Genomic DNA, 144,179 nt, shown 5'->3' on the forward strand with positions numbered 1-144,179 from the left:
GTCAAGCGTTAGCTTAGGAAATAAGCCGCCACTTTAATCTTGTACCCTTAGCTTAGGGGTAGTTTAGGAATAGGATTCCAATAGTCATGTGTCATTCTATTGCTCAATAGTTGATAGCTATATACCCACAAGCACTAGTTGTAATCATGAATGATTAAGAAGAATGAGAAGAGCATTGAGAAATACACATAGTCTATCTCCATCTTTGTATTGTCTGTGCAATGTTGTCTACATTATGTATTAATTAATTATCAGTTGCTTAATTTTGCCATCATGTTCAATGTTAGATCTTTTGGTTTATCCACCAACACATTGGTTTACATAACCATCATGTAATGTTAGATCTTTCTATACCATGTTGGTTTATCCACCAAAACATTGGTTTACATCGCCATTCCCACTTAATCTTGACCTTCTGGTTAGGATTAGTTAGGTCCAGTTTTCGACTAGGTTTCTTTTTAGACACCCACATCCTCTTTGTTATTTGTCTTGGGAGGGCTGATTTCCTAACATGGACCCATATTAGTTGGCTTTGGTGCAGTAGTTTGGGTTATTCGATGGCAACGTTCTTGCATAGATAGCTTTACTTCATTGCTTCGTTGTTTAGGGACCCAAATCTTCATGTTCCCTTCATAGTATCCCTATGCCTTTAGCAAGCATTTGGGATCCAACCATTTATGAACATGAGGCCTCTAGCTTTTTTAAGGTTTGCTATGAGGTGGGATTTATGCCTTTTCTTAACACATTGGCTTCCTTTCTTTGGGGAACTTGCAATGTTTTTGGAGCAAGAAGAGATAATAACATCCTAGGTGGCTCTGGTTGTTTAGACTTTATATTGATGCTTGAGTCTAGGGAGCTCCGTAATGGCAATATATTTGGATCCTCCAAATGACAAGCATGTGGTCCTTTGCACAAATCCACTTTGCAGCCCATAGCTGAAATCCAACTTCATCTAAGCAACATTTCCTCTTCCAAGGCACCTACTAGCATTACAAAAACCTTACATGGCCAACGGTTATTTCTGGTGGAAATATTAACTTTAAACTTCCCAAGGCCCCTACTATTCTTGCATGCACACTTTTAATTTTGGTTGTTGTCGACTCTAGCTCTAGTTTGCTTAGCTTCACCTATGTTTCATACAAGAGTAAGTTGTGACTTGCTCCTCAGTCAATCATAGCAAGGAGTTTTGTTGTTTTTTCCTCCTTAGAGAGTCCAAATCTCATCCAACTTTGAGACTAGCAAGCTCTATCTCAAGGTCATCTTCTTCGATCAAGGTTAGAGTAGCCATGTTTACTCTCAATGTTAGCCTATTTTGTTTTGCTTTAGCTTTGGCAGCCCTTGCCTTAGCCTCCTCTTGTGCCTCTTTCCTAAGTCTCTCTTGTTTCAGCTTCTCTTGTTTCTTTTTGTGTGATTGTTCCAACATATCATGATTTAAAGTTCCATAATACTTTTTTAGCTTGCTACCATTTATGTAGCCTTTCCTCTCGATTCCATCAATGGTTTGATGTGAGCGCGCCTTGGGAGGTGAGCTCTGCAACTCTAAATGGCCCTAGCCCTTGATACTTTAGATTTTTCCTCTTGGAAGTACCGACTCCATACATAAGTACCAAGTCTCCTTCCTACAACTCTTTTATTTTCAAGTTTTGCTCAAACCATCATTTATGCTTGAGCTTCTCCACTATCATCTCATGGAGAACCACTCTAGTCTCACCGAGCTTTTCCAACTTAATCAACCTCTTAGAGCATTCTCCCTAATATTTCACTGCTATCCTCAAGATGGGCACTAAATATTTCATAGGCATCATTGCCTCAATCCCATAGGCAAGCCAAAAAGGAGTTTGTCATGTGGCTACCTTATAGTTAACTTATGCTCCCAATTGTTTTATGACTACCTTCTATAGTCTTGGTTAGGATACCACAAAGGACCTTATTATCTGCCTGCCCATTGGCTTGGGGATAGTATGGTGATGATTTTCAATGCACCACCAAAAATCTAGTCAATAGATGTTCAATGACCTCATTGATGAAATGGGAGCCCTTATCTAGGGGACACCCAAACCTTGATATGACATGCTTGTATAAGAATTTGGCAATTCAGCATCCGCCTTTCATGTAGCTTTTGCTTCCGCCCACTTAGTGAAATAATATGTGGCAACAATTATATACTAGGCTTGCATTTTGATACAAAGCTAGGCTAATGGGTGCAACAAAGTCTATTCTCTATTTTTCAAAAGATTGTTACATAATGATCGGAACTAAAGGCATTCTGTCTTTTCCATGAGGAATGTTAAACCATTCACATATTCATTACAATGTTTATAAAGAATTCCATGGCACCATCAAACATAGTTGGCCACCATAACCCTACTTGCAATATCTTTTGAGTAGTTGCAATTCCCACAAAATGTCCATTAGTGATCTAGCTAACGCCTGCTTCAATTCATCATAAGCCTATTGACATTCCTCAATCCATTTGAAGACAATCAAAAGCTTAATAATGGCTTGGCAATATCAACATAGAACATAATGAACCTCCAGTAATAGCCTATGTGACCCATAAACTATTGTACTCCTTTATAATTGTTGGTAGGTTGTGATAACTCTAATATGAGTTTCACCTTGCTATCATTAGCGGAATTCCTATTCTTGGACATTATGCACCCCAATATCACTCCATGCTTTACCCAAAATTGTCATTTCAAAGGGTTTAAAAATATATGATATATCAACACCTTTCAAACACTTTTCTTAGTTAAGCTAAATGCTCCATCCATTTTGCAAATATAGACAGAGATCATCAACGAACACTTCCAACCACTTTTACAAGTAATCCTTGAAAGTTATGCTTATTAACCTCTGGAATGTTGCTAGAGTATTGGTAATTCCAAACGACAGGACCTTGTATGCAAAGGTTCCCATGTGGTGGTGAAAGTTGTTTTATGTTGGTCTTCTGGGGAAATGGATACTTGATTGTACCTTGAGAATCCATGTCAAAAACTGTAAGCTTCTATCCCAGCCACTCTTTCTAAAACATGCTTTATGTACGATAATGGTGGGTAGTGATCCATGTGGGTAGCCACATTCACTTTCTTCAAATTAACACACATGCAAAGCTTCCCATTTTTCTTGGGTATAATCACAATTAGTGGTACCTAGTTCAGTGTGCTCAATCTCATAATGAAATCCACAATGAGTTTGTCAATGTCCTCCTTTACAATTTTTGTGTGTATTTCGGATTCATTTGGTAAGGATGTTGCTTGACTGGCCATGAGCCTTTCATGATAGGAATGGTATGTTGAACTACACGCTCTTAAACTATTTTAAAAGAGTAATTAGTGCCTCTTTCTTCCGCAAGGTTAGATTCATGGCAATGAAGACTGGTTTGGAATCTTCACCAAGCTCTATGATATCTACCTCCTTCACCTCTGCAAGTCCATCATATGAGACCCATGTTTATTCACCCTTGGAGCTTTGCACCCTTAGGTGAACTGGTGAACCACCTTCCTTTCATAGACATCAAAGTTTTTGAAATGGTTGGGAACCTTACAGAAGTACAACTCCTCCTCATTCTCCTCCTTTCTTACCAATTCCTTTTTTGCTTCCCATTCAACTTCAGCCACTAATGCTTTGTTTTATTTCCTTCTCTCTGATCTTGTGAACTTGGGGGTTTCATGGCTCACTTTTATCTTTTGAGGTATTTGTAGCATTATCTAGCTTAACTCTTCACCCCAATTCTTAGAGAATTTCTCTGAATTTTAGTGGCTTCAACGTATCTTAGCCCATTGAGCAGCATTCATGGTGGGTCCTCTTCTAAGAATATCACTGCTTCAGAGTTAGCATGATAACGCTTCTTCTTCATCCATCTTTGGAACTTCAACCTTGCAAGCTTAAACCAAGGCTTTCTCACATCAAGTTTAGACTCTTTCTCTTTCGAAGATCTTTCCCATGTCTCATCCTATCATCACAGATGGCCTCATCGTGAGCATAGTGGTAATTGACATTTCATCCTTCCAATCTAGTTCCACAAACTTTGTTCCAGACTTTCCCATGACATTTATGGCAGTACATGCATCCAATTTTTGTAAAAATCATCATTCGGAAGAGGGGCATACAAGATGTCCTCTTCCTATGACACTTCTAGCTGTTCATGGGTTGCACATAATTGTACTGAGGTTGTTCTTTCCATGGTTTTAGAATCATTTCCAAATAAGCCTCCATCCATGGGATGTATCTTCCATGTCCGTGCGTCTACTTTTAGGATTTATAAGTCCTAGGTAAATGTGATTCATGGCCTAAGCGTGAACCAACTTAGCACTCCTCATAAAAGGTCTACCAAGAATCACATCATACACATCTATGTGCCCAATAAATTTCATGGCCGCAAATGAGAAGACTTTTATTTTCAAGTTTTGTAGAACTCCCATAGGCCCTGACATGGTACCATTAGCCATTTTTACAATGAAGTTTGTTCGCTCTAAGGCTGGTTTTCCCCATTTTTCCCAACATTGCTTCATGATGATACTTACTCCATCTCCACCATCAACAAGGATCAGAAGAGCTTGATAACCCTTATACACCACTGGAAGTGTAGCATTTGTGTCGTCACTCTTATTATACTTTCCCATGTGATTAACTGGAAATTGAAATAGTTCTAGCAGATCGTCCCTTTCCTTCAGCCAATTCCAAATCTTCGTCAATAGGAAAAGGAAATTGCAAGGGTAATTCTTCCTTGGTTGGGTGATTGGCTTGCATTCTACCTTGCACCCAATCTTTTAAATCAGTCCAAAGTTGGGGGTTTCCTCTCAAAGTTGGGGGTTTCCTCTCAACCAGGTTCCAATTTGCATTTTTATCTCTACGGAGAGAAACATTGTTAGCTCTACCACATCTCTGGGCGTTCAAACTTAACCAACGATATTTTCCTCCTTCTTCAAACATCCTTGAAAACAAATCATCCTTTTCCCCTTCTTCTAAATTACTCTCACCATTTCTATGTTATGGCATAGGTTCTGGCACATTCAGCTACTTTGGTTCCCACATGGTGTCTTGTCCAAGATAGACTGTATCAATAGCTCACCATTGCTATGTTATGGCATAGGTTCTGGCACATTCAGCTACTTTGGCTTCCCACATGGTGTCTTGTCCAAGATAGACTGTTTCAATAGCTCAACTGGCTTGCAACCATTCCTCAAACTTCATTTGGCTTTCTTGAACTAGGGCTCATGTGGCTTCTACTTTATCTATTTCCTTCTAGATATTTGGGTACTTGCCCACACCACCTCTCATGGTGTTTTGGGCTCATTGGCTAGTTCGGCTTCTTTCTGTGTCATCACTTCCTTCCTTCCTGTCAGCACATTCTCCTTGCTCGACTCGGTAGATGTAGTGTCTGCTTGTTCCCTCATCCAAACCTTCCTAAATCACCATTATAAAGGCTCCTTGACCCACCTTAGCTCTTCTTCTTCTTCCTAGCATACAAGTAGAAGATTTAGGTAAAGGTTCTCTATCGTTTTCTAGGGTCTTTCACTACTTACACATGGGTCATGACATTAATTGGTGTTACCACTACTCTTGATCACACCCCAATCATTTGGAGTCTAGTGGTTGGATTAACGGTCTCACTGAGGACTCTCCAGTGCCTCTATAAGGATAGTCCTAAATTAGGTGGCATTTCACACAACTTAAACCTAGGTGTATACTAACTTGAGTAGTTTATGGGTGCATTGCGTTGACCTTGTGAGGACACTCACCCACACAGTGAGGTCCTTGGTAGTGATAACATTGTAGGTGGGACTCTTCTTGATGTGGCCTTAATCTATTTTCCCTTCCATTGCACGACAACCTAAAACACTGGCATTGGTGTGTTCCCTTGTATCAAAAACTACTCTAGGGTTACTTCCCAAGTGTCATCTAACTCCTCCATGGTTTTTCAAGGTTCTCGTACATATTCTCCTTCTTCTAGCACTTATTCAATAATGATTTGATTAATTGCCATTATTCGAGGTCCCGGTGGTTGTGGTGGTAAGAGAAGTGGCGGTATAGGCACTTTAGGTACTCTATACATTTCCCTTGTTTGGTTTTGCACATTTGACAAAATTTCCCCTAGAGCATGCCTTACCCAAGTGGTGCAAGTAAAGCCAATGATTGCCATGTAGGAGGAAACTAAGGTATTTAAGGTAATTCTTGTTTTATGACTGATGTGGGTACCTACACATACTGGTATCATGGTTTCCCAAGTTGCCTACTTGTATTTATTTGTTGTGATTGATGTGGGTACTTACACAAGTATCATGGTTCCCAAGTTGCATACAATACGCGCAGTACATCAACGAAGACTCATTACCCATGTAATTTTGTCAACATATTGACCACCATACCAGCTCTTGTTTGGGGTGGAGATGTTGGTTCGTAGGCACATCCGTCATCTCATTTAGCTTTATTTTATCTAGAAGTGTAGTGCTTAGCTCATCTAAGGTCATATCCTTTTTCATCTCTCCAAGGTTGTCGCGCTTGTTCAGCCCAACGCATGAAACAAAGCTATTGAAGAAGTGATAGATGTGGTGTCATCAGGTTTTTGTAGCTCAAGCACATTATCCTCAAAGTCAATGACTAATTTACAGCAATCATCAAGCAATATTGGATTAGCCAATAGAGCAAGTAGTCATGTATCCTCACATCTCGTACTCTCCTCTACGGAAGCAGGGTAGTAATTGATCATCTGTTAACCTTTCCCTAGGCTTACACCTTGAGTTCAACTTTTTCACACATGAGATATAATCTCTCATAGACTCATGCTCTTCTTGCTTAATGTTGTATAATTGAGTCATAAGGCTCCACTTATCTTCACTTTGAGCAAAACTTGGTAGCAAAACTTGGTATGAACACACTCTTAAGCCACACAAAGTTAATCCTATCATCATGCTTAAGTGATCGATACCAATGGTGCACTTTTCCTTTCAGTGTAAGGGAGAACGCAAATATTTTTATTTGATCGCTAATCAAACTACTGGTCAGCCTCATGCACACTCCTGCTTCAACCATGCTCCAACGGCAAAAACCACCAAAGGCTCTAACAAGGTAGACCCTCACTCGTTCTTTCATGCTCTGTCTAGTTGAAGAGCCTATGCTTGAGGAACTCCCTTCTTAGGATGTTGCCTCTAGGAGTGCATTGTTTACAGGATATATCCATAACAGCAAGGAGGCCTGGTCTATTTTGAACTTGTGCAAGTGGAGAGATTATGGCCATGATGGCCATGTTAATGGCTATGGTTATGGCCATCATGGTGGGGGTGATAGCAACACATAGTAGGGGGATGTGAATATTTTAAAAAAATGACAGGAAATTGGATCTTGGGGAGACACATCACTACTAACTATCAAACCTATCAAGTTATATAGACTTCAACAATTATCTTGAGCAAGATAGCATAAAACAAAGATTAAAAATAATCACATGAGAGAGTATTGGGTGAAATCTATCCCCCCCCAGAAGTGGTGACATACTCCCACATCTTGGGTATTTATGTCTTTATATTAACAAAAATATCCCACATGCCAAAATAGTTGCACACTCTTGCATGGGTTTTCCCTTTACAAAAATAGGAGTTGCTTTTATTAAAAGCTTAAATAAATCCTTCCTATCCAAATCACTAAGGAAAAATACATATAAACCCCCAAGGGCTAGCTCACATGCAACCAAATTAATCGGTCCACACTCATGTATAACAAAATACAAAAATATCTCATAGTAACAAAAATACCACGGTCTAAATACCAAAATCATTGGCTATCTCACCAATGCAAAAATACTAAAAGGAAAACCTTACCTTAATTGCTCATTCCAAATCACCGCCATCATATCCCAACCATACCGGCTTACGAGCACAAAACTCGTCAATCTCACCAACCTACAAGATATCCATTCAAACACATTACACATGAACAACACATACTAAAATTACACAACAACACATAAGCATTAAATCTAACACTTAGTTCCAGCCATCCCTAAATTCATGTCCTACACATGGAATATTCAAAATAGCCCAAGTGCCATGCAACAAACATAGTGGTAATTAGGTATCCCCAATTAACCATAGAGGGACGGACATATAAACCGTAACATCCCTCTTGCCTTGGATAGCAAACAGTCCTCAATTGCGTCATATTAACTAACACTTCTCGGGGGGCGAGGGGGGGGGATAGATTGCACCCAATACGCTCTCATGTGATTATTTTTAATCTTTTTTTATGCTATCTTGCTCAAGATAATTGTTTAAGTCTATGTAACTTGATCGGTTTGATAGTTAGTAGTGATGTGTCTCCCTAAGATCCGATTTCCTATTTTTTTTAAAGCCCTGGAGGAGACTGTGTTGATGTGGCCTCCTTTAGGACATTTTTTTTAATGGACATAATGGCTTGCTCTCTTACAAAACTTGTGAATATGAGGGGTAAGGGCACACAAAAAAATGGCCAAGGGCAGCCTTGCCCCTCCTCTCTCCCAAAACCTATGAATACGAGGGGTAAGGGCAATGCCATATGAATAGAAAGGGCACCCAAAAAAAAAAGGCCAAGGGAGGCTGCGCCGACATGGCCTCCCTTGGCCTTTTTTTTTTGTCAACATGGCCTCCCTTGGCCAACTTTTTTTGTGTGTCAACATGGCCTTAACCACCATATGTATGCAGGGTATGCATAAAGGTATGCTCTTATGGACATGTATGCCATATAATGGTTTTGTGCTAGGCAATGCTCTGATGGACACGGGGTGATAGCAACACATGGTAAGAGGATGTGAATATTTTGAAAAACAAAAGCCTTGAAGGAGGCCACACCGGCATGGCCTCCTTCAAGGCCATTTGTTAATTGAAATAATGGTATGCTCTCTACCAAAACCCATAAATATGAGGGGTAAGGGTAATGCCATATGAGGGATAAGGGGACAAAAAAAAAGGCCAAGGGAGGCGATGTCGGCATGGCCTCCCTTGGCCATTTTTGTCTTATGTCAACATGGCCTTGACCACTATAGGTATAAAGGGTATACATGGCATCTCTTGCAAGGTATACTTAAAGACACAAATGTAAAAAAATAAGGCCCAAGGAGGCTATGCCGTCTCTCCAAGCATTATTTTTTTATGTAAAAAGTATGTGCAAGCCTGAGGAGGTCACACCTGTGAATAATGATAATGATCATTTTATGAGCAAATGGCATTGATGACATTTTATGATCATTTTATGAGCAAATGGCATTGATGACAATGATATGCTTGATGATCTTTTCATCAGCAATCACTTAAGGTAGCCATAAGGTCTACATTGATACTCTTTTCATATAAATTCTGTCCACAAATGGATGAGAAAAGATTAGAATTTTGTTCAAAAAACAAAGGAGACTCTTGTAATTTTTTTGTATAGAACTTACACTCAAGGCATAAATAATGAATTGTAACTCATAAGGATTAATGACCTCCTTTTTTTTATTGATATCAATGCCATGATTATAAAAAGGATGTTGCTTATAATTATGATGGTGAGATTTATATGTTTGTAGCTCTGCTTCCACGGGAGGTGGAGGAAAGCATAGAAAAGGGAAGAGGGGGAAGAGTTACAGACCATGAGCCTCTACCCTTGGAGAGTTTGGACCACATTAGTACAGTTATGGAGACTGATTTCCAGGAGGAAGAGAATGTGGGTGGTGAAGAATTTGACACTCAAACTTTTGATGCAACCATTGCATGCAACATTCATGAGGTGGATGATGAGTTGGCCCCAAAAGAGGCTGACTTGCAAACTGTTCCCTATGTTATGCAGCATGAGGTTCATCTTGTGGTGGATGAGAATAGGGATGAGAACAAAATCTTCATGGATACAGGTGAAGATATAATGGAGAATACAAGGATTTTGAGTTGATGAATGTCCACCGATTCCCCTATCCAAGCTTATTCCCTACACAAGAGTTAGGGGATTAAGAGATGATGTTTTAGGTCTAAAGATAGCTTTTGGAAAGGAGGGTTATGTAGCAAAGAAGTGTGCCTTCATTGTGTCCATGTGGACATGTGATAGGGAGAGCATGATGGTTAATGATGTGATCATGGCCAAGTGGGATAATATTTCGCATGACATTAACAAGGAATTTGAAGAAGAGATTCAAAGAAGACCAAAGTTTCAAATGCTTGTGGGTCGAATGTTTTATGTTTGGGAAGGAAACCATTGTACGATAGCATGGAGTAGTGCAATTAAATAAAGATTTTCCAATATAAGGGCAAAGCATCACTAAGTATTGTGTACAATTATAGATCCGACCAGAGTGAGTGAGATTTCTCTACTATCAAGCTTGCAACTAGTAAGTATATCTTTGTCTTTGTTTTGAGCTGTATTATGTGTTCTCACCATTGTTTGCTTCAACTCTTCTCTTTTATATATCTCTAGGTGCTTGTTTCTAGCTTGAACACACATGCATTGATTGGCACCACATTATGAGATGAGATTGTGAATCGTGCAAACATCTATGCTGCCAACCATGAGGATTACTTAAAGAACTTGCCTAAAAAAGATAGAAAGTTAATTGCTTACATAAGAAAGAAGTACACTAAATGTTGAAATGTGCAATGTAAAATGTGTGAGAGTGAATCTTGGGCTCGAGTATGTGAACGCACCCTAGAGGTGCAAGATATTGTGGTAAGATAAGAATGCGACATAAGATATTGTGTGAATAGTGAGAGCCACATAAAATAATGTGGAAAAAGGAGTGCCACATGGCATGACGATGTGTAAAGTGGGATAAGGCTAGAAGGCCTATATCATTGTGTAGTTTGCAATAGAGGTCTTGTGTTGAGTGTATTGCTCTCTCTCTCTAGTCATGAAGTTTCTTGTGTGGTTTAATCCACCTTAATATTTATGCTTAATATATGTTTATCCACCATGACCAATCCCATAGTAAGATTGTCAACATGGAATCAAAGAGCTAAGATGGGATCTTGATCATGGTACATATTTGTGAGAGTTCATTAATTAAGCATGCTGTATGATTTTGCATCTTTTATTATGAAAAAATTAAGCACACTCATTATCATTAGTATTGCATTAGTAGAAAGATCATGAGGCTGCCTACAAAGTTGAAAATGGTGATTTCAACAATATGAAGACCTTTGGAGTCTACATCATCAACAAGGAAGCTGCCAAGGAGACAATGGTGTCTCAAGATATGGTATGGTTGCAAGTCCCATTTCAATTTATTAGTTGTAAATTCTGTTTTGGTGCTCATCTTGGTTGGGCACATGGAGAGTGCTTCAATGGGAGGTAGCATTGCTACATAAAATTTTATGGAATATGCTCAAGGTGGTTGAGCATGAAGTTGGGTGCTTTTCATGTGGAAGGTGGTTGAGCATGAAGTTGGGTGCTTTCATGTGGAAGGTGGTTGAACATGAAGTTGGGTGCTTTCATGTGGAAGAGAGCACATTTTGGTGCATAAATGGGTATGCATTGGAAGCTTTGGTAGCAAGCTTTTAAAAAGAGAGTGGAAACTCTCTAATCAATAATGGCGAAGGCCATATTGGTCTTAAGAGCCTTGGTGCAAAGGAAAATGAAGTGTTTGGATGCCTCACTTGTTAGGGGGCAATCTTGCAGCATAGATTGAAAGCTCTATGGAAATGAGCTTATGCAACCAACAATCATGGAAAAGCTTATGGAAGCTTTGAAAAGCCTCAATAGATGGAGGAAGAGGAAGATTAACAGCAAAGATAAGGCTAGAGAAAGCCTTGAGAGGCTCAAGAGAAGAGTCACCATCCTCATTACATGTAGAAGCTTAAGTCCATGAGAAGAGAGAGGCTCAAGAGAAGAGTCGCCAATACATGTAGAAGCTTAAGTCCATGAGAAGAGCTTAAGTGCGACCAAGAATGAAGGAAGTGGTTTGGGACGCCTCATGAAGAAGTGCAACTTGTAGTGGAAGGGAAGGCTTTTGAAGCCTTCGAGAAACTCAAGGAAGGAGTTGCTATCCTCAAATGGAAAAGCTTAGAAAGGTCTAAGGTTAGCTAGCATACATTGAGAGCATACATGACAATAACAAAAACACAACGGTAGTAGCGCTAGAACAATGAAAAAAGAGGCAATCAACCTGAAATCTCAAGTTCATGACTAATGTGTGGGAGCTTAGCTAGCTTTAGATTGATGCGATGATAAATAGCAAGCAATTGTAATTTGAGAAGAAGTGAGGACATTTAGTTGTGTTGATAACAGCAACACAACAAAAAATAGTCGATGGCACAAGCCGCATAATAGTGCAAGGCACTACAGAAGAGACGCTTGTACGACAAGCTATCAAATGGAGCAACTACAGTAGCCTATGGAAGCAAAGAGCCTATAGCAAACTGAGGAAGCAATCCTTGCACATGAAGTGTAGAGAAAAAGCGCAGTAGAGCGCAACAAAGAGCAGCAAATCTCCACTACAGTGAACAGTCAGCAAAAGCAAACAGCACCAGAGAGCTTGGCCAAGCAAGCGGGTACACTGTTTTAAAGTTACAGTAAAGGGGGTAAGCACATAAAAAACATAGCAAGATAGATGGCCGCCATCTGAGTAGAGAAAGTGAATGGATGATATTTTTTTATTTTATTTAAAAAAAAACAAAGATAAGGTTCAAACGTAAGCCATAAAATTTGCCTTATTAAGCTCCGTTTCACACAGCTTATTCACATGAAGTTTTTTGGGACGGTTTTGAAACATTTTTTTTTGGAAAATCTCTCACTAGCCTTAAAAAATTGGGCAAATATCAGCTTTAAAAAATAGACCCGTGGAATGTTTTTTAATTTTGACCAATTGGAGTTTGATGTGTGCCCTGCCCTTGCTTGCACACATAAAAAGGATTGTATTTTCTCTCACCCAAATTATGAGGACTCCTTGCCTGAGCCCGCGGGTGCTCAAAGTGGTTTGTAAATGTGGTGTGCATTGAGTTGTGCATGCATACGTGTCACATGTCATGGGTTGGTTCCCATCTGAACATTTATGTTCAAATTGGACTCAATGGTTCTGCTGTGAGCAAGTGGACTTAAAATGGACTTCATGTCTAGGATGATAGACAGATGCACACACACTTGTTGAACACTCCAATTTGCATTGAGGGGGAGTGTTGAGATTGGCAATCAGAAATTGTTGGGGGTGAGAGGTGAGTTGGTCAAATTGATTAGAGAGATTGTATGCACACACCCAAGTTTACATTGAGAAGGGGTGTTGAAATGTGCAATGTAAAATATGTGAGTGAATTTTGGGCTTGAGTACGTGAACGCACCGCACCCTACAGGTGCAAGGTATTGTGGTAAGATAAGAATGCCACATAAGATATTGTGTGAATGTTTAGAGCCACATAAAAGAATATGGAAAGCAGAGTGCCACATGGCATGATGATGTGTAAAGTGGGATAAGGCTAGAAGGCCTATATCATTGTATGGTTTACAAAATATGCAATAGAGATCTTTTGTTGAGTGTGCTACTCTCTCTCTCTCTCAATGGTGAGAGCAAAGAACATGGAAAGCAGAGTGCCACATGGCATGATGATGTGTAAAGTGGGATAAGGCTAGAAGGCCTATATCATTGTATGGTTTACAAAATATGCAATAGAGATCTTTTGTTGAGTGTGCTACTCTCTCTCTCTCTCTCTCTCTCTCTCTCTCTCTCTCTAGTTATGGAGTTTCTTATGTGGTTTAATCCACCTTAATCTTTATGCTTAATATATGTTTATCCACCATGATCAATCCCATAGTAGGATTGTCAACATAAAGGAGGTGAGCCATGGCACCCTCTTACACGGAGATACCTGGGAAGCTAGTCTATAATGGCTCTCTTGTATTCTGCTATAGCAAATATAGGGCAAGCTTGAGGTATAAGGTATGCAAGAGGAGACAATCAGTAATGTGTGTTATATAAGCAAAGGCTGTCCAACACAGTGAAGATAGGGTTACAACAATGCATGAGGCAGAGAAGCAAGAAAATCATTAGCATGAGTGTGAGGTTGGTTGGCAGCAGAAGGCAAAAGGCAGATTGTACAGGCATGAGGGTGAGGTTGGTGGCAACATGAGGTAGATTGTACACACATGCATGAGTATGATGCTGGTTAACAATAGGAGGCAAATTCTACATACAAGCATGAGTGGACTTGCATGAGAAACAGGAGACAGGGAAGCAAGAAACTCATTAGCATGAGTGTGAGGTTGGTTTTGGCGGTAGGAGGCACATTGTACATGCATGCATGAGTAGCGTATCCACTAGCACTTGAGTAGGATGGGCTTGCATGAGTGGGCCATCCACTAGCAAGTGGGATAGTATCATTTTTCAAAACATGGAAATAACTAGGACCTACCTTATGGAGGTCTCTAAGTTTCAAGCCCAATTGCATGGGCCCTTTTTCTACTTGTGGAGGTCTCCAAGCTTCAAGCCCAATTACATGGGCCATTTATTTACTTGTGTCCGTTGGAAGTAAGGTCTTATCTATGTGGTTGTTATGGTTGGTGTGTAATTGATCTAAGTGTGTGTGTGAATGGTTGTGAAGCCGTGTTACGTGTGTCTACTAACATAGTGTGTAAGTGTATGTTGGTGTGTGAACCCACTCTTATGAGTGAGGTAGTGTGTTCATGCATAAACCACCTCTTAGAGGGGTTATAATAATATCTAGATGTTTGTATGTGTTTTGACATAAGCAGTGATGTCATTGAGGTAACCTTTGTAACCTATAAAGGTACATGTACTTCATTGAATCAATCAAGCAACTATCACATCATTTAAGTTGTGTTAACTCTCTCTCTTTCTCTCTCTATCATTGTCAGCTTACACTCCATAGCCATGGTTGTCATCCTCAAGCCCCTATAGCTTCTTCCCCTCTTTCACATAAGGGGCTATTGCTCAACAATGGTATCAAAGCACCAAGGTTCTACTGCTACATGTCCATGGCTCCTTTGATTCATATGTCCGTGGTCTCCTACACCTTCTACTATAACTACTCTTGTTCGTAAGCCTCTACGCAAAATTTCTTTTAGATGTGCCCCACTGCCCAGCCTATACGGCCCAACATTAAGTCCTAAAAGCCTTTTTAAGGCTTAGCCTATTAAAGCTTTTAATCCATGTGTTCATCACCCCCACTGATTCTTTACAATATAGTAGCCGACACCGACAATGTGTTGGACATCACGTGCTGGCATTTTCTTCTTTTGTTTCCACCTATGCCCTATGTCTCCCAAGTTGCTGCATTTGCCCAAGCTGCATGTTCAGCCCGTTATCTTCTCCTTGACGTCTACCTGTGTGCGTTGCTGTGTGCACTCAGTGCTACCTCTACTTGAGCCTTTATGCTACACTATCTTCATCAAACATTTTCTCACGTCCAGTCAACCCAAAGCAATAGCTCATCAAACAACATGCCTAGGTATATAGCAACCTGCAGAAATCGATAAATTTTTTAAAAAGGTACAAAAATATTTAGGGCTTTTCAAGGATCTACTGAAGTGTTCCTGAATTTTGGGACTACTTAATCAAAGTATTAATCTTAAATCCCCCAACATTTTTTAAAATTGGAGCATATATTAAGAATTGGTGTGTTGCTACATCCTTCTATAGCATCAGCTTTAAAAATCCCTCATTTTTAGGAAACCCTAATTTTTCTCGAGGGATGTGATGAAAAATTTGCTTCATGTAATGATTCAACCTTTGAGTCACCAAATGAGTAGGCCAAGTTAGTATCAAGGGGGGGGGAGTGAAGATAAATGTGGTGCTATAGAGCGCAACTGTGTGTTTCCCTATGTGTGTTAAAATTCTATGTGTTTTTTCTATGTCAAGATATGTGCTTGTGTTTTGTATGTTGGAACAAGTTGTGTTTTGTGTTCTAGATTAGTGTTTATACCATGGTTGTAGTAGCCACCTCTAGGGTCACCTTATGACGTAGGCCATGTGGATTATGTGTAATCTTATTGGTCTCCTTCTTAGCTCTAGCACCACTCTAGGCATGTGAAACAGGACTACGGGTCTTGATTTATCCTTGCAATAGTAGGAAAGATAGCCCTTAAGGGGGGGTTTATTAAAAGCAAGGCCTTATCTCTATGGTTGTTATTGTCGGTGTGTACTTGATCTAAGTGTGTGTGAAGCCGTGTTGTGTGTGTAACAACATAGTGTATAAGATATGTTTGTGTGTGAACCCACCCTTATGAGTGAGGTAGTCTGTTTGTATGTGAACCACCTCTTAGAGAGGTTATAATAATATCTAGATATTTGTGTGTGTTTGACATAACCAGTGATGGCACTAAGGTAACCTTTGTAACCTATAGAGATAAATGTACTTTTTTAAATCAATCAAGCAACTATCACATCATTTGAGTCGTGTACTTCTCAATCTCTCTCTAGATCTCTCTCACTTTCTCAATCTCTATCGGCTTACACTCCATAGCCATGACTATCATCTTCAAGCCCCCATAGCTTACACACAAGAGGTTGTTGCCCAACAGTGTCGACCTTGCATCTACCCTAATTTGATGCTCCAAGCTTTTGTGGCGTGGCTCTATTACCAATCATAATTTGCGATGTGGATGCATTTTACCTTGCATGGGATCAACATTGGAGGGAAGTTGAGAAGACCAAGTGGGTTGGATACCATCAAGGATGTGTAAGTCCAGAATAGTAAGTTTATTTGAAGAGTTGGCCAAGGTAGGAGACGACACGAAGAAATAAACTAGGGGGCAAATGTAAGGGAAGGACAAGGGCCACATGAGAACAATTAGTGGGAAGAGGAGGAGGATGGTTTACAAATGAATAAACTAGGCCCTAGCAAATTGGTGATGATGGGAGGTAGTAAATTTGGGAATATGGAAAGGAATATCAACATCTACAATCTACATGTTAGAGGGGTAGGTAGGTGTCAACACCCATCCACCCATCCCCTCTTCTTATCAAGAGGTCACTTCTTTATAGAGAGTGACAAATGACCATGATTTATAGATTAGCTAATTTTTTTGGAATAACTTCTATAAGTAAATATATTAATCATGGACAAACTTTTACTATATTCAAGAGGAGTGAAATGTGAGTAGAGGGTTATGGAAAGGAATACAAGGATCTACAATCTATAAAAGATGACACAGTTGTAAAATCAAAACATAGATCCTTACCACACACTTGGAGCTTATGTATAATATACTTTTGAATGGATCTGATTTCTTTTGAATGGATCTGATTTCTTTTACTTAAATTTCAAAAATGCATTTTTTTTCTCTTTGTTTCACATTTATATATAGGTCTTTTAACCTCTCAATGTATTTATGGATCTTTTAACATAAGCTTCTTCCTTAATGATCATGTATTATTAACGAAATCATTTTAAAAGTTTATCAAACTTTATACAATAATCCTGCACCTATTTTTGATGTTAAGTATTTCATTGAGATAACAATCGTAGAACTGCATGTATACTCATAACACAAATGTTCTAACATACTGCTTACTCATAACAACACACATGTTCTAACATATCTAATATGGTGGTTAGTGGTTCTCCCTTAGAGTCCATGCTTAGCTTCAAACTCATGGAGCTACCCAAATATATCTTTCAAGTCTTACTATGATCTCATTATTATATAAATACAATGATTTTCTAATTTTCAATTGTATTCTCGAAGTTGGATTTCTATGTAAATCTCTTCAACTAAACTATTTCAAGCTTTAAAGTAATTATGCTAGGTTGTTATTTTGTTTTCATCCCCCCAACACACACCTTACACTATGCCATATCTGAATATGTTGTTACATCGTATAATCTTTATATTACACTATGTAATCTTATAACCTTATATTATGCCATATTGAATATTACAAAGTTTAGTTTCCCCCATGTTACCCTGCCAACCAAGTTTAATAAATACTACTTCCCTTAAGCACCAATTTACGATTACCTAGTTTACTTCATCCTTCTCTTCATGTCACCCCCTAGTCTAACCCTTCCTGTAGTTTACCCCAACACTTCAAGTAAATGAGGGATCGTTTGTAGTTTATCATGGTGGACCGACACATCTCGACGGTACGCAATCTACTTTTGTCCAACATCGGTCCCATCTGCAACGTCTTGTGCTACATTGGCTAGGATCATACGCATCCACATGGCAAATAATGTTTTTTTGGGGGGGGGGGGAGTGTGATCTTGCCCTTAGGATAGTGGCTTTGCAAAGCGAGAAGAAGATTGCAAAACTCTTGACAGCATATGTTATACAAGGGAAGAGTCTCATGTTGATTGCTAAAAGGAAAGCTAAGCTGTTTTCTTTGTCTTTCAAAAAGACACTAGTTTCTTATAATAGAAGAGAATTAGATGCCTTCTACAACCAGATTAGCAACGGAAATGGGTCAGATTAGGGCCAATTGGTTTAACATGTACTCACATTTCGCGCAGACTATCACAAATTTGAAGCAGATTTGCACACAACTCGGGTCTAAGTAGTACAGATTTGCAAGATCAACTCGCCTGTCGGGCCAGAGTACCACACAGTCAGCTCAAAGACAGGTAGATTATCAAAGTTGGGGTCATTATTTGCGGCAGATCAGGACACAAATCAGGGCAGCCAGGAAATTAAGAAAGAGACGCGAAGTTTGGGTCAAATTAGCTCACCAATCGGGGCAGGCTAACAACGAATTGGGGCAGATTAGCGCCCCTCTAAGCCAGCTATGGCGAACACGGGGGAACAGCAGATTGTTTCTACTTCTGATGTGTCAGTGGACTCTTCTCCTCTTTTAGCGAGCTCAGGAGAGCTTGCCAATGACTCTGAAGCAGCAGGGAGGCCGTCTGCAACAGGGAGGGGGAGGCTATCTAGGGCTTTTCGCCTGCTGAGGGGAAGAAGCAGCCGCAGGCTAATGAGAGAACCCTCTGTGCTTGTAAGAGAGACAGCAGCAGAACAGCTAGAAGAAAGGCAGAGTGAGTGGGCTTACTCAAGGCCAGTGGTCATCCTGGACCTCATATGGAACCTTGCCTTCATCACGCTGGCCATTGTTGTGCTCATCATGAGCACAGGGGAGAGACCCAGTAATCCCCTCAGGATATGGGTTGTAGTTTATGCTGCCCAATGCTGCATCCACATGACATGTGTCTGGGTTGAGTACCGACAGCGTCACCGCCGTGGCAGCAGCCGACATGGCTCTGAAACCCCTCAACTCTCATCCAATGAGGCCATTTTCTCTTACTCTGAGAGATCCCATGTTGACCGAGATGCTGATCATACCTTTGATGAAGCCATTACACGGCATATAAGGTGCAACTGCCTTTCTAAGTGTTTTTACTTTTTTGCTAACTTTAGACCCTTTTATTGGCATGTGCTTTTCACCTTTTCAAGCTCCTCTGCAGACACATATGTATCCCAAGGGGTTGTCACTCTTGTAATGACATAATGACATAACACGCAGGTTTTCAGTAGGGGCACAAAAATGATTTTTTGGGTCTTGGACAAATGGCCTACACAAAATGGGATGGGCTTGTATAAAATTATAGGTAGTTTCTGTAGAATTAAGCGACTAGCAGCAGCAGGGGCTTTGAGTAAATTATAGGTAGGTTCTGTAGGATTACCACAAGACATTTTTTGTTTTAAAAAAAGAGGGACTAGCAGAGCAGAGATTACCACAATAGGGAGGTTGCGGGTTTAAATTTTTTTGGAGGACACCCCCCTTGTAAGAGGGGGTTCACGTGGTCTATTTGTGTCCCATGTTAGAAGTCATCTCCTGTCTATTTGTATACACCAGGGCCTCTGTTGTGGGTGTGCCCGCCCGTATATCATTTTTCCACACTCCCCGTATTTTTTCCCTATTTTTCCCATTTTTTCCTAGTGGTTGGAGGGTTGCTAGGTGATGCCAGGAGCACCCTATTGCTGGCCGACTGATCTACATCAGTCGTGGGCTGTAGGAGTGCTGGCCGACTTGCTTTGCTGAGGCGTAGGCATCTGTAGCTGGCCGACTGCTATTTTCAGCAGTCGTGGGTATTTTCTCAGTCGTGGGCACCATCTGAAGCTGGCCGACTGCTCACATGGAGATGTATATATTGCCCCTTAGCCCCCACCACTTCTTCATTCACTTTTTCGGGATCTTGTGTATAGAGAAGAGTTCACACACCTATCTCTCTGTGTTTCTTGTGCTGATTATTTTCTGCAGCCTACTTGCTCTTGTCTACCCAAGTCTGGTTGTCATTTCCGCTGCATATTCTGACATGGTATCAGAGCCCTAGGCTCTAGGAGATCTTGGGCGTTTTTCTGAGCAAGAGGGGGAGCAACAGGTTGCTGATCGGTGGACTGTTTCGGGCTGAACGGGAAGAGAAGGTGCAAGAGGAAGGCGGGCAAAGGGGCTTGACAGCCACTTGCATATTTTTTGATTTTCAGATTTTTCCCACCCACCCACCCTTTCAGGTTACTCTCCGAGATGGCAGATTTATTAGAGATGGTTGAGAAGCACGTGAAGATTCCGACTCTCCCCACGTTCCCAGTGGATCGTCAGTTGGACGGGTCCAATTATGGCATCTGGAAGGTCATGATGGAGTCAGTTTTGGAGTCATATGACCTTGCTGATTTTATTATCATAGGGGTGCCACGGCCGGAAGCTGAGGAAGGGGAGTTATTATCAACGAGGAAGGACCGAGAGGCACAGGCACACATGTGGGACCGTGTCAATGCCAGGGTCCGGTCGTTTATATTCCTCAATTGCACACCACAGGTGATCAACCATGTGAAGCACATGACGCTGGCGAGAGGCATATGGGAGCACTTGGCTTCTTTGTACAACAGGGTGTCACCCATGAAGCGGATATCCTTGGAAGTGCAGATGCGGGTTATGAACCGTGCAAAGTCTTTGACGATGCGGGAACACATTAACAAGCTGCAGGCCCTTCAGCAGGAAGTCCTTCAAGCTGGGAAAGAGATATCATCCGAAGATATGGCCATCACGTTACTTTCCCACTTGCCTGGTCAGTATTCTGCTTTCTATTCCTCGTTGATCACTAGTGGCAGGCTCAGCACCATTACTTGGGAGGAGCTTGTGCCAATGGTCTTGGACCAGGAGGAACGTTTCACGAACCCTCCTCACGGCGGAGGTTCGGAGGTCGAAAGGCCGTAATACCAACAAGGGCAAAGGGAAGGCTTCACCGGAGAAGTCTTCTGAGACGAAGCCTGATCCAGAACGAGAGAAGCTGAAGGCCGAAAGATCTTGTAATGATTGTGGCGAGAAAGGCCACTACTGGAGGAAGTGCCCTAAGTGGACAGGGAAGAGTGCTGATTCCTCAGCCTCAGCTGCGAAGACTCCAGCATTTGTGCACTTAGAGATGGTGGACTCCGATGATTCATCATCTTCGAGCGAGGAGGCAGTTGGCTTCACCGCGAAGGATACCCGGGAATGGATTCTCGACAGTGGTGCTTCCAGGCACATGACTCCATCCCGTGACTTCTTTCTGGATCTGAAACGGCAATCAGGTCGTATTTTTATTGGCGATAACTCCACTATTCCGATACATAGTGAGGGCCGGATGGAGATTATTCCCGACGGCAAGGGGGGCAAGCATGCTTCCCGTGTTCTTTATGTCCCTGCTCTGGGTTTTCATCTTCTGTCAGTGCATGAGGTATGCAAGACTGGCTTTCGGGTGGAATTTGAGGAGCATTCAGTTGCTCTAAGGGACCGTGAGACAGGCAAAGTAGTTTGGGAAGGTGGTGTGGAGAATGGCATCTACAAGCTCTCTGCACTCTCCTCTTTGACAGGCTCTCAGGTCGGAGATTTGTGGCACTTTCGTTTTGGCCACTTAAATGTGGATGCTTTGCGGCGCGCCTTCCGGGACCAGATGGTGGTTGGCTTGCCAGATGTTGGTAGTAGGCAAGGACGCTGCAGTTCTTGCATACGTGGTAAGCAGCACAGGGAATCCTTTCCGAAGCAGGCTTCCAGGCGGGCTTCGAAACCATTGGAGTTGATTCACACTGACTTGTGTGGACCACAGCAGATACCATCCTTGGGAGGATCTCTCTACTTCATGCTGCTGCTTGATGATTGTACCAGATTCACGTGGGTCTACTTTCTTTCACAGAAGGACCAGGCTTTTGCTCGGTTCAAGGAATGGCACGTGATGGTGGAGAAAGAGTCTGGATTTCAGGTCAAGACTCTCAAGGCTGACAAAGGAGGTGAATTCTCCTCGACTGTATTTTTTCGGTTTTGTGCAGATCATGGCATCAAGAGGGAATTGGCCAATACCGGATCGCCTTCGGAGAATGGAGTTGTTGAACGTAAGAACAGGACTGTGGTGGAGATGGCGAGGACCATGCTGGAGCATCGTGATCTTCCTCGTCCACTTTGGGGTGAGGCTGTGGCAACGGCTGTCCATACCATTAACTGCTCTCCGACGACCTCTGTACCCCATATGACTCCATTTGAGGCATATTTTGGCAGGAAACCCGATGTCTCGCACTTCCGTGTCTTTGGGAGTGACGCGTATGTACATGTTCCGAAGAAGCAGAGGGGGAAGCTTGACTCCAAGTCTCGCAAGCTGGTATTTGTGGGGTATAACTCTCTTTCCAAGGGATACAGGTTGTATGATCCAGAGAGGAATGAGATTGTTGTCAGCCGGGATGTGGTCTTTGACGAGCATGTTCCAGCATCCACTGTCGAGGAGCCGCCACTTCTTGGAGATCCAGAGGAGTCTGATGATGATTCCCAGTCTATCACTCCAGTTGATCCACCTCAATCATCACAGGAGGTTGAGCCCGCAGCTGGAGTTGAGCCCCCGCGATCACAGGAGGCTCCACGATCTGTTCGAGTACCTAGGTGGTTGTTAGACACCCTTCGGGAGTCAGGTGTCACGGAGCTACCCTCCGAGTGGACCACAGAGGACGGCCCTCGAAGATCACATCGAGTCCGAGATAAAAGCAACACGGCGGAGCTTCTTCAGGTGAACTATGCTTTGATGTCTCGTATCATGCGGGACAAAGAGCCCACTTCCGTAAAGGAAGCCCTTTCACAGGATACTTGGAGGAAAGCCATGCAGGTGGAACTTGATGCCATCGAGAAGAACAACACTTGGGAGTTGGTACCGAGGCCGTCGAAGCGGTCAGTCATTGGTGTCAAATGGGTCTTTAAGACCAAGTACGCGTCTGATGGGTCGGTGGACAAACACAAAGCCAGGCTTGTGGCTAAAGGTTATGCTCAGCGGCTAGGCATCGACTACGAGGATACCTTTGCACCGACAGCGCGGATGACCACGATTCGGACCGTTCTTGCCCTTGCTTCTTCTCAGAGGTGGCCCGTGTAGTAGCGGCGTGTACCAGATGGATGTAAAATCTGCGTTCCTTAATGGTGACCTGCAGGAGGAGGTGTACGTTGAGCAGCCTCCAGGCTTTATTGTTCCAGGATCGGAAGGGATGGTTTACAGGTTACGTAAGGCCTTGTATGGTCTTAAGCAGGCTCCGAGGGCTTGGAATCAGAAGATTGATTCCTTCTTTATTCGGACTGGATTCCAGAGATCGGTTGCAGATCCGAACCTGTATCTCTTTCGGGAACGCGGCATGGTCACACTTATCATCCTTTATGTGGATGATCTCATTCTCACTGGCGGTCATGTGGAGCACATTGGAGTGACGAAGGCTGCCTTGTCAAAGGAGTTTGAGATGACCGACTTAGGCTTACTCCACTTCTTCTTGGGATTGGAGATCTGGCAGACCCAGAGGGGGTTTTTCGTCTCTCAGCGGCGGTATGTTCATGAGTTGCTTGAGGCCTTTGGGATGGAGAACTGCAAGCCTATTACTTCGCCAATGGACCCGAACACAAAGTTAACCGTTACAGATCCTTGTGAGCCAGTTGATGCCTCGCAGTACCGGAAGTTGGTTGGTTCATTGATCTGGTTGCTGAACACCAGATTGGACTTGAGCTTCTCCGTGGGACTGTTGAGCTCTTTTATGTAGACGCCATTGAAGACTCATTGGGACGCAGGATTGCGGATCTTGCGGTATCTGCAGAGTACGAAGGATCTGGGACTCTTTTACACAGGAGGGAATGGAGTCAAGCTCCAAGGCTGGAGTGACTCAGATTGGGGAGGAGATCCAGACACGAGGAGATCTACTTCAGGATACACTTTTACCCTCGGCTCAGGAGCAGTTTCTTGGAGCAGCAAGAAGCTGCCAACTATTGTCCTTTCTTCGACAGAGGTAGAGTATCGGGCTGCTTGTGGTGCTGCTTGTGAGGTTGTATGGCTGCGGAGGCTGCTAGGCGAGATTGGGTTTCCACAGAGGGAGCCCACAGTCATCCAGTGTGATAACCAGAGTTGTATAGCTATTGCTTGGAACCCGGTTTTCCATGCTCGGACCAAGCATATAGAGATACAGTATCACTTTGTACGTGAGAAGATCTTGGCGGGTGACATCTTGCTACTTTATTGTTCGACGGAGGACAATGCGGCGGACCTCTTCACGAAGTCTCTACCTCAGGCTACGCTCAGGCGGCACTCCAGCTCCCTGGGGTTGGTTTCACAGCCAGGAGCTGAGAGGGGGTGTTAGAAGTCATCTCCTGTCTATTTGTATACACCAGGGCCTCTGTTGTGGGTGTGCCCGCCCGTATATCATTTTTCCACACTCCCCGTATTTTTTCCCTATTTTTCCCATTTTTTCCTAGTGGTTGGAGGGCTGCCAGGTGATGCCAGGAGCACCCTATTGCTGGCCGACTGGATCTACATCAGTCGTGGGCTGTAGGAGTGCTGGCCGACTTGCTTTGCTCAGGCGTAGGCATCTGTAGCTGGCCGACTGCTATTTTCAGCAGTCGTGGGTATTTTCTCAGTCGTGGGCACCATCTGAAGCTGGCCGACTGCGCACATGGAGATGTATATATTGCCCCTCAGCCCCCACCACTTCTTCATTCACTTTTTCGGGATCTTGTGTATAGAGAAGAGTTTACACACCTATCTCTCTGTGTTTCTTGTGCTGAATATTTTCTGCAGTCTACTTGCTCTTGTCTACCCAAGTTTGGTTGTCATTTCCGCTGCATATTCTGACATCCCATGCTAGTGTTGCCACACGCATATCTCTGCTGCAGGGACAATGGCTTCCATGGACATTAAAATTTGCTTTGATGCATGGTTCTCCTAATACTTATGCATGGTGTTTACATTAATGTTGATTTATGTCCGTAGCCAGAACAGTCTGTTGTTCGGTCGACAATCCCTTCGAAGCAAATGCTAGATGGTCTCCTAGCACAGTTTTAAGACAACATGCTAAAGTATGATCTCCTGCCCCCTGCCCCGCAACTCCTACCTAGTCGTCTTGAGGATCATCGCATTGAATTGGTCCCCGGGACAGAACCACCCAGGAAGCCTCCGTATCACCTTTCTAAGGCATTGGAGGGCGAACTGGAGCAGCAGTAGCTTTCCCAGTTATTCCAAGCTGGATTTATCTGGCTCTCATCCTCGCCCTTTGATGCACCGATCTGGACACTTTTACTATTTGTAAAGGTTTTCCTGAGCCAGTCGTGACTCATGATTCGTGGGGATAGAAGCATTCTTGGCATCCCATTGATTTCGCACCTCCAAGCCCGACGAGCTATCCGCAAGGGAGCGGACGGAGCACTACTTTATGTTCATGCTCAGACAGCCTCTACCTCATCGGTAGCATCTATCTCATCTTCAGTCCCAGAGTTAGCAGACCTCTTGGCCAGACATCAAGACATTATGCTAAGGAACGATCTTCCGCCTAGTCTCCCTCCATCCCGTCCTGAGGACCATCATATTGATTTGGTCTCTGAATCAGAACCTCCTAGCATGTCTCCCTATCATCTTTCCAAGACTTTAGAGAGCGAGCTAGAAAGACAGTTATCTGAGCTTCTCCAAGCCGGATTCGTTCGGCCTTCTTCCTCACCATTTGTTGCACCCATCCTATTTGTCCAAAAGAAGGACAAGTCGGCACGCCTTTGTGTAGACTACAAGGCATTAAATAAACTCACCATTAAGAATAAGTTTCCTATGCCAAGGATTGAGTACATTTTGGAGCGTTTAGACGGTGCAAAATTTTCACTAAGATCGATCTCAAGAGTGGTTACCATGAGGTCCGCATTTTTGAAGCTGACATTCCAAAAACAGCTTTCCAGACAGAGCGTGGTCACGATGAGTTCGTAGTCATGCCTTTTGGGCTTACAAATGCACTCGCGACCTTCAATAAAATGATGTCCAGGATTTTCGCAGTCCTCATTGGTAAGCGTGTCTTCATCTCTGTTGATGACATACTTGTATTCTCAGCCACTGGGGAGCAGCATGAGAAAGATGTGGAGAAAGTCTTGCAACTTTTGTGAGATAATGGGCTCTACATAAACGCCAAAAAGTCTATCTTTGGCATTAAGGAAGTTCAATACTTGGGCTATATCATCGGTTCCGATGGGATTAGACTGGACCCCTCAAAGGTTAAGGAAATCTTAGATTGGGACATCCCTCAGACCGCCCAAGAGATCTGTTCTTTCGTAGGTCTTTGTTAAGCCTAGAGCACCCATGTTCATCAGTTTTACAACCTTGCATCACCCCTCACCGACTTGCTCAAGGGGGTGAAGACTCGTAAACAAAAAGTCTCAGTCACAGGCAAGGCGCTTGATGCATTCTGTTCACTCCATAAAGTTGCCTCAAAAGCGTCTGTTTTGAAGTTAGCATCTTGGGATGAACCTTTTGAGGTCATTACCGATGCAAGCAATGTAGCCATAGGTGTTGTTCTCCCTCCAGCAGGAAAGCATGACGATAGACCCATGGCCTACTACGATAGAAAGTTGGATGTCGCCGAAAAGAATAATTCGGTTTATGACAAAGAGCTTTTGGGTGTGATCACAATGCTCAAACATTGGAAGCCTTTTCTTTATGGATAGGTCTTCATAGTAAAAACAGACCACCAAGTACTTAAGTGGCTTCAAACCATGCGAAGTGCCCAGTGGAGTGATCGGCAAGCCAGGTGGAGTCCTGGTAAGCATAACCTAGTAGCAGTAGTCGAAAGGCCAGCATCCAGGCAGTCCAGGAGTCTACCATTCTCGAAATCACGGGGAAGGACTTAGATAGCATGAAAGACCAGTATGTTGACTCCCCTGAGTTTGGTACTCCGTATAATTTGGCCCTCACTTTTGAGCATGGCCATTATTTAGTGCAGAATGGTTGGTTGTTCTTCGAGAACCGTCTCTGTGTCATTCAAGAAAAGCAATCAGCTCTTCTTCATGATGCCCATGACTCCTTAGTTGGAGGACATAGAGGTATCAACAGTACTCTTGAGAAATTAGAACGGTCCTTTTATTGGCAAAAAAAATGAGACGTGATGTATATTCACATGTTCAAGCCTGTAAGATTTGTCAAAAAGTTAAGGCTCCACAAACAAAGAAGGTTGGGTTACTTCAACCTTTACCTATCCCCAATGGACCTTTCATCGACATATCTATGGACTTTGTAGGGCCTCTACCAGCATCCACCGGATCCCGTAACACTTAGTGTTTTACCATTGTGGATCGCTTCAGTAAGTTCTGCATGCTCATTCCATGCAAGCATACGGCCACAACTGAGGACGTAGCCCATCTTTTTTCTCAAACATTGGTATCCAATTTGTGGTTTGCCTAGCACCATCACCTCAGACAGAGATTCCAAGTTTACCTCGCATTTCTGGAGGGCATTATTCGAAAACTTTGGAACTAAGTTATAGTTGTCTAGTGCATTCCATCCACAGACAGACGGCTAGACAAAAATTTATAACCGGTTGGCCTTTGATGTTCTCAAGTCATATTGTCATGACCAGCAGTCCAAATGGGAACATTATCTTCCATTGGTCCAAGCTATCTTGAACGATACTCATTCATCCAGTGTCGAACGAACTCCATATGAAGTAGCCTTCTGGTCATCGTTTCTCTTCTCTTTTGACGAGATTGGTGTCTCCATCTCTAGAGGCTAATAAAACCACGGAAGGATTTTCCGAAATCATCGAGTCAGTCAAGGACCACAAGAAGCTTATAGTAGACAGGCAAATAAGGCTAGACGAGATGTCCACTTCAAGGAAGGGGATTGGGTCTATCTGCGCATTATGAAACAAAGATTGAAACAAGTCGGCAAATGTTGTCCCAAGCTTTCATTCCGTAGTTTTGGATCTTTCCCAATAGTTAGAAAGTTAAATGATGCCTCCATAAAGTTGAAATTGCCTAACAGTTGGACGATGCATGATGTTTTCCATGATTCTTGGCTAAAACTATATGTTGGACCAGAAGTTTTTGATGTTTCAGATGAATTGCAGCCAAACGTGGTAGACGAAGCCGAAGTCATTGAGCGTGAGCAGATCCTTCTTCATCGTTGGAAGCATGGTTCCGGTCGACAGATACGTCAGTTCTATATGAAGTTCCGAGATCGAGGTACCCACGAAGCTGTTTGGCTAGACGAGGAGTTCTTTTAAGCGTACCCCCAATTGTTGGCGGACTACTTGGAAGCCATGAACCTGCCGCCAAGCTAAGCAGGAGGGAATGCCACACGCACTCTGCACTGTAGTGCATGGTGACAAGCTGGCTCATCATTATCAGTGCAACAGTATTAGCACCTTTCAGGATGATATTTGTCGTACGCCGTGACCCCATTGTAATCCTCAGTCCAGGATAAGTCAGGCACGAGCTACGTAGGTCATTCTCAGCCTTAGACTGTCAGTCAGTTAGTCCAAGTCCCTTAACCCACTTGAAGAGATGCATTCATGCATGTAGAGTCAATAGAAGCCTTAGAGTTTGCATCAAGACATGTGTGCATTTATGCATAGCATTCATTCCATATGCATGTAGGCCATCTAGACCATTGCAGAAGCCTTTAGATATCATCTAGCAGCCATCATAATTTATCCAGTATTATTTCCATATTTTACAGCATTTATTGGGCATTTTTTACATCATTTATATATTTTTATTGGACAAGTGCAATCGGCAAGCCCTGTAGCCAGCCGACCAGCACCCCATGCCTATATAAATAGCCCAGCATATCATCCATTTATTCATTCATATCTCATTCAGCCTTGAAGACCTCATCGCCTAGAGCCTTCAGCACAAGGAGCATAAAGCGATTGTAGAATTCAGCACCTCATACCTCAGCGTTTTCCTCATCAGCATCTAGGATCATCAACGCTTGAGCAATTCAGCCTCTATGCAGTAAAACGCAGCATCTGCAGCATTCAGCCTTCAGTCCCCTTTGTGTTTTCAGCATTCATATATTCATCGTTTTGCTACAGCCACTTGGTGACGGTAAAACTCAGCATTCATATTCATTTACAGCATTCATACATAGCCTAGAACAGTCCCAAACAGCCCCTATCTCAGCCTCAGATTTGCAGCCCTTCTTCATTCCATTGGGAAGAGTGCATAGGTTCGAGATTGGGCATCATTGGTGCTTCTACAACCATGTATAGTTCAGCCCGACTCTTGGTCCTCAAAGATCTTGTGTTTGGCTTATCGTCAGTCCACCGTCAGTCTCTTCAAAAAGTAATAAAGCAAATACTATTCCGGTAACGAGATAGGGGGCCCTTCAGTGGGTAATTCGGGACCCCATACGGTGCACAGTTTCCATCTCTCTCTCTCTAACACGCGGAAGCTCTGGGGTCTTCTTTCAGCCCTAAACACCACTCGAAACATGCTGATGCAAAACGCAGACATAAAGAGAGAGTAGAGAGAGAGAGAGATGGCTGGAAATTCAGTATATTCATATGGTACAAAAAGGTACCCAGTCTACAGCCTAGGCTGCCTCATATAAAAAGTGATAAACACCAAAATCTAGTCCTACTCTAAGAACCCTAATGACCCATTCCATAAAGGAATGAATGAACAACACAATGAGCATCCTATGCCTTGTATAGGCCTTTGGACTCCTTGAAGAACTGGCCGACCAGCAGTCTGCTAGCAGTCTTGGCTTTTAGTCAATAAAACGCAGCGCCCCTTGAACTGGTCCAGCCGCCTCTGTTTTGTCCAGCCGCCCATTTTTGTAAGCAGTCGACAGCACCATCTTCTCCAAGCCTTCCATCTCTTCCAAGTCCACAACATTGCCAATAGCACTTTTTTTTTTTCCGAGAAAAGATCCTTTCATTAGTTATATAAAAAACGCCCGAAGGGCTACAAAAGATCTCGCCTGCTCATAAGAGAGACAGAGCAGTGAATACAGCATGGCAGCCCGGGAGACTCTCCCTAGGTGCTGCAAAATACAAGCATTAGTACAAAGAACTGAGAGGCTAAATCATACAATAGGGGGGAGGGGGAGAGCCAAACAGGTGGCCTGTAGTGCCAACGGGGGGATCCCGTGTGTAAGGTGTAGAAAGGGCCACAGCGCCAAGTGGTGTGAAAGGCCTGGCGCCGTAAGATCGCCTCATCCGAGTCTCCCGGGATGCGGTCGTACTGTCCTCGCAGGGTGTGGATCAACTCCTGCCAAATCCCCCGTACAGTCTCTGCTGGTGGCTCCAATCTCCCCTCAAAGGCCGTAAAGCACCGGGCCCTCCAGGTGAACCAGATGGTGAGGTTGCTGAGGAGCTCCCATCGTAAATCCCTCTCCTGTGTCCAGCTGGCGGACGAGAAATCCGGTGCCAGAACCAGGCGAGGCTGGCCCCTAATAAATCTGATGGCCTGACTGCCCTGCTCCATCTCATAGCCCATAGCAGGCCCTGTCGAAGTCGACCAAGCAGCGGCACCCCACGTAAACATACCCTCTGGAGAGAGGGGGGCCAGAATACGCAGCATCCGCAGCCAAATCTGCTGCGCCTGAGGGCAATCCCAAAGGCAATGTCTCTGTGTCTCCATAGGGTGGCCGCATCGGACGCAGGCCGCTGGAAGACCGCTGTAAACAAGCCAAGTTGTGACATGTGAGAGCTTATGACCGTAGTAATCACAACCTTAGTCTACACTTAACTGCACTTAATGATGTTTAAGAGACAAACAGATATGTGTCAATGCAATGCAGCTATATTAGATGAATGAATGATGTTACAATGATGATCCAAATGGATCTGTAATGCTGAATATGCTGCCTATATGCTGTAAATGAGGGCTGAACTGCTGTCCACTCTTTCCCTTGTCTCCTGGAGGGAAACGCTGAAGGGAGGCTTAGGGAACAGATGCTGAATGCTGATGATATGCTGAAACGCTGACCTGTTGGGCTGAACTGGCTGCGTTTTGCTGATGATGATGGCTGATGATGATGCGTTAACTGATGATGGCTGATGGAGATGCGTTGACTGCTGATGGAGATATGCTGAAACGCTGCTGATCCAGATGAAGGATGCGCTTCACTCTGATGATCCCCTGATGACTGAATGGATGATATGCTGAATGGAGAGGCGCCTGTATTTATATGGGTAAGAGGGCTGGTCGGCCAGATGGCTGCAGTCGGCCAGTGCATAATTCCCAATAAAGCTAGTCGGCTGCTCCAATAATGCCTGATAAAATACCTGAATAATGCCTGATAAATGCTGGTAAAATATCTGATGAATCTGATGATGCTAATGATGCCATAATGATGCCATGTCACTGTACACCTGACTGGTGTGCACGTGACATTCCCCGCTGCTAAACTGTTGCTGGGTGTATACCTGGCAACCTTCGACTCTACTGCGATCCTTCTCCTCCGAACCACTGCCCCCTTCTGTCTTCTGCTGGGACTGAGGCCATCTGCAGGAGCGAAATCCTTGAGCCAAGACGCTATGTACTGCGGGAACTGGGCAAATACCTGAGTCACCCCTGACCTGCCTGTGGAAACCTTTCACCTACCATCTCCGTCGTACCTGAAGCTCTGAACCTCCTGAGGCGATGTTGGAGCAAACTTCCGTCTTCTGTGGAAGAGAAACCCCCTGCTGCTGCCAGTTGAAGCCCAAAACTTATGTCCTCCTTTGATGATGGATGTCATTGTTTCCCAGAGAGTTCATGGGCAACATGTATGCAGGACTGACTGCTAAGATGACTGCTATGCAAACCATGTGCAACCCTATATGCTGTGCAAGAATGCAGATGGATGGGTTACTGATGCAGACCTAAGGGAAAATCCCTAAGGGTGGCTTGCAAAATTTTGAGAACTGGGTTTAACTGTGCGGAAGCGATAAAAATGATGACTGACTGCATGACTGATGAACTGAACATGCTCTAAGGCTGGTTACCCTGTAACGCTCTGATACCAATGTGACATGTGAGAGCTTATGACCGTAGTAATCACAACCTTAGTCTACACTTAACCGCACTTAATGATGTTTAAGAGACAAACAGATATGTGTCAATGCAATGCAGCTATATTAGATGAATGAATGATGTTACAATGATGATCCAAATGGATCTGTAATGCTGAATATGCTGCCTATATGCTGTAAATGCGGGCTGAACTGCTGTCCACTCTTTCCCTTGTCTCCTGGAGGGAAACGCTGAAGGGAGGCTTAGGGAACAGATGCTGAATGCTGATGATATGCTGAAACGCTGACCTGTTGGGCTGAACTGGCTGCGTTTTGCTGATGATGATGGCTGATGATGATGCGTTAACTGATGATGGCTGATGGAGATGCGTAGAATGCTGATGGAGATATGCTGAAACGCTGCTGATCCAGATGAAGGATGCGCTTCACTCTGATGATCCCCTGATGACTGAATGGATGATATGCTGAATGGAGAGGCGCCTGTATTTATATGGGTAAGAGGGCTGGTCGGCCAGATGGCTGCAGTCGGCCAGTGCATAATTCCCAATAAAGCTAGTCGGCTGCTCCAATAATGCCTGATAAAATACTTGAATAATGCCTGATAAATGCTGGTAAAATATCTGATGAATCTGATGATGCTAATGATGCCATAATGATGCCATGTCACTGTACACCTGACTGGTGTGCACGTGACAAGTACCAACTGCTGAGCCCCTGTGGGCGACCAGCCACTGAAAAGTCGAGATCCTGCGGGCCTGACAGAGCCGAGCCCAAAAATCCTCCAGGAACTCCTGTGAGAGTCCCTGTAGTCGCCAATGCCCCGCTGCCGCTAGAGAGACCGTCCTCCTCGCCGTCAAAATATGTCGCCCCAGCCGAACAGTATACTGGAAAAAGGTGATCTCTGTGGCCTCAAGGGATGCACAAGGATCATGCCACTCGTACTCCCTGGGGTCCCACTGTAGCCGGGCCAAGGGGCACGCTGCATATGCCCATATGCGCCAATCCGGGAGCACATCAGCAGGGTCGGGGTCAATATGCCACTTCCGAGAAGCGGCGGCCACTACCCGAATCCTCTGAAAGGTGCACTCTGCAACCAAAGGCGACTCCACCTCCACTCTCTGGAGTCTGCCCTCATCCTGAATCTCATAGTAGAGGCAACTGCCATCCTCAGTGCAAGCTCTGACAGCAATCAGGATCTCCCACTGTGTAAAGGCTCCCATCCACCGTGGGGCCACTGGCTCGAGAGGCGTGAACCACTCCTCTGTGAGTGCCTCCTGAATATCATCCCTCATAATCAACCCCCCTCTGAAGTGACTCAGCCTCTCCACCTGGATCTCCTCTGGTAGACTGCAGAAGGCCTGCCAGTCTCCAAAACTACGAGCTGGGCCTGCCGCTAAAGGCCCCCAGGCTAGCCGAGGCCGAGAACCCAGCATATGACCCTGCTCTGTGCGAACCGCTGGGCCCCAGATGAGCGGCTGTCTGGCCCGCTCCTCAACACAAGAAGGAGGTCGCTGAGAGAGCCCCGGTCTCAGCAGCTCCCAAGCTCTCAGGATACTCAAAGCAAATCTGTCCTCCCATCCTCTACTGAGGCCTGTCCTCCTCATCTCTATAAAGATCCAGCGAATCTCTGGTGCCCAAGTGCCCCCTGCTGGGGGCGCCCGAGCCTGCAGCCGTTGCAAGAGCTCTTTCCAAGGCTCAGCGCCTGGAAGCAACCCCCGAACGATAAGCTTCCCCAATAAAGCTCTACTCTGATCGACTGGATCTATAATGCCCAAACCTCCCTGAGCCAGCGGAAGTGTAATAACTACCCATGCAACCTTTGCCCGAGCTGGCTGACCGTCCCGCCCAGACCACAGAAAGTTCCTGATTAGCCTCTGTACCTGGCTGATGCAAGAGCTCGAGAAGATCCAGCAAGACGTAATGTACCACATGGTCGCTAACAGCACCTGATTTGCCACCACCACCCTCCCAGCCAAGGATAGTCGAGCTGTACTCCAATACAATCTGCTGCTCAGGTGACAAATCTAGGCCAATCTGGCATCCCAAATACCGCACTGCTGTGCCTGGAGGAATCCATCTAAAACCGGGGTCCGGGCTCCATGCCGGAGTGGGAGCACTACTGATCCAAAAGGCCACTGTCTTGCGCCAATTGATCAATGCTCCCGAAGCTGCACTAAAAACCTGGAGCGACTGCTCTGCCCGAAGAAGATTGGCCTCTTGGCCATGCAAAAATAAGCCCGTGTCGTTTGCAAACTCAGCATCAAGCAGGTCCTCCCCCCGGACTGGGAGCTGAAGTCCTCTCAAACCGACCTCCTCTGCCGTCAAATACATGCTCATAGCCTCCGCAAAGAAGAGAAAAAGAAAAGGGGCGAGGGGACACCCCTGACGGACTGATCTGGTCAGCTCAAAACTCGGCCCCCGTCCTCCTGCAATCAACACCTGGCTGCGAGCTGTGGAATACAGAGCTTCCACCCCTCTGATCCATCCTGGTTCAAAGCCCAGGCGAAGCATAGTGCCCTCTAAGAAACCCCAATCAACTCTATCGTATGCCTTCTCAAAATCGAGAAGCATCACGACCAAGTCCTCGCCAAGAAATCTAGCTCGGGCCGTCGCCTCCCAGAAAGTAAAGATGTTGTCAAGGATACTGCGCTCCTTGACAAATCCTGTCTGAGTAGCATGAATCAACTCCCCCAGGAACGGCTGGATCCTCAAACTCAAGGCCTTTGCTAAGACCTTGTAGACAGTATTGAGGATCGTAATAGGCCTCCAATGCCTAATATCATCTGATACTCCCTCCCCCTTGGGGATAAGATAGATCAAGCCCTCTGAAAAGCTCTGCGGCATCACCCCAGTGTCCAAAACATGCTGAAAGCCCCTGCGGAGGCTTGGCCCCAAAAGGTCCCAATAGCGCATAAAAAAGGCCGGCGTCAGTCCGTCCTCCCCTGGGCAACTATGTCGCGGCAGGACTCTCAAGGCCTCGGCAAGCTCAATCTCTGACAGAGGCGCACCTAGAACTGTATGCATACGGTCTGTGACCCTCCTCTGCACATGGGCCCACACAGTCTGTCTGCAAACATCTCGATCCTCAGTGGCAGGCTCCGCTGAAAGCAGGTCTCTATAGAATGCAGTGGCAATGGCTCTGATCTCCCCGAGCTCAGTAGCTACCGATCCATCCGGTCTACCAAGCTGGCGGACTCCTGCTCGCGCATGACGGGGCCCAGTGATCTCAAAAAACTCTCCAGTCACTCTATCACCAAGCTGCGTCCACTGAGAGGCCTGACGACGATAGTAAAACTCATGTCTCTGCTCCTCTACCTCTCGAACCTCCTGGCGTGCCTGGCTCAGCTGGGATGCCACCCACTCACATGCAGGCTGCTGCTCCTGAAGGCGCTGTAGCGAAGCAAGGTTGCGTCTCAGCCGATGCTCCCGCTCGCGAATCTCTCCCAACCGTGTCAAAGCTGCAGCGTGCAGAAAAGAGCTAAGATCGATGAGTCCCTGGGCACACTGGCCCGCTGCTTCCTGGTCAGAGCACTGACTATTATGCCAGATCCTCTCAATGTCCTCAGCGAGACTGGGATCTGTAAGTACCCTCTCTGGGATCCTCAACTGCAAGCTGGGCTCCCGTGTCCTCTCCTCCAATGTCAAGATAACTGGCGCATGATCTGAAAATGAGGTGCCAGCGAGAATGCCGACGGAGCCACCTCGCTCCCCTAACCAGTTGCCCACATAAAAGCGATCAATCCGTGATAGATTAGTCCCTCCCGACGATCCGACCGGGAGAAACTAAGACTGTCCTGAGACCGGGAGAAAGCCCCATGCTGCCATGCATCAGTGATCCTCAGTGACATGCACAACCGGTCCCAAGCTGCAAGCTCCGTGCCGTGCACTGTAACATGACTGCCTCCCACCCTATCTGCCGGGTCCTCAAGCATGTTGAAGTCTCCCCCGACACACCAATGTGCGGCCTCTGGCAATGCATCCGTAACCTGGGTCCAGAACTCTGCTCTGGCACTAGCATGATTGGGCGCATAGACGTTGAGCATGCCCAATAGCTCATCATGCATCCTCAGAATGACATACTGTGCTCTACCAGGCACAATGATCCCTCGATCCACAATGGCCTGCCGCCATACATCTGCAATGACCATGCATACTCCTCCTTGTCCACCCAAAGGACCAAACCCTGCAGACCAAAAAGTGTCCCATCTACCAGGCATCACCGAACCATATCTCCGGATCCTGCTCTCACCCAAGTGGTGCTCCTGCATCATCAAAATATCAATGCTGCCACCAACCAGGCATCTCTGAAGCTCCTGCCTCAAGCAACCACGATAGCGTATAAAATGTGCTCCGCCAAGGCCCTGTACATTCCATGAGATGATCCTCATGGATGCCCTGCTGAGGTGGATGCTGTCTCAGCCGTACGGCGGGCCTTCGCAAGCGGCTTGGATGGAGAGTAGTCCCCATCCGAGCGGCTGCGAATCTGCCCACCCGGTGTGCAGCAAGAATCCCGGATTAGGTGCCAGTTTTGCTGTGGCCCATGGCGACTGCCTCCCGCTCTGACAAAGCAACCTCGTGTATACACACATATCTAGGGTCGCGTGCTAAGTCTGCCACTATGCGAACGACCAAATGCCGAATCCCTGAGGTATCCACACTCCCGGGATCCAAGGAAAAATGAGCCAACTCCCAAAGTCGGCCTATCACATCTGTCACCTCCAGATCGCTCATGTGATGAGAAAACTCAACTGCCTGAGTCTTCAAAGTGCTGAGAGCGAGCTCTAGAGTCCACTCCCGGTCGGAAGGGCCACATAGAGGGAACGAGAAGGCCACCGCTGATTCTAGTGCCTCCTCCCCGCGGGCCGGAGGTATCACTACATGAACTCGGATGGGTGCTGGCTCATGGGGGCCCCCTGCTCCAAAAAGCCGTGTGAAGGTATAATCAAAAGCCTCCGAGCGCTGTCTAATGCCAAGGCGACTCAGCCGACTGCGGATAGATGAAATCCGTGAAGCCCTAATCGGCATAGGTCTCCTCTGTGATGCTCGAGCGAGGTCAGTGCTGCTCAGCGCTCTCCGGACTGCAGGTGAACGCCAGGGAACTGCCAAGGCCTCCCGGGAAGGTGAGGCGGGCGGAGGGGGAGGAGGGGGAGGCGAGGGGGGTGGAGAGGGAGCCGTTGCCGAAACCGGAGCGGAGGCGGGAGAAGGCGATGGTGGAAGCGAGGCGGTGGGAGGGGACGGGGGTGGGGGGGGTGAAGGAGGGGGTGCTGGCATCTCCTGGTCCTCAGTCGTCGTCGCGGGGGTCTCCTCCTGGAGGGGAGAAATGCTGTTCCTCACGGGAACCCAGTGAGGCTGAGACTGTGGCTGCTGCTGCAGCGGTCTCTGGACGTGCTGCTGTGGCTGTCTCCCTCGGCGGTGCCCCTGTCCAGGCTGCCACTCCGAGGCCTCTGTGGCCTGAGCAGGTGTCCTGGAGGCAGCCTGCCGAGCCGAATCTGTGGGCGGGCCATCAGTAGCCTGCTGTGGTGAGGGTCGGGGTCTCCTACGAGGGCAGGCCTTGGCCAGATGGCCGACCTGTCTGCAAATGAAGCACTGATTCGGGAGCCCCAAGAACTCCACTCTCTGATCTATCCATCCCCCCCCTATCCTAGGTAGCTGAATGACCTTAGGAAGGGAGGAGATGTCAGACACCAACACTCTGACCGAAGGTAGCCCAGCTGCTCTGGCCACCACTGAAGCAGCTGAGGGGCCAGTCTCTAGTACCGAGCCCACCAATGCTCCGAGCCTGGGGAGGAGCGGAAGATACTCCCGGCGGAGTCTAGGGAAACAAACTGTAACATGAAAAAGGCGCTCTCCCTGCTCCGCTGCTGCTCGGTCAAATCCATGCTGCCAAGGTCTGAAGAAAGCCCGAGCACCCCTGATGTCAAGGGGACTCATGGCAAGGACCTTGGCAACACTCTAGGCGGCCTCGAACTCGATCTGGTAATGTCCACGGCCCAATAGCTGTACATCCAGGATCTTGCCCACATCTGCAAGAAGGCGGGCCTGAAGAAGATCCTGGATCTCCCCTCTGCTGGGGCGAGTGCCGACTATACGACAGATGGTGGAATGTGCTTGGAGGCGTTCCACCTCTGCGGCAAGGCTCGCTTCCTCTTCTGGCGAAAGAGAAAGCCTGATGGGGGTATCCTCAGGGGCGGTCGAGGGGGCTGCAGAAGAGTCCCTCTGAGGTGGGGCGGCAGGAGCCTCCATCAGAGTTTGAAGCTGTGGCGAAGGCGGAGCGAATGCGATACCTGCAAGAACCGAGCTGCACGCGAAGGGCGGAGAGGAAGGCGGGAGGGTTTTTTTTTAAAAAAAGAAAAAAGGAAAAAGAAAAAAGAAAAAAAAAATGAAAAAAGAAAAAGAAAAAGAAAGAAAGAAAGAAAGAAAGAAAGAAAAAAGATCTCTAGGGGGCGGGAAAAACAGCAAGAACGGGGGTGGGTAAGGCGTCGAAGAAACAGGGGGGGCGGGAGCAACGCGAAAGGAGAGGCGGAGGGGGGAGAGAGGGCTGGCGGAGGGGGGGGGGACGGGGCGCTGACGAGGGGAGGGGGGGCGAAGGCGAACTGAAGGGGGCGCGAAGGCGAACTGAAGGGGGGGGGGAGGGGGGCGAAGGCGAACTGAAGGGGGCGCGAAGGCGAACTGAAGGGGGGGGGGGGGGGGGGGGCGAAGGCGAACTGAAGGGGGGGGGAGGGGGGCGCTTCAGCGCGAGAGAGGGAGAGAAAGCGAGGAGAAGGGGGGGGGGCGCGATGGCGAGAAGAGGGGGGGGCGCAAAAGCGCTGGTAGGCGGGGGGGGGGACAGGGCGCGAGGAAGAGATGGCGAGGGGCGAGCAGCGCGGCAGGGGGGTGACGGCGGGAGCTTCAGCGAGCGATTGGTCTTACTGCCAATAGCACTTTGTGCTCCAAGTTCTCTTCTGGACCAGCATCTGAGAATGTCCATGTCATTTTATGCACATGACATCCCCCTCTTCTAAACTTGATGACGGGATTCCAACCTGTTCTTGGATGATTGTCATCATCTCACTTAAATCCTGGAGTCCCTCTGTCATCCATCCATCCCTGGCAACCCTTTTCTCTGAAAACCCGGCCCGATCTCCAAAACCACTCTGTCTCTGAATAAGATCTATGCATCTGTTCCATCTAGTTCCCAATCCGTTCCTGCCCTGACTCTGAACATTGTCTTGGTCTTCATTCCTGAGAAATGAGTCTGGCACTCTCACATCACCCCTTGGAGGATAATCCTCCCTTGGGACCGTTGCCCGAGAACCTATCTGGCTCACAGGATTGCCATCACCTCTGGCTTTGTGGAACACCACCAACAAATCTCCTGGGAGCTCTTCCTGGTCTTGTGTTCCTTGCCTTGGGCTTTGTACCCATGCACTTTCCTGTACCTTGGACCTATACACCATCATATGGGACTGAATCAGTGTTTAGCTTTGCTGAGCGTGATGCTCTGATACCAATGTAACACGCGGAAGCTCTGGGGGTCTTCTTTCAACCCTAAACACCTCTGGAAACATGCTGATGCAAAACGCAGACATAAAGAGAGTAGAGAGAGAGAGATATGGCTGGAAATTTAGTATATTCATATGGTACAAAAAGGTACCCAGTCTACAGCCCTAGGCTGCCTCATATAAAAAGTGATAAACACCAAAATCTAGTCCTACTGTAAGGACCCTAATGACCCATTCCATAAAGGAATGAATGAACAACACAATGAGCACCCTATGCCTTATATAGGCCTTTGGCCTCCTTGAAGAACTGGCCGACCAGCAGTCGGCCAGCTGTCTTGGCTTTTAATCAATAAAACGCAGTGCCCCTTGAACTGGTCCAACCGCCTCTGTTTTGTCCCACCGCCCACTTTTGTAAGCAGCCGACAGCACCATCTTCTCCAAGCCTTCCATCTCTTCCAAGTCCACACTGCCAATAGCACTCTGTGCTCCAAGTTCTAGTTCTCACACTCTTTTTCTGGTTGCCTCTTCTGGACCAGCATCTGAGAATGTCCATGTCATTTTATGCACATGACACTCTCTCTCTCTCAAATCTCTTAAAGTGTTAAGTCTTAAGGTGGATTGCTAAACTCGCGAAACTTAGGATATAGAAGACGGTGTGAGCATTTGTGTGACAGGATGCTTGATTACGAATACTTCTGCTGCATGTTACAGTTACCCCCTATTCGGAAGGAACGGGAGACACATGCATAGTTATGGGATCGTGTTGATACCCGAGTCTTTTCTTTCATCTTCCTCAATTGCACACCACAGGTGATCAATCACATAAAGCATATGACGCTGGCCAGAGGGATTTGGCAGCATTTGGCTTCTCTCTACAATAAGGTATCACCCATGAAGAGGATCTCCTTGGAAGTTCAGATGCGGGTGATGAATCTTGCAAAGTTGTCGACAATGCGGGAGCACATTAACAAGCTGCAGGCTCTTCAGCAGGAAGTTCTCCAGGCCAGGAAAGAGATATCGTCAGAGGATATGGCCATAACGTTGCTGTCACACTTTCCCTCTGAGTACTCAGCCTTTTACTCCTCTTTGATCACCAGTGGGGCAGGCTTAGCACCATCACATGGGAGGAGCTTGTGCCCATGGTCTTGGACCAGGAAGAGCGATTCACGAATCCTCCACAAGGTGGAGGTTTTGAGGCCTTGATTGGCAAACGGTCGAAAGGCCGTAACAACAACAACAAGGACAAAGGGAAGTCTTCATCGGAGAAGTCTTCTGAGAAGAAGCCCGATTAGGACCGAGAGAAACTAAAGGCCGAGAGGACTTGTAATGATTGTGGTGAGAAAGGCCACTATTGGAGGAAGTGTCCCAAGTGGATTGGGAAGAGTGCTATTCTTCAGCTTCAGCTGCAAAGACTCCAACCTTTGTGCACTTAGAGATGTTGGACACCGATGCTTCATCTTCTTCGAGCGAAGAGGCAGTTGGCTTCACCGCCAAGGATACTCGGGAATGGATTCTTGATAGTGGTGCTTCTAGGCACATGACTCCTTCCCGTGACTTCTTTCAGGATCTGAAACGGCAGTCAGGTCGTATTTTCATTGGCGAGAATTCCACCATACTGATTCATAGCGAGGGCCGGATGGAGATCATTCCGGATGGTAGAGGGGGGAAGCATTCCTATCGTGTTCTTTACGTCCCCGCACTTGGTTTTCATCTGTTGTTAGTGCATGAGGTGTGCAAGACTGGCTTCCGGGTGGAGTTTGAGGAGCATTCTGTTGCTCTACGGGATTGCGAGACTGGCCAGGTTGTTTGGGAAGGCGGAGTGGAGAATGGTATATACAAACTCTCAGCACCCTCCTCTTTGACAGGTTCTCAGATTGGTGATTTGTGGCACTTTCGGTTTGGCCACTTGAATGTGGATGCGTTGCGGCGAGCTTTCCGGGACCAGATGGTGGTTGGCTTGCCAGATGTTGGCATCAGGCAGGGACGCTGTCGTTCTTGCATTCATGGTAAGTAGCACAGGGAATCCTTCCTGAAGTAGGCTTCCAAGCGGGCTTCGAAACCTTTGGAGTTGGTGCACACTGACTTTGGGCCTATGCAGCATCCTTGGGAGGTTTTTTGTACTTTATGCTGCTTGTTGATGATTGTAGTAGATTCACTTGGGTTTATTTTCTTTCACAGAAGGACCAAGCTTTTGCTCGGTTCAAGGAGTGGCATGTGATGGTGGAGAAAGAGTTTGGCTTTGCAGATAAAGACTCTTAGGGTTGACAAAGGAGGAGAATTTTCTTCCAATGCCTTCGTGCAGTTTTGTGTAGAACATGGCATCAAGCGGGAGCTGGCCAATACAGGTTCGCCTTCAGAGAATGGAGTAGTTGAGCATAAGAACAAGACTGTGGTGGAGATGGCGAGGACGATGCTGGAGCATCGTGATCTTCCTCGTCCACTTTGGGGAGAGGCTGTGGCTACGGTTGTCCATATCCTCAAACGTTCTTTGAGGACTTCAGTACCAAACATGACTCCCTTTGAGGTGTATTTGGCAGGAAACTTCATGTCTCCCATTTCCGTGTGTTTGGGAGTAATGCATATGTTCGCATTCCAAAGAAGCAGAGGGGGAAGCTCGACTCAAAGTCCCAAAAGCTTGTCTTTGTGGGATATAACACTCTTTCCAAGGGATACAGATTGTATGATCTAGAGAGGAACGAGGTTGTCGTCAACATGGATGTGGTTTTTGACGAGAATGTTCCGGTTTCCACTGTTGATGAGCCACCACTTCTTGGAGACCCAGATGATTCTGATGATGATTCCCAATCGATTGTTCCAGCTGGGACAGCCTCAGTCCATTGAGGAGGTTGAGCCCGCAGCTGGAGATGAGCCCCCGCAACAGCAGGAGGCTCCGCGTTTTGTTCGAGTACCCAGGTGGTTGGTAGACACCCTTCGGGAGTTAGGTGTTACGGAGCTTTCCTCCAAATGGACCACAGAGGACGGACCTTGAAGATCACATAGAGTTCGTGCCAAAAGTCATTCAGTAGAGCTTTTACAGGTGACTATGCTTTGATGTCTCGTATCATGCGGGACAAAGAGCCCACTTCCGTCAAGGAAGCCCTTGTACAGGATACTTGGAGGAAAGCCATGTAGGTGGAATTGGATGCCATTGAGAAGAATAACACTTGGGAGTTGGTTTTGAGGCCGTCGAAACGGTCTGTCATTGGTGTCAATGTTGGGTAGGAGGGAAGCTAGCCTGCACACACACACAACCTCAAGCACAGAGAAACGTGAGAGTGCTGGAAAAGATGTACTCAATAATGATATGAAATGAAAGTACAAGTGAGTACTAAAAGGCCTAGGGCAAAGTGCCCAACACACATAAGTGTGTTCACACGGGAAAAGACCTGTGTCCAGTCACAGGGAAAAAGTGCCCGTGAGTAAGCTGGGTTCACACCTGAACTAGCCGGGAGTGGACATGACCAACAAACCCCCCTCAAGTGAATGGTGTGAACGGGTAGCAGCAGGGTGATAAAGCTGTGAATGCTGCCCTGCACTATGCTCCACAGTAAGAGTGAACTGCAGTGCCAATGGAAAAAGCAAGCACTATATGACTGGAAAAAGGAGAATCCCCAATGTCATAGTGCTAATGCTAGAGCACAGTAGTACATAAATGCATCACCAGAAATGCATGGCAAAGATCATGCGGACATCAACTGCATCAAATCAAGAGGCATCGCAAGCACTATATGACGGGAAAAAGGAGAATCCCCAATGTCATAGTGCTAATGCTAGAGCACAGTAGTACATAAATGCATCACCAGAAATGCATGGCAAAGATCATGCGGACATCAACTGCATCAAATCAAGAGGCATCGCATAATACCCCCCTGAAGGCAAGTACCAAATGCCAAGCTGAACTGCATGTAATCCACATCAATGCTCTGTAACTGCACCAGTGATAAGCATAAGAAGAGGTAGCAGATATACGCATGTGTAAAGGCAACAGGATCCAGAAGTCATGCCTCTGAGACATGCAATGTAAGCTGCAAAAGTGAAACTCATCAATGGAGGATCCGATGAGGAAAAATCAGCAATGGGAAAAGCTGAAAATGGGGAGGAAAAGTGGGGGCTCGAGGCGGGCATCAGCCAATGCTATGAGAGGATAGGTAAACTCTCAGCGATGCCATGATCAATGGCATGTATGGCAAGTGTAAAGATGCGTAATCCCACAATGAATAATATACATGTGACATGTCAAAACCATGAGAGCAAGCAAACTCTGGCCAAGTGTGTAAAAGGCACTCCTAGTAAACATCACATGTGAGAAAGTGACAATGTCAACACTGTAGAAACAATCCCGCTGCAAGGGAAAACAACATAAAAGGCATCTCTAGTAGACATCACATAAGAGAAAGCGTCTAGCATAGACCAGCATAAGGGTCAACAAGCATAAGTGACCATGAGGCATCACCAACTGCATATGGGCAAGTAGAATCCCCCCCTGAAATGCATCTGCCAGACAATGCATACCATGGAGTACAGACTATAAAGCATAGTCATCAAAAGCAATGGAATCAGAAGACATCTCTGTAGGCAATGAAGATGTAAGTGTCAAGGTTGACACATGTGTAGCCAAATTGGCCTGATCTGCACCTGTGGAAGAAGATGCCAGCTTCTTCTTTTTTTCACTCTCAATATGCTTCCTGCATTCCTCTATGGTGTGCCCTGTTTTCCTGCAATAGTTACAGCGCTTTTTCTTTTCAGGCTTGTCCTCTGTCTTGGGAGGATTCGATGGGCTAGGTTTAGGCCCAGATCTATTCCCACGAAAAGGAGCAGCCATTGCTGACTCAACAGACATCATGTTGTTCTTGTTGGAACGAGATTGCTCTTCACTAAGCAAGAGAGTCACAAGGTTGTCAAAAGTGACCGCATTAGGTGCATTGCCAGCCAACAACCGCAAAGTGGTGCCAAATGTCTGATAAGAGTCAGGCAAGTTGCGCAAAACTGTCTGAACAAGATAGCTATCTGTCAAAACCTCATCAATGTTAATGAGCTGCTCTCGTAGGTCCTTCACATGCGTAAGGTACTGATCGATAGAGGCACCTTCAAGCATGCTGTCGGTCTCAAGCTTGCCCCGAAGGTAAGCTACATGAGCCTCATTGCGACTTGAATACAATGCCGCCAAGGTATCCCAAGCACCCTTTGCAGTGGTGCAAGATCGAATGTGCGGTATGATATGCCTGCGGCACGAGAGAGCAATCAATGCATGGGCCTGAGCATCCCTAGCATCCCAAGTACGTTGTTGCTGAGTAGGAGGAAGACGAGGAGGTGGACCTGCAGGAGGATGAGCGGGAATCACTTCACCTTCCGCTAGAGCAGGTGCAAGAGGACGCTCCTCAGTGCCATCCACATACAACCATACATTTTTGGCAACCAAAACATGACGCATCATATAAGCCCACATAGGGTAGTTGTCCCCATTGAGCTTGCCCTCTTGAGATAGCATTCCAAAGAGGTCATTATTACTGTTGGCCATGATAGGACAGCAAATCTGTCACAAGTCACCCACGAATATGCAATGTCGAGCAAAACCGTAAGAATGCGGGAGATAAATAGCAGGATAACCAATGGACTGAAAGGGAACTCCTTCACTAGGAGAAATACATACGCATGTCCCAAATCTGCAAGTGTACTGCACGATGACGCAAATCTGTCAAAGTGTCCACAATGGCATATTTTAGGCAACCAATTAGACCACATCTGAACCGGATCTGCACCTGTAAATCTGCTAATGCGATTGTCACCTGGACCAAGTGCTGCAATGCCCAAAAATTGGGGGAAATGCCCCAATGCCAACCAGAAGTGCCTGCAATACCCCAAAAATTGGGGGAAATGCTCCAATGCCAACCAAATGTGCCTGTAATACCCAAAAATTTGGGGGAAATACTCCAATGCCAACCAAATGTGCCTGCAATACCCAAAATTGCCTTATCTGAAGGTGAATCTTGCAGTTGGGCAGATCTGAAGGTGAAGGTGAAGTCGGCGTAGATTTGACAGGTGCAGATCTGACAGGCGTCGTACGGCGGCGGTACAGGGCGGCAAAGTGCAGGCGGCTGCAGATATGGGCTGGATCAGCACCGTGAAGGCGGCGCCAGGCAGACGGCGGCGGCGCAGGGGGGACGGGCGGCGACGGCGATGCAGGGGCAACGGGCGGCAATGGCGCACACAGAGGGCGGTGGCGGCGGAAGAGCCGTACAGTACGGCGTACGGACAGAGTAGCGGGAGCGTGCAGAGGCGGCTGAGGGCGGCTGCAGGCAAAACCCTAACCCTAACCCTAATGCAGCAAAACCCCAATTCCAGATGTGTGCAATAGGCTCAAGCTCTGATGGGTAGCAGGGGGCAAACCCGAATGCTAACCGTAGCCAAGCTCTGATACCAATGTTGGGTAGGAGGGAAGCTAGCCTACACACACACACACATCCTCAAGCACAGAGAAACGTGAGAGTGCTGGAAAAGATGTACTCAATAATGATATGAAATGAAGTACAAGTGAGTACTAAAAGGCCTAGGGCAAAGTGCCCAACACACGTAAGTGTGTTCACACGGGGAAAAAACCTGTAACTCACGGCGGGTGCTCGGGGGGCTAGGGCCTTTGACACACTTGTTGATACCATCAATGCATATTAAAACATTTAAACATGGCCATAGCCTTAACACACTTGTTGATACCATCAATGCATATTAAAACATTTAAACATGGCCATAGCCTTAACACATATCCATCATCACTTTGCATAAAACATAAGCTGGACAAAACATCCACAAATGCTGAAAATGGAGCTTGCACGTGTGACACCGCATAGAGGCCGGAATGGGCCGACCCCCCCCTTGGAGTATTTTATTACCCAAGGAGAATAATATCATGTACAAGCTTTGAGGGCCTTACTCTCCCCACAGGAGATGCCGGATTATCCATATACAAATGCCATAACACAGCCCAACACAAGGCTACCAAGCCGGAACATAGGCTGTAGAAATGCCGGGCCAACAATATAATCCATATACCGCCGTGTGGGTACTGATTCTTCCCCAAAAACCACGGGTCTTCATGCAATAGAGCTAGTACAGCAAGTACAACTCTCCATTCAGCCGGTACAGCAGGTACAATGGTTGGTACAGCAAGTACAATGGCTGGTACAGCAGGTACAGTGGCTGGTTCAGCCGGTACGGTGGCTGGTACAGTAGGTACAGCAAGTACAGTGGCTGGTACAGCCGGTACGGTGGCTGGTACAGCAGGTACAGCAAGTACAAATGCTGGTACAGCACATACAATGGCTAGAAATCATAATAAATGATTGAATACCCTTGCCTTCAGTATTTCTTCGCGATGGAAGCCTGCAAAACAGTCCCATACTGCCGGTATTCTTCATGGGCAGCCTTCAAGTGAGAGAGAAAGAGAGTAGCCATCATTAGAGAAGCCTTCAACGGTGGTAGAGGCTAGTGTGCAGCAAGAGAGCCTCTCTTAATGAAGAGAGAGGACTCCAATTTATAGATTTGGGCCTCCCATGAGCTAAAATGGCAAGAGAAGGCTACAATGACAAGTGGAGAGCCACACAATAGCTGAAGTGACAAGTGTGAGGCCACTTGTCTCACTTTGATCCACTTTATAACAAGTGTCAGGCCACTTGTCTCACTTTGGTCCACTTTCTTGCCACATGTCCCAATCTAAGAGATGGGTCCTTCCATAATCTTTACCTCTAAAAATATCCCAACTGGTAGACATTCTGTCATAGGCACTTTACCAACTCTTGGTATCTGCTCAATTCCAGATGTAATGACGCGAACAGAATTTCCATCGGAGTCGGGCCAAAAATAGCAACTCTCCTAAATTTTAGGAGTGTGGTCCTTTGTATTCTAGGATAATCCCCCATTCCCAAAGCTTGTACTTTCCAAATATTTAAACATCCTGGAGTCCACCAGACCTCTTTCAGACCGGGAAATGTCCAGGCTGGTGACATCCTCCCCAACTTCTTAAAAGTTGTCCGCAACTTTAAGCTTCAAGCCATATATTCAAGATATAATCATGTCCCATCGATTGGGCGAGACGAGACAGTCTCAAAAATCCAATATAACTGAAGAATCCATGTCCCAAAGAAATGGGTGAGACTAAATAAGTCTCCATAATACCAATATCAAAATCATGTCCCAAGGTAAATGGGTGAGACAAAAACAGTCCCATAAGTCCAGATATCATAATCATGTCCCAAGATAAATGGGCGAGACCAAACAGTCCCATAAATCTAGATATGATAATCCATGTCCCAAGTAAATGGGCGAGACAAAACAGTCCCATAAGTCCAGATATCATAATCCATGTCCCAAGTAAATGGGCGAGACAAAACAGTCCCATAAGTCCAGATATCATAATCCATGTCCCAAGTAAATGGGCGAGACAAAACAGTCCCATAAGTCCAGATATCATAATCCATGTAGATCACCAAGGATCTGCCTTGACGCCCGGCCGACTTCAGTGCCCATATTCTCTACCATTGGCTCTATGTTCTACCAAGCAAGGTAGCAACATCTTGAAGAGCACTTAGGACAAGAGAAATACTACACAGGGCGGCTAAACAAGGAGCCTGAAAACAATCACTCGGCGCAGGCATAGATAACCTGGTGTTCCATACGCATTTCTGCTACACATAGTTTATAGGCATTTCGGCCACCAATAGTTTGTAGGCATTTCGGCTACCAACTCACACTACCCTCTCAAGTGCCCATGTTCCCTTCCATCTGCTCTCTATTGTTCCACCCACACATGGTAGAAACAATCTTCAAGAGAGCACGTAGGACAAGAGAACACTACACAGGGTATGTTGTGCTCCACACTACCCTTTGAAGTGCCCATGTTCCCTTCCATCTGCTCTCTATTGTTCCACCCTCACATGGTAGAAACAAGTAGGACAAGAGAACACTACACAGGGTATGTGAATCATGAGTTCCATAAGTCCAATGCATCCCAAATAAAGGGAGCCAAAAAGAATAATCCATCCCAGTAAAAGGGAGCCATAAACATAATCCATAAACGTGAGGATGGATCCAAATTCCTAGAAAAGAAGTCCAGGAATCCATAGACCTGTATACCATAATCCTTGTATACCATAACTCTTACCTCATACTCCGTGCTAACCACACACCTTGGAGTAGAGGTGGACTTTATCCATAAAAGCATCATATCCATGAGATATCCAAAGATTGCTTCTCTATAAACTCGGACAGATTCGTCCATAGAAATTGCTTGTGAAGCCCAATATCTATATAAATCTCGTCCAAGAAAGAGATCTCCATAGATATAATCCATCCCAATAAAGGGAGCCATAAACAATGTTTCCCTGAAACCATCTCAAGGCAAACAACAACACCTTTCTCCTTGCATAGCTATACAAGGGTTAGTGAACATCAAAAACACTTCATAGTAAATAGCAAAAGCACCAACTTTGCAAACTCAAAGTATACTTAGCTTTTCTTTGCCAGGTTGGTCATGAAGCCAAAAGAAATATCTCCTCACCATATCCTTAAGATATCCCGAGATATATCTCCATATAGCTTGCCTTTAAGCTTGATAATATAATCCGCAATATCCATATGGAAAGAGTGCTAAACGTGTGCACATAAAGCCAACTTCACACTTCCACGATAAAATTCTGTGAATTCATAAATCCTTAGATCAACAAGCTGTCTACTGCTCATCCTCTTGCTTCATAAGCTATGAAGCGGCTGGCCATGCTTAACAGCAATGATGGTAAGTGTGGTCCCCACTTGAGATCTTTTCTCTTCCTTATTGATAGAAGGAAGTCGCCGCTTCCAAGAAAGCCTATGCTCTGGTACCAATGTAACTCACGGCGGGTGCCCGGGGGACTAGGGCCTTTGACACACTTGTTGATACCATCAATGCATATTAAAACATTTAAACATGGCCATAGCCTTAACACATATCCATCATCACTTTGCATAAAACATAAGCTGGACAAAACATCCACAAATGCTGAAAATGGAGCTTGCACGTGTGACACCGCATAGAGGCCGGAATGGGCCGACCCTCCACTTGGAGTATTTTATTACCCAAGGAGAATAATATCATGTACAAGCTTTGAGGGCCTTACTCTCCCCACAGGAGATGCCGGATTATCCATATACAAATGCCATAAGACAGCCCAACACAAGGCTACCAAGCCGGAACATAGGCTGTAGAAATGCCGGGCCAACAATATAATCCATATACCTCCGTGTGGGTACTGATTCTTCCCCAAAAACCACGGGTCTTCATGCAATAGAACTAGTACAGCAAGTACAACTCTCCATTCAGCCGGTACAGTAGGTACAATGGCTGGTACAGCAAGTACAATGGCTGGTACAGCATGTACAGTGGCTGGTACAGCCGGTACGGTGGCTGGTACAGTAGGTACAGCAAGTACAGAAGCTGGTACAGCCGGTACGGTGGCTGGTACAGCAGGTACAGCAAGTACAGAAGCTGGTACGACAAGTATAGTGGCTGGTACAGCCGGTACGGTGGCTGGTACAGCAGGTACAGCAAGTACAAATGCTGGTACAACACATACAATGGCTAGAAATCATAATAAATGATTGAATACCCTTGCCTTCAGTATTTCTTCGCGATGGAAGCCTGCAAAACAGTCCCATACTGCCGGTATTCTTCATGGGCAGCCTTCAAGTGAGAGAGAAAGAGAGTAGCCATCATTAGAGAAGCCTTCAACGGTGGTAGAGGCTAGTGTGCAGCAAGAGAGCCTCTCTTAATGAAGAGAGAGGACTCCAATTTATAGATTTGGGCCTCCCATGAGCTAAAATGGCAAGAGAAGGCTACAATGACAAGTGGAGAGCCACACAATAGCTGAAGTGACAAGTGTGAGGCCACTTGTCTCACTTTGATCCACTTTATAACAAGTGTCAGGCCACTTGTCTCACTTTGGTCCACTTTCTTGCCACATGTCCCAATCTAAGAGATGGGTCCTTCCATAATCTTTACCTCTAAAAATATCCCAACTGGTAGACATTCTGTCATAGGCACTTTGCCAACTCTTGGTATCTGCTCAATTCCAGATGTAATGACGCGAACAGAATTTCCATCGGAGTCGGGCCAAAAATAGCAACTCTCCTAAATTTTAGGAGTGTGGTCCTTTGTATTCTAGGATAATCCCCCATTCCCAAAGCTTGTACTTTCCAAATATTTAAACATCCTGGAGTCCACCAGACCTCTTTCAGACCGGGAAATGTCCAGGCTGGTGACATCCTCCCCAACTTCTTAAAAGTTGTCCGCAACTTTAAGCTTCAAGCCATATATTCAAGATATAATCATGTCCCATCGATTGGGCGAGACGAGACAGTCTCAAAAATCCAATATAACTGAAGAATCCATGTCCCAAAGAAATGGGTGAGACTAAATAAGTCTCCATAATACCAATATCAAAATCATGTCCCAAGGTAAATGGGTGAGACAAAAACAGTCCCATAAGTCCAGATATCATAATCATGTCCCAAGATAAATGGGCGAGACCAAACAGTCCCATAAATCTAGATATGATAATCCATGTCCCAAGTAAATGGGCGAGACAAAACAGTCCCATAAGTCCAGATATCATAATCCATGTCCCAAGTAAATGGGCGAGACAAAACAGTCCCATAAGTCCAGATATCATAATCCATGTCCCAAGTAAATGGGCGAGACAAAACAGTCCCATAAGTCCAGATATCATAATCCATGTAGATCACCAAGGATCTGCCTTGACGCCTGGCCGACTTTAGTGCCCATATTCTCTACCATTGGCTCTATGTTCTACCAAGCAAGGTAGCAACATCTTGAAGAGCACTTAGGACAAGAGAAATACTACACAGGGCGGCTAAACAAGGAGCCTGAAAACAATCACTCGGCGCAGGCATAGATAACCTGGTGTTCCATACGCATTTCTGCTACACATAGTTTATAGGCATTTCGGCCACCAATAGTTTGTAGGCATTTCGGCTACCAACTCACACTACCCTCTCAAGTGCCCATGTTCCCTTCCATCTGCTCTCTATTGTTCCATCCACACATGGTAGAAACAATCTTCAAGAGAGCACGTAGGACAAGAGAACACTACACAGGGTATGTTGTGCTCCACACTACCCTTTGAAGTGCCCATGTTCCCTTCCATCTGCTCTCTATTGTTCCACCCTCACATGGTAGAAACAAGTAGGACAAGAGAACACTACACAGGGTATGTGAATCATGAGTTCCATAAGTCCAATGCATCCCAAATAAAGGGAGCCAAAAAGAATAATCCATCCCAGTAAAAGGGAGCCATAAACATAATCCATAAACCTGAGGATGGATCCAAATTCCTAGAAAAGAAGTCCAGGAATCCATAGACCTGTATACCATAATCCTTGTATACCATAACTCTTACCTCATACTCCGTGCTAACCACACACCTTGGAGTAGAGGTGGACTTTATCCATAAAAGCATCATATCCATGAGATATCCAAAGATTGCTTCTCTATAAACTCGGACAGATTCGTCCATAGAAATTGCTTGTGAAGCCCAATATCTATATAAATCTCGTCCAAGAAAGAGATCTCCATAGATATAATCCATCCCAATAAAGGGAGCCATAAACAATGTTTCCCTGAAACCATCTCAAGGCAAACAACAACACCTTTCTCCTTGCATAGCTATACAAGGGTTAGTGAACATCAAAAACACTTCATAGTAAATAGCAAAAGCACCAACTTTGCAAACTCAAAGTATACTTAGCTTTTCTTTGCTAGGTTGGTCATGAAGCCAAAAGAAATATCTCCTCACCATATCCTTAAGATATCCCGAGATATATCTCCATATAGCTTGCCTTTAAGCTTGATAATATAATCCGCAATATCCATATGGAAAGAGTGCTAAACGTGTGCACATAAAGCCAACTTCACACTTCCACGATAAAATTCTGTGAATTCATAAATCCTTAGATCAACAAGCTGTCTACTGCTCATCCTCTTGCTTCATAAGCTATGAAGCGGCTGGCCATGCTTAACAGCAATGATGGTAAGTGTGGTCCCCACTTGAGATCTTTTCTCTTCCTTATTGATAGAAGGAAGTCTCCGCTTCCAAGAAAGCCTATGCTCTGGTACCAATGTAACTCACGGCGGGTGCCCGGGGGACTAGGGCCTTTGACACACTTGTTGATACCATCAATGCATATTAAAACATTTAAACATGGCCACAGCCTTAACACATATCCATCATCACTTTGCATAAAACATAAGCTGGACAAAACATCCACAAATGCTGAAAATGGAGCTTGCACGTGTGACACCGCATAGAGGCCGGAATGGGCCGACCCCCCCCCTTGGAGTATTTTATTACCCAAGGAGAATAATATCATGTACAAGCTTTGAGGGCCTTACTCTCCCCACAGGAGATGCCGGATTATCCATATACAAATGCCATAAGACAGCCCAACACAAGGCTACCAAGCTGGAACATAGGCTGTAGAAATGCCGGGCCAACAATATAATCCATATACCTCCGTGTGGGTACTGATTCTTCCCCAAAAACCACGGGTCTTCATGCAATAGAGCTAGTACAGCAAGTACAACTCTCCATTCAGCCGGTACAGTAGGTACAATGGCTGGTACAGCAAGTACAATGGCTGGTACAGCATGTACAGTGGCTGGTACAGCCGGTACGGTGGCTGGTACAGTAGGTACAGCAAGTACAGAAGCTGGTACAGCCGGTACGGTGGCTGGTACAGCAGGTACAGCAAGTACAGAAGCTGGTACAGCAAGTACAGTGGCTGGTACAGCCGGTACGGTGGCTGGTACAGCAGGTACAGCAAGTACAAATACTGGTACAACACATACAATGGCTAGAAATCATAATAAATGATTGAATACCCTTGCCTTCAGTATTTCTTCGCGATGGAAGCCTGCAAAACAGTCCCATACTGCCGGTATTCTTCATGGGCAGCCTTCAAGTGAGAGAGAAAGAGAGTAGCCATCATTAGAGAAGCCTTCAACGGTGGTAGAGGCTAGTGTGCAGCAAGAGAGCCTCTCTTAATGAAGAGAGAGGACTCCAATTTATAGATTTGGGCCTCCCATGAGCTAAAATGGCAAGAGAAGGCTACAATGACAAGTGGAGAGCCACACAATAGCTGAAGTGACAAGTGTGAGGCCACTTGTCTCACTTTGATCCACTTTATAACAAGTGTCAGGCCACTTGTCTCACTTTGGTCCACTTTCTTGCCACATGTCCCAATCTAAGAGATGGGTCCTTCCATAATCTTTACCTCTAAAAATATCCCAACTGGTAGACATTCTGTCATAGGCACTTTGCCAACTCTTGGTATCTGCTCAATTCCAGATGTAATGACGCGAACAGAATTTCCATCGGAGTCGGGCCAAAAATAGCAACTCTGATAGTAACTCGCCTTCCTCTACTTCCGGCCGTGGAACCCCAACAATGATGAAATCAGCCAAGGTCGTATGACTCCAGCACAGATTCCATCATCACCTTCCATATGCCGTAGTTATTCCCGTCCAACCGACTGTCCATCGGGAACGTGGGGAGAGTTGGGATCTTCACATGCTTCTCAGCCATCTCTAATAAATCTGCCATTGCGGGGATGTTATTGAAAAGGGTGGGTGGGTGGGAAAACAAATTTACACCTGCAAGTGGCTGTCCAGCAAATCAGCCCGCCGTCCTCTTGCTTCTCTAAAGCCCCAAAATTAATGCAACTGATTTGCTAATTTTTAGCAATTTTAGGTCAAAATTTGCAAATCCCACAAACCTGAAATCTGTAAGGTATTTGGAGTTGCAGTTAGGCAGCAGGTACAATAGGTAGGTATTTCTGCAGGGGTGTTAGATCTGACAGGCATCGTAGGACTGCACAGATCTGAAGCTGAAGTCGTACGGCGGCGCAGATCAGTCACAGGCGACAGCAGGCAAGCGACGGGCGGGCAGGCGACGGGCGGCGCTAGGCAGATGACGGGCGGCGCTAGGTAGATGATGGGCGGCGCAGGTATGAGGGCGGCGATGGCAGATCTGAAGGCAGCGACCCCAGATCTGGCAGGCGTTGGAGGCGGCGGCGCACGGGCGACAGATCTGACGGGCGGATCTGAAGGTCGATGACGCATAGCGGCGGTGGCGACGGCGAACAACGACGACGTGTCTGAGGGCGACGACGGTGGGTAGTGCGCAGGTACAGTCAGTGTCGTACAGCAGCAGGTCGTGAGCAGCCGGGCAGTACAGGTCGGGAATAGCAAGGGAGTGAAGAACACTACAGTTTTTTTTAAAAAAATATTTTAATAATAAGAGAGAGTGGTGTGTAAAGTGTGCAATAGGTTGCAGCAAGGGGCAAACCCTAACCCTAATGTTTGGGAGCAACAGGGTGTAACCCTAACCCTAACCAGGCTCTGATACCAATGTTGGGTAGGAGGGAAGCTAGCCTGCACATACACACACACAACCTCAAGCACAGAGAAACGTGAGAGTGCTGGAAAAGATGTACTATATAATGATATGATATGAAAGTACAACTGAGTACTAAAAGGCCTAGGGCAAAGTGCCCAACACACATAAGTGTGTTCACACGAGGGAAAAACCTGTGTCCAATCACAGGGAAAAAGTGCCGTTGAGTAAGCTGGATTCACACCTGAACTAGCCGGGAGTGGACATGACCAACAACCATTCCAGAGGGAGACTCACAACGTGGACTGACACTGCTTCATCTGCAGGAGGACAATGCACACCTGACCTTGGACGCATGTGCAAGACAATGCACACCTAACCTCGGATGCATGGAGTGGAACCTTGGTTGACTCGTCCCGGATTGGGCTCACATGGGACCAGTTTTACACCCCAGGTCTTGCACCTTCTTGTTTAGATATGTTTACGTGGCATCCAAGTGTGGGATGCACGTGTCAGTACGTGAATATAGAAACTAATTGCCAAAACACTGCATGCATTCAACATCCATCACGTCATGAGCATGTACCAATACATATGTCACTCACAGGCATCATAAACATATACATCCTGAAACCAGATAAGATAGTCTTGCACATGACACATCACCATGGAAGCTGTGGAGGCAACGGCGGCGGGCTTTGGAGGCTTCTTAGGACACTCCTGAGAAGTATGTCCTTTTGTATGACAAAAGAAACATCTACCCTCCTTGTACTGAGAAAGCTCCTCAGCACTCAACTTGCCACCTGTCTTGCCTGCCTCTGCTTTTTGGTCTGGAGTAAGCTTAGACGCATTGTTCGAGTTCTTGGAGCCAGAGGCCCTCGGGCTCTGTCCTAGGGAAGACCCTGTTTGGTTCTGGCCTTTTCCCCCCGAGGCGGTAGCCTTGGGAGTAGCCGGCTGGGAAGTCTTGGGCTTGCCACCATTTGCTTCATTTCTGCACTCTGTGCAAGCGAGAGTGCGTCTTCAAAGGTGGCTGGCCGAAACATACGCACCTCCCATTGGATTTGCGTGTCAAGGCCATACAAAAACTGCCCTTTCTTGTCTGAATCAGATAAGCCTAATTGCAAACATAAAGTCGAAATTCTATTGGCAAACTGAAGGACCGGTTGCGCGTTTTGACGCGCTCCCATGAACTCGTCTTCGAGTCGCTCAAGGTAGTGGGGCGGTAGAAACCGCTGCTTAAGGTCGTGGACAAACTCGTTCCACACATAAGCTGCCATACCTAATCTGGTGTGGGCATGAGTCCACTGAGTCCACCAAGGAATGGCCTCACCTTCCAAGTACCAACTAGCTAAGATCACTCTGTCAGTATCTGTCTTTCTAACTGTGGCAAAGTAAGCTTCAAACTGATGCAACCATGAATCAAGAGTTGTGGGGTTGAGTTTACCATTTTACTTACTGAAATTCATTTTCTCGGGAAAATGATTCGAGGGCGCCGCTAGTGTCAATCTGGCGTCCAAAGCTTTGAGGTAATGCTCATGTTCCACGCGTCGCATGGCTTCGTCTTCACGTTGTTGGATCTCCAATGCACGCATCTGCAACTCAAGCAAAGAGCTCGGCTGCGGTCGTGACGCCGCGAGAGGGTCCCTGTGTCGAGGATCTGGAATCTGGGATACGGAAGGAGAGGGAGGAGGAGATGGAAAACGCGACGCTGGAGAACGGGTACGTTTTTCCAGAGCCTGAATCTGCACCTTCTGCTCTTCCAACTTGGTTGTCTGGTCCGCGATTGCTCGCTTCATCTGCTGGAACATATTTGTAACACTCAAGCCTGGTGCCCTAGCTGGGCTGCCCGGTGCACTCTGGTCCCAAGGTTCTTGGTCTCTCTCGTCGTCGAAGCTTGCCATAGCAGGAAAACGCACTCCTTTCCGGAGCGCAATTTGACCATCCACTATGTGTGTGGGAGACGTCGAGAGGCTTCCGGAGGCTAAAAACCAACCGTCCTTCGAGGGACAGGAGTCACTCCGAAAGGGGTAGTCCACCGGCGTCTGAAAACCAACCACACGAGCGAGAAAAAATTCTGGTTTCTTTGCTGAATCTTTGCACTTGAAGTATGCTCTGATACCATTGTAACATGCGGAAGCTTCGGGGGAAATCGGTAACTTCAATGCTTAGAAACCAGCACAGTGGCACACTTTTCACGACGGAACTAACGCACAAAACTGAATGAAGATGTGCAGAAAATAGAGAGAGAGAGAGGGAGAGAGAGAAAGAAAGAAAGAAAGATATATTAACGTCTACGAGAGGCCAAAGTCGGCCTATGAGACAAAAAATAATACAACTGTGTTCTTCCGGTCATCGGAAGAAAAGAAACAAAAGAAAAAGTGTGCATGTGTCTGGATACAACCGTGAATCATCATGGATCGGTGGAGCCCATATACAAACAATATAAGGGGGGGTGGGGATGTGGATGGAGTGCTGAGGCAAGATGCATCTCTATATGCTGAAGGGGTAGTACAAGCATGCTATGCAGATCTATGTCTAACTCCATCCAGTGCCATAAGAGGGATATAAGATATCATACATCGCCGATGCTGAGGCTGTGAATGGCATGAACATGTACCCTGAGTCTGAATGAAAGCGAGCTAGCCTCTCCTGTGTCTCCATCTGGTGTCTCATTCGGATAGCTGCTATCTCTCGGTGACGGAGTCGGGGTGCTCTATGTCCAGTCTGTCTAGGTCTCCTCCTGGCTCTCAATTCCTCTGCTCTCTGTGCGGTCACCCCACGTGGTACATCAGCTGGCACTGGCATAGCTCTCTGGAAGAAATCTGTGAGCTGGGACTGTCTCCCACCCCTAGTGGGAGCGGGTGTCTGGAGGAGTCTCTCTCGAGAACTATGAAGCTCTAGTAGTAGTTTGCCAAGCTGTCGCTGGTCCGAGGCCTCCATCAACTGTTGTAGTGAAGAGTGCTCCTCAAACAATCCTGCATATCTATCTCTGACCCCCTGGTGGGCTCTACATCTACATACAAAGTGATCCTCAGTCTCCACCTCCTTGCGGCACAATCTGCATATCCGCTCAGCTTTGGGAACCCGTGCCGCTCTCCCAGCCTCTATCTCTAGCTGATGTGATGAGACTCGTAGCTGTCCAATAGCAACGCGAGAGCTGTGTGGCATGTATACATCCATGTACCGCGGTCGATGTATAAACCCATCCCCTGAGATGCTCATAAAGTGGTCTTTGTAATACAGCATCTTTGGTGGTAGTGGGCTCTCTGGTGCTGTCCATGTCTCCTGTATGTAGTGCTGCCATATGTCCTGTCTCATCACTCTGTTCCTCTCATTGAGAGAGAGGTAACCCCGTGGAGCAGACTGATCATACTGAAGAGGTGGCAACCGCTCAATGTCTATCCCATGATGTGAGAACCCTCGGCCAGCTGTCTGGATGCCTCAAAAGCTTGGCGGGATAATCTCTCCGTGGGCATCTGCCTCATCCTGTATATAAAGGAGATCGTCTGGAACAATGCCTCCACTGCCATAGGTGGTGCAGCAAACTCAGCTCGAACAATGTCGTGCGGGACGGATGGTTTGCTGCGTATCATCCTCGAGAGCATCAAGATCTGTGGTCTCTCCAGCTGTACCCATGTGGAGGCTGCAAGCCCTGGTGCCCAAACCGCTGCTGCATACATCAAGGCTGGTGTCACTAATGTATCAAAGAGCCACCCCTTCGTGCGGGGTTCCTGAAAATGTGCCTGATGACACTGACGCTCAAGGCCAGCAAGAGCTGCATACCCCCGGGTCACTCTGTCTCGGACTGCCTGAGCCATGGAGAAGCATCCAGCTGAGCTAGTAAATGTGATGCCAAGGTAAACATAAGAGCTCACCACCTCGACCCGCCCTCCTGCTAATGTGAGAGTAGTGTGGCTCCTGACTGCGGGTGAAGTGTGGAAGATCATAACCTTGGTTTTCCCAAGGTTCACTGTGAGCCCCTGCTGTGCGCAGAAGTCATCAAGAGCCACAAGGTGTCTTTGAAGCCCAACTTGCGTGTCGGATACCAAGACGATGTCATCAGCATAAAGCATAACATGGACAGTAATACCTGATAGCTCAACCCCAGAGCCTCCTCCCTGTGTGATGTAATCAACCACCTCATCAATATAGAGCCCGAAGAGCGTGGGGGAGAGCGGGCACCCCTGCTTCACACCAATGGTGCTAGCAACTGTGTCGGACAAGCCTCCTGGGCATCGAACTCTCCCAAAGACCTGCTCATATAGCCTGTATATGCCCCACATCATGTCTGAAGGTATGCCTAGTGTCTGTAGTCGCCGAAAGAGGCGCTCTCTGGGCACAGTATCAAATGCCTTGCGGAAATCCACAAAGCAACAATAGAGCCGTTGCCTCCGTGCCTTGGCCTGATCAATCAGGCACCTCAATGTAAAAATGTGGTCGATGGTCGAGAAGGCTCGACGGAAGCCTGCCTGGCCTGTTGCTCTCAATCCCCCAACCTCTGCATGAGTGCTCAGCTCTACCTCCAAAACTGCCCCGTATAGTTTGGCCAATATATGGCCAATCATGATGGTCCTGTAGTTCCCGGGGTCTAGTACATCTCCCGCTTTATGGATCGGCACAATAGTGTGCATCGTCCACTCAGCCGGAAACCCCTCTGACAGAGCTCTGTTGAAGAGACGAGCAAGAAATGGTGCCAATGTATCAATAGCATAGATGAGATGCTCTCCCTGTAATCCTGTATGATCTGTCGCCCGTCCATGTTGGAGTCGGCATATGGCCCTCCTAACCATAGGTGGGGTGAAGAAGGTGGTGTGGATCATGGCTCTGTGGGCTGTGGTATAGGGGGCTGTGCAGGCACATCATAAAGTCTCTTTGCATATGTCTGCCAGGTCTGAGGATCGGCAATAGGTGTGGGAGGACGGGGCTCTCTGAGTCTCCTCCAAGCAACAGCAGCATCTCTGCTCATGAGCATGTGATGTGTCCCAGTACTGAGCCTCCTCATAAGCTCGCCGCTTACGGCGGGTGAGAGTATGCATCCTCCTGCCTGCCTGCCTTTGGGTGATCTCCCCGTGAGCCCTCTGCACTCGGAGACTGCGGTAAAGGTTTCTGCACTCATCATCATACCATCGGTTCTGGGGCATGCTCCCAGATGTTGGTGGCCGTCCTGTCTGTATGTGGTATGGGAAACTCCTCGCGGCTGCGGAGTGCAGTACATGTGAGAGCTCGGAGAAAAATAGTGCGTGGTGGCTGTATGATGGGTGGGTGGGTCTCCAATAAGCTCCTGAAAGTGAGGGATAGGTATGTATGATCCGCCCCAATGGGGCATGGTGGTACGGTGAAGTGAGACACCATATCTGCTGCCTCCCGGGATCCCATCACATAATCCACTGTACTACTGCCGCCTCCCACTGGAAAGCAAGTCAACCCACCTGAATCTGGCCACTGAGTCATCCCGTTATAAATAACGAGATGGTGTCGGGCCCCAAGCTCCAGCAAATGTTGCCCATATCCAGTGCTGTCAGCTCCCCCGTCAGCGGAGATCCGAGTGGTCCTTGTATCCTCTGTAGCTAGCGGCTCTAGTCTCAAGGGATCCTCAAAGTCATAGATCTCGCATTGTCTGCTCTGAGTCCGTGCATTGAAGTCCCCCATCAAGAAGACTTCTCCCAGTGTCGAATAGTGTAGGATCTCCTCAGATAAGATAGAGTATGGAGACTCACTAGCCTCTCCTCCACCCGGCTCCTCGGTGGTGGCAAACCGCGACCCCTTTGGAGGAAAGTAGCAAAGGGCGATATAAATCCATCTGGTCTCCGAGAGGCGTAAGCTAATCCACATGTATCTCGCCTCCAAGTCTCGTGCCACGACTCGAACATGCTCATGTAACCCATGCCTGAAAAGCACTGCAATACCTCCTGAACCTCGGGACTCGAGCGATGGCCTGTCTCATCCCCTGTCGGTGAGCTGACTCCCACTGATAACCCTCAACCCGTGGTAAGCCCCTCTCCGGGCTCTCATGTGTCTCTGTCATCAAGATGATATCCCGGCCCTCCATCACCTCCTCAAGTCTCCCTGGATGTGTCCATAGGACTCCATTACAGTTCCAGATTGCTATGTGTATCTCTTTGTCTTCATGTTGTTTCCTCCGTGTCTCATAGGCCAGATGGCGCTATTCGACCCTCTTCCCATCAATGTAGATGTGACCATCCCTATAATGTGCCTTCTTCCCTTCTTTGCGTGCCGCCTTGATCTTCGGCATGCATAATCTTCTGTGCTCCAGTTGCATCCATGTGAGATCATCATCGAAGTAGATGGGGTCCCGTGGCAAGCTCCTCAAGATAGCCCGTCTTCTCATAAAGCTCATCCTACTCTCCTCATCCGGGAACTGTAGCACTAAGGCCTTACCTTTGGTGGAGTCCTTTGGGGTTGTCCTCCATACTCTAGTGAATGGGAGTGGCTCATCCTCCTTTAGTCCTAGCTTGGTACATAGGTTCCGCCCGTCAATCTCGGGCGTGGAGGTAGTGCTCTCTGGTATCCCTGTGACTCGGATGTTAAGGTGTCGGATCCGTCGCATCTTCTCTTCATCAAGAGTAGACTGCATCATGTGTACATCTTCTTGTACCTCCTTCTTGATGTTCTTCTTCATCACTTGTACATCTTCTTGCACCTCCTTTTTGATGTTCTTCTTCATCACTTCTACCCATCCTTCGCGGGCCGCCTCCATTTTCCCCTCGATTGTGTGGGTGAGGGTTTTGGTGATCTCTTCTTTGATTGCCTCTTTGTCCACCTCAAGAGTCTCTCCTTCCTCCCGTGGACGATCGCGTAAGGATGCCACTTCGCCCTTCAAAAGGTTGATTTCCTCCTGCATGGCGAGCTTTTCCTTCTCCCACTCCTCTTGCATGGTAAGCTTCTCTTCCTTCCATATTTCCGCTTCGGCCTTCAGCTTCCCCATGCGTGTCAATAAGTCCTTGATGGCGGTGATGGTGCTGTCCAATGTCTTCTTCTGGTCCTTGATAAGATCCCTAAGGATATGATAAAGCTGGCTGATTTTGTCATCTACAGACCCTCCCATTGTAGAGGGAGGGAATGTTTGAAAGGAGCAGGTAAATATGTGGGAGAAAAAGAGAAGAAATGGATGAAATTCAAGTCCCCATTATGTTGCTGCCTTGGGGGCCTGACAAGGGTGGGTGGGAAAAAGGCACGGACATACATGGGCTGCGCACAGAGGGGGCGCGGGTGGAAGCGGGAGGAGTGCAGGCAGGCAGAAAAGGGTGCGGACAGACACGGGCTACGCACAGAGGGGGCGCGGGTGGAAGCGGGAGGAGTGCAGGCAGGCAGGCAGGCAGCGAAGCGGGCAGCGGGGGGGGGGGGGGTGCCAGGCGAACAGTGAAGCGGGCAGCGGGGGGGGTGGGCGCAGCGGGAGGGGGGGGGGGGGCGCAGGCAAGCAGCGGGAAGGGCAGAGCGGGAGGGGTGGGCGCAGAGCGAAGCGAGAGAGAAGCGAAGCGGAAGGGCAGAGCGAGAGGGGTAGAGAGAGAGAGAGAGAGAGAGACAGAGTATTGGGTCCCGAATACTCTTTGTAGGCCCCCCACCACAAATGGTGTATTTGCTTATTAGAATGATGTAAATCTGAAAGAAAATACAGGAAAACTTGACCTTTCTTGGCTGAGAAATCTTTGCCCTTGACCTGCAGTCCTTCACCCCTTTGTTTTAGCAACTCCTTGGCTTGTCTGGCCCTTGTTTGCCTTGGCTCTTGGTGAATTATGACACAAATGGTTTATGGCTCTCCTATTTATACTACTAATAATAAGCAGTCGGCCAGCATTATATCTAGGTGGCCAGCTATATTTTGTCCCACGACTGGATATTCAGCATTAAATGCTGAATTAATTCAAGTAAAATCTGCGCTTTTCTTCCCTTGAGGGCTGGACACTAGGCGCCTGAAAACAGAGGGCTGGGCATTGTTTCGACAGAGGGCTGGGCATTGTTTCGCACGCAATTTGGGGGCTGGGCAGCCTGTATGGGCTGCCCCATACTTGCCCTACAGCCATCATAATACTTGATGTGCAGTCGGCCCACCTTGGCATGCCCCTAGAGCTGTCCTACAGCCCCTCCATGGCTGGTGGGTTCAGCCAGGGCCTTCTTGGCCCTCATGGGGGTGGTTTCACACTATCCCCATGCCCACACAAAGACTTATGTACTTCCAAAGTAGAATAAGTGTAGAGTAAAAAAACTAAAAAAAAAAGTATTTTTTGAGTGCCGTTCCCTCCCCCATCCCCGTTCCCTACTAATGCCATTATTGTGGCAAGAAGGGACATTTCAAAAAGCAATGCTACAAATGGAAGAATGATCAAAAGGAAAAGGGCAAAGGAAAAGACAAAGACAAAGATGAAGCCAAAGGGCAAAAGTGGAGTCAAGATTGAAGAAGTCAATGTGTCACATGCAGGTGACAGTGAGGATGAAGTCCTATTCATGTCTTCACTTGATGCCCATTCACTCCATGCAGGAGATGGTCATGGTATGCACTCATGGATCATTGATTCAGGTGCCTCCTTTCATGTCACAGGTTGCAGAGACTTGTTTGTCAGGTATACTGCTGGCAATGAAGGAGTAGCTTATTTGGGTGACAACCATGCATGCCAGATTCTTGGCAGAGGTGATGTGAGGCTTGTGTTTTCAGATGGCTCACAGCTTATGCTCCATGATGTCAGGCATGTGCCTGAAATCAAGAAGAACTTGTTTTCTACTGGACAGCTTGATGATGCTGGTTATGTTACCACATTTGGTAGTGGAAAGTGGAAGATTAGTAAGGGCTCACTGGTTGTTGCCAGAGGCGCTAAGGTGGACACTCTTTACTTCATGCATGCTGGTGTTTGTCACCATGCTAATGTAAATGCAACCGAGCTGCCGGAAATCTCTATGTGGCATAGCCGGTTGGGACACATGAGTGTCAAAGGAATGGAGCAATTGTCTCGTTTTGGTTACTTGCCTTCTCTAAAGTTCTCAAGTTTTCAGTTTTGTGAGCATTGTATATATGGCAGGCAACTCCAGTGCCCCCACAAGAAAGCTCTTGGACAGAAAGATGCTCAGTTAGAGCTTGTGCATACAGATGTATGTGAGATGTCTCAACTTTCTTTGGGAGGGGCAAAATATTGTGTGTCTTTTATTGATGATGCCACACGCAAGGTGTGGGTTTATCCTCTTCGTTTGAAGAGTGATACATTCTCAGTGTTTGAGAAGTTTGTTGCTCATGTTGAGAATCAAACTGGCAAAACATTGAAGGCTTTGCGTTCCGACAATGGTGGAGAGTATATGTCCAAACAGTTTCAGGACTTTTGTGATGCTAAAGGCATCAAGAGGGAGCTCTCTGCTGCTTATGATCCTCCGCAAAACGGGACAGCAGAGAGGATGAACAGGACCATTCAGGAGAAGGTCCGTTCTATGTTGTCACATGCTGCGTTACCTCATGGTTTTTGGGCTGAAGCTGTTATGACAGCCGTTCATCTTATAAACAGGTCACCTAACACGAGGCTTGGTGGGAAAGTGCCAGAGGAAGTATGGACAGGGAAGCCTCCGTCCTACAAGCACTTGAGAGTGTTTGGTTGCGTTGCGTACGTGCACATACGTAGGGAAATACGCACCAAACTTGATCCTAAGTCTCACAAATGCATATTCCTAGGATATGGTGACAGAGGTGAAATGGGGTATAGACTTTGGGATCCAGTGAATAGAAAGATTATATGCAGCAATGATGTCATTTTTGATGAAACATGCATGTGTAAGGAGCCTGCAAGGCAACAGGAGCCAGAGTCATCTTTGATGATGATGGACATCATGGACAACAACCAAGGGCTGTAAATCAGCCATTACAGCAACAGAACCAGCCCTTAAATGGTGCTGAAAATGGTCCAAATGGACAGCCAGAGATGGCAGAAGATATCCCTATGGGATATCCATAGGGATATCCCACAGTTAGAGGAGATACAACCTTATGGCATGGAACAGGAGCCACCAATAGGTGATATGCAGGCTGGACAGCAACCTTTAAATGATGATCATTGGGTACGGAGGTCCACAAGACACTCCAGACCCCCTGATAGGTTTGTTCCAGGGGTTGACTACTTGATGCTTATTGACTGTGGGGAGCCCTCTTGTTATAAGGAGGCTTTACAGAGGGCAGACAAGGCTCTTTGGGAGCGTGCTATGAAGTCAGAGATGGATTCTCTGCACAAAAATGGAACATGGAAGTTGGTGCATTTGCCTACAGGCAAGAAGGTTTTGCCATGCAAGTGGGTTTACAGGCTCAAAGTTGCACCTGATGCAAAGCCAAGATACAAAGCCAGGTTAGTGGCTAAGGGCTTCAAGCAGGAATATGGTGATGAGATCTTCTCTCCAGTGGTCAAAATGACCACACTTAGAGCTGTATTAGCTTTGGTTGCTCATGATGATCTGGATTTGATTCAGATGGATGTGAAGACTGCTTTTCTTCACGGTGATCTCCATGAGGAGATATATATGCAACAGCCAGAGGGTTATGCAGTGAATGGAAAGGAGAAGCTTGTATGCAAGCTGAAAAAGAGTCTTTATGGGCTCAAACAGGCACCAAGGGAATGGTATCATAAATTTGATACATTCATGAAATCCCAAGATTTCAGGAGGAGTGACATAGATCACTGCTTATACACCAAGAAAGCTTTGGATGGCAGTCTATTGATCCTCATCTTGTATGTTGATGATATGTTGATTGCCGGGAAATCTCGTAAAGAGATGGATGCCTTGAAGAAGAGGCTGCATCAGACCTTTGATATGAAGGATTTGGGTGATGCAAATCACATTTTGGGTATGCGGATACTTCAGGACAGAAATCAGCATGTGTTGTATTTGTCTTAAAAGGAATACATTGGCAAAGTTTTGCAAAGGTTCAATATGGAGGGGGGGAAGAAGACTAGTACTCCTTTGCCTCCATATGTGAAACTTAGTGCTATGGACAGCCCACAGTCGGATAGTGACAGGGCTGATATGGCCAAGATTCCGTATGCTTCAGCTTGTGGCAGTCTCATGTATGCCATGGTTGTTACCAGGCCGGACATTGCATTTGCAGTGGGAGTGGTTACTAGATACATGGCCAACCCTGGCAAGAAGCATTGGGAAGCAGTGAAAGGTGTCATGAGATACCTGAAGGGCACACAGGATATGTGCATCTGCTTTGGCAAACAGGATGCATTAGTGCATGGTTACACGGATTCGGATTATGCCGGTCATCCTGATAACCGGAAGTCTACTACCGGTTATGTGTTTACATTCACAGGAGGTGCTGTGTCATGGATATCCAGGATGCAGAAGTGCACTGCCTTATCTACTATAGAGGCCGAGTATATTGCAGCCACACAGGCTTGCAAGGAGGCATTATGGCTATCTCGGTTAGTGGTTGATTTGGGTTATACAGGGGATATTCCATTGTTGCATTGTGACAGTCAGAGTGCCATCCAGTTGGCAAAGAACCCTGTCTTTCATGCAAAGACGAAGCATGTGGATGTAAAGTATCACTTCATCAGAGAGGTGATAGAGAACAAGCTGATTCAGCTTGTTAAGATTCATACGGATGACAACCCGGCTGATCTGTTGGCAAAGAGTTTGCCTCCAGAGCGGTTTGCTCATTGCAGACACTTGATGGGCATTGGATGAGGCCAGTTTCAGCCTTGATATGGCCTTGTATATTATCATGTACATGCTGATTTTTCTTTTCCTTCATTTAAGGGCACGTTGCCTTTAAGGGGGAGGTTGTTGGGGTAAAGGCATTATGCCCACCCTTATAGTGTGTACAAGCCCATAAGTTTTATAGTACATAGTACACTTAGTACTTTTAATGTACTAAGTGCACTATGTGTACTAGAGCAAATATACATGTGTGATAGGGGAGTCACACACTCATACTTTGTGAGTTGACTTATCCCCACACGTCTCTTTCTCTCTCTCCCTTCTTCTCTGTGTGTGTCTCCCACATGAAACCCTAATTGTTTCAGCTGAGCTTCTTTAGCTCCTTCAACCTCAAGATCAAGTCAATTTCTTGTTGAATTTAGATAGAAAGTACAATGCTAATACATCAGCCAAGTTTGGAACTCATGAGTAGACTCAAAATTGCGAGAGATGCACATCATCTGAGCCCAGATCATCATAATCTAGGAAGTGGTTGGAGCGGCAATCCCCTGCTTCGCCCAAACTAGCTATCGGGGTAGACGGGAAGCTGGCCTGCTCCTCTGCCTCTGAACCTTTCTGATCCTTCTCTGACCAATGCTTCCAAGATTGGGGGTTCTCATTACGCTCAAGAAGACGCAAATTTGCACTCAAAAATTAAATCATTAGGCTGGTTTCTCTTCTTTGAAGCGATACAGCTAAATGAGCTCCATAGTTACTCCAAACAAGAGGAACTGACCGCCTGGCTTAGAATCTTGATGGCAAATTGTTGCAACTCTGGAGTGTTTGCCCTATAGTCCTCCTACCAAACACATAGATCAGTGGTGAAGCGATCTGCTAAAGCATTGGCTCTTCCAAACCTCCTCTTGCAAGCCCTGTAATCTGCCAGTTGATCCTTGATAGTTCTCTGCTTTGCAATGTCAGGCTCAAGTCTCTTCAAAATCATGTCCCATCCATCTGCCACCTTCAAATCTGTGTATTGATTGCTTGTTTGAAACTGGGGATTTACCATAAAACCTGTTGCATGCGTAGGTGAATGGTACATATCACATCTATCCTGGTATAGCTTCCTTAAAACCTGGTATTTTTTTTCATCTTGCTCAATGTGCTCCAACTTTTCCACCATCTTGTCCATCCCCTCGTAAATCTTTCCAATGCATGGCTGAAGTGAATCTGTCATCCTCAACAAGTGGATGATTGGTGTTCCCAAAACTATGATGCATCTCACCTGCTCCCACCAAAGAGGGTTCCCAATATTTGACGCACATGCCTTCCCTACAGCAGTTCCAGACAATGCATGCCTACTCACCATCAACTGCTTTAGGGCACTAGAACACTTGTTAAGGGACCCCAACATGATGAAGTTGAATCCGAAGAGAGTGTCTGAATACTTGCGCAAATCTCTAGATGACTTCTTCTTGAACTCAGCCAGCAAGAAAGTGTGCCTGTAAATGAAGGATACGATCTGGGTGGCTTGCTCTATGATGGGAGCAATCTAGTCCAACTTCCCAATGTCCTTGAGAAGATTGTTGAGGCAGTGCGCCATGCATACAGAAAATGTGATATGAGGAAACCTGTCAGTCAACAATCTGTCGGTTGCCTTGTTCGCATTCTCTCCATCAGCTACAAACTGGATCACCTTCTCTTCACACACCGCTTGTATAGCTTCTAACCACTCTTGGAAAAGTGCTTCTGCACTCTTCCCTGTCTCGGACGCATCATGCGATGAGATAAAGTAAGACTTCCCTCTGGAATAGGCAATGACACCATGAATGGATTTGGACTGAGTGTCGCTCCACCCATTTGCAATAAGTGTGATGCCATTCCAGTCCCAAGAGGACCTAACAATCTCTGTAGCTGCAGCAACTGTGCCCTTCTCCTTCGCTAGTAAGGTGGTTCTCAATGCCTCCGATGATGGAGGAGTGTAGGTGGACCCATACTCTGCAATCTTGCGCACCATGTCCTTGAAGTAGAATCTACGAGCAGCCCGAAAGGCAATGGCGTCATGGTAGAAGAAGCGTGCAACATTACCATCCACCTCCTCCTCCTTCTTTGGGTTCCATCTACTCTGAAGTGTACTCTGTCTCGAGCAAACAATACCCCTCGCGCCCACTCTTGGTGGTGGTGCTCCAAATGGACTTACAGTGCATTCCACCAAATGAAGACCTAGTGGTTCCAGAGGTTTGTCCTGAAGTGCCCACATATGTGGAAGGATCTATGCATGCACGACAACCACAAAGCTGCTCATAGAATGCCATTGGTGCTACTATTCAATGCAACACAGTAAGAAGCAGAGAGGGATTAATTGAAAAACAAGATCCATTCAATCTAAGAAAAAAAAGCTTGTTATACAAGAAAAAAAACCCGTGCAATTTAATAAAGATGCTTCCTATCTATTTTATATGGTCATTTAAAAAAAACAATGGTCCATTTACAAACATAAAAAAAAACACTTACTGTGTAAACTTTCTTGAGTGTGGAGGACGGAGCTGAGAAGTGAATGTGATTGCCTTGCTCCGACTTCGGCACTCCGCACGGAAAGAGAGAGAGGGGGGAGAGAGAGAGAGAGGGGAAGAGAGAGAGGTAAGTGCTCGAGCTTTGGGATTTGACTACCTGCTCTTGGAAGTTGTGAAGAAACAAGTACTACAGGAACTTGTGTGTAAGTACAGAACAAACAAGTACATGCTTATATGCTGATGGAACCCGTACAACCTATGGATGCCGATGTTACATTCTGCAACGTTCCCTAACTCAAAACAGATATCAGGGCAATGGCAACTTTTTTTTCCAACACGCACGTAGCTTGATATTTTTTTCCTCTTGATGATAGGCGATGGGCAATGTCCCGTTAAAATAAAAAAAAACGTTGGGCACATGTTTTTTTGGATGCCAGACACATTATTTTTAACGACAGTTTAACACGCGATTTTTTTAAGCTGTATTCAAACGTTTATTTTTTGTGAAATTGCCACGTGGCGGTGATGCGACCTGGAAACGGCGTTTTGGGTGCGTTTCTAACACTGACGATTGGGGAAATGGCGTTTCCCCATTTCACCCGTTTCTTGTGACTATGGGGTGGGTTGGGCAGGCCGAGGGGGGGGGGGGGTGGGCGGAGAAGGCATGGGAGGGGGGCGTAGCGGGGCTGGGAAGGAGAGGCGCAACAACGAATGGGAGGGGGGGGGTGGTTGCAGGTGGGAGAGGGGGTGGGGGAGCGTAGATAACAGCGCGGGGGGGCCGCCGGGGGGGGGTGTGGAAGGGGAAGGGAGAGGTGGTGGCAGGTGCAAGAGGGGGTGGGGGGGCACAGATAACCGTGCGGGGGGGCCGAGGGGGGGTGGGGGGGGGGGTGTTGTAGGAAACAAGAAGGACGGGGGGAGCTTCAGAGTTGAAAATTATTGTGAACACAATGACTTATAAACCTTGTAAGTCGGGGGGGGATTCCATCACTCTCCCAATGGCTCCACCGATTCACTGAGAGAAGAGGAAGGTATTCCTTTGGAAGCAAACTATCACTGGGAAGCCCGGCACGCCAGCCAGTGGGTCGGACACGGGGTCGAAGTTGTGCTGCCACCGGGCAAAGAAGGCTTGGGCCGTACGCAGTGCAACGGGCCTCAGCTGCATGACTCGATCTGAGGCCGTTGGCGAGTCGAACTCAACCTGGCAGTAGTAGCCACGCCCCCCAGAGGATGAATGTCTATGATCGTTCAGGCCTGCCGATGAGGCTCACCTGCAGAAGATCTTTGAGTTATCCGTGCGCAGGGTGGCTACCAACAATCTTTTTTTTTTTTTTCCGAGAAAAGATCCTTTCATTAGTTATGTAAAAAAAACGCCCGTAGGGCTACAAAAGAGATCTCTCCTGCTCCTAACAGAGAGAAGAGCAGTGAATACATCAAGGCAGCCCGGGAGACTCTCCCTGGGTGCTGCAAAATACAAGCATCAGTCTAAAGGACTGAGCGGCTAAATCATACAATGGGGGGGGGGAAGAGCCAAACAGGTGGCCTGTAGTGCCAACGGGGGGATCCCGTGTGCAGGGTGTAGAACGGACCACAGCGCCAAGTGGTATGGAAGGCCTGGCGCCGTAAAATCGCCTCATCCGAGTCTCCCCGGATGCGGTCGTACTGCCCTCGCAGGGTGTGGATCAACTCCTGCCAAATCCCCCGAACAGTCTCTGCTGGTGGCTCTAATCTCCCCTCAAAGGCCGTGAAGCACCGGGCCCTCCAGGTGAACCAGATGGTGAGGCTGCTGAGGAGCTCCCATCGTAAATCCCTCTCCTGTGTCCAGCTGGCGGACGAGAAATCCGGTGCCGGAACCAGGCGAGGCTGGCCCCTAATAAATCTGATGGCCTGACTGCCCTGCTCCATCTCATAGCCCATAGCAGGCCCTGACGAAGTCGACCAAGCAGCGGCACCCCACGTAAACATACCCTCTGGAGAGAGGGGGGCTAGAATACGCAGCATCCGCAGCCAAATCTGCTGTGCCTGAGGGCAGTCCCAAAGGCAATGTCTCTGTGTCTCCATAGGGTGGCCGCATCGGACGCAGGCCGCCGGAAGACCGCTGTAAACAAGCCAAGTGCCAACTGCTGAGCCCCTGTGGGCGACCAGCCACTGAAAAGCCGAGATCCTGCGGGCCTGTCGACTAGCCCAAAGCCGAGCCCAGAAATCCTCCAGGAACTCCTGTGATAGTCCCTGCAATCGCCAATGCCCCGCTGCCGCTGGAGAAACCGTCCTCCTCGCCGTCAAAATATGCCGTCCCAGCCGAACAGTATACTGGAAAAATGTGATCTCTGTGGCCTCAAGGGATGCATAAGGATCATGCCACTCGTACTCTCCGGGGTCCCACTGTAGCCGGGCCAAGGGGCGCGCTGCATATGCCCATATACGCCAATCCGGGAGCACGTCAGCAGGGTCGGGGTCAATATGCCACTTCCGAGAAGCGGCAGCCACTACCCGAATCCTCTGAAAGGTGCACTCTGCAACCAAAGGCGACTCCACCTCCACTCTCTGGAGTCGGCCCTCATCCTGAATCTCATAATAGAGGCATCTGCCATCCTCAGTGCTAGCTCTGACAGCAATCAGGATCTCCAACTGTGTAAAGGCTCCCATCCACCGTGGGGCCACTGGCTCGAGAGGTGTGAACCACTCCTCTGTAAGTGCCTCCTGAATATCATCCCTCATAATCAACCCCCCTCTGAAGTGACTCAGCCTCTCCACCTGGGTCTCCTCTGGTAGACTGCAGAAAGCCTGCCAGTCTCCAAAACTACGAGCTGGGCCTGCCGCTAAAGGTCCCCAGGCTAGACGAGGCCGAGAACCCAGCATATGACCCTGCTCTGTACGAACCGCTGGGCTCCAGATGAGCGGCTGCCTGGCCCGCTCCTCAACACAAGACGGAGGCCGCTGAGAGAGCCCCGGTCTCAGCAGCTCCCAAGCTCTGAGGATACTCAAAGCAAATCTGTCCTCCCATCCTCTACTGAGGCCTGTCCTCCTCATCTCTATGAATATCCAGCGAATCTCTGGTGCCCAAGTACCCCCTGCAGGAGGCGCCCGGGCCTGCAGTCGCTGCAAGAGGAGCTCTTTCCAAGGCTCAGCGCCTGGAAGCAACCCCCGAACAATAAGCTTCCCCAATAAGGCTCTACTCTGATCGACTGGATCTATAATGCCCAAACCGCCCTGAGCCAGCGGAAGTGTAATAACTGCCCATGCAACCTTTGCCCGAGCTGGCTGACCGTCCCGCCCAGACCACAGAAAGTTCCTGATCAGCCTCTGTACCTGGCTGATGCAAGAGCTCGAGAAAATCCAGCAAGACGTAATGTATCACATAGTCGCTAACAGCACCTGATTTGCCACCACCACCCTCCCAGCCAAGGATAGTCGAGCTGTACTCCAATACAATAGCTTCTTCCGAATGCTCAGAAGAAGCGGGGCAATCTGCTGCTCAGGTGACAAATCGAGGCCAATCTGGCATCCCAAATACCGCACTGCTGTGCCAGGAGGAATCCATCTAAAGCCGGGGTCCGGACTCCATGCCGGAGTGGGAGCACTACTGATCCAAAAGGCCACTGTCTTGCGCCAATTGATCAATGCTCCCGAAGCTGCACTAAAGACCTGGAGCGACTGCTCTGCCCGAATAAGATTGGCCTCTTGGCCATGCAAAAATAAGCCCGTGTCGTCTGCAAACTCAGCATCAAGCAAATCCTCCCCCCGGACTGGGAGCTGAAGTCCTCTCAAACCAACCTCCTCTGCCGTCAAATACATACTCATAGCCTCCGCAAAGAAGAGAAAAAGGAAAGGGGCGAGAGGACAGCCCTGACGGACTGATCTGGTCAGCTCAAAACTCGGCCCCCGACCTCCTGCAATCAGCACCTGGCTGCGAGCTGTGGAGTACAAAGCTGCCACCCCTCTGATCCATCCTGGCTCAAAGCCCAGGCGTAGCATAGTGCCCTCTAAAAATCCCCAATCAACTCTATCGTATGCCTTCTCAAAATCGAGAAGCATCACGACCAAGTCCTCGCCAAGAAACCTAGCTCGGGCCGTCGCCTCCCAGAAAGTAAAGATGTTGTCAAGGATACTGCGCTCCTTGACAAATCCTGTCTGAGTAGCATGAATCAACTCCCCCAAGAAGGGCTGGATCCTCAAACTCAAGGCCTTTGCCAAGACCTTGTAGACAGTATTGAGGATCGTAATAGGCCTCCAATGCCGAATATCATCTGATACTCCCTCTCCCTTGGGGATAAGATAGATCAAGCCCTCGGAAAAGCTCTGCGGCATCACCCCAGTGTCCAAAACATGCTGAAAGCCCCTGCGGAGGCCTGGCCCCAAAAGGTCCCAATAGCGCATAAAAAAGGCCGGCGTCAGTCCGTCCTCCCCTGGGCAACTATGTCGCGGCAGGACCCTCAAGGCCTCGGCAAGCTCAATCTCTGACAAAGGCGCACCTAGAACTGTGCGCATATGGTCTGTGACCCTCCTCTGCACATGGGCCCACACAGTCTGTCTGCATACATCTCGATCCTCAGTGGCTGGCTCCGCTGAAAGCAAGTCACGATAAAAAGCAGTGGCAATGGCTCTGATCTCCCCGAGCTCAATAGCTATCGATCCATCCGGTCTACCAAGCTGGCGAACCCCTGCTCGCACATGACGGGGTCCAGTGATCTCAAAAAACTCCCCAGTCACTCTATCACCAAGCTGTGTCCACTGAGAGGCCTGACGACGATAGTAAAAATCATGTCTCTGCTCCTCTGCCTCTCTAACCTCCTGGCGTGCCTGGCTCAGCTGGGACGCCACCCACTCACATGCAGGCTGCTGCTCCTGAAGGCGCTGTAGCGAAGCAAGGCTGCGTCTCAGCCGTTGCTCCCGCTCGCGAATCTCTCCCAGTCGTGTCAAAGCTGCAGCGTGTAGAAAAGAGCTAAGATCAATGAGTCCCTGGGCACACTGGCCCGCTGCATCCTGGTCAGAGCACTGACTATCATGCCAGATCCTCTCAATGTCCTCAGCGAGACTGGGGTCTGCAAGTACCCTCTCTGGGATCCTCAACTGCAAGCTGGGCTCCCGTATCCCCTCCTCCAAAGTCAGTATAACTGGCGCATGATCTGAAAATGAGGTGCCAGCAAGAATGCCGACGGAGCCCCCTCGCTCCCCCAACCAATCGCCCACATAAAAGCGATCAATCCGAGATAGATTAGTCCCTCCCTGCCGGCGATCCGACCGAGAGAAACTAAGACTGTCCTGAGACCGGGAGAAAGCCCCATGCTGCCATGCATCAGTGATCCTCAGTGTCATACAAAACCGGTCCCAAGCTGCAAGCTCCGTGCCGTGCACTGTAACATGACTGCCTCCCACCCTATCTGCCGGGTCCTCAAGCATGTTGAAGTCTCCCCCAACACACCAATGTGCGGCCTCTGGCAATGCATCTGTAACCTGAGTCCAGAACTCTGCTCTGGCACTAGCATGATTGGGCGCATAGATGTTGAGCACACCCAATAGCTCATCATGCATCCTCAGAATGACATACTGTGCTCTACCAGGCACAATGATCCCTCGATCCACAATGGCCTGCCGCCATGCATCTGCAATAACCATGCATACTCCTCCCTGTCCACCCACAGGACCAAACCCTGCAGACCAGAAAGTGTCCCATCTACCAGGCATCACCGAACCATATCTCCGGATCCTGCTCTCACCCAAGTGGTGCTCCTGCATCATCAGAATGTCAATGCTGCCACCAACCAGGCATCTCTGTAGCTCCTGCCTCAAGCAGCCTCGATAGCGTATAAAGTGTGCTCCGCCAAGGCCCTGTACATTCCATGAGATGATCCTCATGGATGTCATACTGAGGTGGGTGCTGTCTCAGCCGTGCGGCGGGCCTTCGCAAGCGGCTTGGATGGAGAGTAGTCCCCATCCGAACGGCTGCGAGTCTGCCCACCCGGTGTACTGCAAGAATCCCGGATCAGACGCCAGTGGCTGTGACCCATGGCGACTGCCTCCTGCTCTGACATAGTAACCTCGTGAATACTCACATATCCTGGGTCGCGTGCCAGATCTGCAACTATGCGCACGACCAAATGCCGAATCCCGGATGTATCCACACTCCCGGGATCCAAGACAAAATGAGCCAACTCCCAAAGTCGGCCTAGCACATCTGTAACCTCCAAATCGCTCATGTGATGAGAAAACTCAACTGCCTGAGTCTTCAACGTGCTGAGAGCGAGCTCTAGAGTCCACTCCCGGTCACAAGGTCCACATAGAGGGAACGAGAAGGCCACCGCTGAGTCTAGTGCCTCCTCCCCGCGGGCCGGAGGTATCACTACATGCACTCGGATGGGTGCTGGCTCATGGGGGCCCTCTGCTCCAAAAAGCCGTGTGAAGGTATAATCAAACGCCGCCGAGCGCTGTCGAATGCCGAGGCGACTCAGCCGACTGCGGATAGATGAAATCCGTGAGGCCCTAATCGGCATAGGTCTCCTCTGTGATGCTCGAGCGAGGTCAGTGCTCAGCGCCCTCCGGACTGCAGGTGAGCGCCAGGGAGCTGCCAGGACCTCCCGGGAAGGCGAGGCGGGCGGAGGGGGAGGAGGGGGAGGCGAGGGAGGAGGAGAGGGAGCCGCTGCCGAGACCGGAGCGGGGGCGGGAGGAGGCGATGGTGGAAGCGAGGCGGTGGGAGGGGATGGGTGTGGGGGAGGTGAAGGAGGGGGAGCTGGCATCTCCTGGTCCTCGGTCGCTGCAGGGGTCTCCTCCTGAAGGGGAGCAAATCTGTTCCTCACGGGAACCCAGTGAGGCTGAGACTGTGGCTGCTGCTGCAGCGGTACCTGGGCGTGCTGCTGTGGCTGTCTCCCTCGACGGCGCCCCTGTCCAGGCTGCCACTCCGAGGTCTCTGTGGCCTGAGCAGGTGTCCCTGAGGCAGCCTGCCGAGCCGAATCTGTGGGCGGGCCATCCGTGGCCTGTTGCTGTGGTGAGGGCCGAGGTCTCCTGCGAGGGCAGGCCTTGGCCAAATGACCGACCTGCCTGCAAATGAAGCACTGGTTCGGGAGCCCCGAGAACTCCACTCTCTGATCTATCCACCCCCCCCCCCCCCCCTATCCTAGGTAGCTGAATGACCTTAGGAAGGGAGGAGATGTCAGATACCAACACTCTGACCGAAGGTAGCCCCGCTGCTCTGGCCACCACTGAAGCTGCTGAGGGGCCCGTCTCAAGAACCGAGCCCACCAATGCTCCGAGCCTGGAGAGGAGCGGAAGATACTCCCGGCGGAGACCAGGGAAACAAACTGTAATATGGAAGAGGCGCTCTCCCTGCTCCGCCGCAGCTGGGTCAAATCCATGCTGCCAAGGCCTGAAAAAAGCCCGAGCACCCCTGATATCCAGAGGACTCATGGCAAGGACCTTGGCAACGCTCTGGGCGGCCTCGAACTCGATCTGATAATGTCCCCGGCCCAAGAGCTGTACATCCAGGATCTTGCCCACATCTGCAAGAAGGCGAGCCTGAAGTAGATCCCTGATCTCCCCTCTGCTGGGGCGAGTGCCGACTATACGGCAGATGGTGGAGTGAGCCTGAAGGCGTTCCACCTCTGCGGTGAGGCTCGCTTCCTCTTCCGGCGAAAGAGAAAGCCTGATGGGGATGACCTCGGGGGCGGGCGAGGGGGCTACGGAAGAGTCCCTCTGAGGCGAGGCGGGAGGAGTCTCCATCAGAGTCTGAAGCTCAAGCGAAGGCGAGGCGAAAGCGGAAAACCTGCAAGAAGCGGGCTGCACACCAAGAGGCGGAAAGACGGATGACGATGAGGGGAAAAAAACAAAAAACCCCCAAGGGGTGAAAAGCAGCATGACAGAGGAGGGAGGGGGGGGCGGCGAAAAAACGGAGGAGAGGCCCAGAGGGGGGGGGGCGGCGACAACGCGAGAAGGAGGGGGGGGGGGCGCTGCTGAATGGAGGCGGGCGAGAGGAGGCGAAGAGGCGGGGGAACGAACAGGCGGCAGCGGGGGGGGGGTGGCGAACAGGCGGCAGCGGGCGGCAGCGGGGGGGGATGGCGAACAGGCGGCAGCGGGCGGCAGCGGGGGGGGATGGCGAACAGGCGGCAGCGGGGGGGGGGATGGCGAAATGGCGAAGAGGGGGGGGAGGCGCAGCGGCGAGGAAGGAGGGGGGGCGGCGCAGCAGCGTGGAAGGAGAGGGGGGGCGCAGCGGCGAGCAGAGGGGAGCAAGCGGGGGGCGGAAGGAAGAAGGCGCGAGGAGGGGGGGGGGACGATGGTGCGCAAAGCAGGGTGGAGGCGGGAGCTTCAGCGAGCGAGCATTGGCAAGTGTCGAGACTCATTTATTTTCGGCTACCAACAATCTTGCATACTAGAGTGGAGGCCTCTAATGATGCAAAAGCCGTAGCAAGGAGTTGAAAGGTCCGCTTCAGAGAAAGATAAGCAAGTAATGGCGGCCTCGGTCAGGGTTGATGTGGATCGGCTGCCATGGAGTCCTCTTGAGGGTGAAGACCAGAAAATGCCGAGACTTGCCGAATGAAAATGCCCACTAAACTGAAGACGTTGCCGAATGAAGACGAAAGGGATGACGGAGCCAAAGGAACGGGATAAACTGAGAGGATAAGGAGGAGAGTGAAGCGGGGCACCCGGGTCGGGGGTGGAGGAGCGTAGATGGGGGAAGGGGGGTGCGTGTGTGCAGGTTGAGCGCAGGTGGGAGAATGGGGAGGGGTGGGCGCAAGCAAGTGGGGGAGGTGCAGATGGGGGGAGGGGTGTGCAGGCTGAGCGCAGGCAGGAGAAGGGGGAGGGGCGGGCACTGGCAGAGAGTAGGCCAGTAGGAGGGGGGGGGGGCGTAGGCAAAGAGAGCAACGGGGGGGAGAGAGGGGCCCCTGTGAACAGGGGAAGAGGGGCGATGGCTAGAGGGGGGGGGGGCCAGTATGGGAAGGGGCGAAGGTGAAGAGAGCAGCGGGGGAGGGGCCCTTGCGAACAGGGGAAGAGGGGAGACGGTGAACAGGGGAAGGAGCGAAGGCAATGGTGAGCAGGGGAAAGGGGGGCGAAGGTGAAGGTGACGGCAAGCAGGCACAGGCTTGGGGGGAGAGCTCGCAGCTTACGCTCGATGTCGATCCATTTATCTCCTGCAACATAGACTTTAGTAGACAAAGGAATAATAATTAAATAAGGTTGAGTGTGCACAGTTACCACGTGCAAAACACATAAAATCGTCGCCTTAGTCCCAAAAAGGTGTGCACACATGCGTCTACGGGGTGTCGAGGCATGCTTGATGCCTGTGCAGTGTGGACATTCATAGGCAAGATACAAGGCAATGTCCAGGCAAACAAAACAAGTCACACATGCAAGTGCATTTCACAAGCAAATGTTTGTGTGCAATGATTTGGATTAAATCTCCCAACTTGCCATCTTGTACATCAAAATAGTCGCGACCATGGGCACATGCAGGATCCAAATATTGTACTGACTTGAGCAACTGCCCTTTTCATGAGTACAGATAACTCAGTAGGGTCACCAACCCTTCCATGAGTGTGATCACCTACTCACTGAACAGAGTCACCAACACACTTTTGTTTGGGTAACTTGTCTTCATATTTGCATTGCATTGGAATATCTGCTGGCAAGCCCTTGGAACATTGTACAGATTAAATACTCCAATAATATACTTCAGTATTGAGGGAGGGGAGGCGGGGGGGGGGGGGGGGGTGTTGGCCCGTTCGCAGCCCCAATGGTGGTGCACTGTGCAGTGCTTGTCTCTTGGCAGATTATCTTGTGCAGTGATGTATCTTCTAGTTGTTTTGTGCATGGAGCTTTTTCGTAAATATGTACGTCCATCTGGTCACTCTTGTAGCTGTCATTTTTTTCTCCTTATGTTTTGCCTTTTTAATTTATGTTTTGAGCCATGTTCAATGTGTACACTTGTATAAGTTTCGGTTTATGAAGGTATATCTATAGAGTAAGCTTACTTTTAATGACAGTCACGAAGTAGGAATAAACAAGTAGAGTTGTGCAGCCTTCACAAACAAATGGGAGTGTTGTGTACATCTCCTACATGTTTTGTAATTTAATTCATGCCGTCACACGTCAAAGTCTTCATGGTGTTTTCATCTCACAAGCTTACATGGATTGGCAGCACTGCTAAACGCATTGAGTCTGCCAACACGTCCTTCTCATTTGTTTGGTGGGTAGTTGGCTTTTATTGGACTACCACGGGAAGCCAGTCTCACAATGCACCTCTTTTATTCTGGTATGTATGCGGTTGGTATGATTATGCCGAAGTGCATCTAATTGCTGACATGTCTGTAGAGAACATGCTCCGATACTAATTATATATTTCTTGTGTTTCGGTAACATTGTTGCTTATGACTAGTTCTTGTGGCTAACTTGGACAGGCTTTGTGTAGCATTTTTGGCGTTTGATGTCTTCTTTGTGGTCTTCTGTGTATCTCTGGCGTGTATAATTGGCATGGCTGTCTGTTGCTGTTTACCTTGCATCATTGCTCTGATGTACGCAGTAGCTGAACAGGTAATTTACAAACACATGCCTCATTATTTGTTAATCTTTAGCCTTATGTTTTTGTTCTGAAAATTTCCCCCCAATGATGGTAGTTGCCTAAGACTCAGAAGCGGGCACCACCACCACTTGGGCATTGGGGGCATGAGTTGGGAAGTAAGTTAGGGCACATAGTCGAAGGGTGGCTTCAGACATGTCTGCAGATGAGGTCTGAAGCAGGCATGGCAGCATAAATCTATTTGCACAGAAAGGGTGTCCGCTGGCTTTTGTCTTCACACAGTTCGTGCCCACGTGCCCTCAGGGCCACAACCCTGGACAAGCTTGGTCACTCCACCAACGCACCAGAAACTTATCATAAGTAGGGTCCAATGGGATTTGAACTTCTAAATCTCTATGCCTGGCCCTTGTGAAAGTCAACCTGGACAGAGATGGAAAGGGGGCATGGACAGATGGTGCTTTCCGCTGGCCTTGTCTGTGGATACTATATCCCAACTAAGCACTAATCAAAGGGGCAAATCAAGGAGGGAAAACTTATTGCAATGAAAACCGAGTGAAAATGCTGAGGGCAATGAGTGGATGGAGGTGATGAAGAGGAGTGCAACCATCATAAATCTTCTAATCAGTTTTCTCTGGACGCTTAATTGTATGGAGAAAAGGTGATTAGTGATAAATATTATTCTTAATGATGGTGTATTTAATGACAGGAGGGCGCTTCTGAAGAAGACATCAACATGTTGCCAAAATACCTATTTCGGCGCACTGGTAGCTATGCCAAAGCAGGCGGGGACATGGCAGGCCCATCTGGAGGAGTTATGAGTATGCTTGGTGCCACATCAGGAGCTGCTGTGGAGCGTGTTCTGCCTGCAGAAGATGCGGTAAGGCAATCCAATGGCTTGCTCTAAGGGAAACTTACAGAAATTTCAAAGTTTAAAAATTTAAGTGTTGCTTCTTTTTGGACCCCCTTTTTCCTCTCCTCTGCAATACATATTTTTCTTCCATTTCCGAAACAACGCGACCACCCCGCCCCCCTTCCGGAAAAAAAAAAACCCACATCCTCCTCTTTTTTTTCTTCCTTTCCTCACATTTCTTACCTCTCTCATTTTTTAAAGCATAAACACTAAAATATACGATTCAGATCATATTTACATCTGTCCTTACATGCAAGCATTTCACATTATTATGTATTATCTTAACTAATCATGAAACTTTATTATAGTATTAAAATTTTCTATTATATACTTTATTTCATATATTAACATACTAATTTAAAAAAAACTAAATAACACTATAATTTTTTACTATCAATGAAACTTCATAGTAAGGATTATTCAATTGTATTAATATCATTATAAAGTGTTATTATTTACTGAATTCTAAATTTATTATACTTCATAATATATGTTATATAATGATAATAAAACAATCGTTAATATTTGATACAACAATTACCACAATTTTATAACATATACCAGAATTCTTCCCTTGCTCCCTTCCAAAAAAGGGACCTGAGTAGGCCTATGGTGATGCTTTTCAATTCAATACTTAATTTTTTGCTGCAGGAATGTTGTATCTGTCTTTCGTCTTACGATGATACTGTAGAGCTCCGGGAGCTCCCGTGTGGCCATCATTTTCATTGTACTTGCATTGATCGATGGCTCCGTATGAACTCTACATGCCCTCTTTGCAAGTACAATGTGTTGAAAGGCAATCATTCAGGAACGGATGATGTATAAAAACAAGGAGTCCATGCCTTGCATGATGAGTGAGCTTCATAGTCGTACTTTATCTAAGGAGTTTCCTATTATAGGTTGAAGGCTCTGCCATGTTTGAAATAATTTTTTTGTCAGGAGCACGCACTACCACTGTAAGGGCAGTATTCTCGTTTTTTGAAGACTTCACATGCAAGTATGGAGACTTTCAATTTGTCTGAAATATGCCTGCTATCGGATCTGTTCACATATATCGAGTCAACACTCTTTTTGTATTATTTAAGGAGAAAGGGCTGGGGGGAAGGGGTGTGGGTGGGTGGCAGGTGGGTTCTCACTGTTACCTCATGATGTAAACATAAGGCGGCGAAGATGGGTGTACATAAGGAGGCGAATATGGGTGTCTATCCCAAGGACGAGTCGTTTTAAGAGTTCCACATGAGGAACTGTTACTTAGTACCATCCCTTCCTCTTCAAGACTTTGGATGATGGTGGGAGAGGTTATCCTCTCCACAGAATATCATTGAGCAATGGTTTGAAAGGATATTCTTTCTCCATCTCCGAAGCCATCAAAGCCATTGAATTACATGCCTTAAAACATTGTCTCATTTGTACATGTTTGTCCAGAGTGGCCGTGTGTACAGATCAGTTGAATCTCTAGTTAGACTCCGAATTGCTTCATGGTTTCACACTGTGGAGAGAGGACCACTACTCTCCATCACTCCTGTACTCTCGCTTTTGCACATACGTAACACATTCATGAATGGGCCTTGCAATTAAGGAGTGAAACATCAAAGTACACTGCCAAGAGTTTAGTTCATTGAAAAAGCAGCCCAACAACTAAGCTCAAAAGATTGAGATGTAGAGTTTGGACTTTGATAGATCATTTGCATGCCATAGCAATCTTAGAAGTAAAGGACGAGAAAGTAACCACGCTAAGAAAATACTTTCGGCAATTCAAAATTTAACGAGGTATTCGAGGCAAATTAGAGTTGGTGCAAAGGCAATTTGAATGTGCTTTTGATGGATTTTGTTGGAGACTTAGAAGTATCAAGGATGAGCTATTGTAGTGACAAACTGCATGCATTAGAATTAAAGTGACAGTAAGGTAATTTTCCGATGGAGTCACTAGTATGCCTATTGTGAAAAGGATATAGAAGCTGCAAATACTTGGTCATATATATGGTAAAAAAGCAGTAAGTGTAAAAGTACTTTAATGTATTGGGATTAGTGTAAAAATATATGTCTATGGGCGAAAAAAGATGATGCACACTTGCAAGTGGTGTGAATCTGGTCTGTTATTTTGTGGCCTAGAGCTTGAGTGCTATGTTTGAAGCCCATTGGTGGGTAGTATGGGATTAGCCCAATGGTGGATCACGAGCCTATTCTGACACAAACATTCTATTTGGTAATTGTTTCATTGATGTTCTTATAATGGAAATCTAGCATTAGGTGCTCGTGAAGCTTGTACAATCAAATGCTCCATAATATGATTATTGGTGGGTGAGAGGTGTGGTGTGTTTGTGTGTGTGTGTGGGGGGGGGGGGGGGGGGTATGTGACGCATGTACAGTCATGTGGATTCTATTGGATTCATGGGGATATGTGGATATATTTTGGGACATTGTACCTCGGTAATCTGGACAACTTGGTGAAGACAAAATTGGTGTTTCACATGCAGCACCCCAACGCTTGTAACACATTTTGGATTTGATATTTCTTGGTTGAGTTACCAACACAAACATGACATCAACGTTGTAAATAATATACTAAGTCTATATAGTCATAGCTGTCTTGAGTGTTGGGGCAAGGTTGATTGCAAGAAATAGGCCCTAGAGTGATTAATGCTCATTGCCTATTAGAAACACCACCTACTAGATATTGGCTATTTGTGAATACCGTATCAAATACTACCCTACTATAACATTATAAAAATGTTAAGCGAAACATGTGTTCAATATGTGACCAAACTTTGTAGGTAATTTTTAGATGAGTACCCACATTCGAGAATGCCTAATGGTTAATTATATAGTCAAAAGCTAGCAAATATTCTCTTAGGAGTACATGTTTCAAATCTTACATGTACCATTTAAAAAAAACAGCATCATCAAGCCATCCTTGGTTAAAAGCTTTCTCGCATTGTTGGTCATTGCTCAATGATGATGGTCAATGGTCTAGATTGGTTGGTGATGGTTGTGGAAATGTTAATTGATCATGTGAGCTTGACCCTACATGCAATAAATAGTACTACTCTTTGCCAATTCCTTTTCACAATAAAGAAACTCATTAGTTTTTTTTTAAAAGTCCACACAAAAATGTGGTGAAGAGTGGGTGTGCTCTCTTCAAATTTTAGATAAGATTTAGAATGTGTTGTTAAAACTCAATGGTCAATGGTGGTTAATGGTCATGAATAAAAAAGAGGTCAATGACCAATAGTCAATGGTCACTCCTTGACAATTGCCTATCACACCTCAAAAAATTATCAATAAAAATAATAAAGCCACAAAAGTGTGGTGGAGAGTTGGTATACTTCTTTTTTACATTTATAATATCTAAGGAACATGGCTCTTTCCTTTAACTAATATTCAATAGTTGATGGTTGGGTCAATGGTAGGTGGTTGAGGTTAATGGTCAAAGATCATGGGTAGATGGTCAAAGGTCATGGTGGGTAGATGGTCAATGGTATCGACTCCTTAGCAATTCCATAAGAAACATGTTAGTTAAAAAGACACACAAGTGGGTGGTAGAGAGTGGGCATGAATTTTCTCCAAAAATCATAAATTGTAAGAACAGAACCTTCTCTTCTATTATTCAATCAATGGGTGATAGTAATGGCCAATGGTTGTAGTCAAGGTCAGTGGGTGATAGTAATGGCCAATGGTTGTAGTCAAGGTTAGTGGTCAATGGAGCCTCATGCCCATCTCATACAATGGACCTTAACACAAGGTAGAGTAGCCTTGCCTTCAAAACATTGTAGGAAAATAACCAATATTGCTTCTAGTTCGGCAAACATGAAACCTTTGTCATAGCTTGGGTAGATCCACTACTAATGGTGCTTGATGTATGAGGTGGACAAGTGTAGTGTAGTAGCATATGGTCAACACAAAGTAGAAGCACTTCTTCTAAAGCCAAGTCATGAATTTCATGAGGACTAGTGCACGAAAAAAATGACATTTTAGCGTTTGTACTGGCCAGAATTAAGAAAAACTGACTGAGATTTTAAGTAGCCCTTATTTTAAAGAATGATTTTTCATATATTTTAGTTATAACACCGGCATATAGTAGAGTTTTAGGAAACACAAACGGAATAGATTTAAGAGTAGTCTTTATTTTGGTTGGTTGAAAAAATATGTTTTTTTCGAGCAGTGATGAGGACTACTCATTAATAGATTGACATGGGATGGCTAAGGCAGTAGCCAGCACATTACCATTAAAGGCTCCTCCTAAGAGCGCAACACCCAATTCGTTAAACCGTCCTCATTACCCTTTTAGAAGATTAGATAGGATATGAATAGCCTTACAATAAATAGTTCATCTTGATGATATGATACGATATGATTCGGCTAATACTACCGAATGCTATTCTAATCCTTTTTGCAGTGCCAATTTGTCTAGGGAAAGCCCACCACTACCTTCTCCATCTCCCCAAGAATCCACAACCACGAAAGTCTATGAAGATATCGCCACTCTTAAACATAATGTGTTGAGTACAGTCTAGAGCCAAAAGGAAAGCTCACTTCTGCCCCAAGAACATGTCCAAGCATCACTTACTCGTGTTTTAGAGATGACCCTTTTGAATTAGAAGAATTAATTGCCCGAGTCCAAACCAGAGTAGCCACTAGACCTTCTTCCTCCAAGAAGCACGAGTGGGTGTAGGAGAGCATTCAAGTAAGCTCTGGAGATGAGCCAGAGATCACAACAAAGAGGTAAAAGCTAGAAGAAGAGAAAAAATAAGAAGAAAAATTCAAGCCACTTCTCCTCTCCAGCTATACAAGAAATGAATAAAACATCTTGGATAGTAGTGCATGAGCTCGAGAAAGGTCTCTTTCACTACCTCCAACCAAAGCATAACAAGGTAGAAGAGTACTTGCAAGGCGAAAGGAAAGTTTCCACGATGGACGCTTATGTCTCTAACCTCAATACTTTATCCACCCAAATGATGGAGATGAATTTCCACATGAAAGCCTCTACCAATAGGATCCTTACGAAAAATGCTCGTAGCCTAGAAAAAGTGAATGATCAAGCAAAGGCACAACTGGATTAGGCTACTAGGGATGTTGAAATTAAGCATAAGGAGTTGGAAGATGCCAAAACCAAGTTCTCAAATCATAAGTACAAGCACTCCTCGAGCAACTAGAGTATCATAAGCAGGACATAATGCATGAAAGAGACCACCAAACACAGCCGCAAATCTAAGTGGAAGATCTTAAGAGCAACATAAGGTAGAAGTAGTAGATATGCAAGCCAAGGCACACACTCAACTATTAGAAGTATAGAACAAGCTTAGAAATGAGGAAGAAAACCCGCCGCACACCCTCAAAAAAGACTCGAAGGAAAGGAGGAGGAGTTGTAGGCCATAGAGACAAGCTTGAAGGCACAGATGGCAGCTTTGGAAGGTCAGGTGGCACAGGCAAAGGAAATATATGAGATGAATTGTGAGAATTATAAAATCCAAGTCAAATATCTCAAAGAATCCCTATAGGACTTGTAATCTGAAAAGGTCACCATGCTTTAAAGCCATCAATAGGTGATCTCACACCTTAATGATTGAATAGATATTGGATGCCCATACCATACATTAGGTTTACAAGAAAAATTAGCCATCTTAACAAAAGGGAGAGATGACCTCTCCACACTAAGGACATGCAGCTCACTGAAGCCTGCCACCAGCAAAGAGAACTAGATGTGGCTAGAGAATTAGCCACCAAAGAAGCCTAAGTGACCAGACAGTGGTATCATATACTACTACCATCAGCTTCCCTGTCTTCCATCATACATGCATACTACTTTTGAGGATATGATTGATACCAACTTCTAGAGCTCGCTCTACTTTCTTCGCCAAACTCTTCACATCCTCTAGACCAAAAAGAGCCGCTGCTATAAAGCCTTGCGGGAAATAGATTTTGAGGATGAAATCTCCAATAGGTAGGGGGATGTTAACCCCATTTTTGAGGTTAACTTAGCATCTCTCTGTTACATAAGAGAGATAGCACAATGAGTGTCATGAAACGGCACTATAAATTTTGTAATTATGAGAACGGTTGGCCATGACCAATGGCCATGACCAAGCCTATGTATCTTGTAGTCATTTAGTTTATCTCTTTTCAAGTTTTTGTGTGTCCAAGTGTGAATAAGGGCCAGTTGTATAAATAACAAATTCTCATAATGCAAGACATAATCCCCCTTTGTGCCAATTGAGTTTAGTCTTATTTGCTTGATCTCTTGTGTCTATGGTGTGAGAGAGAGAGTTGAGAGGAGAGAGAGCTTAATTCTTGGTGACCCAACCTATCCCATTCTGCCCACCACAATACCTAGCTTAATTTTAAGCTAGGTATTGTGATAGAATGGGAAAGATTGGGGCAAATTACCTAACCTATGTCATTTTTCCTATCTTTTTCCTAAATGTGTTGGTATATAACCCTTGGAATATGTAATCGAACTAGACTTGGTATGCTCTCTCAGTACATTTGACCAGATCGATATAATAGTTGATATATACAACATTTATATTGACAAGCATAGATTTACTTGGAATGTCAATATCAACTTTAATATAAAGCTTGGTAATTGATGTCTACATATTGATAGTTTAATTCCGACATTTATACCAAAATTTTTATTGGTGCTAGACCAACATTTTTATCATTGTCGGTGCTAGATTGGGCAAAAAAAAATCTAAGTACAGACTATGGATACAAGCATTGGTATTGGGTGGATCTTTTGTAGTGTGATAGGTCCACTTGCTAATCCCAATTCTAATGCATGTAAGATAAATATAAGGGTTTGACATACATGAGATGTAGGAAGATGAATCTCCCTTCATGTTTTATGAATGTTTTCACACCTTTATAATTGATTATTGATGACAATTCTAAGATTAACAAAATTTTGATATGGCTAGTCAAAATCCCATTTTAAAAGATAATTATCCATATGAGATTTGGAGTATATTCTTGACCATTTATGTAGGATTCATAGTATATTATTTTTATTTGCACATTGGGATTGGTGACAATTGGTGAAACATGTTTTGCAAGTTTGATATCTTATAAATGAATATATCATCTATGAGCGTCTAGAGCTTATCCTTGAGCATTTATCTATATGTAGGATAAATGATCTCTATATGTATGAGCTTTTGGAGCTTATCCTTGACCATTTATGTAGGATTCATAGAGTATTCTATTTACTTGTATATGATCTAGCACAATCCATAATAGGGACCATATACCTTATGGTGGAGTTCCCTTCACGTATATGTACTTCCATGTAAAGATGTATTTAAAATTTTTAAGCAAGGTGATCAACTCAATTTCTTGGTTTAGAGTGAGGTCTTTAACTATATACAACACCAGCTTTAGATCTTCTCATATACTAGCAAGGCTTACTTGAAAATCTCTATTGGTACTCAGTTATGCCTTTTTTAAGTAAACAAACATGTCTCCATGTATTATAAAACTCAAAGTATCACTACAACACATCGAGGGCACATGAACGTTTTTTAGCAGTGTTTTCGAAAGGGAAATGTCGGGGCTATTAACGTTGCTGAGAAGCGTTAATAGCTATGACATTTTTTAAGTAAATAAATATGTCTCCATGTATTATAAAACTCAAAGTATCACTATAACACATTGGGGGCATGCAACGTTTTCCGAAGAGAAATGTTGAGGCTATTAACATTGTTGAGAAGCATAAAAGCACTGCTTACCACCGTTTTTTCGCTACAAAAAAATGCTACCAAGGAGGAAAAAAGCAGAGCTGAGCATTGCGTTTTTGCTGCTCACCATCGTTCTTAGTAGTGAGAAAATGCTCTTACACTGTAAAAAAATAAAACGTTGCTCAACAGCAGCGTGCCCTGCAAAAAGTAATCCTGCGTCTTTTGTCGCCTCATCATTTTTATCTTTTGAATGTCCTAAACTTGGTATTTTGAGTTTTTTACAGGTTTATGTCTAATCTATGACTTCTACCTCTCCTACCCTATCCTCCTCAAAGCTCAAGCAAGGTGTGTCTTCTCTTTTCCTTCATCTCCTATGCAAACAAGCTTTCCATGAAAGCTTTCTTGTTGTGAGTATTTTCCTTCTCTTTCCTTTTTTTTAAAAGATTTTCTTCTCTTCTTTTTCCCTTCTCATTAAAGCTTAATCCTAACCCTAGATTCTACTTAGAAACCCTAATAAAGAGCTTTGATGGAGAGCTCTCCATCAAAGCTCTTTATTAGGGTTTCTAAGTAAAATCTAGGGTTAGGGTTAAGCTTCAATGAGAAGGGAAAAAAAGATTCAATAAGTTTTCTATGTTATGCAAAAGCTTTTATTAAGATTAGGATTTTGTATATGCTCTCTATTGGTTATTAATACTTTTTTTTCTTAATTTGGTTTGATTTTATAGGTTATCGACACATACAAGCCTCACAAGATAAGAGATCTCTTTCTTGTATGTTTCCTCTCTTATGCTTTTACATGTTATAGGGTGGTTTGTAAGTTTTTGGGCTTTTAAGATTAGGGTTTGTTATGTTTTCCATGCTTTTTATGGATAGCCTTTTGAGAGCTATGCTTCACTCAAGAGGTGGCCATATGCCTTAGCCTCATGCATGAGGCTAGGACATAAAGCTAGTGCATAAGCCCCATACATGAGACTTATGCATTAGCCATATGCATAAGGCCATGTGCATAAGCCTCATGCATGAGGCTTATACATAAGGTTTATGCATGAGGCTTATGAATAAGCCACATGCATGACACTTGTGCACAAAGCCTAATGTATAAACCTTATGCATGAGGCTTATGCATTAGCCATAAGCCTCTATGCATAGCCTTTAGAGAGCTATGCATCTCTTAAGAGAGCATGTCGGGTGCTACTTAGGCATGCCGGTAGCTTCCAATGCATGCTGGTGCTACCGACATGTATCGATAGCTTCCACCCCGTAGCACCCGGACATGCACTAAGAGATTCCAATGCATATCGGTGTGCTACTACCTAAGTATGCCAATAGCTTCCAAGGCATGCCTATAGCTACCGATAGCTCCTGGGTGCTATCGACAGGCACTAGGAGCTTATAATACATGCTAAGTGCTACCTAAGCATGCTGATAGCTTCCAAAGCATGCCGATAGGTACCGAGATGCACCGGTAGCTCCTAATGCATGCCGGGTGCTATCGGCATGCACTAGGAGCTTTCAATGCATGTTGGGTGCTACTTAGCCACATAAGCCTGTGGCGCAGGAAAGAGCCAAGGCATGCCGATAGCTGCCTAAGCACACCGCTAGCTCCTAATGCATGCCAGGTAGCCTCCAAGGCATGCATCGGTAGCTTCCAAGGCATGCACCGATAACTCCTAATGCATGCCAAGTAGCTACTAGCATGTTGGTAGCTCCTAATGCATGCTAGGTAGCTACCGACCTGCACTGGTAGCTTGGCATGCCGGTAGCTTCCAATGCATGCATGGGTACCTTCCAAGGCATGCACTAATAGCTTCCAATGCATGTCGGTAGCTACCAACATGCACTTATAGCTCCTAATGCTACCGACATGCACTTATAGCTCCTAATGCATGTTGGGTGCTACTAGCATGCACTAGGAGCTTCCAATGCATGCCAGGTGCTACCTGGGCATGCTGGTATCTTTCATTTCATGCTAGTAGCTTCCAATGCATGCCGTGCTACCTAGCCATGCCGGTAGCTATTGACATGCACCGGGAGCTCCCATGACGTGCTAGGTACTAAGAGTTTTAAGTATTTATGTTTATGCTTGGATAGATTGCAAATAACTTGCAGCACGATGTTACACGTGAAGGAGGAGTAGATATCCCAATCATCTTTGTAAGTATATAGCCTTGAGCTGTATCTTATCTTTTAAGAAAAGAAGGTTACCTTAAATAATAACATAAAATCAATGTTCATTTGTTTGTATGTCTATAGCTTGAAGTAGTGGACCGCCTCCCTACGCAAGATGAATATAATTTTGCATTACAACGGGGTTTGGAAGCTCTCTTTGAAAGGGTGCAAGACAAAGGATGGATTGTTACTTTTGGAGGACATGCTTGGCAAGCATGGCAAGTAAGTACATTCCTAAAAACATAACTTCTTTGTTTTTTCAAAACTGATTTTCACTTCTGTTAGTTTTATTGTGTTTACTACTACAAACTGTGTTACTACAAACGGTGGTGCAAATGTGCAAGCAAGAAGTAATGGAAATGTGAGAAAAGAGTGTGTGGAGCTACAAGGGACAATAATAATCAAAATGCATGAGATGTGGACCCCTCAATATAACCCCTAACTCCATAGACTTTCATTATGCTTTATTTTGTATATGACCTTTTTGGACTCATACACTTAGGTAATTTTTCCAAGTATTGTTAATAGAATTATGACATTTGCTAAGTATGAATTGCAATTGTCTTTTTTTTTTTTGCTAAGTATGAATTGTAATTGTCTTTTTTTTTGGTATTTGTAAAGTTTTACATTATATGTGTTGATGAGACGATGAATATGACTTGAACTTAATGTATTGGAGAAGTTTTAGTGTATCTGTATTAAAAACAAAAAAGCTCGGGCAAGTTGGGGAGTCCTGTGATGACTCCCCAATTTGCCCCAACTTTTCTTTAACAGGTTACTGGATCGCTGCTATTCTCGCTGTTGAGTAGCGATCCCGTGTAGTAAAAGTAGCAACGTTTCTAGTAGCGAAATAGGCATGATATCTCCATGCCCTTGTACTTATAAAAGTGCTGCTATTTTCGCTTTGCTAGACCCTCTTTGTATTCAATTACTTGCATGTGATCTTCTTCATCTTTTTGCATTTGAGCTTTGGTTTGCTCTTGGCATTTTCTATGACTTTGTTAAGCTTCCTTTTTGCCACATGAGAGAGTTTCATTTGTTGAGAGAGCTAAGGGACCTAGTGTCTCTCTTAATGGCCACACTAAATTGGTTGGAATAGATACAAAATTAAGGCTAATTTTACATTTTTGAGTTTAAATTGCATCCAAATCCATAGTCTCAACATATCATAACTAGTGGAGGCCACTTTCCATAGGAATGGCTCTCAACTCTTTCTTATGTTTACATTTGTGGCAAAAAGCATATCGATGTAAAGTCAAGTAAATGGTAGAAATGTCATCATATGAAGAATCACTCTCTTCAATTATCACTTATTGTCTTGAAAAAAGCTGCTAAACTTAACATGTACAAAGAATTAATCTCAATCCATCCAATCCTTTAAGCCTTATTTCAAGCTTACTATGCATCTGATTCTCAAAGTTGATTAACTTTGAAAGAGGTTTTATTTATTTAGACTATCTTGACTAACCAAAAACTTGCTAGAATGGCATATGTGGTTGTTTTATAATCTTCAACCTAAAAAACTTGAATCCATGGGGTGAGTTTTCCACCTTTTGATATTGAATTTTTAAAGGTATGGTCTTCCCTTTAGATGCATATATGATGGGTGTCCTAGTTATGATTGGTTTCCCAATCATGCATGATGATCCCTCATATTTGAGATCACAAGGTGCTCCTTGCTTTCTCCTCCCATTTGTGTGTATTCATCACTTTTTATATCATCTATAGTTTTATCCTTTTGCTTTCTTCTCCCAAATCCCATAGGTCCCATAGCTCAAAGGTGCTCCTTGCTTTCTCCTTTTTTAGGGAGGTCATTATTGACCACTCTATAGGTTAGGATTCATCTGCCTAGCCTACTATAAGGAAATTTTCCATCTTACCCACTCAAACACTTATCTTTTGTAAGATGGTATTGGAATATATAAAGCGGCCTTACCTTGTGTTTCATGTCAAATAGGAAAAGTCTAAGGACTTTGTGTACATACTTTCTTATGACTAGTAATAGTGGCCAAACCATTATAAGGTTTGGCTGACCTAGTGTGAAAACTAGTCACTTGTATATAAATTATTTTTGACAATAAACAATATATAATCATTTCTTTACAATAGAATACTTGTGAGCTCCCCTTCTTCTCTAATCTTGCTTGCTTGTGTTCTATTAGTTACCCTCAACCTTCAATACTATGCACTATAGACCACCAAGATCGACATCCCAAGCACATGAAACCCTAAGAGACCAACTTCTAGATGAGCTCAAGCAAGCTAAAGACAAAGAAGAGGGCTAAATTGTTCGTGCGCCTTATCAATTTGCAAAAGAGTGAGAGATTTTGATAGTTTGGGTAATAATTTCCAAGGAAAATTCTTATCCTTTGAGGATTTTCCCATCACATAATCTATACCAACTATAAATTCTAAGGAAAATTATTTTCATTTGTAAATTTTCAGGAATCATTTTCATTTGTAATTACTCAATAAGTGCACACCAATCCTGTCTCATAGGCCCAAATCCTAGAATCATGTGTCCCAAGTAAGCTTATTTCATAAAATAAATGTATGTGAGCCTAGTTCATATAAAAAATGTATGAACCTCCATACGTGAGTTTGAACACGTATGAGCCTACAGATGTGAGTCTAGAGACATGAACCCAGACATGTGAACTTCTAGACGTGAGCCTAGAGGCATGAATTTGGAAAGCCTATAGATGTGAGTCTAGAGGTGTGAACTTGTACACATAAGCCTGTAGACACGAGTCTAAAGACGTGAACATGTAGATGTGAGTCTAAAGGTGTGAACCTACATACATGAACCTATAGATGTGATCCTAGACATGTGAACATATAGATATGAGTCTAGAGGCATGAACCTGGACATGTGATTGTAGACAAGAGCCTAGAGATGTGAGCCACTGAAAAAAAACATGCAACAAAAACATTTTCAGGACTAAAGACCTTTGATGCAATGTAATTAATTGTATAACATCAAATCACACTTCCTCAAACCCACCACGCCTTGATACTAGTGAACAACTTAAACACATTAGCAGAGTGCTCCCTTGTTAAGAAGACTAGACTCATTTGGATCTACCTCAAGTGAGGAGGGAAGAAATGAGCCAAAGGAAAACATAGACATCAATGGAGGAACACATAACACATAGAAATAGAAGCTACTCACACTCCTTCAAGGTCCATATGAATGCTAATTGGATCTATAAATTTTTCCATAAAGTTTTCCAAGAACCACAAGGTTCACTCCCTCACAGGAGGTGGTCAAACCATGACACCATAATGTTTCAAAAATTTGGTGTCAATCCTGAGCTGGTTTTATCTCAATTTGACCATGACCCCAACAAGCAGCCCAACAACCGTAATTAACAGCAAATCAAGATATGTCTCTTTTACCATTAGGGGCAAGTGTTCACCACAATACACTCAATATTAAGTGCATGCAGTACAAGCAAGAGTCCCACTCAAAAGAGCTCATTATAGAATTGCCTTCACCATGGAACCAAGTTCCAGTTCTTCTCCATTTTCATGGGGAACATTGGACACATGGAACGATAAAGAGCCAATGTTAGGGACTACCTCAACCAAAGGGTTTGCCAAACTTTGGCAATTTCAGAACTAGGTAGGCAATCTTCAGTTTGTCAAATGCACTTTGGCACATAGGGGTCCACTTAAATGGCATATCCTTTTTAAGAAGAGCTATTAAAGGTGAAGTGATCTTAGCATATTTTTGGATCAATATCTAGTACCATCCTGTTAGTCCAAGAAAACCTCAAACTTCCTTTACAGTCCTTGGTTTTGCCCATTCTACAATGGCTTACACCTTAGGAGGGTCAGTTGAGATTCCATCTTTAGACACAATAAATCCCAAATAGTAAATACGCTTTGTGAAAAAAAGTACACTTACTCCTTTTTGCAACAAAGAGCAATGTATTTCCTTAGGATGTCTAAGACTTTTCGGGCATGCTCCTTATGATCAACAACATTTTTAGAATAAACCAAGATGTCATCAAAGAATACCAGCATAAAGTCATTCACATATTCTCTAAAAATCTCTTGCATTAAACCGATTAAAAGTTATAGGAACATTTGTAAGATCAAAGGGCATCATAGTAAATTTATAAGATCAAAGGGCATCATAGTAAATTTATAAGATCAAAGGAACATTTGTAAGATCAAATGTCGATGTCATGTGTTAAAATATGTCTTTGGTATGTCATACAATAATATCCAGACCTCAAATCAATCTTTATGAACATTTTTGCACCATGTAGCCGATCCAAGAGCACGTCTATCCTCCTAGGTATTGGGTATTTATCTTTAATTGTGATCTTGTTCAAACCCATGTAGTCAATGCACATCCTTAATGCACCGTCTTTCTTCTTCTGAAAGAGAACTAGTGCACCCCATGAGGATACACTTGGTTGAATAAACTTTTCTCCAAGAGTTGCTTTAGCTATCCCTTAAGCTCGATTACTTCAGGAACAACCATTTTGTAAGAGCTTTTTGTAGTCAATTGTGCTCCAGGTATAAGTTCTATATCGTGATCCACTTCTCGGATAGGGGAAATTTTTGTCAACTCTTTAGAAATATATCTACATATTCACTAAGCCATTTATGTTCATATACAAGCCTGCCTCCTTCTCACAGTAGAGTTAAGTTTTATGTTATAAATTGCCTCATTTTTTCTAAGTCCCCTTAAAAATTTAGATGGCGTTGCAAGTTATAAAGTTAGAGACCTTGTTACTCCGATCCCTCGGACATTGTTGTTACTCCGATCCCTCGGACATTGTTGTTATGAAGATCCTAAAAAGGGATGCTTCCTTTAGGGCAGCGTATGTCTTTGCTTAATTTTGAGTAAGCCAATCCATACCAAGAATTCCATCATACACTCCTAATGGTAGAACCTTGAATTTACATTCAGTCAAGTTCCCATTAGGGAGAATTGGATATTGTCCATCTCATGGTGGCATGTGGGAGTAATTTCTCACTAGCCAATTTGACTTGTAGTATTAGTTTACCCTGTTGTTGATTTAATTTGTTGATTTAATTTTTTAACTTTTGCAAAGCAACCATATAAAATGAAAGAATGTGTAATTTTGGAATTAATTAAAATCTCAAATCTCTTACCTTAATAACTTACAAGCACTTGGATAATAGAAAATTGTTGCCTTCTGGAATTAATTAAAATCTCAAATCTCTTACCTCCTTAATAACTTATAGGCACTTGGATAATAGAAAATTGTCACCTTAATGTTCAATGACATCATGAATTTCCCTTTCTCTTCATCTTCTAGGTTAGCATTCTAGGTTAGCAAATAGTGATAGCTCTTAAGGTAGCTGACTGAGATGGAAAGTTTCTCCTTTTATGTCCCTAATTTTGGGGGGTTGTCCTTGGTAACTTGAGATAGACAGAGTTGGTCTCTTTAATTACTTTGCATTGATGCTTTAGGTCTTTGATAGCATGGCCCCATCATACGTGGAATAGGGTAAGCCATAACAAGTGCATTAGGACATTCGCTCATGATGTGCCCATGTTGTTGGCATCAAAAGCATCTCCATTCCATCCTGAGCTATGAAATATATGCGTTTGATACATGAGAATCTTCTCTCCTAGGTATTTGTTGACATTGAGAATAGGGTAAGCCATAACAAGTGCATTAGGACATTCGCTCATGATGTGCCCATGTTGTTGGCATCAAAGCATCTCCATTCCATCCTGAGCTGTGAAATATATGCGTTTGATACATGAGAATCTTCTCTCCTAGGTATTTGTTGACATTGAGAAACCTAGTTTGGTTCTTAACTTCTATTCTTCTTTAACCTGGGCAAACTTTAGCTTGTTGTTAGAGCCGAAGATCTCTTAGGGGTAACTGGTAATAATCTTCTTAATCGAGGGTTCTCTTTAGGGAAGGCCTTGGAAAAAAATTTCACCATATGAATAGCTTCGATGATGGAGTCTGGGGCTTAGCATTTTTAACCAAAATGTCCATTGGGTGGCGGATCAAGCTTTATAAAAAATATGTTTAGTAGTGGTCTCATCTAGAGGAGGAGAAAAGCACATAAGATTCATGTAGGCTTAATGGTATGCTTCAATAGTTTTTCCCTCCCACAAAAGCTCAAAGAATTCATTCATTCTATCATCATCATAGCTAGGTGGTGGAAAATATCTCCAGAACAAGTACATCTTTAGATCATTCCATTTTAAATGGTCTTGATTTAGATGATTTGGCTTTGACGTGGTTCTTCCACCCAGAGCACACCACACCAGTAATCTTAAAACAAGCTAATGTCATTTTGCTACATTTATTATAACCGACATATAAAAATACTCATCCATAGTATCAACCTAGCTATGAACGATTTCAGCCAAATTATTTCCTTCTCGGAAGGGTGTGGGTGGAGATTTATGCAATGCTTCCTAGATATCATTATCCATCCAGTTCTTCCACAACCCGGCCGGTGGGAAGATTTGCCCACATGACTCATGATTAAGATTTTGAAAAAAATGAACAAGCATTTCAAGGCTTCAGAATGTGTTGACTAAGTAGAGACAAAAGGTAATATTTTCTTATTTCTTCTCAGTCTTACATTTTTGGGGAAATTTACTCCCTTGTGTGAAATAACCAAAAATGCCTAAATTGCCCCACTATTACGAATTTTTGGTGGGAAAGGTACATACTCAAGTGATTCACCCTAGATAAATATTCATCTAGGGTGAAAAGGCTTCTTCCACTAATTCTATAGTCTTTTACAAGATTCAAATTTTTCATAGTCATGGTCAAACACAAGTTTGAAGCAGAATATGGGTAAACAGTTAACGTCTATTTCCATGATGATAAATTTAAATTCATTCGGGTCCTAATATAGAGAGGTTGATAAGGTTGGCTGAAATAATAATCTTGATAAGTCATATATAATAGGTATCCAATGCTCTATGTTAGCCACGTGTGCTAGAAGACAATCTTAACAACTTCTTGCTCGGGAGTCAAGGAAGAGATTCCCATTCCTCTAGATGTGTGTTTCCTTCATAATTCTCATAAGATTATGAAGATGACAGCCTCGATGCGTTTGGAGTATCTTTCCTATGTTCTAAAAATCTATTTTCCAACTTATCCCCAGTTTCTAAGTTCTCTTCAAATAATTTTGGTTTTGTTTGGAAAACACCCATAGACCCAGATCCACCCAGCCAACCACCTGCTTTCCAACGGTTGATCCTTTATTTACTCCTACCAGATTTGTAGGCTCGGCTTAGACCCATCCAATCCCAACAATGGGTCTATCCTATTGCCTATCCACTGGGCCTATGGAATCGATGTGAACTCACACCACACCCACCTTATGTACCCACACCATAGATAACAAAAGATAGAGCTCATGCACGCACCCACATGACGATAAACATTTCTTTCTTTAATTAAATCTTAACTTAATATTTAAGTTTGAAAAAATATTCAAACATAATAATAAATAAAAAACCATACTATAGATCATTGCATAATCTATCAAAATATCTCCTAACACCATGATCATGATCCTCCTCCCCAAACCAGGAAGGTATGCACTGCTGCACTACTTTGGATCCACAAGGCCACTGGCGAGCAGCCCACAAGTCTCACATCTAGATCGTGATGTCATGAAAAGCTTACGAAGCTACTTTTGATAGCCATACCACTTCTAAGGCATAAACTCCTTAAGCAATGAGTCATCATCAGAGTCTATGTGACTGATGCGTTCACCGAGCCCATACATGTCTGGCCTAGTACTCTCTAAAGCTACCTCTTGTCCATCACACGGGATGTGTCAGGAGCACATTCATGCTTGTTGCCAAGATGGGTCAAGGTCTTTGATGACCATCTTTGATGACATGACCATCTTTGATGACATGACTCACCACACTTGGATGAAATCTCTGCCCATAGAGGGCGAGGAACAACGATGACGAGACGACGATGATACCTCCCAACCATCAAGTGGTGACACACAACCCCACATCCCTGACGCCCGCCACCTTGCTCTAGCTCCCTGCCACCCAACACGACCAAGGAGGCTCCACTACACCACCACTGCTGAACCCACCACCATGGCAACATCCTCTTGACACCCCCACACTCCATGCCAAACTAGCCTCTAGCATCAGCTTTCCATCCCAAGCCTTGTCCTAACCACCTTTCCTTTTTTTCCTCCACCACACACCACCCCTCCTCACTTATCCTCACCACCTCCTTCTCTGATGCCACCTTCACCCCCTCTTTACATTGTTTCTAAAATTCATTTGATTATGTGCATAACCACATTTTGGTGCTTATCCTTGACTATTGTTTGTGTCATAAGTGTTTGATAGGAAGAGGGAAATATTTCTTGCCATGAGTCTATCCAAGGCAAAAGACCCAAACGTAGCACACTTTTTCGATTACAAAAAGTTTAGAAGCTACATGAGGAGAGAGGCATATTGGGCTCACATGTATGGTGAGGCATGTCTTGTCATTCATGTGCTAGAGGTAGATGGTCCCACACTACCCAAAGATTTTGAAGCCTTCGTTAAAGCGCAACAAAGATAGCATGTGTTACAGGCATATTGTCACCTTCTAGGTGAAATTAAAAGTGCCATGGATGCTAAGAAGATGCCCAAGCTAGTGCACTTAAGCACAGGAGGCTAGTTTATAGGTACATGCCATTCTTTTAATTTCTTTAAAGAGAATATTGGTAGATGTCTTTGTGAATGTATGACTAACAAACAAATATGGCATATCTAAACTTTTTTCAATGGCTTTGCGAATATATGGCTAATAAACAAATTTTGGTCATGTGTCCTATCACGAGAGAGTGGACTGATCTTGGGGATGAGAACACAATGTTATCTCCCACTCTACAAGAGAGGGAAATCACTCAATGGGATTGTTTAGAGTGTCTATGGTGGATAGAGTATCCCATAGGAGTGATTCCCAAAAAAGAAAATGACTTACATGCAAGTGAGTATTGTTTAGAAAATGTCTTTTCGATATGTATATCATTCTGATTGTGGAAAATTATATGTTTTGTGTCATTCATTTGTAAGGGTTTCTTGAGGAGGGAGAAATCCCCAACGCCAAAGAAGAGCAATGCAAAGGAGAGGGGGAGTACAAGGAAGGGGAACGAGAAGAAAAGCTAGAGAGGAGTTGAAAATCCCACATTCACAACTCTCTCCTCTCAAGAGGTGGATGCTCGTAAAGAGGAGAAAATGACAAAGAACAAGAGAAGAGGGATATCATCCATGGGAGAGGCACATGATAGTGACCCAACACCATCAATGAGTGCAAAAAAACCATTAGGGGAAATTCGGGCTCCAAATGGGCCCTTTTAGAGCCCATTAGAATAATATAAGGCCAGCCAATTGTTAAGATTCTAGAAATGGGATTGGTCATGGTGAAGGACATAGATTAAGCATAAGATTAAGGTGGATTAAACCACACTAAAAACTCCATGACTAGAGAGAGAGGGAGATTGCACACTCAACACTATTCCCTTGTATTGCATATCACAATGAACCATACAATGATATAGGCTCTCTAGCCTTATCCCACTTTACACATCATCATCTATGTGGCAACTCCTTTTCCACTTCTTTTGGTCAACACTCACACACCATACAATATTACATGTGGCATTCCATCTCACCACAATATCTTGCACTTCTAAGGTGCTTTCCCACATACACACATACACACAATATCTTGCACCTCTAGGGTGCTTTCCCACATACACACAACACCGCGATTACATCTCTCAACACCCCCTCTTAATCGAGGTGTTCGACAACTCACCCATCATCCATCACCCATATCAATGTAGCATTGCACAACCGCAATCGCTACCTCTCAACACTCCCCCTCAATGATACATTGGAGTGTCCATCATCCAAACATGTGTGCCCGTGTCTACCATCTTAGACACCTAGTATCTTAGACACCGTGTCTTCCCCCCTGCATCTTTTCACCAATGAAAGTGCTTGGATTCCAGATCCATGTAACATGGATCTTTTTTGTCAGAGTGGTCCCCCAAAATTTCAAGCTCAAAAAAGAGGAATAAAATATATTGGCATAAAACCCAAAAAATAGAAGAATGTTAGGCCTAAATACTACCTATAGAAAAATGTATGTCAAAAGGAATATCAGGAAAAGAGGCCAGATTGATTGAAAGCTAGTTTGATTGAAGTCTTTCTCCACAATTTGAACTTAGTTCTCTTTGTTTCCCGCCTCTCTTACATCATCACTTATTTCTACCATATCTACTTCATCTCTTCTTCTTCTTCTTCTTCTTCTTCTCTCAGCCTCTTTTTTTTATTCCATCTTAAGAGTGTGATAAACTTCATTAAGCTATGTTTGCTAATCATGATTTCTATTTTGTTTGTTATGTTCGTTAATCTTCCTGACCATGATGTATGTCATTTGTGAAAACTTTTAGGGCTTTTTTATAATATGCATATTAACATAATGTTACATCATCACGATGAAAGTACAAGATCTAAGACAAATAGTAAGATTCAATAAGGAGTCTTTGTGCAGCATGTTTATATGCATATTAACATAATGCTACATCACCACCCCCACGATAAAAGTACAAGATCTAAGACAAATAGTAAGTTTCAAAAAGGAGTCTTTGTTTTCTGTGTTCAATGCCTAATTGTTTTGTGCTCTATAGCTAAGCATTAAAATTTTCTTATAGCTTTATATCCATCGAATGTGGAGGAGTGGTAGAATGTAGAGTGCATTACTGGAAGAATTAATGTCTTCCATATAGAGATAGGCACATTGCTATATGATAACCCGCCTAGCCATTTAGTAGCACAGGGAATTTTCTTTTATAATTCCATGTATGTTTTGGCTAATGCAAACGATAATGTTGGTAGACTCAAGTCTATCCCACTACCACCATTGTCTAGCCAAGAATGGGTTTGTTCCTGCTGCACAAACATCATTGTAGCATACAAGAATAAGATAAGAACAGATATGCATGCAGCAATGAAACCATTAACAGGTTCTAAGGACGTCCATTTGAGTTGGTTTATACCATTTAGTGCCTTTACACAGATGTTTGCATCATGTGAGGGTGTCAAGAAAACAAAGTTAACATATCAAGTGAGGTTCCTTGATAATGATTGGATGAACCAATTTTAGGGGGAGAGTTGAGATGTAAAGGGGACCTCTGTAGAAGATGCCATTGAATGTAAAGTAACAATACTAGATGTTACATTCAGGTGAAATATCAAAACATAAAGTCTGTTTATGTTTGTAGCAAATTCTATTAGGGTGGCATTCGTTACTTTTAAGCATTGATTGTTTCTATGACCAGGTATTTCATTGGGAGGAGGCAAACATTATGCATGCGATTTCATTACAGAAGATGGCAACTATGGAGAGTGTTTGGCAAAGCTTGGATCAAGACATGCGTGATGGAACACACTCTTCCATCATCGATGTTGTCATCCAATTACAAGGTCGAGACCCGTTAGTGGTCAATCTAGAAAGCCATTGGCCATTGGCCTTTCTTCGACAAGAGATCCAATTGATGTGTAGTGACGTACTGAGGGATTTCTATTTTAAGTTGGATGGTAGGAAGATTAGAAGCAGGAGTGAAGTTTCCAAAACTTGTTCTGTTTGTATCAAACCACATATCCTAGAGGTCGTGGAAACCTTGAGATTGTAACCTTTCCATTTATAATAAAATTTCAATAGTTATCTTTGTTTTACATGATGTTGTATAAATGTTACTTCTTTTTTCATTTTTTTCTTTCTATGGCAACCACACGTCTTGGGCATCCCTGCTCCTCTACCTTGAAAACATCTAGATTTCAACATTAAGCCATAATAGGCTATTATTTACATATGTTACTTTGAATTCTATATATAAGCCCATATTAGTGCAATATAGACCTTGTATAGTGCAAGTCATTACAACGTGATATAAGGCTTCCCCTCGCCAACGTCCAATGTAAATTGCGTTGTACTAACATGCAATATACAAGTTATTTTTAGCTTGAATATGGAACCCTTTTCTATATCTCTCTCATAGTGGTTCTTGTTAAAATTTTAGCAATGCAAACTTAGTAGCGGCTTGAATTCGGAACCCCCATATTTTGTGTTGTAATGAAAAGTTGTAGTATTGCTAGCTTCTAATGCATATATGTGCAATGTAGACCGTGTATATTTTGGTTTAGCACAACGTGATATCAAGCTTCACTCACCAACATCCACCGTGAATTACATTGTAAATGACGTTTGTATTGTAACTGTGCAAATCTCCATTATTCTCTCATTGTTGTGTAGTTAACAATCATTTTGCCATACGGTCATTGTATATAACAAAAAACTAAGTATCGTGAAATTTAGAGGCCCATTTGTTACATATTAGTGTAATATGGGCCTTGTATATAGTGCAAAGTCAGTATAACACGATATAAGGCCTCCGCTCGTCAACGTCCAATGTAAGGTCTATATTACACTAATGTATAGTGCAAGTCAGTACAACACGATATAAGGCCTCTGCTCGTCTCGTCAACGTCCAATGTAAATCGCATTGTAGTGACTTGCAATATAGTTGGTTTTTTTAGCTTGAATATGGAACTCTTTTCCATATCTCTGTCATCTCATAGTGGTGTTTGCTGAAAATTTAGCAATACCAGACTTAGTATAGCTGAAATTCGAAACCCCCATAGTTTGTGTTTTAATGAAAAGTTATAGTAACAAGCACAAATGTCATTTTGTTGACTACCACTATGGGTTTATTTCCTATTTGCATATGTTGCTTGAGGATGAGAAAGGTTTAATAGAAGGAGATGAGGAAAGGTCAGAGGAACGTTCAAGAGTAGAAGATGATGAGGTTCACGAGGCTACGAAGAGGGAACTCAATGAGCAGTTTGATATTGATGCCCTTAGAAGAGAAGACACCCAAGTTGTTTTTACAGCTACTAACAAGAAGCCCACTGTGGTAGAGGAAACAGAGCACGTTCCACCAACCTCAGTCCTCCCTATGTTTCCAATAGGTGACCACTAGTATGTCCTCCTACCAGATATTCAAGCTTTGTTTGACTACTATCTCACCATCATTGCACATAATCTTGAAGAAGATGATGATTTTGTCTATCCAAGTGTGGATAAGTATCTTCTAATGGATTTAAATGTCAAGGACAATGAGTACCATACTCCTGCTTAGATATTATCAATGATGTTTAAGGATGCTCATCACTATGAAGCCAACCTTCCCACTTTGAAGAGGAATTTCAAGATGTTCAAGCAAAGACCCAATAGTCCACAAAGGCAAGAGGAGTCGTCAACTGTCCAAGCTATCGAGTCATCGATCAACTTATGGACAAACAATTTACTTGTTAATGATGAGAATTAGAAGGTCTGATTATAATAATTTTGAATATTGTGATGAAGCTTCTGGATACTGTATTTTTTTTGGTGGCTTATGGACAACTTTGTTTTGTATAGCTGGTGGTCTATGACGATGATTTTCTTATACGCACGTCAGGATCACGAGTGGGAGGACTTGGGAAGGACTCAGTGGGTGAGTACATTAATCGGCTTACATTTCTAGAGGTCATTATCTTCCACAAAAAGTTTTCAAAGGACAAAGATGAATTCCCATTTTTTGCAACCAAAACATTATCTAGATGTCTTGGGGGATACACCTCAGGTGAAATGCAGATAAAATCATGCTTCTAGAGAAGCAGGTAGCAGTGCGAACCTTCAGGCAGGGCTCTGGATTGTATGCTCTAAGGAGAAAATATTACTTAGCCTACACCGCATATGGATTAACATGTGGGATCAAAGATCCCAATATATTAAGTGAATATGGATTAACATATGGATTAACATGTGGATTAACATGTGGGATCAAAGATCCCAATATATTAAGTGAATATGGCAAAAGGGAGCTTCTCAAATTCAAAAGACCGAGAGTTCCGCTAGTTCTATAATTTCAAGATGATGCCGAGCCTAGAATCAAGAGTAGAAGTAGACTCCCATCCATTGTTAAAAAATTAATTTTTTATATAATACAATGACACTTATGGAGTATGGTCTTTTTTTATTTGGCTCTATTATATCCATGTTTTTAATGTCTAAAAGTTTGAAAGTATTCTTTTTCACTGATTTATAAATTTCTATATCCAAAGCATTAAGCCTCGTGAATTCAATGTGTTCTATCGTCTTTGGTGTCTTTCTCCTCTATCCTAATTGCAATCCTCCTATACCACCACATGAGTAATTTTCTTAATGCACTGACTTCATGGATTCCACCACCAAGCAAGGTGGCCTTCTGAAACCCACAACGAGCTTGCCAATGTGAGTGCTCAATGCCTTGAGTCGACCAGATAGCTAAGCTTCCTTGATTTGAAAAGCAGGGGCCATGAGCCTCCAAAATGTGACGGGATAAAAGTGACAATAGCATATGCACATTGGTTATTTTCAATAAGAATCGCTAAACAACATAAGAACATACAAAATTGGGGATTTTACCATATAATATGTTATGCTACTTGATGTCCATGCTTCCACCATGTACTTGTAAAACATAGTCATAGCTTCTTGCCAACCATCTTCCTTGTTGAATGTCATTTTTTGTAGAAGTATAGCAATCTTATCAAAGGAAATCCATACGCTAGCCTTTGAAATTCTAGTCTTGCCATTATTACTATGATTTGGGACAACCATGTGTAACTTCCTCCATGCCTCATTCTTCCATGTTTAAAGAACTAATAAATGGCCTTCATGGTTCCTTGGTGGTGACAAAAAATTTATAGCCTTGGCTCCACCAATACTTGGTTTGCATGGCACATTTCCACTTGCACCTGACCTCTTCTCATCTTTCTTGATTTCCACCTTCCCTTTGTGTAGACCTACGCATGAAAGAACCTCCTCCACTCTTTTACACACTGCTTGGGCCTCTCACATTGGTTGCATCTTATATGCAAAATATATATATTCATAAACCGAATTTTCTACAATTCTACTAGACGGCATGTAGTGTACAAGGATGGACTCATGTTAAAGGAATGTCAAGTATAGGGTCCCACTTTGGACCCACCCTAACCATTGTTCTGCCATCCCATATGATTTGATCACGAGTCGGTGCACCATGCTTCCCAATATTCATATTCCACGCCCTTTTTCCATTCTTACCCTTTTTCCTTGAGCGTATGCAATACAAGCAAGCAAACTTTGCATTGGCAGCATTTGAGACACCAAACATGCACTTTAGTGTCTTTAGATCACCTACAAGATTCCATTCCACTAAGAAGTCTCTGAAAGCATCCACATGTAGAATTTCACTAGCTTTTTGACGTTGAACCACAAAAGGGATCTTTGTAAGATTGAAAAACATCTTTAGGATCTCATGGTCCTCTTTTGGAACCTCAAATGCTGTGAGCCACCAAATTTTGTTTTTAGATTGAACACAAAAGTACTGAGGATCACCTGGCTTTACAGAAGGATCCAATGCCCTATTCATCAATGTCAAACTTACTCTTTCTATATGTTGATTCTTTACAATTTCACTCTCATTAAGTTTTAGTACAAATTTTAATGTGCCACCACATTCTTAAACAGACATATCATAAAACTTCACCCATTGCAGCTTGCAATTTGCACACATCCCCAAGACAAAATTGTTCTTCGGATGATTTAGATCGAAGGTCACTTCTTTAGCATAATTCTGGAATACATCCATGAGTGCTTGATGAAGGTGGTGTGTGGTCCACCTTTGGAGTAGTGCTCTAAAGTGTGGAGTTGTTTCGGCACTGCTTATGTTTTAGAGTTGGACTCCTATGAATACACTGAGTGCTTGATGAAGGTGGTGTGTGGTCCACCTTTGGAGTACCGCTCTAGAGAGATTGGACTTATCTTTATGAGTCTTTATTTCCCATGGATTATGTATGTGATGGCTTTTGATGTTGTTATGTCTTTTTGTGACTACTTTTGCAGCAAAGCTCTATAGCTTTTTTTTTGGACATCTCGGCTATGTTCTATATGCTATAAATTTAGGAACATATTGACTTATTGACACATTTATATGTCGTGTAACTCTCCACTATTGTGTAGGTGAGGTTCTTTGTGGTAGTATGTCTAATTATAATTGCAATGCTTTGATATATGCCTTTTCTTCTTCATATGAATGTATGGTTTATGTGGACAACAAAAAGTCCTATCAATGTGTCTAGATACCCATAAGTAGTTAATATTATAAAGTAGCCTTGAGATTTCATTCGCTATGTATTGCATAGGTGATGATGATTTTATGCATCCAGCTACATCATGGTGCAAAATTTATGGTTATAATGAAAAATGATGAGTAACAATTATGTGCCCAACAATGAGTACTATAAACTTAACCTTTCTGTACTAAAAGAACATTTCAAAAAAAGCTTAAATTTTTGTTGAAAATTGCATAAAAACTTGAAATGTAAGGCTTGGAATATAATTGCACTCTTAACATTGGGTTGGCCCCGCTGACACTCCATCAAGACAAACTCTCCTCATAAATGTTGTGAGGGCTATGGGTGATGTCCTCTATGGGTGATGTCCTCTATAACATCACCAGATACCATACAAGAATGAGATATACAAATACAAGGAATGGGGACTCCCAAATCACCTGCTCCCCAAAAGCACTTATTAAGTCAAGTGATACCCTTTGAACCTTGCTGACTCAATTAGACACCTCAAACCATCTCATAGGTCAGACTAAGCCTCTTATCACTATGATCTTCCATAATTATGAAACTAAAACAACACAACCATCACAGCTAAACATCAAATCACAAAACCTAATCATCAAATCTCATCAAACCCAAGCCCAAATGCATTGTCTTTTGCATATTGATAAAGAAACATCAATGTTCTTGAGACATGGGACTCAAATATGAGAAGAACTAAAACACAGAAAAGGGGGAACCTTCATAGATGGAACCCAGCAGAGTAGTCCTCATTGCTTTACCTTTATATCCATAGTGGTGTAATCTACAGCCAATCTGCATGTCCTCTTGTTCACACACAAACCGGCCTTTATCTAATAGGCAGTAGAGCTATAGTTGAGGGTGAATTAGGTTGAACCAAGTCTCTAACAGGGGTGTCACACATAGTTCCCAGGGTAACCACATCCCAACAAATTCTTTGTTCCTTAACACACCCTCTACTTGAGAAAAACAATGTGTGAGATGCAACATGAATAGAGCAAGGGAAGGAGCATGCACATTAGAAAAGAATAGACTAAGGGTACATTGGCAAATGTTGATTTGTTTCATCATTTGTAAAAGGTGAAGTCAAAGGTAAAAAAGGTAGCACATGGAAAGTGCAACAGAGCACATGTAGTGTGAGCATTCATGGACACATGTTTGGCACTAGGGTGCACACATCTTGTGAGTTGGGAGCTCCATAAGAGCTATAAAAGGTTGTACTTGGATCAAGCCAATGCAATGAGATTATCTGGGTTTATTATCAATCATTATCTTGCTATTAGCCTAATCACTCTTTGTATTATCTTAATCAATATGCCTAATCATGTTCATCATATGCTTTGATCCACCTTGAGCTTAATCAAGCTTGATTTCTTAACATGGTATCAAAACCATGTCCCTTCATTAGTCTCCTAAGCTAGTAGTTAATTAGGAAGTACTAATCTTTCATTATAAAACCACTTGTTCACTAATCCTTATTTTTCCCTCCTAGAGCTTGGAAGTACTGGTTCTCATTACACATTTGACCATTTGTAACGAAATTTTGGGGGGAGCTAGAGCACATCAAGGAGGTACTTCAGCTCTAAGAGAAATTAATCTCAATCGTGCACCCTTCTTGCAAGCTACTTTGCCACACCGACTGCAAGATTTGCCCATTTGTCGTGTATAAGAGGAATTAGTCTAGATCCTTTTAGGAGTGGTTGAAGCATGGTATGAGGATCTTAGATATCATCTTACCTCATTTGGTCCAATGTACAAGTGACAAAACAGGCAGTAAAAATCTAAGCTTAAGGTGAAAAATTTGAGACTCTCACTCATTAATACTATAAATTGGGCTTAACATTGTCTAATTTAGCTCATGCCTAGCTAGTCTTACATCAATGGATGAGCTAATTAAGTTGTAAATCAAGATTAGAAGATTGGCTTGCTCTCCATAATAGCCTTTGTTAACAAGCCTTTATCTTACTCATTTTTTGGTGATTCTGGACAAGTGAGAGCTCAAATTACAAATTTGGGAGTTGCTCTACAAGAATTTACCACCACATTCAATTTCCCCCTTGATTTGAATGGTCAATTGCTCACTTGAACACTGACAGTTTTTTGCATAAAAATAGTGAGCTTGCCTTGAGGTTTCATGGTTAATTCCTTGTATTAGCACTAACCTCTTTATTCAACTCACTCTTGTATTGAGATTAGACACTAACCTTGAGTAGTACTCAAGTGTTAAGACCTTGTCAACCCTGAAATGAATACTTTATTTGTGCTTGATAAGTTCAAAGGGGAGTCCTTCCACACATGGCAAGTCCAAATCAAATTCATGTCAATGAAGGATGGGCTATGGGGCATTGTAAATGGATGGGAAAAATGTCCAGAGGATGAAGGGGATGAAAATAACAAATGGTTAAGCCGAGATGAAAAGGGATTAGCTATCATTGCATTAGGATTGGGAGATGGATTTATCCATCACATTTCATCACAAGATACATCTAAGGGTGCTTGGGATGAGCTAGAGAAATGGTTTGGAGAAAAGTAAAAGAATTTAAAAAATATCTTGAAAATACAATTCTTTGGCTTGGACATTAAGGATAGTGAATCACTTTCAACATTCCTACGTACCCTCAATTCACGTGTAGAAGGATTATAGCATCTATATCCCTTTTACTCAAGGGAATACCCAATAAACACACGTTTTTCTACCTTCTTTGGATCCAGCTTGGTACGCAACTCATCTGGCACATGCACATATGCAATACATCCAAAAACTTTCAAGTGAGACAAATCAAGTTTTCTACCAGTAAACTTCTCCTCTGGCATTACATCATGCATGGTTGCGGTAGGAGTCATGTCATGATATAAACTGCTATAGACATAGCCTCAGCCCAATAGCTATGTGGCATATACTTCTTTGCCCCATCAATGCTTGTGCTATCTCTGCAATGTGTTTGGTTTTTCGCTCAACAACTCTATTTTGTTGTGGAGTGTATCTACATGTAAATTGTCTTTGAATACCATTCTTTCGTAAGAATTTAGAGAACTTATTGGAGAAGTATTCTCCCCCTCCATCTGACCTTAGCCACTTCACATGCTTTTTTGAATATCTGCAATCTTTGCAGGCACTCCTAGGAGGCTAGACTGAAGGAGATCTCTGAGTTGGCCATGCACGGGGTGGCTACCAACAATCTTGCATACCAAAGTGAAGGCCTCTAGGGATGCTACAGTCGGCGTAGGTCCACTTCAAAAAATGAAAGGAAGGTAATGGCGACCTCGGTCGAGGGAGACTGAGCAGCTGTCCCCATGGAGTCCTCCTAGGGGCGAAGACCAGAAGAGGCCGAAACTTGCCGAAATTAGAAAAAAAGCCCACAAGCTGAGGGTGCTGCCGAGACGACGAAGGAAGAAAGGGAGTGAAAAGACAAGAGGCACGAACCCGCGGGGGGGGGGGGGGGGGGGGGGGGGGGGGGGGCTAATGAGAGAAAAAAGGGGGAGAACGGAGGAAAAAGGGAGGGACACAGGAAGGCATGGGGAGGCACAGGCGCTGGGGAGGGAATAGATGGGGAGAAGGGAGAGGGGGGAGGGGGACTAGGCGACGCTGGCAGGAAGGAAAAAGAGGAGGGAGGTGGAGGTGGCATGCAGGAGCAAGGGAGGGGCACTAGCATGAGGAGGGGGTGCAAAGGTGGGGGCAAGGGGAGAGAGGAGGCACAACAGAAGTGTAGGCAGGTAGGGGCACTAATAACGGGAGCAAGAGGGGGGGGGCGAAGGAAGTAGAGCAGGGGGAGTGAAGGGAGGCGTAGGCGGTGACAGAGGGGAGGGGACACATGCGAGGCGATGGAGTAGGGCAGTGAAGGATGGAAGGGGGGGAGTGCAACTTTGCTTGACGATTTTCATTTGAGTCAGCTAGATCTTGGCAGCATGTCTTGGCGTCCCATGGCTGTTTTTTTTCTTTATCTAATAGAAGGATCTTTTTCCCAAAAAAAAAAACATGAGGGAGACTTGGGAGTCTAAATGTAAAAGGGTAACGGTTTTGGTATTCTTTGACAGGGTCGAAGTACTTGTTGGTGTAGGGTACTCTCACAATTGCCATCTTTGCAACCGGGGCAAATGTCTCCTCATAATCAATCCCATGTGTCTACGCATATCCTTTGGCTACCAATCTGTCCTTATACTTGCTTATGCTACCATGACTATTATATTTCACCTTATATACCCACTTACAGCTAATAGCTTTCTTGCCTTCAGGCACAATGGCACCAAATCCCAAGTCTCATTTCCATACAATGCATCCATCTCCTCATCCATAGTTTTCTCTCAACACATTTCCAATAGCCTCATCAAAACATGTGGGTTCTACAGCCTACACAACTTTTACCATAAAAGCATAATGATGTGCCACATAACCATCATAAGCCAACCTCTGCACAAGGTTTTTGACTCTTCCAGATCTTCATAACTTTGCATTCATGGCTTCCATAGCCTTCTTCACACCAGGTGTCCTCATTGTTGCTAGAATCCCAAGCTCCTCATCAAGGCTCATCTCCAAGCCACTAGAATCTCCATCAACAAGAGAATGCCCTGGAGAAATATCAAGCATACCAAGGGGTTCAACCACTTTCTCTTTGCCTTTATGTGATGTACCAACAACATTTCCAAGATTGGTATTATGACGCAGTGTACCACTCCATGGTCTATCAATAGAACCACTGGATGAGGACTCTCTTGGTCCACTCAATGACTGTGATTGCTGACTTGCATTCTGTGTGCAACCACGTTTCCACTTACATCAGCCCCAACAACATCTTTTTCAGCAACATACCAGCTACTCATCTATCAAATAAAAGAGTATAACTCAACAATTGGTTGGCATTGGGGCACTAGTAGAAGAAGAGGATGCCATAGCCATATTTTTAAAAAGTATGACATTTGAGGATTATTGGCCCTTAGTGGCTACCTTGAAGAACCTCCCAGATCCAACCATTCCAGGAGTGGAAGCATCACTCATAGAAGAGGAGAAGCGGATTTGAGGGAAGACGGTTCAAGCTACATCGAGTGAGGACAAAGCACTCTTCTCAAGAGGACCAGGAGACTGAGGACCGGAGAAGGACCAAGGACAAAGATAACATTTCATCATTGTGGCAAGATTGGTCACATAGCAAAAGATTGCTGGCACAAAAAAAGAGCCGAAGTAGCCAATGTAAAGTCAAAGAAGGAAGACAGTGATGTGGCCTTGCAGGATGGAGGAAACACCGATCATCTCTTCTAGATGATATGAGGAGCATAGCTCCTAAAACATCTAGAAATGCCACTAAAAACATGTGGATGGGAATGACACAAGGAGGAATACCAGCCTTAGAACCCATAAACAAGGAACCTATAGCTGAGGAAGTCCTCAAAATGCAAGAAGAAATGGACAATCTACCTAGGGTATCTATAGGAGGAGAGGATTGGCTCTATACGAGAGAGGATATATATGAAATGATCAATGACCCCACATTCTTGTAGAGCATGGAACTTCTAATTCAACAACGATGGGCTGAGGCCACTAATGATGAGCCAGGTGATGAGGATGTGCTCAAACCTAGCCATAAAATTGAATTGAATAGAAGAACCTATGTAGGAAGAGGACGAGGTCTAGGTAGGGGGGTAACTCCTCGAAGGCCAATTGTGGATCCCAATGTAGATCTAAATGCGGTCATAAGGGCGGATCTGTTGAATATGGCCACAGAAATAGGCAAAGGCATGGTTAGAGAACTAGGCACTGACCATCTGAGATGAAGCCACACATCATTTTGAAGCTTGTGAGATGGGGACCCAATCCAACACATAGAGATCTTTGAGTCAACCTATGAAACATGTGGGCCGGTGAATGATGTAACTATGATACATGCTTTTTCTCTGACCCTAGAAGGGAAGGCCCACCAATGGTATCAAACCTTAAAGCCTGAGAATAAAGTCAATTTCACTCGGCTTAAGAATGTGTTCATACCAAGCTTTGCTTGAAGTGGTGATAGATGAAGGCATGTGGCTCAACTCCACAACATCAAGAAAAAAGAAAACAAGTCCTTGTAGGATTATGATTCTTGGCTCAAGAACCTAAACTCGAGATGAAAATTGAGGGAAAGGCTAATTTATATCGGTTATTACCCCGCTTCCAGAGAGGAGTTTGAGATCATAAGATGCATGATTATTTGGTGTTAGCCTGGTGTTAGCCTGACCGACTACTCAGATACATGCTGTAAGTTGGTGATTGAATATGAGGATAACATGCTTGAGTTACTGTAACCAAAAGATGTCAAGGTAGCTTTGGTGGTAGGAGCATCACAAGTCCCTAGTTCATCAGTATGTAGTAGGATCCAAGAGAACAAAGAAGTTGGCAACATGACAATTGAGGAACTCAGTACTACCATTTTGGAAAAATTGAAAGTCAAGGATGGGAGAGAAGCATCAAGGAATGCCCATCTCTACCCCCCGGAGAGAATTGATTTGGTGCTCAATCTATAGACAAAATCATACAAGCACTGAATGCCCTCACCTAAGGCCAAGATAGTTACTTTATTATGATCACTATCAAAGACTAGGGAACCATGACACTGCCATGTACAGATATCCAAAGATCCATAATTGCCAGCACCTAGAGTGCCTCTAGCCTTACCCAGCACCATTGACGCAAACCAATGTGGTTACAGGGCAACCAAATACATTCTTCTTACCAAGAGGAATGTTTAGAATGCAAGACATGTCGCCATTGTTGCCACCTGTTCTACCACCACATGCCAAGATCAATGAGGTGGTGATTGAGGAACCCTTGGAAGCGGGAGAAGTCATGCACAAAGTAGAAGTCAATAACGACTACTATGAGGAACCAACAGAGATCACAGTGGAGTATTATGTCTTACAAAATAGCACGTCAGTACTAGTGTTTCAAACCACGGTACAGTGGAAGGAAAAAGATATAAACTGAGAAGGGGACCCATACAGTGTTTTCATTGTAATGGACCTCATCGAGTAGCGGAGTGTCTTCTAAAAAATGTAACTAACGCTGGCCAAACTCAGCCGCCGCCGATAGCAGCACAGACGAATGCCATGCTAACTCTTTCATGTGTTAAGTGTGGTGTTGATTATCTGATCAAGGACTGCCCATATCACACCAATGGCTCTGCTTCTACTTCTAACCATGCCACCATCAGGACTATAAGTGTGCAGCCTAGAAATGTCATGCCATTGAATGTCCTGACACGCGCACAAGAGAAACAGGTGGACAAAGGGAAGAACCCAGGAGGTATTACAACCTCTAAGACTAGGAGAAGGAGAAGAATGAAAAAGGTGGGCAAGGGTGATACCATGGTCATAATTCATGATGGATTCGAGGAAGATATCATTGACACCGGATCCGCCCAATCAAAGGAAGGAGATGACCAAGTGCCAAAACTAGATGAGCAAGCAAAAGAGAGACCAACAACCCCCAAGGGTGTTGGAGAATATCCAAATGCTGAAGAGGAAATAGGGAAGCTTGAGGAAGCTAAGGCCCTTGGTTGAGGAGTGTCAATGCAACCATGAAGCCAAATTGAGTGCTAACAAGGCAAGGGATACAATGTACCCATGAAATGAGCTGCAAATCAAGATTTGTCGATCCATTCATTCCCTAGGATTGAATATGAGACAAACACGTGGAAGGAGCCCTCACTTGCCAGAGAACCTAGAGACATAGGCAGTCTCTCTTAGCAATACTATCTACAACCGTCAAAATGCCACTTGGACCATTACTATGCAACACGCCAGCATTGTGGGTAGATGTCAAGGACTGGGTAGAAGGAAGAATGAAACCAATTTCCTCTACAAAGGACAGCCAATCATCTCTAGCAAAGAAAAACCTAGTGCCTGAGGAAGGGGGAGCACCCAGATTCATCAAAATACCTATCAACCAATTGGGGAGGTATTACGAGAGTGATGATACAAATGCTACAATTCCAATCCACCATAACAAGCACCAGACACTTGCTATCCTGAACGGTGGTGCAGGTGTAAGAATTAACACCAAGCGATGCTAGGAGAATTGGGGAAAACCAGAGTTAGGAAGAGCAGACCTAATATTTAAAATGGTAGATGGAACGTCCTCAAGACCAATGGAGTTATTGAAAAATGTTAGGCTTAAGGTCTTTTTGTTATGTTACCATCACGTATTTGTTGTAATGGACTTTCTACACTAACCAGATTCATATGATATTATCTTGGGTAGACCCTTCATTAGGGAAGCCAAGGTGGTGCATGATTGGGGATTAGACCAAGTGTATATTCAAAAGGATTTGCAAATTCTAAAGATCGATCTCCATTCATGGAAGGAACACCCAATGGAAGGGCAGTTGTTTGGGAATGATTTGGTCACAACTGAACAAACCACTTCCTTACAAGTCTGCCAACCAATTAAATGAACACTCATCGAAAGAGGAAAAGAACGAGATATACGCATCACTTCCACCTCCGGACTTTAATGAAAATTGGATGCATGTACTTGCCACCATAGATGTGTTGTTGCCTAGAGGAACAAAATATGTTAAATCGGGAACGATTCCTACAACCTCAGTGTGCATGGTAGATGTGCAACCCAAAGAAGAGGAAACAGAGGATAAAGCCTCAAGCATAGAAGTGCCTGGATCGCATGACCACCAACAGCACCCAATGCCTCAAGAAGTGGCAAAAACAAAAGAGGTATATTGCTTGATGCAATGCCCTGTTGAGCGAAGTAAACCCACGGGCTAAGATATCTCGAGGTCACTAAGGTGCACAATGAGTTTTCTAAGAATTGGGGTGAGGAGTTAAGATAACCTTGGAAGAAAAACATGAGGAGAAACTACAATTCAAGAGCCTGATATGCCGCCTAAACTCACTAAGGAAGGACAAAGGAAACGAAATAAGGCTCGAAGCCAAGTGAGAGGCAAGGAAGGCGATGGCTTAAACGGAGGATGATGACAAGCTAGACCTACTCTTAGTGCCACATTTGATAAACAAAAGGTGGTCCGATTGACAACCAAAAGAGTAAAGGAAAATGGCCAATCCACGTCTTATGGACCAGCAAAAGTTAAGGAGGTAGACATTGCAGAGCTAGGGGAAGATCCCAAACCTGTCTACATTGCTAATGACTTAATGGCGGGCTGAAGAAGAAGAACTCATTGCTCTCCTAAAAGAGTTTACCATTCAGGGTGGTTCAACACACGATCTCGATCATGGAAGGATCAAGACCATCAAGGCAAAAACCATACCAGATGAATCCTAAATATGCAGCTATAGTAAGGGAGGAAATTGATAAGCTCACATTGCTACAGATTTCATCTATGAGATTGAGCACACAGATTGGCTTTCGCCAATCATGATTATGCCAAAGAAGAATGGAAAGCTAAGAGTCTGTGTTAATCTCAAAAAGGTCAATGTACCAGGAAAGACTACTACCCATTAACATATACGGAGCATGTATTAGAACACGTAGCAGTTGAGGAAGCCTAAAGCTTCTTAGATAGGTTTTCAGGCTATAATTAGGTGTCCATTGCACCAAAAGACCAACATAAGACAACCTTCAACATGATGTGGGGGACCTATGCTTATAAGGTTATGCCTGTTGGCCTCACTAATGCCCCAGCAACTTTCCAACAACAACGATTGATGTGCATGGCCTTCAAGGACTACACCTCCCAGATACATGTCTATTCAAAATTGATATGGTGCTTGGAGCGAGGAAACATCACAGTACCTAGGTCATGGGTTTCCACAAGATCGGCCCTTGAACAAAGATAAGATACTTTGGCTTATTAAGCTGGCCGCACCATATCAATTGATTGTGGGAGAACTATACAAGATAAGATGCTTCGGCTTATATCAATTGATTGTGGGAGAACTATACAAGATGGACAAACACGATATCCTCCCAATTAAGCTGGCCGCACCATATCAATTGATTGTGGGAGAACTATACAAGATAAGATGCTTCGGCTTATATCAATTGATTGTGGGAGAACTATACAAGATGGACAAACACGATATCCTCCCATGAGATATGTGGGAGAAGATGAGTTCATGGACAATATTAGAAGAAGCACACTCAAGAATATCCGGAACATTTTACTGGAGAAGTTACTGCTTGCAAAGGACGCCATAGAATTTGTGAAAAGATACGAGAAATGTCAACGATTTTCTATTCCACGATAGAAGGATGGAATGCCACTTACCCCTATAATTGTGAGATAACCTTTTGAAAAATGGGGTTTTGATTTTGTTGGACCCATTAGTCCAGTAGCGCATCCGTCCCAAGCTCATTATGTGATCATGGCCATGGATTATTTCACCAAGTGGGTAGAGGCAAGAGCCTCTAAAAAAGTTGATGCTCAAACTATAGCCAAGTTCTTGTATGAAACAGATCATTTCCAGATTTGGCTGCCCACTAGAATTAGTCAATTTGACTGGGGTTCACATTCATCAATGAGGTGATTGAACATTTACTCACAGGATTTCTTGTAATCCATTGAAAATCATCACCTTATTATCCACAAGAAAATGGCCAAGCTAAGAGTACTAACAAGATTTTATGTGCTATCTTGACCAAGACCTTAGAAGCCAGTCGGAACAGATTGGGAACATAAGCTCACTGTAGCACTATGGGCCTATTGTACATCGTATAAGGTGGCGACGGGATACACTCCCTTTCGTCTAGCTTATGGCATTGATGTGGTAATGCCTATGGAATTCTTAGTTCCGAGCCTATGTATTGCGGTACAAGAAAGGCTTACAAACCAGGATAATTGCTTTGCATGGGATTATGGTCAAAAAACTATGGAGAAAACATTGGTTTGAATATAACCAAAAACACAAAGAACTGGAAATGAGGGACCTTGTCCTCATGTATGGTGTTGGAAGCACAAAGACAAAGGGTTCAGACCTTTTAGAGTGTCCAAAATCACCCCTCAAGGGTCAGTCCGAATTGAAACCATTGATGGGGTAGAAATGGAGGGATATGTCAGTGGAAGTAAGCTCAAAAAATATTATGGACCCTTGACCCAAGAAATGCTTAACAAGAACATATTCTAAAACAAAAGAAAGAGCTAGTCAAGGAAAAAATCAGACAAGCTTGAGAGAAAGCCAAGGCAAAACAGAGATTCCAAGGGAGAATGCTACATGTAAACCTTGCTTGAAGAGGATGACTTGGATATTGAGCCAGCACACCTCAGTGTAAATGTCTCTACAAAAGGTAATCACACAAAGAGCATTGCATTGATTTGATACAAGATGAAGTCATAACTTGATTTCCTATGAAACATGGGTAGCTCTAAACAAACCCCGCCTAGGAGCAACTAGTGCACAGGTTTGCAGTGTGCATTTATCAATTATGCAAACAATGGGATTTTTTAATGTTAATATCTTCATCAGAGAAAATTCCTTGGTTGGAAAGGTATTTGTTATGCCTGCAGGAACCATAGAAGAGGAGATGATTCTTGGACGACCTAGATTTGCGCCAACAACAACTATCACATCCAATAGGAAAGACGAGCTCAATGATGGCAATGACACCATCACCATCCCATTTGGAGTCCCTTGAATAAGGGAAAGCAAGCATGTGACATGGAGCCCGCCAATGCCAAGCAAAATAGAAGAATCAACAGATCATGCCTCCACCATCACCATCCCATTATGGAGTCCCTTGAAAAAGGGAAAGCAGGCAGTTACATGTGACATGGAGCCACCAATGCCATGAGAAATAGAAGAATCAATAGATCAGGCCTCCACCTCGACACAACATTACCATTCAAGAGGACCACAGAAAAGGCAGCGAATGCAGGGCAACGGCACAAAGCTAAATGCAAGAGCCAAGGGGGATCAAACTAGGGAGAGAAAGCCGTAACCCAAGCACACCGGAACACCAATTGGCATTCAAATGAGGTGGGTAAGAAAAGACTTACTAACAACATAGGGGCTACTATCAAGGAAATGTAGAAGTATGGGTACCCAAAACCAACACAAGATCCAATGCGGCATTGACCTCCAAAGGAACAGAGGAGAGCCAGAGGCACAGGCAAAATCAAGGCCCATGTAGATCAAGTGTCAAGGCAGCACCAAAATTGGTATGGAAGAAGAAAACTGATTAACCAAGTAAACAAAGGAGTGAGACACCTCCAATGTCACCCACCAAAGAGATCAAGTTGAGCGAAGTTGTGGACCAAGGTAATGCAAATGTGCACCCATATACACATGAAACAAAATAGGTTCACCAAGCTTTGGTAGATGTACTCCTCCACACTGGATGGAAGGAAAAATCAAAAGTTCTCACTCAAATCTACATCGGCTACAACAACACATACCCCACAAGCTCCCAAGTACAAACTTGGTTCCCGTGTGGCAATAAAAGGAAGGAGGGTGACAAAGAGTACCTAGCTCCAAGTAATAAATCCAAATGGGTATAAGGTAAAGGGGTATACATTTCACACCGTGAAACATGTTCATAAGTTTCACAATTCTACTCCTGAAAATGCATATCATGTAGCCTTGGCATATAGGACTCCATAAGGTATCAACATTTGCATGCATAAGGGAACACGTTTGTTTCACATCGTGAACCACTTTGGGCTGTTTCAAGTCGTGAACTATTTTTGGGCTGTTTCAAGCCATGAAACACTTCGGGCTATCTCACGTCGTCAACCACCTCATGACAGTTCATGCCGTGAAACAGTCAAAAAGCCGCGACACGTGTCATGCCCAATAAAGATGGCCACCGGTGCCAATGGGGCTAGAACATAAATACCACGTCTTTCCTCTTTCATGCATTTTCTTCATCATTTTTCAAAGGTTTTCTTCTCCGCCCCCACTGCTCATTTGCGGTCATCGTCTACACTCCGTCTTCACATCATTTCGCTCATCACTGCTCATTTATGGTCCTCATCTCTGCACTCCGTCTTCACAACATTTTGCCACAATTGTTTCTCAGGTAGGAGCTCTATGCTTTGTGATTGCTTCAATCATCGGTTATCATGAGTTTTTTCTTGAAATGCTTGTTTCTAAAAGAACATGATGATTGCATTTACTTTAGTTTCTTTCCCTTTTTATACTTTTATCTTCCCATTTGCTTCGTTTCTTCCCCTCACACTCCACAAAGGATGCGGGATTGCAACACATGAAATAGCATTCTGCTATTTCATGGTGGTGAAAAAATCCCATCTACACTTTCACACAAAATAAACCGATGTCTTGCATCCACCTACTAATGATAAATTGCTCACTCAATAGTGCAAATAACTAACACACATCACAAACTTTCAGTTGTTGTGAAATATTGAAATATACCCTGTTATAGTTCACGAAACTACTATTTCACGAGTTAACCTCTCATGCCTTAACATTTCACAATTTAACCTTTTGACGGGTTAACCTCTCATAAATTAACATTTCATGGGTTAACCTTTCACAGTTTAACCTCTTACAAATTAACATTTCACGGGTTAACCTTTCATGAGTTAACCTCTCATGACGAATTAACATTTCATGAGTTAACCTCTCACGAATTAACATTTCATGAATTAACCATTCCATGCCCACTCACTTTCACGAACATGAAGTGCAATTTTCAATTTCATGTCATCAACTACAACCTATTGTTTCACGAAACAAACTAATTTGCGTAGTTACACTGCTAATTCACCACATCACTCCATTATTGTTATTGCTCACCTTACTAACACTCTTCCCATCATACTTCACCGATTAATGTATCACTCACACATGAGCTCCTACCAGACAACAATGTGACTGATGCTCTCATGATAATGTTATAGATGGCATACTCAAAAAACTCCGATCCCGAGTTTAAAGGGAACCCGGCCGCCGCTGTGACTCAAGCCAGTGCTACAGGATCTTCGGTCGTGAAAACTAAGCGAGCACCATGAGGCACCAAGCTGACATATCTTAGACCTTATGCACAGAATTTAAAGGGGACAATGCTCCAGGCAAACTTCCAAATGGATCAGGGAAAGATCCTCTTCCAATACCATAGCCTCAAGTTCCTCCAGATTCTCAATCCAGATTCTCAAGGACACAGATGTGCAGTATAAGTTGGAAAAGGTAGGGTTGTGCAAGATGGTAGAGGAACTACCCCGCACGTTCAACCAATCACTCTATGTCAAATTCCTCAAATCATACGACAAGAATACAAAAAGGCGGAACAATAACAAAGCTAAATGGATCTACAGAATAGGTACTCATCACCAAGGGAATAATATGAGAGGCACTGCAATTCCCCCCCCCCAGTCACACTTTCATCCCGTAGATCAAATGCCAATGGAATGCATGCTAAAGAAGATTTTATATAATTCAAATGGGGTTGAATATCAAAACATCAAGGAAGAAGCAGATGAATGAGCCTGCCGAGCCATGTCAATAATCCTGCAATAAAGCCGGTGTGATAGGTACAAAAGAGTACCTCTTCACAAAATTGCCAAGGTCCATGAGGAGAAAATAGAGGATTAGGCATGGTTTGTCCACCATAAGGAGATGGAAAACTACCTCAAGTCCCATCAGTCAAAGGTATCAGTCAAAGGTGTGCAACCCTTACCTTCTCACCAAAATACTTAGCCATGCAAGCAACATTCCACCACCCCAAGGAACTCAAGAATAGGAAGCATTACAAGCCCAGACACATCAAGAGGTCATGGCGGATCCAGCACACCTCACAACAAATTTGCAGTAAGGATAAGCTGTCCTTAAAGACATAAAAGAGATCCCAAAAGAAATAACAAAATAAGCCATGGAAACCCGGAAAGATAAGAGGCAGCCTCAAACAAGTGGAAGTAGATACCAAGCACCTAGAAGAGGAGGTGGCCAAGGACATTGCTTCATATCAGACAATGCTAGAAGAACACCAAACACCATTAAAGGTAACCACAAACAACCCTTACCCCCAATTGGAAATTAAAAGCATAAGCTTCAGAGAGACAAAATTTCCTCGAAATCCATGGTTCTAGAGTCAGTACTCCCAACACCACCTTCCAGCCCCGCCACCTTGGTTTTCAAAAACCTTTCCTCTTTACATGATCCAGTACTCTCAGATATGTCAACCTCAAGTGAAACAAGTGTGCCCCAAGAACATGGAGAACAACAATTGCCACAAAGGGATTGTAACATAGGAGGACAAAGAAGCCTCATCACAACATCCAAAAGCTGCTCGGGAAGAACAAGAAATAGAGGCAAAAAATCACAAAAGGATCGAAGGTCTCAATCAAAGTAAGAGAAGGAGACTGGACTCCAAAAACATCCAAGGCACAAGATCCTTCTTTGACTATATGGAGATTCCCGTAGATGCAGGTACTTTCCTCGAAGAGAGCATGGAAGGATTGGATATGCTACAACACCAATTTCATGACTTAGACGACTCCGCCAACAAGTTCAAATATATGGTCACATGAACAAAGGGTATGGTGCTGTCATTTGCTGAGCACTCATATGCTACATGACAGAAACGTAGAGTTATGGAAGTAGATCCAAGACACAAGTAACAAGATATAAGATCTCAAAGATCAATTAGTTGCAGCTCATGCCACACACAAAGAAGTCATCATTAAAAGCTTAAAGGCAACCGAAGAATAGGAACCATTGAAGAGCACAATTGGCTATTAAGCAAGACCATAGTCAGAACAACCAAGGAAAATGAAGAGCTCAAAGTGCAAGTTGATCAAGCAAAGGAACAACTGCAGAAGGAGGTTGCGCACACAAAAGAGAAGGAGGTACAACACACACAACAGCTAAGGGATGCACATGCCATATTCCAAGCTAAAGAACAAGGATATACACAGCAAATCAACAAGCTCAAGGAAGCACTTATTGCCTTGGAACATAAAGTGGTTAACCTCCAGGCAGAAAGACAACAACAAGGATATACACAGCAAATCAACAAGCTTAAGGAAGCACTTATTGCCTTGGAACATAAAGTGGTTAACCTCGAGGCAGAAAGACAACAACCAAACAAGGCACACACAAAGAAGCTAAGAAACCTCAATGAGGTTATCAGTGTGCCAAGACACAAGAAATGGATCAGATGTTGATCAACCCACCAATAGAGAAGCTGAGAAACCTCAATGAGGTTATCAGTGCCAAGAAACAAGAAATGGATTGGATGTTTGTCAGCCACCAGCAAGTACTCGAACAAGTCAACTAACAACTCACCACCACCAACCAAACCTTGGCGTAGGAGCGTCTAAAGCAAGTCAAGGAGGCTCATGCTCATGCCACCACCTCTATCATAGCCCACGAGAAAGCTGAAAGAAGATATATAGAACTAGAATCCTTGCTAGGGAAGTATGCGAGGCAACCATATCCACGATCCTCAACAAAAAAGATACCAGGATGCAGAAACTGGAGCAAAGGCTAGCACTCTAGCAATGACCTTAAAGGGAGGACCAATTTAATGAACTAGTGATGTGAATAGAGGTGAATAGATGTGATGAGATGTGATGTGAATCGGGATGTAAATGAATGATATGGGATATGAGTGGATGATATGTGATAAATGGATGTAAATGAATAGATGTGATGAGATGTGATGTGAATCAGGATGTAAATGAATGATATGGGATATGAGTGGATGATATGTGAGATGAAAATGGATGTAAATGAATAGATGTGATGAGATGTGATGTGAATCGGGATGTAAATGAATGATATGGGATATGAGTGGATGATATGTGATGAAAATGGATGTAAACGTATAAGTGAAGAATGGATGTGAATGTATACGTGGAAGAATTGATGTGAATGAGTATGTGAAAGAATGGATATAGATGTGTATGTGAAAGAATGTGATGTGATGGAAAGAGATGTGACGTGTCATAAATATATATGAATGTGAATGTGATGAATATGAATGAATGTGAATGTGATGGATTTGAATGAATGTGAATATGATGGATATGAATGAATATGATGTGAATCGGGATAGTTATGAATGAAGATGTGATGTAAGTGAATCGGGATAGTTATGAATGAATGAGATGTGAGGTAAAATGAATGAGATGTAATGTAAGTGAATGTGATGTAAGTGAATGAGATGTGATGTAAGTGAATGTGATGTAAGTGAATGAGATGTGATGTAAGTGAATGTGATGTGGTCTGAATGGATGAGATGTGAATGAATGTGATGTGGTCTAAATGGATGAGATGTGATGTGAGTAAATGTGATGTGGTTTGAATGGATGAGATGTGAATGAATGTGATGTGATGTGAATGTGATGTGGTCTGAATGGATGAGATGTGAATGAATGTGATGTGATGAGATGTGGACATGGTGGTCTGAATGGATGAGATGTGAATGAATGTGATGTGATGAGATGTGGACATGGGTAGGTGCAAGTGGATGAGATCTGATGAGGATAAATTGAGGAAAGATGTGATGAGATGAAAATGATATGATTGGATGAGAATAGGAATACTTATGAAATGGTTGTGGAATTAAATAATGTGGGTTGATGTGGAGCAATGTGGAAAGACGAGAGTTCACATATCAAAAATGGAATCTTTGTTGAAGATCAGCAAGATCAACCAACGGATCAATATAAAAGAGCCAAGGACTCATCCGTTGAGGACCAGCAAAGTCAATCAACCAGATCCATGCCCGAATTCAGAAAACAACTCTTACTCCTTGTTCCAATATCTTCCCCGATGCACGCGTGGGTATCGTCAGCACAGCAACCCAGAGCCCGAGCACCGTATGGTCAGCACCCTCTAAGATCCTTTCGCCGCAGGTGACCTAGCGCTTCACTCATAGGCTGCTTCCTTGGTCCCTCATCCATCGTATCGAAAGCTCACCATTTTAATCAAACCGAGGCTGGTCAAGACCTCGGCCGAGACCTTGCTACGCGAGACGTCCTCCATTGACTCTCCACCATCAGCTGTTGCAACTTTATCAGATTAGGTCTCCACGACCTCATTCACAAGACGATCAAAATGCTTCTCCAGCATTCTTGACATAAAATAGTCATTTAAAAACAGTTTAAAAATACAGTTTCTATAACGAACTCTCCTCTTTCCACATTGCTCCACATCAACCCACATTATTTAATTCCACAACCATTTCATAAGTATTCCTATTCTCATCCAATCATATCATTTTCATCTCATCACATCTTTCCTCAATTTATCCTCATTAGATCTCATCCACTTGCACCTACCCATGTCCACATCTCATCACATCACATTCATTCACATCTCATCCATTCAGACCACATCACATTCATTCACATCTCATCCATTCAGACCACATCACATTCACTCACATCATATCTCATTCATTTTACCTCACATCTCATTCATTCATAACTATCCCGATTCACATCATATTCATTCATATCCATCAAATTCACATTCATTCAAATCCATCATATTCACATTCATTCATATTCATTCATATTCATTCATATTCATCACATTCACATTCATTTATATTCATCACATTCACATTCATATATATTTATGACACATCACATCTCTTTCCATCACATCACATTCTTTCACATACACATCTATATTCATTCTTTCATATAATCATTCACATCAATTCTTCCACATATACATTCACATCCATTCTTCACTTATACATTTACATCCATTTTCATCACATATCATCCACTCATATCCCATATCATTCATTTACATCCCGATTCACATCACATCTCATCACATCTATTCACCTCACATCTCATCACCTCTATTTACATCACATCCATCCATTCATTCATTCCCATCTATCTGAATCAAATCTTATCTCATCACATCTATTCACCTCACATTCTCATCACCTCTATTCACACCACATCCATCCATCCATTCATCATCTATTCACCTCACATTCTCATCACCTCTATTCACACCACATCCATCCATCCATTCATCATCTATCTGATTCACATCACATCTCATCACATCTATTCACCTCTCATTCTCATCACATCTATTCACCTCTCATTCTCATCAACTCTATTCACATCACATCCATCCATCCAATCATCATCTATCTGATTCACATCTTATCTCATCACATCTATTCACCTCATATTCTCATCACTTCTATTCACATCACATCCATCCATCCATTCATTCACATCTATTTGATTCACATCTTATCTCATCATATCTATTCACCTCATATTCTCATCACTTCTATTCACATCATATCAATCCATCCATTCATTCACATTGATCTGATTCACATCTTATCTCATCACATCTATTCACCTCATATTCTCATCACTTCTATTCACATCACATCCATCCATCCAATCATCATCTATCTGATTCACATCTTATCTCATCACATCTATTCACCTCATATTCTCATCACTTCTATTCACATCACATCCATCCATCCAATCATCATCTATCTGATTCACATCTTATCTCATCACATCTATTCACCTCACATCTCATCACCTCTATTCACATCACACGCATCCATCCAATCATCTATCTGCACATCTTATCTCATCACATTTATTCACCTCACATTCTCATCACTTCTATTCATAGAATTTAAGGGAATTCTAATTTTTGATCTAAAGATTCTTTACGCATCTATTTATGCATAATTCAAATTGAAGGAAAATAACACTTTTGAAATAAAAATAAAGCTTTTATGCATCCTTCTATATGCAAAAATTCAAATTTAATGAGAATAACACTTTTGAAATAAAAATAAATCCTTTATGCATCCTTCTATGCATAAATTCAATTTTAATGAGAATAATACTTTTGAAATAAAAATAAATCCTTTATGCATCCTTCTATGCATAAATTCAATTTTAATGAGAATAACACTTTTGAAATAAAAATAAATCTTTATGCATAAATTCAATTTTAATGAGAATAACACTTTTGAAATAAAAATAAATCCTTTATGCATCCTTCTATGCATAAATTCAATTTTAATGAGAATAACCCTTTTGAAATAAAAATAAATCTTTTATGCATCCTTCTATGCATAAAATTTAATTTTAATGAGAATAACCCTTTTGGAATAAAAATAAATCTTTTCTGCATCCTTCTATGCATAAAGTCAATTTTAATGAGAATAACACTTTTGAAATAAAAATAAATCTTTTATGCATCTTTCTATGCATAAATTCAATTTTCATGAGAATAACCCTTTTGAAATAAAAATAAATCTTTTATGCATCCTTCTATGCATAAATTCAAATTTAATGAGAATAAAACTTTTGATATAAAAATAAATCTTTTATGCATCTTTCTATGCGTAAATTCAAATTTAATGAGAATAACCCTTTTGAAATAAAAATAAATCTTTTATGCATCTTTCTATGCATAAATTCAATTTTAATGAGAATAAAACTTTTGATATAAAAATAAATCTTTTAGAATGCACAAACGGAGGGGATTACTCTTTTAGAATAACCTAATGAGATAAACTTTAGTTCTATAAAATTTAAGAAAATTTTGCCATAACCTCCTTTGTATGGCTGACCATTTCTCAATTTTTACATTCTAACATCAATTTAAAAATTAATCCCAATTTGAAGTAAAGTACTCTAATCTACTCAATTTTCACTTTCTAAAGAGTAAACAATAAGAAAAGTTTAATTAACTTATTTGTTACTCATTTTAGGATAAAGAAAGGCTGAACTCTTAATGAAGAGAAGGGGGGTGGCCTTTTCATCAAGGCATAACATCCATATTCACATTAAAAAAGCAAGAAATCAGAAAACCATAGATTAGAATTAAAAAAAAGTAGAATTATTAACTTACATAGAGTTTTGTGAGCTTTCCTTTGGCTTGAGGGATTGAGGGTTCTACTCTTGTTTGGATCAAGAGTGGCCACCAATTCTTTGTAGAGGATTTAGTCAAAAACAATTGAATTATCAAGTGAATTCAATGTTTTTGGCTCTAGGGAGGAGTAGAGTAACAGTGCATAAACACTATTAACCTTTTACAAAGAGGGAGGCTTCTATTTATAGGAAAAAATGAGCCTCTAACCAAGCAAACTGATTCTAGAATTTTCCAGATCAGTTTGGTTAATTTTTGACCATTTTTAGGTCGGTTTAGCTTACTTTTTGGATCTAGTTGAAACAGGAGAAAGGAGAGATGAAATATCTCATTATTTATGCGTTTAAAACTCCTCCACACATGTGAAATAGGCGCCTCCTTCATGAGGGGAAATCCCCACACTGCGGTGTCAAAAATGCATCATTTCCTCTAAATATCTCTTCTTTTTTAACTGATTAATTGGAGCATAATTTAAAATTTTTAAAAAATCTGGACCCTTAGGCTAAGGTCCTTTTTAGACTATTTTCAATTAATTCCAATTGCACATTGGAAAGTTCTTTTTGAATTTCTGTTTCAAGGGAAACCATTTTAGACACTAGGAGGATTTTTATATCCAAAAATATCTCAATTTTTGAATTACCTCTCTCTAGACATTTTCTCTCTCTAGGCCAAAATAGGGTAAAACAGGATCTTCTTTTATTTTAGAGAGGGGAATAATTATAATATCAGAAGGGGAGGTTCTTACACCTGCACACCTCAAAAGCTGGAGGGAGGAATCTTACATTGCCGGTGACTCCTCGGGCCCCTCCTTAAACTCCAACTTTTTTTTATCTACACTAACCCTCTCTCTTCTTCAATATGAAATAAATCTAATAGAAGACCTCAGTTTAGGGAATCTCACCCTCATACATCAAAATACAGAAAGGGACGTAGACCCAACACTGGTAATGGGGATATTAAGAGGTGATATCATTCTTACTAACCCAGCTGACATATTCTTTTTTAAGTTACACCCCATAGTGCTCAACCTACGTAGTTGGTGTTGGGTGTTACAACAATCTATCATTGTGGATGACAGTATCGACAAACTCAACATGTTTATGCTAGATGACACGCCATCCACACCAACCTGTTCATGCTAGGATGACATGCCATCCACACCAACCAACTACGAGGTTGTTGCTATAAAAGCTACCAATGGATTATTAGCCATGTGTGGGTTGAAGTTTATGACACACATCAATATCTAAATCTTTCTGAATCAACCTTGTATCATCCCCTGGGTATCATAAAACTCTATAAAAAGATACATAAACATTCGGAGGCCATGCTTACTGCTGTTAATTATCATTTTGATCATGAACATATTGCATATCCCACTATATCCCCAGAATAAATCCCCAACCTTCATGAATTTATGAAGACTGTGGAAGGTCAGGAAGATACCCCATGATCCTCAACATTCATAACTTACCCCGTGGTACTTCTTCTCTTTTGAGTAAACTCCTAAATCCCTTTTCTAGTGTCTCTCCTACTAACCAAACTAAGGCATATTGTATATTCTCTTGTTACTCTTTTACCCTTGTATTCTCTTGTTACTCTTTTACCCTTGTATTCTCTTGTTACTCTTTTACCCTTGTTGAATTCCCCAATAACCCTCTCAACCCCGAGGAGTTACTGGCAACTACTCTATCTCCACCACCACCACGACAACTCGATGAGGAGGTACGCAATCTACCTCCTTGTGATGATTTACAAGATTTTACTAAGGAAAATGTCATTGAGTCCTTATCAACTGCTGCAGAATACGAGGGCCTCATCCGAGCAGGAAATCCCCTCCTAAAACCCAAATTGATGTTCAAAGTGCTGATGCAGATTACACCGTTTGAGCCAACAAGAAGAATCTTGCCCCAGAGGCCTCCTCAACCAGAGGCCTCCTCAACCATGGAATCCATGCGGTAACCGTATGTGCCATATCCTATATGAGCCCCAATGCCCGACTTAGCGGAGCTGCTCCAATGGGAGGAGGTGAAGGCACTTGGTGGGAAAATGTGGCAAGGCACACCAAACTGGCAAACCCACACTTGGCCGACCTGCTGGAAATTCGCATCGTCACATTTATGATCAATTATTATTTTGGCAGGTGGCACAAGCAGCATCTAGTACATACACGGGGTGGATACACGACAATAGTTATAGATGATACCAACCCCCGCCTAGTGGACTTTGGAATACAGCCAGATTGGTGAAAGGAGTATCTCACAGTGCCATAGTACAGCTTTCAGTACCAGTGCTCCCCGCAAAACAAAGAGTAGACCCTCTATATATGCCAATTAAAAGGAGGCTCACAAAGCAACGAGATTCCCATGTTTGCTATAACTTCCCTCAATTCTCACCATCAACATTTCAGGATATTACCAGTCAAAGAAATTAGATGATGACATGGATACGAGCATGTCGCAGAATACCAGATCCCAACATAGTGACTGTCGTCAGATTTTTGAAGTTGATCATAGTTCTTATTGATAAACCAAAGGAAAGGTATGATGGATATGAGGCAGAGTAGTTATGCTTCGACATGAATAGAGGCCCGAATGAACGTGGAATGATGCTTTATTATCACTGCCTCTGGTGTCTACCAGGATACATGCATGTCACATTCGAAGACATGGTAGACAACAGGTTTTGGACATCACACTCAGCATTTCAAAGAACCAGGTCTTTCGATCTAGGTAAAGGTTATGAGGACAAAACCTACATCAGGTAGGGGGGATGTTAATCCCATTTTGGATTAACAAAGATGCTCGTCCATTTGAGGACATTAATAAAAGTGTTATGTAAAAGCACTATAAAGGTTATACATTATGAGATACTAGCTAGCCAAGGCTTTAGTTAGTAAGTTTTGGGCACCTAAGTATGAATAAGGGCCAGTTGTATATAAGAAATTTTCTCATAATGGAAACACACAATCCCCCTTTGTGCTATGAGAGCTCTTTCTTTGTCTTGAGAGAGAGAGAGAGAGAGAGTGTGTGTGTACTCTAGTGCATGTTCCTCTTCTATGCATGCGTGTGGGAGAGTGAGAGGAAGATTGCCTTGCATTGTGGTGTGAGCGACTCCGCGATGGCAGTGTGGAGGTGGAGATTGGAGGAGTGGAGCTTCCAAAAGCGATCTTGGAGAGCCTCAAGGGATGTGAGCTCTAAGCATTGGTACCCAATGATAGTTGTTGTCTATTTCTTCTTCCGACTGTGGATGCGTGGAGTTCCCTCTTGGGAGGTGCAATAGCCCATATCAATCTCTCTACTTTCGTATCGAGATTGCTTCCTGCATGCGCTCTAAGGTTCCAAAGTCACCTCAAGTTGGTTTCTTTCCACCGACTTAGACAACTGCTCTTCCAACTCAACCCTGCTGCTTCTGCAGGTCCCTTGTTCCTTCAAATCCCCCTGATTTTTCCAATCCTCATCGTTTTTTCTGCCCTCTCCTTTCTACAGAGTTACATGCATTCCCCAATTTGCAACTCAAAAAACTCCTATTCTTTACTCATACCCCTTCCTGTGCTCTCCCCATAGTTGCCAAGTGGACACACATCTATGTTTAGACATGGGATATACATATCAATGCATCATCCCCATGCACATGATCAACCATGAGTCATTCTTAACACCATCATACATCCATTCACTTATTTCCCATCATTCCTACATCATGGATATGCTATGATTATTTACAGCCATTCTTAACACCATCATACATCCATTCTTAACACCATCATACATCCATTCACTTATTTCCCATCATTCCTACATCATGGATATGCTATGATTATTTACAGCCATCATGTCTTAGACTTGCACTCCCAAACAAATCTATGCTGCCATGTGAACATATTGCATGTGGATGTTAGATGCATACAACCATGTATCATCATCATGAACATCACCAGCCCCCACAGCTTATTTTCATCACTCACTACATGCAACTCAATCATCTATTATCAAAAACTAGACCATAAGGATCTAAAGGCTACCTATAGTGACTTTTTCTCATATTTACACTTACCATGGATTCTTGGCTGGGGCGTTGATCCCTCTTGTAAGCATCACCAAAATTCCTCTCACAACGTGCCCACCCTTCCTCCTTGATGCCTCCCTCCATACACAACCCTCTACATTGACAACCCCTTCACTCCAGGAACCCCGAACCCAACATGCCCCTTTGGAGGAAGGAGAAATCTGCTCACAGCCCGCACAGGACTAAGAGGAAGTGGATCACCCACTTAATCCCTGAATTGGCATGATCCCCTGGATTACATAGAGTTCAACCAAGCCATTCGGATCCTACTTGGTTGCCAACTGCAACAAGAGCCCCTTACCAAAGTAACAGATCATATGGACATCAATGTCCTACAACTCTACATCGATGCCAAATAGGATGCCTAGAAGAAGCAGCACCCGGCTAATGGCGACGGCGCCTGCCTTTTATTTTTGCGACTTATGAGAGTGAAAGTTGGGGCTTAAACCAGGGCCTTGTAAGCTCTTGATAGGCGTGGTTCTTACTGCTAAAATGAGGGTACAAAATGTAAATCCCTTGAGGGTCCTCAATGACCTAATCCTCAAATGATCTTAGCTTGAGGTCCTCAATGAGCTTAGGCCATTGTCCTAGGAGCCAAAATTAACTTGGCCAAGAGTGCATGTATTAAAGGTGTGTGAGCTCATTTCCATGTTGAGGTGTGGGGCAGTATGGCCAGGTTTTCTAAGCAAAACACACGTTGAGGTGTGGGACAGTATGGCTAGGGTTTTCTAGGCGAAACTCATATGTTGAGGTGTGGGACAGTATGGCCGGGATTCTAAGAGAAACTCATTAAATGCACTTGGGCAAGTTTAGAAACTCATTAAACGAGTCGCATTGAATCCTATGTGTGGGACAGTATGGCCATGTTTTCTAAGAGAAACTCATTAAATGCACTTGGGCAAGCCAAGTTTACTTACTGCATGGGAAAGGGGGTGTTCGCAGAGGGTTTGGTGTGAATGGACCGTGTTGCTAATATTTAAAAATTTGTATGCTGATAATATATCAAATATATATTTATTAATTTTGCGCTCACCGCTTTTCCTCTTATTTCTCTTCGTCTGCGCAGCGGCGGCGGTCTCATCGTCTCCTCTCTATTCTCTGTGTGTGTGTGTGGTTTTGCAGGACTTGGGCGTCTTCGCCCTTGTTTCTGCCCAAATTTGGAAAGGGCCCAAAAGAGAAAGCTATGGTGGTCACCGCAGGGAAAGGCGCCAAGGGCCTCCTCATGGGCAAACACCCTGCCCACGATAAATCCTTCGACAAGAAAAAGCCCGTTTCCAGGTCCTCGCGTGCGGGCCTGCAGGTTACACCCTTTCTTTTTTCTTTTTTTCACCGTATAAAGTTTCTACCCTTTTCTCTTTCTTCGTCTGTTTGTTCTTTTTACCATAATTTATACAGAATTACTCCTCTCAGCACACATACAGGCAGCTTTTAAAATCTGAGCTGGTCTATCTTAACTAGTTATATATATATATATATATATATACATACATACATACATACATACATAGTTATATATATGTATGTATATATGTATGTATATATATATAACTATGTATGTATATATATATATATATATATATATATATACATACATACATACATACATACATACATAGTTATATATATGTATGTGTATATATATATATATATATATATATATATATATATATATATATATATATATATATATATATATATATATATATATACATACATAGTTATATATATATATATATATACATATATATATACATACATACATATATATATACATACATACATACATAGTTATATATATATATATGTATGTGTGTGTGTGGGTGCACACACGCGCGACACGCATACATACATACATACATACATACATTCATGTATATATGTGTGTGTGTGTGTGTGTGTGTGTGTGTATGTATGTATATATATACATATATATACATACAGATATATATGTATGTATACATACATATATACATGTATACATATATACATATACATGTATATATGTTATATTACCTACATACATGTATATGTATACACATATATACATGTATATATACACATATATACGTGTATATATATGTATATGTATGTATACATAAATATACGTGTATATACATATATACATGTATATATGTATATACGTGTATATACATATATATATGTGTGTGTGTGTGTGTATTGTATGACGTATTGATATGAATCAAGTCCATGCATGTGCAAATTTATGTGCATGTATGCCTTGATGTGCTGTATTGAGTCTATTTATGCACTATTCGATGTGTATGGCATCCATTTATGTACTAATCTATGTGTGTCTATGTATGCACTATTGGATGTCCATGACATCCATGTATATGCTAATCTATGTTTATCGGTATAGGTATGTAATATTCAATGTGTTTGAGATCCATGTATGTACTAACCAATGTGTATTGGTTGGTCTATGTATGTACTAATCGATGCGTATGACATGTGCGTATGCATTAATCTATGTGCATTGGTCTATTTATAAACAAATCGATGTGTATCAAGTGCATGTATGAACAAATTGATGTGTATTAAGGTTATGGATGCAAATCAATGTGTCTTAGGTGTATGTATGTGCAAATTGAGTTCTATCAAGTCTATGTATTCACAAATTGATGTATATCAAACTCTTATGTATATACCAATGTACATGTATTAGGTTTATGTATGCAAAAGCTTGTGTATGTAATATGAGCTTGATTGTGTAGTTTCCTGTTGGCCGTCTGCACCGCCTTCTCAAGTCTCGAGTCACGGCAAATGGAAGGGTGGGAGCAACTGCTGCTGTGTATACAGCTGCAATCTTGGAGTATTTAACAGCAGAGGTGTTGGAATTGGCTGGAAATGCAAGCAAGGATTTGAAAGTCAAGAGGATCACCCCACGTCACCTCCAACTTGCAATCCGAGGTGATGAGGAGCTTGATACCTTGATCAAGGGCACCATTGCCGGTGGCGGGGTCATTCCTCACATACACAAATCTCTTGTCAACAAAGTAATCAAAGATTAATCTTCACTCAGGTGAACAAAAATGGCACTTGCTCTTATGTTTATGGTCAGAATAGAAGATGTACTCAATTGAAGGAGCACGGTACAGCTGAACAATGGGATTTGTGAAAGCATTGGCAAAGAAAATGTCAATGTTGACAAGGGACTGTTTTGGAGCACATGCTATGTGCAGGCGTCGTACGTGTGGGTGGGTGTGTATGTGTGCAAGTGTTTGTGCTTTAGACTTTGGTTCTCAGAGTGTGTTTGCCTTGCGGTATATGTGGTACAGCATTCTGATTGCACGTGCTACGGTGACATCGGGATAAGTGCTTTAAACTAGTAGGTTGAGTGTTGAAATTAATTAAACTCAATTAGCATCACTTGAAAAAAACCTTGCAAAAATTTAATTGATTATTATTTGGTGTTTTTTGAGATGTTTTGAGCTCATTAAGCTCTACTAGCTTTACCACTTGAATGACATTATATAAGGTTAGTATACTAATCTAATATTATAGTTTTATCGTTTATTGGATTGACATCCTTTGTTATTGAACCTCCACATATTTCTGATGGATTGAGATATTCATATTTATTTCCATAAGGCTTGGAAGCTGGCTATTAGCTCATAACCCAAGCATGAAAGCTTGCTTCACAATGACTCCCATTTATCCACCAATTTGGAATAGGTGCCCTCTAGGTTGAGTTTTTCCTCATCCATCGTGAACTCCCTTGTTTTCCCTCTCCCTTCAGTTTATTCGTTTTTCTTCAAAATTGTCTCCTTAGTGCAATTCCTCACAAAATAAAACCCCCCATGCACGCACCTCTCACAATCCCCTACCTCCCTCCCCCCTCTTTAACTCCCCATGTGAACCATTGTTCTCTGAAAACCACCAAACTGTCCATCCTCTATAATTACCTCCCTCTCCCATAACGACTCCCTCTACCTCACACCCACACCTCAATCTCTCTCTCTCTCCTCCCCTATTTCTTCCTCGTCACTATCACTTGCTCTCTTGCATTCTTTGTGTTTGATTGCAAGTTTATGTTGCCTCCATATATCATTACCTCTCTTATTTGTTTGGATGAATGGGAACTTAAGAGACCACACAATTGAAACTGAACATGAGGAGGAGGATGAGCTGTGCACCATTGTGTATGCTCCCTCCATAACCATATCCTCACCCATTGAGGCCAAATGGAGCTCCAACACAGAGATCTATAACCTCAAGAAAGAGGAAGGAGAGAGAATGTAGGATTACATTGGTAGAACCAAGTCCTCCACATGACAAAATTCCTCGCAAAAAACTAGATAAGTTATTGCTCATTGATCAATTTATGATCGGTCCCAAGAGCAACATGCTTTATAACCGTCTCTATTGGTCTAGGCACTACATCTTTGATAATCATTGTTACTACAAGGCAATGAACTTAGTAGATAATCTACAAGATTATGATGTAGAAGCCATCCACCCGAACTAAGAGAGAGAACATATTATCAAGGCATCAATGGGTCCAATTGGCACCAACTAGAGTCCTAGTTAGCACGATGCTTGTGTGGACTCTCCACATATGGAGGTATGTCTCCTAAGCCTAGGATAACAAAGCTAATTGATTAACACATGGCATGATGAGCTCTAGGTTTGGTAAATTACTAAGCCCAGATGACCAAACCTTACTTTGGAAGGACATAGTGGACATAATATGAGGATTTTGAGTTAGAATAGTTGAAAAATGATCATCTTTTACTCAAATTAATTCGTTATCTTTTAAATTAGTCTAAAGTATATGATTTTGGAGTAACGTACATTAATATTAGAAAATTTATAAGTAAATTATTAAACTCTAATTGGTCTTCTAACTTTGAATTAAATTTTAAATTAAGATTCATGAAAATTGAATCGTTAGACTTGTAGAAATTAACATAACATCTCAAAAATCCCAATAAATTAAGCTCTATTATATATGAATTTCTTATGTTCAAAGTGACAAGTTCATTTGATGTAAGATGCAAAAGTTATAAGCATAGAACATTTTGGAATCTTAAGTGCAGCAACAAATGACCAACTATATTAATGTGCAATGAAACATGGATAAAAAGTAATTATATTTTCGATTAGAATATATGGTTAGTTACCCAAATTTATGTATTTTTTCATTAGAAGGCTCTAAATCAAAATTTCTTTCCTATGAGAGATTGGCTCTTCAAAGTGTAAAATTACATGTTTTTAGGTTGTTCTCAAGGCACCCGTGTACAAAAGTGAGCACCCCTAACTTGGAACTAGTCTCTAGGTGGTCAAGTCGGCAAAAATATTACTCATCAATCAATTAGGCCAACAATAGTAGGGTTAGTCCCAAGGCTACCTCAGTTAGATCCTCAAGCAAGACACCAACACCTATTTTCATAGAGAGATGGTTTGTTGTGCAATTTATAGCCAAGATCATACAAGTCCAGAGTGTTTAACGTTGAGGCTTAGACAACAACAATTTTGTGCTCTTGACTAATGTCACAGGAACCAAGATATAGCTCATTGTTGGTACCAAGGAAAAGAATCTACACCAGGATAGATACTCCCCACGGTAAGGCAACCACTAGCCATGCCAACCCCATCACTTGCTCTTGAACTCTTACAAGCTCTAGTGCCTGCCTACCAAAACCCCTTATCAAGAGGGGTATGTATAGACCCCCCACAATTGCCATATCCACTAGTAATTCTACCTTCTTAACTAGTTTCTCCAAGAACCACACTAGTATAGCACTCGATGAGTTTTCTTATAGAGAGAAAATCAAGAATGAGAGAGGTGTCATATGATGATAAGACCATAATGAATAGCAGTAATTTATGATCCCTATGAGTATCTTGAATAGGCTTCTGCTAGAGATTATGTCTCTTTGTTCGAAGCTATGGTGCAATAAAGAGCAAGAAACCTCAACAATATAGTACGTAGGCCACTAATGCAATTCTTTTGATGTAAAGCCCCTCATCAGAGTGTCCTCAAAGACCTTGAATCAAATCCCCCGACTACTCTTTGGGGACTTCGAATCTCATGATAAACCCCAATATCATTCCTTATGGAGGCACATGCTATAAGTACGTATTCAACTATGCTTTACAAGGATTATCCTAATAGAGTGACAATTCTGACAATGCTAGAAGCATCAATTATTATCACAAGACTCCAAGCTAAGACTAGGACAGTGGCTCCCAATACGCAAAAAAAACTCAAGTTGCCACTTCAAAACAAGCAACAAAAGAGTTGAAGGTGCAAGCCTCAAGGGCTATAGTAGCCTCTAAAAAGGCTAATGAACCAAAACTATAGGTCCAAAAGAAGAAGACCTTGAAGAGTACACATAAATGTAACACACGATCAATTATCAAATGACATCGTGGCTATTGGACGAGAGCTCCCAACTTGCCTCTCTCACAGAGACATCGTGATCTCCCACTCAAATCTACTCTTCCCATAGAAAAGAAGCCTATCCATGACTATACATGAGATTCAATCATAGAACTAGTGAGAAAAACAGAGCATGCAAAATGCCTTGATTAAACACATGACCATTGCTAAGAGGCCATAAAAAGAGCTAGTTCTGAAGCCTCTATGCCTTTGGAAGCAATTCACCTAGACCCTGCATTGCTAGATGCAACAAAGAAGGACTCAATGGGAGGTGAAGTTTGGCCTTCCATGAGTCATCATATTCACCATAAAATTTTCTTTGAGGTGATTATCAGCGCACTTCCCTGCCGCCTCAAAGTGAATACAAAAACCAAGTGGGTGTGCAAATTTTTCACGGTGGTGGACATAGTAAAACTTATAGCCTTCCTGTCCTTGGAAGTCTAAGTTCCTAGAAGTTCTCTTTTGTAAGGAAATTAACTTTGGAGAGACTTATCCAATTGGATGAATGAATGGGAACCTAAGAGCCTAGATAGCTAAAATTATCTTTGGAGAGACTTATCTGACTAGATGAATGGGAACCTAAGAGCCCACATAGCTAAAATTCTCTTTGGAGAGACTTATCTGACTAGATGAATGGGAACCTAAGAGCCCACATAGTTGAACCTATCCCTTAAGAGAAGGAGGATGAGCTGTGCCACATTGAGCAGCCTCTCTCAAGGTTTGGGAAATTAATTTTTTTGAGCCTTACATCAATCCTTTTCATCATGAATTAAAGAGGAAATTGTAATTTTGAATAAACGTTTTCTTTTTACTGAAATCTAAATATAACTAAATCTTGAAATTTTTTAGGAGGTGTTTTTCCATTAATTTGAGGTCGTCTTTATAGAAATTGAACTAGGTTAAGGCGAACCTATTTTTTCCCGAACCTTGTCCTCCCTCCATAACCAAAACCAAAGGACAACCAAAGGTGCTCATGAACAAGCTAGGGTATTAAGCGATAAAATGAATGACGTGTTACTTGTCGTGTGTACAAAGGAATAAATGACGTGTTACTTGTCATGTTTAAAGGAATGGCAGTCTTTGTGATCTAGGTGGTGATGGGGATATTTTTTTGGTGAGCATTTTCTAGCGAGGGCTTTTTGGGAATTGGGCGAGCGGATTCCAAAAAGATACCCTCCCCCCCTCCATGAAGAGAGAGAGTGGAAAAGACAGCCGGAGAGAGTTTCATGACATAATTATTTGAGAGGGAGAGGGCGATAGTCGGAGGGAGTGAAAATAGAAAAACATGACAACATCACATCCTCTACATCGAGGTTATTACTTCAACCTAAAAATAAAACCAAGTTCATTCATGTACAATTTTTAAATATAGAAATGTGAGAACCATCATCTTTACTACTATGGGCCTCGCTTATTCTCCGGGGTGAAGGCACAAAGTAAGCGAATGGTGTTTGTATCCTCCACACTTCCTCTAACAAGACACGCTTAGATAATTCATTAATAAAACCATGGGCTTGCCATATCACAATAAAGCCCACCACTTTGGCCTTCGCTTTAAGAAATTATATCATCATCACTGGGAAGTGGAAAGGATGTGAGACCTTTCCATGCTTGTGCACTATCTATGGTCTTTTGCTTAACCTCCAAATTGGTGGCCTCCTTTGGATACACGCAATAATAACTTCAATGCTAATATTTAATGAGGCCTAACAAACAAAACGAAGGAGGGTTTAGGGTGGTGTACTCTACTAACAAGGCTTGGTGGCAATGGTGATTAACAAAGTGCTTTGGAGTTTACCTCTATATTTACAGCAGTGGGAGAGGTGTACTCTACTTTTGTAACAAACAAAATAAAAAATATTTTTTATTATCTTTTTTAGTGTCAATAATAAAGCCATCTGTCCTCGAATTTCTACACCACAATAAAGCCATCTGTCCTCGAATTTCTACACCACAATAATGAAGGCATCTTTTGAGCTTTTTTGGGAAAGAGTGAGTATGTATTGGAGCACCTTCACCCTCTCTCTACTCGCCATTCCCCTCTCATTTTTGTAGGATTTCAAACCGATGAATGCTCATAACGTGAATACCATTCATCAATACATGACAACATTCTACAATACTAGACTTGCTTAAAAATGCACAACCCATAGTGAGAGGAGGAAGAGGGGGGGAGGGGGGGGAAAAGATATTGCACAATCGAACCCTCTACAATGAGGTTGATTCCACAGAGGTTACATAGGTCCCAAAACACTACAGGAGGTCAACTGATAACCCATGCATTCAATTGCCTAAATTCGGGTAGGTTTCCCTACGAGACAAGGCATTATAAAGCTCAAAGTCCAATAGGATAGGTTGGTGGGATGAACATATTCTCATTCTAGCTTAAGCTTAGCACACACAAATAAATGAAGTACAAGTGCTTTCATGCAACATACGACTTCTTCTTGGATTCTCTATCTGCAAAATCTGGACACATACAACACGGTTCGTCTTTCACATGCACATCATATTTTTCCACGTGTGCATCATCCCTGTGCGATTTGATCTTGAAAACTTCATTCTTGTGCTCCAGTCTCTGCACTTCTTCTACCACCACAGCTTTCATTTTCATTCAGGTAGGTTCTCGTACGAGATAAGGCATTATAAAGCTCAAGGTCTGATAGGATAGGTTGGTGGATGAACATATTCTCGTTCTAGCTTAAGCCTAGCACACACAAATAAATGAAGTACAAGTGCTTTCATGCAAGATACGACTTCTTCTTGGATTCTATATCTGCAAAATCTAGGCACGTACAAAACAGTTGTCTTTCACATGCACATCATATTTTCCCACGTGTGCATCATCCGTGTGTGATTCGATCTTGAAAACTTCATCCTTGTGCTCCAGTCTCTGCACTTCTTCTACTATCGTAGCTTTCATTTTCAAAGCGACCTTTATTTTTTTGGCCTCTTTCTGTGATAACAACATGCGATACTCGACTCTTATGCCATTTCGCATGCTTGAGCCACCAGCCTCTGTGTTAGTAGTGGACTCATATGGTGGTTCTTTGGAATTTATAGTTGTAAAGAACCTTGAAGCCCCCTGCTACTACTACTCAGTGGGTTGGGCATAACATCTTTTGCATTCTTGCTATCCATCTAGTATCCACCTTCCCCCATAATGAATATACCTCCTTGTCTGTGAGGTTAGTTCTTATAGCAACTGGCCATATCTTGGGTGGTGGATTGGGCTTTGGGTCTATGTTGGTGTCCACAATATAGCAATGAAGCACATGGTACGGGAAGAACCACAGCCATTGTCTAATGAGACCATTAGGGTGCTTGCGAGACGATAGCCTTTAAAAGATGTTGCAGGCACACCCTTCTCAGATCCGACTATGTGTTGCCCACATCTCTTACTCCCATGAGGCGTTTTATTGCATATGACCTTGTTGCCCCAATTCATGTCCTTCAAATTGCCCACATTTCTTCATTCACCTTACGCTCACTCTGTGACTTCTGTTGTTCTTTCTAGAGTACTTCTTGTATCATGCTCCTTAAAAATGATCTTCCATGGCCTCCCAACATACTTGTGGTCTCGTACATGGGCATTGTACTCTGGTCGATGTGTGGCCTCATCATCGATATCAATGACCACAGCAGGCGGTCTCTTGTGATGTGCACTTTCTTTGTCAAGGTGAGAGGGTAGGTGCTTTATACATGGGTGTTCCTTCAGTTTCCTGATTAACAGTTTGGACCACTTGGGATGGGCTTGTAGAGCACCGTTCTTTTAGTTTCTCCAAGCTTGGTCCTCTCCCTATGTGTTTGCCTTGAGAGTAAGAGACTACCTTTGTGCTTTGCAAAATTGCATTTGCCATATCGATAGCCATATCGATAGTACATGCATCGGGAAGAGAAATCTTGCATCTATATCCTTCCCCTGTAAGCCAACTTTCATGCTTTCTTTCTGCTAGGTTTGTTCTTGGGGTATTTGGACCATCATTACTTCTCTCTATTGTTATCATAACTAAACCCTAATGTGCTATGCGTACCTCCCACCAACTCAACCAAGAGTCCCTTGTGCTGACATATTTCTATCCATCACATGACCATTGCACCACCATTGACGTATCAATCGAGCCTCCACCACTGATGCAGCTTCATCGGTAGGAGCCATGCACCAATTCTTGCAAATTACTTTGTGCTCTCCTTGAGACGTAACACACATATGCTTTGTTGTGTGGGCAACCATGCTCTGCTCTCAATGAAATTGGCAAGACCTCTCCCTATTTGTCATGATGTTATTTTTCCCACCATTGAACATATGTCGAGCTGCATTCCAGTCATCAACATGAGCGTTGTTTGCCATGAAACCAAAGAAATCTACCCTTTCACAACCATGGTTTGCCATCACTTCATTAATGCATTCCTAGAATAGACATTAGGCCTCCATATCCTCCTCTTTCATTTCACATGTCGCAATTTGAAGATCCTGCATGCTGAGTGAAAACTCTAGTCATTTATGAGGTAACACACTTGACCAGCCTTGACTACTCTACATTGGTAATATTCTACCTTCTTGGATCATACACATGACAAGCCATTGATCACCCTATTTAATGTTTGTCAGGTTTGGTCGAATTGTATCCACATATGTTGTAGGTCACCAGAGCCAGTTTGTGGCATTCGATTCACCAAATCCAACCCTAAAGCGAGCCCAATGGTAGAAATCTTGAAAACATAGCACTTCTCACCTGAGGACCGTTGTCCTGAGAACCTACTTCTGTGGAAGGAGTCGTAAGTGCACTCTCGCTTTAGCTTCAGAAGTGCATCCAAGCCAAAGCTCTCCTTTGAAGGCCTATACTGGACCTCCGAAACCTAAAAATCAAATTGTTCAAATTTCACACTTTACTTATCTAGATTTTAATAACTCTTTTACAGAAACATAATTGCCCAACCAGATTAGCCTACTCGCTAGCCATCTTTCACTGGTCCCATCTCCTCTCCAATGTTGATGAACTCTTGTTCCCCAATGAAATGTGAGGAACCACCTTCTTGCACTAGCACTGCCATTACGATTACTTTGGCCACACACATCTGTACCTTCCTTGCCTGACATTACAATATACTCCTAGCACCCTGGAAACCATTTGCTTTGTCCTATGATGTGCCTGCCCGTACATTATGTTGATGGAAACCGATGTGTATCATTAATCGACTCATTGTCTTGTCAGAGGGCATCACATAATAGATGTAGCAATTCCATGTAGCAATGCACATCGCCAGCACTGAGCAGTAATGGCAAAGGAGCTTTCCAGACGCATTGATGCACTCCTCTCTAGTGGTGGTCGGTGCCTTTAGCATGCTTCCAGTAAAATGTGATGTATTCAATACCTTGTGGCGCTTTAAACATGGGTAAAGTTCATTCACAAACTTTAAACTACCTAGGCAATGGCTTCTCTGACATGCTCTAGGGAAGGCAATGTTAGAGGTTTGCGGCTTTGACCACCATTGGGGATCATACTTATGCTCCATGGAGTCTATTCTTGAACGTGTTCCCATGGTTTGTGGTGGGAACTCAAAAGAAATATCACCATTATATTATCTAAGAATCTCCACGGCCTTGATCATCTCTTTGACATTCAACAAAATCTTTGTTAATGTGTTTTCCTTCTTCATACTCCAAAGGTATTCCAAAATGCTCTTTCCATCTCCTCTTTGCAATAGTGGATGAGCCTGGTGTATCGGTTTTGTTTGTTATCTTGAAAGGGTTTGCATAAATCTATCACATTAGTTTGAGTTGTAAGACCTGTGGGGTTTTAGTTTAACAAAGCATCAACTATTGCGCAACAATTGGCTGAAAGAGAGTCCTCAAGTATATAGAACTCCTCCCCCCTCATGATTAGAGGTTGCCTCTAGAGGGACATGCAACACTCGGGACCCAATATCTACTATTTCTTGTAATCCATAGAATGAGTGGGGAGCTACTTGTTCTTGTAAGACCTTTGCACTCACGAGAACTCATCCATTGCTCTGAAACATAGATTCTTCTTATTAGAAGAGGGAAATGTGATTGTACATCTCATTGTAAAAGAGGAACAAAAAAGAAGTACACAAGAATAAGAAAGAATGACATAATAGGTACCAAGTACACACGAAATGAATGGTGACTTAAATAAGTTGGCCGTTTTTAATTTGACCTTTTTAAAGTAATTATTATTTTTGAAAAATATTAATTCTAAAAAATATTAATTCCAAAAAATATT

General features: G+C 43.9%; 2 protein-coding genes across 2 annotated transcripts; both read left to right on the plus strand.

The window, feature by feature from the left end:
• Positions 1-18,221: 18,221 nt before the first annotated feature.
• On the plus strand, positions 18,222-81,659 carry LOC147610513 (E3 ubiquitin-protein ligase At1g63170-like). The gene is made up of 5 exons (XM_086786615.1): positions 18,222-19,251; positions 79,322-79,435; positions 79,581-79,713; positions 80,406-80,576; positions 81,261-81,659. The coding sequence occupies exons 1-5, from the start codon at positions 18,671-18,673 to the stop codon at positions 81,432-81,434; spliced, it is 1,173 nt and encodes a 390-aa protein (XP_086642741.1). The 5' UTR covers positions 18,222-18,670; the 3' UTR covers positions 81,435-81,659.
• A 50,896-nt stretch (positions 81,660-132,555) lies between these two features.
• On the plus strand, positions 132,556-134,961 carry LOC147610514 (putative histone H2A variant 3). The gene is made up of 2 exons (XM_086786447.1): positions 132,556-132,825; positions 134,261-134,961. The coding sequence occupies exons 1-2, from the start codon at positions 132,709-132,711 to the stop codon at positions 134,555-134,557; spliced, it is 414 nt and encodes a 137-aa protein (XP_086642573.1). The 5' UTR covers positions 132,556-132,708; the 3' UTR covers positions 134,558-134,961.
• Positions 134,962-144,179: the final 9,218 nt, after the last annotated feature.

This window comes from Cibotium barometz, chromosome 49 (assembly GCF_041138505.1).
Source record: "Cibotium barometz isolate CiBa-2024 chromosome 49, ASM4113850v1, whole genome shotgun sequence".
NCBI lineage: Eukaryota > Viridiplantae > Streptophyta > Polypodiopsida > Cyatheales > Cibotiaceae > Cibotium > Cibotium barometz.

Coding starts and splice junctions, on each gene's coding strand:
- LOC147610513 (XM_086786615.1), top strand. CDS start 18,671: ATGGCGAACACGGGGGAACAGCAGATTGTTTCTACTTCTGATGTGTCA. Junction 79,714..80,405: donor TGTACGCAGTAGCTGAACAG/GTAATTTACAAA, acceptor ATTTAATGACAG/GAGGGCGCTTCTGAAGAAGA. Junction 80,577..81,260: donor TTCTGCCTGCAGAAGATGCG/GTAAGGCAATCC, acceptor TTTTTGCTGCAG/GAATGTTGTATCTGTCTTTC.
- LOC147610514 (XM_086786447.1), top strand. CDS start 132,709: ATGGTGGTCACCGCAGGGAAAGGCGCCAAGGGCCTCCTCATGGGCAAA. Junction 132,826..134,260: donor CCTCGCGTGCGGGCCTGCAG/GTTACACCCTTT, acceptor TTGATTGTGTAG/TTTCCTGTTGGCCGTCTGCA.